The sequence below is a fragment of the Aquarana catesbeiana genome, linkage group LG05 (assembly GCF_042186555.1).
Source record: "Aquarana catesbeiana isolate 2022-GZ linkage group LG05, ASM4218655v1, whole genome shotgun sequence".
NCBI classification, from domain to species: Eukaryota; Metazoa; Chordata; class Amphibia; order Anura; family Ranidae; genus Aquarana; species Aquarana catesbeiana.
The window spans coordinates 551,953,872-552,068,053 of record NC_133328.1 but is presented as its reverse complement, the minus strand read 5'-3'; the positions used below and the strand labels follow the sequence as shown (position 1 = coordinate 552,068,053).

Sequence of the window (114,182 nt, the reverse complement as noted above, 5' to 3'; positions counted from 1 at the left end):
AGAGCAGCCTGGATCCTCCTCTTTTCGGGTTCTTCACCGGCGCTCCTGGCCCTCCCTCCCTCCCTCCCCCCCCCCCCCCCCCCTGCCAATTGCCCCTAAAGCAAGCAACTTGCTCCTGAGCTGCTGCTCTGTGTGTCCATTGGCCCTGCCCCCTCTCTCCCCTCATTGGCTCACTGCTACCAATAGCTCCCGCCTCAGCTAATGAGGAGTGAGTCCCCGGAAAGCCAAGTCTTCCGTGCACATTGCTGCATCGCGATAGGGCTCAGGTAAGTTATGCTGCACAGAAAATGTGTAAAAAAAAAAAAACAAAACAAAAAAAACAACAAAAAAAAAAAACCTTGAGACTGTAGAACCACTTTAAAGGCCCATATTGCACAGAATGGCCAGAAGACATTACCAGACATTTAGCAAATCCATTCTGGATACGCCATATAATGCTATGTGGATACTGGAATCCAGATTGAGATTTTTACTCCAGAATAAAGATGAGCTCAGCTGTCCTCTGAACTCATCTTTAACCTGAACCTCAACTTCCCACTTCCTGCCCCACAGCTCATGTGAACTGTGGGGTGGGAAAGGACCGAGGCCACAGGCTACTGGAATACAAAAAAAGTGGACGTTTGGGTTAGAGATGAGTTTAGAGGAAGCCTGAGCTTATCTCTACTCTGGAATCCCACCCATCTCATATACACTTTCTGCCAGCTATAGACGAGGCCAGCTATAGACCTTCTTTATGCCAGGAAGAGCTGAGCAGAGTCTTACACGAAGTAATGTGATGATTCAGGAATACTAGACTATTAGCGGTCCACCTAGGTGAAATATGTCTTATTCAGAGTCATTTATGTCCACAAATCTTTATAAATAAAAAAAAAAAAAAATCACAAATTTCTCAGTTCAGTTTCTGCTATATAACATTTATTTTACATTATTTGATATGAACAAGACATTTACAATGTACATTACAAGTGGTAGTTAAAGTTTTCCTCTTGTCTACTTGAAGTGAATACATACATGAACATTGTGTTTTATATATTAAGGTATTCATACATATAAATAATAAAAGAGGAAAGCAAGTGTTTAAATATAGCATTGGTTTTTGGGCTCAGTCCTTCTCATCTCTACATCTTGCTTTACAATACAGTAAGATTTTCATAGCATGCTCTCCCCACATGAATAGGGTGGTGAAGAATATTTCTGTCCAGATGACCACACAGGAAGTGAGATAAATCTGCCAAATGGGTACGGAGGCAGCAGCAACATTGACACAGGTTCTACTAAATAAATAGTGATTTTTTTTTTTTTTTTTATCTCAGTGAGATTTCCCTCATTTCCTGTCCCAGTGACCTCACAGCAACTAGGAAAACTCTCTCCAATGGGGTGAGTTGTCCCATCTTGCTGATATTACATCTAAAACAGAGTTCCGTTTCTACTACTGTAGCTCAACTGGCTGTTCACATAGATATGCACAGGAAGACTACATTTTCAAAATGTGTTTGTTAATAAAATTGGAAAAACAAACCAATTAGTAGTTGTGCTGCTGTTATTCATAACATATACCATAAACATATTAACATATAAGCTGCTGCTATAACATAAAAAAATCAATATCTCTTATGTTCTAAAACGATCACAAATTATAATCAATAAAGCAAAAACAGCGCTCTTTGGTGTATTGAACACCTTGCTTCCAAACCGTTCAAGATGATTACACCCTGTGACAGGTGAGTCCAAGAAAAACTTTCTCCATTCCGTGTTCTTTTTGGATTTATCAGGTGGCTAGATGGGCAAAACCTTCACCACACCTTTTGATACTGCTCCCCTCAGAATTTGCGATCACCAGATAAACAAGATATATACGACTTTGTATCATATCTTTCACATTAATGAGTCACTTAAGATCAGGATCTTCTGCCGGTCTCAGTATCTCATGACATGTCCTTTTGCTGCCTCAGCAGCCAGTGCTATTCTCTCTGAAGTCCCAGGATGTGGACAGGCCTTTAGGCAATTTTCCAATTCTAAAATTGCTGGAGATTGAGTTCCAAATCCATTGACAGTCCCTGGAAATCCAGGCTGTGTAGGCTTCCTTCGACCAGTACCCTGAAGCCACTTTTCAATATCATCTTGCACAATCTATGGCCACCAGTGAAAATCCCAAGGGCCTGTCCACATCCTGGGACCTCAGAGAGAAGAGAATAGCACTGGCTGCTGAGGCAGCAAAGGACATGAGATACTGAGACCTGTGGAAGATCCTGATCTTGAGTGACTTGTTAATGTGAAAGATATGATAAAAAGTCGTATATATCTTGTTTATCTGGTGATCGCAAATTCTGAGGGGAGCGGTATCAAAAAGTGTGGTGAAGGTTTTGTCCATTTAGACACCTGATAAATCCAAAAAGAACACGGAATGGAGAAAGTTTTTCTTGGACTCACCTGTCACAGGGTGTAATCATCTTTAATGGTTTGGAAGCAAGGTGTTCAATACACCGAAGAGCGCTGCTTTTGCTTCATTGATTATAATAATTGTATGATCATTTTAAAGCATTATGCCCTGTACACACGGGTGGTCTTTTCGGCAACAAAGGTCTGACAGTTTTTCCGACGGACTTTCGAACGAACGGACTTGCCTACACACGATCACACCAAAGTCCGACGGATTCGTACGCGATGACGTACAACCGGACTAAAATATGGAAGTTCATAGCCAGTAGCCAATAGTTGCCCTAGCGTCGGTTTTCATCCGTCAGACTAGCATACAGACAAGCGGATTTTTCGATAGGAACCGGGTTCGGCGGAGTTCCAAAGAATAGATTTTCGACAGAAACAGTCCGCTGAAGGTCCGATGAAGCCCACACACGGTCGGATTGTCCGCCTGATTCGGTCCGTCGGACCAGTCCGGTCAAAAAGTCTGTTCGTGTGTACAGGGCATTAGAGATATTCATAACATATACAGAGATGTAGTTACCCGAATAGTACATTTTAAGGGTAGTTGCAGGCTGTGTAACAACTCCATCCAAATCTGCTGACTTACATTCTTCCAGATCAAGGACACTGGCATCTAGCTTTAGGCAAAATTACCCTTTTTTTCTGTTTGTTAATATGATGCATTCAGATTCTTCTTCTCCAAAACAGTCTTGTTGATCATGGTGCCTGTGCTTCTCAACTGAGTTCTTAGGCTTGTGCTGCTCTGTAAATACTTTAGTCAGATCACACAAAGTTATGCCTCATTTTGATCTGGGTACACAAATAATGGTATGTCTTGCTGTATTTTCTGAAAGACAAATTAAAGATCTTGTTAAAGAAAAAAAAAAGGAGAGACAAATACATTGCTGTTTATTCATTAACACTAAAGAATGAAATTTTGGGGCTTAAAATGAAAAAGATGTTATACTTATCTGCTCTTTACCACAGTATTACACAGAGCAGTCTCTTACCTCCTCTTTGGCAGTCCCCAGCCGGTACTGCCCACTCCTTCCTCCTCTGGATGCCTCCTTAGAAACCCAGGTTCTATGGAGACACCCATGTCCACGAGCTCTTGAGCTGGGCTGTGTGCATCCATAGACACAAAGCACCGTTAAGCCATGCCCCTGCTCACTCCACACAGGAGTTTGACTGACAGCAGCAGGAGCCTGTGGCTCCCAGTGCCCACTGTATTTTGTGAAACAAGAAGTGAGGGGAGCAGTGGTGAAGCCAGGACAAGAGCCAGACAGGAGTTTAACCACTTCAATACAGGGCACGTATACACCTTCCTGCCCAGACCAATTTTCAGCTTTCAGCGCTGTCGCAGTTTGAATGACAATTGCGCAGGTATGCTATACTGTACCCAAACTAAATTTTTATCATTTTGTTCCCACAAATAGAGCTTTCTTTTGGTGGTATTTTTTGCGGTTTTTATTTTTTGCTAAACCAATAAAAAAAGTCCGAAAATTTTGAAGAAAATAAAAGTTTTGCTTTTGTTTCTGTTAAAAAAAAATTGTAAATAAGTAACTTTTCTCTTTCACTGATGGGCACTGATAAGGCGGCACCGATGAGGTGGCACCAATGAGTGGGCACTGACGGGCACTGACGATGGGCACTGGTAGGCGGCACTGGTAGGAGGCACTGAAGGGTGGCACTGATATGCAGCACTGATGGGCATTGATAGGTGGCACTGGTGGGCACTCATGGGTGGCACTGGTTGGCACTGATAGGCGACACTGGGCACTGAAAGGTGGCACTGATGGGCACTGATACGTGGCACTGATATGCGACACTGATATGAGGCTCTGATAGGCATCCCTGGCAGTGGTAGGCATTGGAGTGGGCACTGATTAGCAGCTGCCTGGGCACAGATTGGTATTTCCCTGGGGGTCTAGGGTCATACCTGGTGGTCCAGTGTGGTGGCCATCCTGGTGGTCCTGGGCGGCTTCCCTGGTGGTCCTGGGCGGGATACGAGGGGGGGGCTGTGCTGATAAACAATCAGCACAGACCCCCCCCCTGTTAGGAGAGCAGTCGATCGGCTCTCCTCTACTCGTGTCTGTCAGACGCGAGTGAGGAAAAGCCGATCACCGGCTCTTCCCATTTACATCGTGATCAGCCGTGATTGGACACACTGACACACCGCAACAACGATCACCGCGATGCGCGCCCCCACTCAATATCCTGATCACGTCATATGAGGTCCAGTCAGGATATTGAAACCACTTTGCCGCCGTCATTTTGCTATATGTCGGGCGGCAAGTGGTTAGGAATGGAGGTGTGTAGAACAGGTACTGGGGCTTTTTTCTTTTTACCTTAATGCAGAGAATGCATTAAGGTAAAAAACATTTTGACTTTAAAACCATTTTAAGATAAAGAATTAGTGATGCACCAATACTATTTTTTTTTTCCGAGTATGAGTACCCATACTTTTTTTTAGTACTCGCTGATACCAATGACCGATACCTACCGCAACTATTTTGTTTATACTTCAGCTGTCAGCAATGGTACAAAGCATTGAAAAGTTATTTGCAAATTAAATACTTTTTTTTTTTTTTTTAATGTAAAACGTGTGAATGTACATTGGGGACGGAAAGTATTCAGACCCCCTTAAATTTTTCACTCTTTGTTATATTGCAGCCATTAGCTAAAATGTTCATTTTTTTACCTCATTAATGTATGCACAGCACCCCATATTGACAGAATAACACAGAATTGTTGACATTTTTGCAGATTTATTAAAAAAAGAAAAATTGAAATATCACATGGTCCTAAGTATTCAGACCCTTTGCTGTGACACTCATATATTTAACTCCGGTGCTGTCCATTTCTTCTGATCATCCTTGAGATGGTTCTTCACCTTCACTTGAGTCCAGCTGTGTTTGATTATACTGATTGGACTTGATTAGGAAAGCCACACACCTGTCTATATAAGACCTTACAGCTCACAGTGCATGGCAGAGCAAATGAGAATCATGAGGTCAAAGGAACTGCCTGAAGAGCTCAGAGACAGAATTGTGGCAAGGCACAGATCTGGCCAAGGTTACAAAAAATCTCTGCTGCACTTAAGGTTCCTAAGAGCACAGTGGCCTCCATAGTCCTTAAATGGAAGACGTTTGGGACGACCAGAACCCTTCCTAGAGCTGGCCGTCCGGCCAAACTGAGTTATCGGAGGAGAAGAGCCTTGGTGAGAGAGGTAAAGAAGAACCCAAAAGATCACTGTGGCTGAACTCCAGAGATGCAGTCGGGAGATGTGAGAAAGTTGTAGAAAGTCAACCATCATTGCAGCCCTCCACCGGTAGGGGCTTTATGGCAGAGTGGCCCGACGGAAGCCTTTCCTCAGTGCAAGACACATGAAAGCCCACATGGAGTTTGCTAAAAAAACACCTGAAAGACTCCAAGATGGTGAGAAATAAGATTCTCTGTTCTGACGAGACCAAGATAGAACTTAATTCTAAGCTATGTATGTGGTATGTGTGGAGAAAACCAGGCACTGCTCATCACCTGTCCAATACAGTCCCAACTGTATTTTTGGCCTTAATTCTAAGCGGTATGTGTGGAGAAAACCAGGCACTGCTCATCACCTGTCCAATACAGACCCAACAGTGAAGCATGGTGGTGGCAGCATCATGCTGTGGGGGTGTTTTTCAGCTGCAGGGACAGGACAACTGGTTGCAATCGAGGGAAAGATGAATGCGGCCAAGTACAGGGATATCCTGTGCGAAAACCTTCTCCAGAGTGCTCAGGACCTCAGCCTGGGCCGAAGGTTTACCTTCCAACAAGACAATGACCCTAAGCACACAGCTAAAATAATGAAGGAGTGGCTTTACAACAACTCCGTGACTGTTCTTGAATGGCCCAGCCAGAGCCCTGACTTAAACCCAATTGGGCATCTCTGGAGAGACCTAAAAATGGCTGTCCACCAACGTTTACCATCCAACCTGACAGAACTGGAGAGGATCTGCAAGGAGGAATGGCAGAGGATCCCCAAATCCAGGCGTGAAAAACTTGTTGCATCTTTCCCAAAAAGACTCATGGCTGTATTAGATCAAAAGGGTGCTTCTACTAAATACTGAGCAAAGGGTCTGAATACTTAGGACCATGTGATATTTCAGTTTTTCTTTTTTAACCACTTCCCGCCCTGCCTATAGCAGATTGACGGCCAGTGGTGGTTCAGTTATCCTGACTGGGCGTCATATGACGTCCAACAGGATAACAGCTGCCGCACGCCTGGGGGGGGGAGCACATTGCGGCGATTGGTGGAGCGGTGTGTCAGTCTGACACACCGCTCCACCGATCTTGGTAAAGAGTCTCCGGCGGAGGCTCTATACCACGTGATCAGCCGTGTCCAATCACGGCTGATCACGATGTCAATAGGAAAAGCCGTTGATCGGCTTTTCCTCACTCGCGTCTGACAGTGACTCTCCTGACAGGGGGAAGGGGGCAACATGTGGATGGCCAGGTATGTACCCCATGGCCATCCACATGTGCAAATTATGCCCAATCTGTGCCAATCAGTGCCCAAAAAGGGGAAATGACTGGCACCATTATATATCAGTGATGCCCGGCAATGCCACCCATCAGTGACATCAGTGTCCATCAGTGCCTATCCGTGCCCACCTATCAGTGCCCATCTGTGCCACCTATCAGTGACACCCATAAGTACCCATCAGTGCCACCTACGAGTGTCCATCAGTGCCACCTATGAGTGCCCATCAGTGCCGCCTCATCAGTGCCCGTCAGTGAACAAGAAAATGTACTTATTTACAAAAATTTTTAACAGAAACAAAGAAAAAAATGTTTTTTTTCCAAAATTTTCGGTCTTTCTTTATTTGTTGCGCAACAAAAAAAACCACAGAGGTGATCAAATACCACCAAAAGAAAGCTCTATTTGTAGGAACAAAATGATAAAAAATTTTTATTGGGTACAGTGTTGCATGACTGCGCAATTGTCATTCAAATTGCGACAGCGCTGAAAGCTAAAAATTGGCCTGGGCAGGAAGGTGTCTAAGTGCCCTGTATTGAAGTGGTTAATAAATCTGCAAAAATGTCAACAATTCTGTGTTTTTCTGTCAATATGGGGTGCTGTGTGTACATTAATGAGGAAAAAAATGAACTTAAATGATTTTAGCAAATGGCTGCAATATAACAAAGAGTGAAAAAATTTAAGGGGGGTCTGAATACTTTCCGTCCCCACTGTATGTTAAAATATCAACAAACAAAGCAAACAAAAAAACAGGTTTTAATTATTAAAAGTTTAAAAGAAAGGAGTGAACAAAAAAAAACATCAGCAGAAAAATAATAACTAAATGGAGGAGAATAAGAAGTTACTTAAGGCTGATTAGAGTAAATTAAGGGTTAAAGGAGAAGTCCAGCCTGAGCTCATTTGGCTGGGCTTCTCCTATGGGTCACAGGAGTGCAATTCGTTTTGCACTCCTGTGACCCGTTTTCAGCACAGAGCGGACTGAAGTCCTCTCTGCTGACGTCACTGGAATCAGTCCAGGCACCGCATCATCAGGACAATAAAGTCTGGATCCACCAGGTGCCTGGACAGATGCCTGTCTCAGCCTCTCAGCGAGCCACTGAGAGACTGAGACGGCCGATCCTTGCCCCTCCACAGCTCACCGCTCCAGTGAGCATAGAGGAGCAGAGAGGAGAGCTGCTGATTGACAGCAGCTGTCCTCTTGTGGGATATGTGAGAACCGAGCCATCTGCGATGTTCGATGGCTCAGTTCTAAGTGTAGAGACACTGGGGAACAGATTCAGCATCGGTCCCATGTTGCATCCACCTAGGCAAGTATAAAAGGGGAGGAAAAAAAAAACATACTTCTCTTTTAATAAGGGGTTAAATAGATGAAAATTTAATAAAAAAACAAAAAAAAATTATTTTTTTTACTTGACAGGTTGCTTTAAACTGACTTCATCTGCAGATCGAAGTTCATCCCTTTGATCTGTAGTTGAAGAAAAACAGTAAGATACAAAAAGGAACAATGTTTCTTTTTATCTTTCGCCTGAGCAATGTTGTTTTTTTTTTTACATATCCAATTGCTTGGACATCAGTTTACACTTCAGCTGTCAACAGAGGAACCCCACTGACAGCTGAATGAGTCATTGGTTGTTAAGGATTCCGGCAGTCCCGCTCTTTAACAACCAATGATTGTCGGCATTTTTTTTTCTTACACAATTCGACTGTCAGTGGGGGAATCCCACTGTCAGTTGAAAGAACTGAGCCTGAAATTATTGGTTTCAGGTATCAGAGCATTTGCACGAGTACCAAATGCTTAGTATCGGCAGAACCCTATAAGGAATAATTAATATTGTAATAAACCAGTAATTGTTTTTTATGATACTTTCCCACCACCAGATGCTAAGGCCTGCTTTAAAGAGAAGATTCATATCTACTGCACTCTACAACTTTCTGTCATTTTCTTCATCTTAATGAGCTTCTCAAGCCCTGATGAGAGGATACCGTACAAACTCCCTAAGTGTGTTGGCTTGGATTTGTGTGAGATAACTTGTTCCCCAGACAGGCTGTGGTGCGAGGCAAACAAGGTGTTTGCCTTGGGCAGTATTTTACAGGGGACGGCACCGCCCCCCAGGCAGAAGGGACACTGTACCAGCAATTGTGTTGGTGCATGGGGTGCGGACAGCACTTCACACCGACCCTCTGATAGTCTCATATGCAAGCTCCTCTTCCGGTGACCAAGCTGCAGCCACCGATACTCCGGTGATGTCACCCGGCTGTTACCTCTTCTCCTGGACTCCGCGGCCACCCCTTCTAGGTGCCGCATGTGAGATCACCCCATCCAGCAGAGAGGAGAGCGGAGGGGATGTCACATTGCTCAGTCATTTCTATGCGACTGACAATAGGGAGGAAGAAGAGGGACTGCCTGGGAGCGGCTCTGCTCTGCCTCCTGCTGCCTCCTGCTGCAGGTAAGTGGGGACCTACAATGTCCCATTCCAGGCCAACCAGCTGGTGTCACCTAAGTCCTAGGGACACCTACCTATAGTACCTGGACAGCACACTAGAATCCTAGGGACACCTACCTGACCGTGTGTACACATACCTACGTTCCATGGACAGCTATATACTCTACTGCCCTATCAGCTCCGACCCTTCTCTATACTACCTACTGCACTATGGACACGTACCCTTTTCTACACTACTTACTGCACTATGGGTCGTATACCCTTCTCTATATCTACTACCTACTGCAATATGGACACCTACCCTTCTCTATACTACCTACTGTACCATGGACACCTACCCCTCTCTATACTATCTACTGCACTATGGACACCTACCCCTCTCTATACTACCTACTGCACTATGGACACCTACCCTTCTCTACACTACTTACTGCACTATGGACATATACCCTTCTCTATATCTATTACCTACTGCAATATGGACACCTACCCTTCTCTATACTACCTACTGCACTATGGACACCAACCCTTCTCTATGCTACCTGCTGCTCTATGGACACCAACCCTTCTCTATACTACCTGCTGCTCTATGGACACCTACCCTCTCTATACTACCTACTGCACTATGGACACCTACCCTTCTCTATACTACCTACTGCACTATGGACACCTACCGCTCTCTATACTACCTGCTGCTCTATGGACAACTACCCTTCTACAGTTTACCTCCTGCTTTTTTGGAATCTACCCTACCATTAGCTTCTCATCTTTTGGACACCTACTACCCATCTCTGTATTAGCTACTGCCTTTTAGATACCCTCCTTGCTAAATAGTATCTACTGTCCTATGGACACCTACCCAAATCTGTATCACCCCCACTCTTCCCCCTCTCTCTCTCCCCCACCTCTGAAGAGGTGGAGCTCTAATAGGAAGAGGTGGAGCCTAAAGAGGAATGGGTGGTGTCTAAAGATGGGTGTGGTTCTTAAACAGGAAAGGGTGGGGCAAATTTAAACATGGGGTGGCGCCCGATTTTAGTCTTGCCTAGGGCAGGGCAAAGCCAAAATACACCACTGGCTGCGGCACCGGACAGGGTTGTATAGTGAAGATCGCTGGAAAAGGAGCAACGTGAATACTGTATGTGACATTGCAGACAATACAGGCGGGGGTGGGGACAAGTACATACAGAACACATTAACTAAAGAGGAACTTGTACTGTAAACATCATGCTGCTAACGGAAGACCTGAATGATGAGTTTACGACAGCAAACTGTTATGCAACATTAGATATTATATGGGGTCATCCAAGATATGGTGAATACTGAATAATTCATATAACACAAATATGCAATAAAGAGACCAAAATAAACAGCATGTATAAAAAATGGAAACATTTATCTATATTACACCTATGAAAAAAGGATCAGGAGAAACGTAAGTAAGGGAAACAGCAGCACCATACTGAAAAATATTCTTATTATAGAAGGAAGGTCAGATGTGAGCAGTAATGGATTTGCATGCACACAAAATAAAAATATTTTATATAATATTATCTTTAGGGTGATTGACTGAAACTATCACAGATAATAACGACTGGGTCACACTGGTGGAAAACAGCATTGGTGACGTACCTCTTCCCAAATACCTATGGATCCCCCTCTTACACATCCCTAGCTTACTGAAAGCTCACCCAATAATTTGCCCCATTCTATTGAATTCCACAAAGTCATACAAAAACCTAGCAGCATCTCCACATGCTATGTAATGCTAACATCTTTGTCTGGTTATCCTAACCCCCCTCCCAGTCTACAACAATCCTTTCTTAAGGACTGGCAATTGTGTAAACAAGCTCTAGCCCTCTATTTCACCAGCAATGTAGGATGTCCTGGCATGCAAAAATAATGCCTATATTCCCCTATAGATTTATTTGCACATCTGACACTAACTCTAAAACCACAAAGACGAGACACATATTCCTACTACCCTTTTGAGTTCTTTTGAGCTATCACGCTAACTGTCTTATTCCGCACTAAATCTGATGAACTGCGAACAACCGCCAAAGTTCCAAATCAACTTCGAAGACTGCTTGCAGACTCAATTTTCAGAACAATGAGATAAAATTTCCTCGCTAACCAATAAATGTTCTGTTAGCCCTAGAATCCACATCTGCACATTGGTATGCTATACAAGCAAAGCTACAGAACTTTTTCTATGACAGATAAATGCTGACACTGCCTACGTGGCACCATCGTACAAATGAGACTGGAATGTCACTTGAGCAAACGCTTTTGAGCTGACATCCCTGATATCCTAAGCGGGGTTTCTGGAAGAAACATAAACAATTGCCACTGACACCCTCCCAAAACCTTCAGACAAACCTGGAAAAACTGGATTTAGGCCCCTTTCACACTGTCGGACCGTTCAGGTCTACCTGTCAGTTTTGTCAGCGGACCTGAAGGGATGCTCCATGCTAGTCCATGGGGCGACAGATGTCAGCAATGACATGTCCACTGACATCCGACCCGATCCGATTCGCTAAAATCAGACGGATGCCTCTACGTTCGCATCCGTCCCTGGTGAATCGGATCGGGGGAGATCTGACAAAAATGTTCATGCTGTCCGTTTTTGTCCGATCTCTCCATAGTAACCAGCGGCGCTTGACAAGCCCCTCCCCGCTCAGTGAGCAGAGAGGGACCTGTCATCCGCCGGCTCAGCGGAGATCAACGGAGAGATCTCCCGCTGAGCTGGCAGACAGAGGCTGACTCCGTGGCAGCGGATCCGCCTCGTAAGAATGAAGCCTAAAGTAAACATCCACCTATAAATTGCTAGCTTTGGCAATTCACAATCATCAATGACATTCTAAACTTTTCTTGGTGAGACATAACTTTAGATGGTATTGTCCATTCTTCTTTTTCCCCCTCTTAGTTCTCCCCCACCCTCCTTTTAGATGGTATTATCCATTCTTCTTTTTCCCTCTTTTAGTTCTCCCCCACCCTCCTTTTTTCCTTTCTCCTCTTTTCGCTATACCTTTCTCTGATGTTTCTGAAGTGTTTCCATTTTTATCTAGGAGATTTGAGAGTGAAGATAAACTTACCTAATCCTCCGATACTCCCAGCACAAGACCTTCCCTATGGCTCGTGTCCCCCCTCCCCATGCAGTCTAGCAGTCTTGTGCGGTGGACTGTTCCTGACGTCATCACACCTATGGACCTGCTCTGGAGGTAAAGACACCAGGAACAGTCCACTGCTGGAACGAGGGAGAGCGACGTTTGACGCTGGAATGGAGGATTGGAAAAATTATACAGCTTTCTGGGTGCCCCTTGACAAAAAAAGCAGTTGCCCATGCATAGAAAAAAAAAATTGCCCGGTATTAAAATGGTTGTAAAGGCAGAAGGTTTTTTTATCTTAATGCATTTTATGCATTAAGATAAAAAACCTTCTGTGTGCAGCAGCCCCCCTCAGCTCCCCTAATACTTACCTGAGCCCGTCTCAATCCAGCGATGTTGCATGAGAGACTCCACTGTCCGGGACTCTCCTTCCTTATTGGCTGAAACAGTAGCAAAGTACCATTGGCTCCCACTGCTGTCAATCAAATTCAGTGAGGAGAGAGAGAGAGGGAGCGGGGCAGGGGCAGGGGCAGGACCGTGGCTCCATGTCAGAAGGGACACGCGGAGCTGCGGCTCGGGTGCCCCCATAGCAAGCTGCTTGCTGTGGGGGCACTCAGCAGGAGGGAGGGGCCAGGAATGCCAGCGAGGGACCCAAGAATAGGAGCAAAACCACTGCACAGAGAAGGTAAGTATAACATGTTTGTTATTTTTAACAAAAAAAATTAGACTTTAATATCACTTTAAGCTTTAAGACCAAATCTCTTTTGGCATTCAGAGAGTGGGTCTTAAAGCTTAAGTGCTAGAGTACAAGAGCTAGACCAGTATATGAATTTGGCACATTCTTCACCACTTTTAGACTGCATGAGAAACACTTTCGCAAAATCTACCTGCACCAGTCTTTATGAATTCCAGGGTTTATTGCTTGTGTTTATTTAATGCCTGCCAGTGGTCTATAGTCCTATTATGTATATGCATAGCAACTTGTATTTCGATTTGGAAATGCCATTCCCATTCTTGAATTCCAATTCTAGAGAGAAGTTAATTTTATGTAACGTATTCCCCAGCATCTCTTTGGATGTCCATGCTGCCCATAGGTCTGCACAGCCTATTACAGTAGGGTGTGTACCCCAAAGCTCAAACACACATGCATGTGTTTGTATATACACTATATATTTATATATATATATATATATATATATATATATATATATATATATATATACATTGTATATAGGGCAGTAGAGCAGTGGACCATGTCAGTAGGGCAGAGATTGATGTCAGTCGTTTATTTTTATTATTTCTTTTATCATACATTTTTTACAAATTTATTATTTTTTATAATTTTTTTTTTATAATAATTTATTATTATTTATTTATTTTTTACATTTTTTTAGGAGCCTCATTGGGGGTCTTTGGTGAAATATCAGGGGTCTAAACAGACCCCTGATGCCTCACTTTTGATACAGAGAAAGGGACTGAGGACAGATATTCCCCAGTCCCTTTCTATACAGCCAAGCAGCAGGGGGAATCTGTGCAGCACAGCAGCACACCTGGCACACCCTGTGCGCAGGCCTGTGATGCTGCCCCACACATCCCTGCCATCCAATCATAACTTAGCCTAATGAGCATCTCCAGACATACTAGGGATACCATCCATGATTTAACTTTGTATCCACAATATCTAGCGTCTGCACGATACATTATTGGGTAAAGTAAGGACGTTTGTGCTGGCAAGAAAATTGATGATCTCAACCCTGAAAGGACAGCAAAAGAATTAAAAAGTAAAAGACTTTGTTTGCAGACTTGCTTGATTGACATTTATATATACCCTAAAAGCTGAATACATTTTAAATTAGTTAATAGCTCATTGTTGAAAGTACCCCATCTTTATCTGATGGAATTATTTGAATTGTTCGGGAATCCCCACCTGTGGCTAAATACTGCTTTGATACACTGGCCATTAACACCTCAGTTAGTATTTATCACACCCTCATTAGTTACCATTTTAAGTTTTTCCAGATAAGATTCTTTGCTGTCATTTCTACTGTGATCAGGAACTGATGACTTCCATCGCTGGAGCTCTTGTTTCATCTCCTGTTCTGTGTACAGATCCACTGGGTCCAGGAAGTTAGCATTGATTAATTGGACCAATATTTCTTTCGCTGCAATACTTTTAAAAAAGTAAAAAAAGGACAATTATCTATTGGATAATTAAAATACTTAAAGTGATTGCAAAGGATCGTTTTTAATTTTTTTTAAATAACAAACTTACCTCCACTGTGCAGCTCGTTTTGCACAGAGTGGCCCAGAACATCCTCTTCTGGGGTCCCCTGGCAGGTCTCTCGGGGCTCCTCCCCGCATCCGATAACTCCCTAGGAGAAGCACTCTCCCGGGGGGGTTACCTTGCGGGCGCGCTCCCGAGTCAAGCAATTGCGTCCACAGACATGAATGCCGGACTTGGCCCCACCCCCCGACGCCTGCAGCATTGGATTTGATTGACAGCAGTGGGAGCCAATGACTGCACTGCTATCAATCTTTCCAATCAAGAGCTGGGACCCCGTGGAGAGAGGGGCAGCGCGTCCCCGCTGAGGAGATGAAGGGGCTCAGGTAAGTAAAACGGGGGGGCTTGGGGGCCAGTGACTGCCAGGTGTTTTTTCACCTTAATGCATAGGATGCATTAAGGTGAAAAAACACGAGGGTTTACAACCCCTTTAAATAAAATAGCATTTCATGTCAAACAGAAAAACAGATACAGAGATTCTTTATTTTGCGGTACCTGCTCCCTTTTTGTGACAGTGGCAACGCTGTATCCTGGCCTAGGCCGACAAGGCCCAGGCCTAGGGCAGCACTTTGCAGGGAGGCAGGACGGAAAGAGTCCCCGCCGGCTTGCGCTATTAGTGTAGCACCAGTCTTATGGGGCGGACTGGGTTTAGAGGCAAATTAGTCTATCGCAGCTACACTATTTCCGGTATGCGGGCGGCCAGCAATCTGCAACTGTGGGGCGCCGCCGCTTCTAATTTTGACTGTCCTATCATCCTGAACCACAAACCTTCCTCACTGTGCTATATGTTTTCTGCTGCACCATTGGTATGGTTATATCTTCTTAGTCCTCTCCATAAAATTATCAGAAATTTGTGCTTAACCTCTCTGGCGGTATGATTATTTCATATTTTTAATGCTGAAAGCAGTACAATTATTTTGCATGGAAATTTGGCATTTTATATTGTAGGCCTGTAATTCTTAGGAATAACTCACTTAAATCTGTCCAAACAAGAGTCTAGTAGACATCCCGGGTATGATAAAGTTTGAAACACGAAATCATAAATTATAATATAATAACTAACTATAAATAATTATACCAAATAATAATATAATAATAATAAAAATTATTCAATAATGTAATCAAATCAAAAACACTGAAATTTGCTCAGGTGCAGAATTGTCGCTGTCATTACTTTTCAGTGTTTGATGACGGATCTCCCCATAAATCACTATTGCTCAATTCTGCGAGTGATTCTAATTTAATATCGCTGTTTTCTAGCTGGTCTAAAACCACTTTTGATGTAAAGGGACGGTTTTGGTTGCTATGGACAATCTCAAGTTTACAGGCAGAAAGAACAGTTTTTATAATGTAAAACTGCATGCAGGTCACTGGAGAAAACACTAGGGACAAAAGGAATGTGAAATAATTTCATACAGTAATGTAATCTGTAAGATTACAGTGTACTGTATGTATTGTGTGTGTTTCACTTTTTGAATTTGGTGCCGTTCTCCGTCCCCGTGCGTCGCAGCGCTCGCAGGGAACGGAGATCAGCTCTGTGATGAATCGAGCGGAGGACGAGCCGCTCACACTGCAGGGAGACATTGCAGGATCCAGGGGACAAGGTAAGTAAGCTCTTCCTGGATCCTGCGATGAGATCCGGAGTCTGGCTCGGGGTTACCACTTTTGGTTCTGAAATTCCACCCCGAGCCAGACTCGGGAATACTGCCAGGGAGGTTAAAGTAGAACTATGGGCAACACTTTTTTTTTCATTTTGGAAAGAGTAAGGGAGGTTTATAGCCCCTGACAGTTTATTTTTTTACCATCCCTGTCCCATTGCAGAGATTTCCCTTCACTTCCTGCCCCATAGCCAAACAGGAAGTGCGAGGAAATCTATGCAAATTGAGAGAATCCATTGCCCCCCCCAGGCCCTCAGACCTAGTGTCCCCACTCAAAAATTTCAGGGCGGGTCTTAAACAGCAAGGGGTGTGGCCTTGACAGGAAGGGGTGGGTCATATATAAATTAGTGGGTGCACGAGTTTAGTCAGGCCTAGGGCAGCACAAAACCTAAATACAGTACTGGACAGTGGGATATGCATCACTGCAGACCTAGAGCTGTCTTTATAGTCCTAAGAACAGGCAATAACTAGCAAGCTGGTGTTCATTCAATAGCTAAGGCTAAACCTACCCCCTTTCTAAGCCTATTCTATCTAACCCTGTAAAGAAAAGATCTGTATTCTTACCTATTCTGGAGCCGCTCCGGTCCAGTCATATGATCTTTCCATCAGTGGATTCTGTGTAGAGGAGAGATCGCTGACAACGGCTGCAAAGATGGCGAGAGGGCGTCACCTATAGGCTTACTATGGGGCATCCGTTTTGGCTGTCCCTCCTCTACATTGTAATCTTTCATGGTAGCGTGTTCTAATATCTCTCACTGCTACTTTTGCTGGACAGCTTAGTAAATGAGAGAAAAATTTAAAAAAGGCATGTGAAATAAAAAATGGGAAACCGTTATGGTTTAGGGTATTTTTCCCTTTTTTATGTAACTGTTTCCACGAAAAAAAAAGTAAAAAACAAATATGAATTTAAAATATCCATATGCAATACTGCACTACTCTCTAGGGCCTCTGCTAAAAAAAAAAATATGTAATGTTTGGGGGTTCTGAGTAATTTTCTAGCAAAAAAGTAGATATTTACATGTAAGCAAAAAGTGTCAGAAAAGGCCTGGTCTTCACACTTGTATTTCATTTTTTTAGACTAAAGTAAGCATCTTTTTTGTACTGCATATATTTTAGGCTGGGTTCACACTATGTGAAGAGCAGCTTGCAGCAGGGGTCCAGTGCGACCCTGTTCTCGGTTTCGGGGGCGAATCAGGGCTGAATTCAGTTTTTATTTTTTACATACTGTCACCAGTCAGTGTTCCTGGTCACCGCCACACCAGTTATATGATGACGCTGTACTGTACTGGTGACAGTATGGAAAAAAATAATGAAAATTGTGATAAAAATTTACAACTTAAAAAAATGCGCCATGCCTCCTACAAAATACCTTAGACTGTTTACTTTCCAAAAAGGTCATTTGGGGGGTATTTGTGCTGTCCTGACATTTTCGTCTCTCAAGAAATGAGATAGGCCGTCAGTACATCAGGACTGATCGATTTTCAGATACAGTGCCTTGAAAAAGTATTCACACCCCTTGAAATTTTCCACATTTTGTCATGTTACAACCAAAAACATGAATGTATTTTCTTGGGATTTTATGTGATAGACCAACACAAAATGGCCCATAATTGTGAAGTAGAAGGAAAATGATAAATGGTTTTCAAAATGTTTTACAAATAAATATGTGAAAAGTGTGGTGTGCATTTGTATTCAGCCCCCCCCCCCCCCCCCCCGAGTCAATATTTTGTAGAACCACCTTTCACTGCAATTACAGCTGCAAGTCTTTTTGGGGATGTCTCTACCAGCTTTGCATATCTAGAGAGTGACATTTTTGCCCATTCTTCTTTGCAAAATATTTCAAGCTCTGTCAGATTGGATGGAGAGCGTCTGTGAACAGAAATTTTTAAGTCTCGCCACAGATTCTCAATTGGATTTAGGTCTGGACTTTGACTGGGCCATTCTAACATATGAATATGCTTTGGTCTAAAACATTCCATTATAGTTCTGGCTGTATGTTTAGGGCCGTTGTCCTTCTGGAAGGTGAACCTCCGCCCCAGTCTCAAGTCTTTTACAGACTCTAACATGTTTTCTTCTAAGATTGCCCTGTATTTGGCTCCATCCATCTTCCCATCAACTCTGACCAGCTTCCCTGTCCCTGCTGAAGAAAAGCATTCCCACAATGTGATGCTGCCACCACCATGTTTCACAGTGGGGATGGTGTGTTCAGGGTGATGTGCAGTGTTAGTTTTCCACCACAGACAGCGTTTTGCTTTTAAAAGTTCAATTTTGGTCTCATTTGACTAGAGCACCTTCTTCCACATGTTTGCTGTGTCCCCCACATGACTTCTCGCAAACTGCAAATGGGACTTCTTATGGCTTTCTTTCAACAATGGCTTTCTTCTTGCCACTCTTCCATAAAGACCAGATTCGTGGAGTGTACGACTAATAGTTGTCCTGTGGACAGATTCTCCCACCTGAATTGTGGATCTCTGCAGCTCCTCAAGAGTTTCCATGGGCCTCTTGGCTGCTTCTCTGATTAATGCTCTCCTTGCCCGACTTGTCAGTTTAGGTGGACGGCCATGTCTTGGTAGGTTTGCAGTTTTGCCATACTCTTTCCATTTTCGGGTTAAGTGGATTGAACAGTGCTCCATGAAATGTTCAATGCTTGGGATATTTTTTTATAACCTAACCCTGCTTTGAACTTCTCCACAACTTTATCCCTGACCTGTCTGGTGTGTTCCTTGGCCTTCATGATGCTGCTTGTTCACTAAGGTTCTCTAACAAAACTCTGAGGGCTTCACAAAACAGCTGTATTTATACTGAAATTAAATTACACACAGGTGGACCCTATTTACTAATTAGGTGACTTATGAAGGCAATTGGTTCCACTAGATTTTAGTTGGGTGTATCAGAGTAAAGGGGGCTGAATACAAATGTATGCCACACTTTTCAGATATGTATTTGTAAAAAAAAGTTTGAAAACCATTAATTTTTTTCCTTCCATGTCACAATTTTGTGCCACTTTGTGTTGGTCTATCACATAAAATCCCATTAAAATACATTTACGTTCTTGGTTGTAACATGACAAAATGTGGACAATTTCAAGGGATTATTTTCACCAAAGAAATGTAGCAGAATACATTTTGGCCTAAATTTGTGAAGAAAGATTTATTTTTTATTTAAATGTTTTCAAAATTTTCAGTCTTTTTCCATTTATTTAGCAAACAATAAAAAAAACCCAGTAGTGATTAAATATCACCAAAAGAAAGCTCTATTTGTGTGAAAAAAATGATAAAAAATGTCATATGGGCACAGTGTTGCATGACCGCACAATTGTCATTCAAACAGTGCGACAGCGCTGAAAGCTGAAAATTGGTATGGGCAGGAAGGGGGTAAAAGTGCCCGGTATTGAAGTGATTAAGCACAAACAATTTTTACTGGTGTCTTAATAAACTGGTTTAAATGATTTCACATGATATGCAGTATCTGGTTTATGTGATTTCCACTTTACTAAGGAACTTTCACTGAGCATGGGACAGTCCAGTGAGTGAAGGGGAGGGGGGGGGGCAGAGCAGGCAGCGGTGACTGAAAGTCACCAGCTCTCTGCTTAGGGAGCTCTAAGAACCGGGCAGTCTTTGATCGCTCGGTTCTTAGTCTTAAGGCTGGCGTGGGACAGATGAAGCATCGGACCAATGTTGCATCCACCTAGGTAAATATGATTCTGAAATAAAAATAATCCCATACTCCTCTTTTAAGTTTGCATATCATTGGTTTGAGAGTTTGATGTATGGATCACATATGGGGTTGGAATGCACAAAGCGCTGCACTATTTATATGTTATTTATTAGCTCAGTAACATTGCCCTGTATAGGGCAGCATTAATAATCTGGCTGCTAGGAGACTAGCAGCTGAGCTGAAAAGCCTCATTGATTGTTATGGCGCAGCCATAACCAATAAGGCTGTATGGCCCAGCCACCTGCATCTAAGCAGCTGCCAGTGTCCTAGCAACCAGTGACACATGGCCACTGAGCATCTTTGGTTGTCAGGACACTGGCGGCCATGCCAAAAAGTCATTGGTTGATCCTAGCAATCAAAGAAGTGGATGACAAAAATGGTGGTTAATTAATAAAGGCTGATTCACGTTAACCTAGGCACGCTCCTCCATGCATTATTTTTATAGCGATGCAGCATACCACAATGCACACACAGTTTACATTTGTGCACGGTGGTGCACTGAAACACATGTGCATTGCCATGCACTGACATGGAGCAGACTAAATTACCAAAATAAAGCCTTTTAACAATGGCAAATCCAAAAGCTGTCATAACTTACTTGTTATCACTACTGTCTTCTCTGTTTGCTGCTTTGTCCTCATCCTTCCTTTTTTGTGTGTTTTCTTTTAGTATTCCTGAAAATGAATATGTACTGTATATTATTACTTACTAAGAGACCTTTGAATTGTAAAATGCTAAATTGTAATCTGAGCCCATGTCTGTATTCCAAATATTCTTACAATGTATATGTAATGTGATATATTCTATATGATTAGTATAGTTGTTACTATAGTTATAATTAGGGTTATCCCGATACCACTATTTTAAGACCGAGTACAAGTACCGATACTTTTTTTCAAGTACTCGCGGATACCGATTACCGATATTTTTTTTTAATGTCATGTGACAGTTTGACTGATGGGCACTGATAGGTGGCACTGATTGATGGCTGGCACTGATAGATGGCACTGATACGCGGCACTTATGGGCACTGATAGATGGCACTGATAGGCGGCACTTATGGGCACTGATAGGCAGCACTTATGGGCACTGTTAAGTGGCAATGACAGGCGGCACTTATGGCCACTGATAGATGGCACTGATAGGAGGCACTTATGGGCACTGACAGGTGGCTGGCACTGATGGGCGGCACTTATGGGCACTGATAGGTGGCACTGACAGGTGGCTGGCCTGATAGGCGGCACTTATGGGCACTGATAAATGGCACTGATAGGCAGGACTTATGGGCACTGATGGGTGGCACTGACAGGTGGCTGGCACTGATAGGTGGCACTTATGGGCACTGATAGGTGGCACTGACAGGTGGCTGGCACTGATAGGCGGCACTTATAGGTGACACTGACAGGCGGTTGGCACTGATAGGCGGCACTGATAGGCAGCACTTATGGGCACTGATAGGTGGCACTGACAGGTGGCTGGCAGTGATGGCTGGCAGTGATGGCTGGCACTGACAGGTGGCACCTATGGGCACTGATAGGCGGCACTTATGGGCACTGATAGATGCCACTGATAGGCGGCACTTATGGGCAGGCACTAAAATGCAGCACTGATTGGCAATTGCATAATAAATTACAGGAATGATGAGAAGAAAGGAAGGATTTTGCAATGCTATACGGCATATAGCATTGCAAAATCCTTCCTTGCCTCTCATCATTCATGACATTTAACATTTAACATCTAGTAACTATACTGCGACGCCCATCTTGGTACACCTTGCACTCGGCTGCAGTAAGCCAGCAGCGGACATCTTGTTACACCCAGCCCAAACTATATGGGCTAGGTGTAACAAGATATGCGCTGCTGGCTTACTGCAGCCGAGTGCAAGGTGTACCAAGATGGGTGTCATGATGTTTACCCTCTGATGGAGACACGGAGCATTACTTCTTGTACTGAATGTGACGAATGTGTCACCGTTTTGGACAGACTATGTGGCGGCGCCCTGCATCCCTGCCCCGGCCAGTTTACGCACAGTTCTACTGCTGCCAGACCGATCTCCGCTCCACCCTCTCTGCCTGCCAACCTCCGGTTGCAGGTATCAGATTAGGCATCGGAAGCATTTGTGCAAGTACAAGTACTCGCACAAATGCTCAGTATCGGTCCTGATACTGATACTAGTGTCGGTATCGGGACAACCCTAGTTATAATGATAGCAAACTGATATTACTGTCTTTATTTGCAGCAATGGGGATGGTCAGTGCACCTAACAGTATCATCGTTCAGGGCAATAGGAGCTCAGGAACAAATGCTGGGAATGCAGACTGCCTACATTCCATGTATAGAACCCTGGGCGCATACTGCCCTAAATGTAAGTACTACTAGGTGCACCATCCTGCCCCCTCCAGCCACAGCAGCTGTCAGCTTCTCATTGAGTTTGACAGGCTGCCAGCAGTAAGGTTGGATGGTGCACCTGCGCCCTCTGCTAGAGCTAAACGTCAGAGTCACATGCCTAAACCTAAACACTCAGTGTGAATGGGGCCTTAATAAAAAAAGAAAAACATCTGAGAGAGACAATACTGTTTAAATTTAGACTGAAACCAAACAGAGAAATAACGCGCTAATCTTACGTGTCTCTTTGGTGAAATTTTCTTATTCAAGACACGTAAATGAGATTCATGCTAGATTCATGCTAGATTCATGCTAGAACTTGTAGGTACTAAATAAAGTTTTTTTTAAAGGTATAGCCTAAAACATTTAGATTAATACAATGCAGGGAATTTATTGGGGGTCTTGCCAGCTCCACTTACCTTGCAAGGAATTTACAGAATGCCTACTGAAATCATTCTCATATTTTATTCCATTTTGCTGTAACAAATAACAATACTCATATTAACATGCAATGTATGCAAAACAAGCTGGAATAGACATCATACCAGTTGATTCAAATGTTTTCCTATATCATACAGACAACATTTCAGTCCAGACTTCATCCATTCCACTCTATTCCAGCCCTGATAAATGGGGTCCCCAAGAGCCCATAAAACCCATTGGCTCTTATTACTGAACATAAATAAAAATATTCTCTGGACACATATCAGTGGCGTGGCACATTCATTCCCCATCCTTGGCCTTCAGGCTGCCATTAGATCTCACATGTTGGTGATGTATTTTTAGACTAAGTTAATATGAAATGTACCCAAAAGTATGTCATGTTTCATGTTTAGATTTTAATATTCTTCCTCTAATAAATGTCAGAAAGGTATGCTTTAAAGGCCGCCATTTTCTATGTAATTTAATGAATGTTATTATCACACAAAAATAATGTGGTCATTTCTGTGCATTTTGTCTCTCCAAAAATAAAATAAAATGTATATATATATAGATATATATTAATATATATCTATATATATATGTATATGTATATATATATATATATATATATATATATATATATATATATATATATATAATATATATATATATACACACCTGTAGCACTGGTAGATTTTCATCTACCGCTTATAGGTACATTTAGTGGGTTATCTGTTTTATACATAGTCAGATTTAGCCTCTGTTCCAGTTTGGCTGTGTTGCATGTAGTTTCACACTGTGCCTGTGGGTGTCGTTGTCGCCATGGGTCGGTGTTGGAAAGGCAACGCTTTGAAGCGTATGGGTGCTCTTCTGTCCCGGAGATGACTCGGTGGAGGTGGTCCTCCGAGTTGCATTCTGGGAGAGGGTATTTATGGGACAGACGCCATGTTTTAGGGGTTTTTCGTTCCACCTGCTGGCCCTCCTGGCCGACAGGTATGTGTTAGGAGTACTACCGCGTGGTCCTCTGACCGGAAGGACCACGTTGCTGCAGTGTGTGGGCCCAGAAGTCTGTCTGGGGCCTACCACAGCGGCGAGGGAATGGTCCTGTGCTGTCTGTCCTATAGGAAGAAGCTGGACAACTGAGAAGATCCCAGGGGAGGACCGTCATGGAAGGATCATGCAGAGTGCTGGTCTGTAAAGGGGCCTGGTGACTTAGTTGGAGGACGCATCCTAAAGTAAACCTACCACATAGTACTGCCGGGTCGGCTTAAAGGTTCTAGTGCTGTGTTTCCTATCCATCGTAAACCATTACATCCTGTGGCAGAGGATCGTACGGGTTTCTATTCCATTCAAGTCTGTGGCAGAGACTTTTGTCCGTGCTGCGTGTCGGTTGCTAGGTTAGTGAGAGAAACCTATCCGGGCGGGCAAAGATTCAACTCTAAAAGGAGAGTACATTCATCTACAAGATTTCAATTCATAATACTACATCAAGAAAAGGTATTTGAACTTCCCTGCAACTCTTCTTCTACCTCTTTCCTGCTACTTCCTTCAGTTACTCTTTATTAAAGGATTGGAAAAGATACTCAAGTGTCTGGTGTCTACACTGCCTGGTATTAAACTCAACGGGACCCTAGACCCGGTTCTGGTGAAATTGAGGTAACAAAGGTGACGGTAACAGCCCGCTTTAAACCAGCAGCTCCACCGTGAGTTAGTGCTACACACCTGTATTGTGGCAGTGTAATGCTCTGACACAGTGTAAAAATTTTTTTTTACTACCCAGGGTTCTCATCCAGGTTGAGGGGCTCCGGGGTGGTTTTCTCATTCAAAGGAAACAGTTTTTCTAGGTTTTCTCACTGCTTGGTAAAACCTGGTTTGGGACCTGGAGTCCAGAGACTTCATAGAGGATTGGGAGGGATGAAGTTTGCAATCCTGGGTCCTGATTTTGCGGACAACCAGCGCACTAACTGACATTAGGAAGGCTCCCCTTAAGAGACCTGTGTGAGCCTATATTGCTTTGTGCTTTGGAGAGAAGATTGTCTAGAGGAGACAGACATGCACCTGAGAATTGAGGCCAGAGTAGCTGTGTGCACTGAGTAATGGCCAGTACATACGATCTGAAAATCGTCCATTTTTTTTTTTGCATGCTAGTCGCATATCAAAAAATGGAGAGTTTACTAAAGTTACGTAAATTCTCGTACGACAGAATAAAAAAAATCGGTGATGTAATGTGTTGTAGTGTATTTCTATTGTATACTCTGACAACAGCTGTACTGATTGAAAGAAAATTGTACGATCTGGTATCATAGGAGAAAAATTTTCGTGCTCGTCCAATCGGATAATATCGGATGAACTGTCGTGATCATCTCTTGTAAGCTCTGTACTAACGATCCGATTATCGTACGATCGTGTTGAAATCGGTATTTTTAGTCTGATTTTCAGATCGTGTGTATGGGCCATAAGCCAGGAGGCTAATGAACATTTGTTTTGTGTTACTGCAGGTGTACAGAGAAACAGATTAATAAAACATTATTACACATTGATTATTAAGATCCTTTACACTTATTCATTAACAGATACAGAAAATAAATTGTAAACAGTCTGTAGATTTACCATTTACCCATTTTTTCTTTTGGGAATTGTTAGAGAATAAAAATCTCTCTCACACACCGATTTATATTTGTATTGTTGTTTTGCGATTTTTATTTATTTATTGTCATTAGTATTATTGCTATTATATCTATATATATATTGGAGGTGATATGATTATGGGGATGGTTGCTTTGTTGTATGGTTCTCTTGTGTGACCACTGGGGGTCTTTTACAGAGTGTTTTTTTTTTAATATATCGTCTACTTAATCGAGTTCCGCCCACACTCTCATTAAAGGAGGAGTTACTGGTGACGTGCGGACATTTAAAGTGTGGGATTTCATCAGGTTGGTTTAGCTCTGAGGAAGGAGGTATGACCCCCCAAATGACGCCTTTTGACTTGCCCCATGAGCAGGGACTGATGTGATTGGTTACATAGTTACATAGTTAGTCTGTTTTAAAAAAGACACAGGTCCATCTAGTTCAACCAATAAAAAGGGGAAAAAAATCATGCAATCCCATATACAGAATTCTATACCCACAGCTGATCCAGAGGAAGGCAAAAAAAAACCCAGCAAAGCATGATCCAATTTGCTGCAGCAGGGGAAAAAATTCCTTTCTGATCCCCTGAGAGGCAATTGGATATTCCCTGGATCAACTTTACCTATACATGTTAGTATCCAGTTATATTATGTACATTTAATACTGGTTCAATGTTAACTGTAAAATTGAGCATATTTGTACTTTAATAATGTATAAATATGTATATATAAATTCTCATTGGTTGTATTTCTGGGTACACAGCCACCTGCAGAAGTTGCTGAAGTCTCTCAATGCTCCAGTCTCTCAGGTAATAGAAACAGTCACGGGTGTGATGGGCGTGTAATCCCTTCCCTTGGCATTCCTCAGAGAAACCACAATCCTGGCAAGAAATAGTGACAAGGAAAACCATTACAGTCCATTCACATTCAAACCTACACATTATAACACATAGTAATGCATGACATGCCAGAATCTTTTATTTTCAATGGTGCTTGTTCAGATCTGTGCACAGCAGTGGCGGTCTGTGCATTGTGGGCACATAGGCGCCAACACCCTGACACCTCCGCCTCCCTCCCTATTCATGTGCCCGGCCCCTTTCAGGACGCCGGACACATGAAATACTATGGTGGGGATAGGCAGGGGGTGTGTATTTTGAAGCACGTGATTAGAGCCAGAGTCTCTAATAGGCTTCAAATTATGGTGCGCTCGGGGCGCAGAGCACTGCGTTCCGATCCCACCCTGTTGTGTGACATAGCGAATGAATTTTTGCTATTTTCACATTAACGTTTCTCCCTGCCAATCAGGAGGCAGGTCAGTGAGACCTGTCTCCCGATTGGCCAAAGCATTAGGTGATCCTATTGGATGCCTAACGCTTTGGCAGAAGAGGAGACCTGAGGAGCCGAGCGGACACAGAAGTCGCCGCTTCCTGCCACTGCAGAAGAAGAGGAGGAGAGCCCCATCACTGCATCACTGCAGGAGAGGAGCAGAGCCCCGCCACACGAGCAGTAAGTGCAGCTGGACCGGCCGCGGGGGGGGGTTGGTTAAAGTGACAGCCGGGGGACACGCCTGGGTGCATATGATGGGCACAGTGGCTGTATTTGGTGGGCACAGTGGCTGCACATGATGAGCACAGTGGCTTTATTTGGTGGGCACAGTAGCTGCATATGATGGGCACAGTGGCTGTATTTGGTGGGCACAGTGGCTGCATATGATGGGTACAGTGGCTGTATTTGCTGGGCACAGTGGCTGCATATGATGGGCACAGTGGCTGCATTTGATGGCACAGTGGCTGTATTTGATGGGCACAGTGGCTGCATATGATGGGCACAGTGGCTGAAAATAATGGGCACAGTGGCTGCATTTGATGGGCACAGTGGCTGTATTTGATGGGCACAGTGGCAGTATTTGATGGCCACAGTGGCTGCATTTTATAGTCACAGTGGCTGCATATGATGGGCACAGTGGCTGCATTTGATGGGCACAGTGGTCGTATTTGATGGACACAGTGGCTGCATATGATGGGCACAGTGGCTGCATATGATGGGCACAGTGGCTGCATTTGCTGGGCACAGTGGCTGCAATTGATGGCACGGTGACTGCAATTGATGGCACAGTGGCTGCATTTGATGGGCACAATGGCTGCATTTGATGGGCACAGTGGCTGCAATTGATGGCACAGTGACTGCATTTGATGGGCAAAGAAGCTGAATTTGATAGGCACAGTGAGGCTGCAAATGATGGGCACAGTGGCTGGGTGCATATGATGGGCACAGTGGCTGTATTTGGTGGGCACAGTGGCTGCACATGATGGGCACAGTGGCTTTATTTGGTGGGCACAGTAGCTGCATATGATGGGCACAGTGGCTGTATTTGGTGGGCACAGCGGCTGCATATGATGGGTACAGTGGCTGTATTTTCTGGGCACAGTGGCTGCATATGATGGGCACAGTGGCTGCATTTGATGGCACAGTGGCTGTATTTGCTGGGCACAGTGGCTGCATATGATGGGCACAGTGGCTGAAAATGGTGGGCACAGTGGCTGCATTTGATGGGCACAGTGGCTGTATTTGATGGGCACAGTGGCAGTATTTGATGGCCACAGTGGCTGCATATGATGGGCACAGTGGCTGCATTTTATAGTCACAGTGGCTGCATATGATGGGCACAGTGGCTGCATTTGATGGCACGGTGACTGCAATTGATGGCACAGTGGCTGTATTTGCTGGGCACAGTGGCTGCATATGATGGGCACAGTGGCTGCATTTGATGGCACAGTGGCTGTATTTGATGGGCACAGTGGCTGCATATGATGGGCACAGTGGCTGAAAATGATGGGCACAGTGGCTGCATTTGATGGGCACAGTGGCTGTATTTGATGGGCACAGTGGCAGTATTTGATGGCCACAGTGGCTGCATATGGTGGCACAGTGGCTACATTTTATAGTCACAGTGGCTGCATATGATGGGCACAGTGGCTGCATTTGATGGGCACAGTGGCCGTATTTGATGGACACAGTGGCTGCATATGATGGGCACAGCGGCTGCATATGATGGGCACAGTGGCTGCATTTGCTGGGCACAGTGCCTGCAATTGATGGCACGGTGACTGCAATTGATGGCACAGTGGCTGCATTTGATGGGCACAATGGCTGCATTTGATGGGCACGGTGGCTGCAGTTAATGGCACAGTGACTGCATTTGATGGGCAAAGAAGCTGAATTTGATAGGCACAGTGGCCGTATTTGATGGACACAGTGGCTGCATATGATGGGCACAGAGGCTGCATATGATGGGCACAGTGGCTGCATTTGCTGGGCACAGTGGCTGCAATTGATGGCACGGTGACTGCAATTGATGGCACAGTGGCTGCATTTGATGGGCTCAATGGCTGCATTTGATGGGCACAGTGGCTGCAATTGATGGCACAGTGACTGCATTTGATGGGCAAAGAAGCTGAATTTGATAGGCACAGTGAGGCTGCAAATTATGTTTTTTTTTAAGTATTTTTCAGATTTTTTCAGTTTGTTTGCACCCCCCCAAAAATTTTGAGCACCAGCTGTCACTGGTGCACAGCAGATCTGATCCAACATCCTCTCTGCTTTAACCCCATTCTGGTTCAAACCGATCAAAATGGTTTGATCGTGTTATGGTTGTAAGGAATGTGATGACACTAATACACCACACTTTCTGCATTCCTGGGATACCTCTCCCATATTACAGTTAGGCCTCCTTCATACCGTTGGGAAGATCTACTAAAACTGGTGCACACAGAATCTGGTACAACGGTGCATAGTAACTATTTAGCTTCTAACTTCAGCTTGTTCAATTAAGCTGCATATGATGGGCACAGTGGCTGTATTTGGTGGGCACAGTGGCTGCATATGATGGGTACAGTGGCTGTATTTGCTGGGCACAGTGGCTGCATATGATGGGCACAGTGGCTGCATTTGATGGCAAAGTGGTTGTATTTGCTGGGTACAGTGGCTGCATATGATGGGCACAGTGGCTGCATTTGATGGCACAGTGGCTGTATTTGATGGGCACAGTGGCTGCATATGATGGGCACAGTGGCTGAAAATGATGGGCACAGTGGCTGCATTTGATGGGCACAGTGGCTGTATTTGATGGGCACAGTGGCAGTATTTGATGGCCACAGTGGCTGCATATGATGGGCACAGTGGCTGCATTTTATAGTCACAGTGGCTGCATATGATGGGCACAGTGGCTGCATTTGATGGGCACAGTGGTCGTATTTGATGGACACAGTGGCTGCATATGATGGGCACAGTGACTGCATATGATGGGCACAGTGGCTGCATTTGCTGGGCACAGTGGCTGCAATTGATGGCACAGTGACTGCAATTGATGGCACAGTGGCTGTATTTGATGGGCACAATGGCTGCATTAGATGGGCACAGTGGCTGCAATTGATGGCACAGTGACTGCATTTGATGGGCAAAGAAGCTGAATTTGATAGACACAGTGAGGCTGCAAATGATGGGCACAGTGGCTGGGTGCATATGATGGGCACAGTGGCTGTATTTGGTGGGCACAGTGGCTGCACATGATGGGCACAGTGGCTTTATTTGGTGGGCACAGTAGCTGCATATGATGGGCACAGTGGCTGTATTTGGTGGGCACAGTGCCTGCATATGATGGGTACAGTGGCTGTATTTGCTGGGCACAGTGGCTGCATATGATGGGCACAGAGGCTGCATTTGATGGCAAAGTGGCTGTATTTTCTGGGCACAGTGGCTGCATATGATGGGCACAGTGGCTGCATTTGATGGCACAGTGGCTGTATTTGATGGGCACAGTGGCTGCATATGATGGGCACAGTGGATGAAAATGATGGGCACAGTGGCTGCATTTGATGGGCACAGTGGCTGTATTTGATGGGCACAGTGGCAGTATTTGATGGCCACAGTGGCTGCATATGATGGGCACAGTGGCTGCATTTTATAGTCACAGTGGCTGCATATGATGGGCACAGTGGCTGCATTTGATGGCACGGTGACTGCAATTGATGGCACAGTGGCTGTATTTGCTGGGCACAGTGGCTGCATATGATGGGCACAGTGGCTGCATTTGATGGCACAGTGGCTGTATTTGATGGGCACAGTGGCTGCATATGATGGGCACAGTGGCTGAAAATGATGGGCACAGTGGCTGCATTTGATGGGCACAGTGGCTGTATTTGATGGGCACAGTGGCAGTATTTGATGGCCACAGTGGCTGCATATGATGGGCACAGTGGCTGCATTTTATAGTCACAGTGGCTGCATATGATGGGCACAGTGGCTACATTTGATCGGCACAGTGGCCGTATTTGATGGACACAGTGGCTGCATATGATGGGCACAGTGGCTGCATATGATGGGCACAGTGGCTACATTTGCTGGGCACAGTGGCTGAAATTGATGGCACGGTGACTGCAATTGATGGCACAGTGGCTCCATTTGATGGGCACAATGGCTGCATTTGATGGGCACAGTGGCTGCAATTGATGGCACAGTGATTGCATTTGATGGGCAAAGAAGCTGAATTTGATAGGCACAGTGAGGCTGCAAATGATGTTTTTTTTTAAGTATTTTTCAGATTTTTTCAGTTTGTTTGCACCCCCCCAAAAATTTTGAGCACCAGCTGTCACTGGTGCACAGCAGATCTGATCCAACATCCTCTCTGCTTTATCACCATTCTGGTTCAAACCGATCAAAATGGTTTGATCGTGTTATGGTTGTAAGGAATGTGATGACACTAATACACCAGACTTTCTGCATTCCTGGGATACCTCTCCCATATTACAGTTAGGCCTCCTTCATACAGTTGGGAAGATCTACTAAAACTGGTGCACACAGAATCTGGTACAACGGTGCATAGTAACTATTTAGCTTCTAACTTCAGCTTGTTCAATTAAGCTGCATATGAGGGGCACAGTGGCTGTATTTGGTGGGCACAGTGGCTGCATATGATGGGTACAGTGGCTGTATTTGCTGGGCACAGTGGCTGCATATGATGGGCACAGTGGCTGCATTTGATGGCAAAGTGGTTGTATTTGCTGGGTACAGTGGCTGCATATGATGGGCACAGTGGCTGCATTTGATGGCACAGTGGCTGTATTTGATGGGCACAGTGGCTGCATATGATGGGCACAGTGGCTGAAAATGATGGGCACAGTGGCTGCATTTGATGGGCACAGTGGCTGTATTTGATGGGCACAGTGGCAGTATTTGATGGCCACAGTGGCTGCATATGATGGGCACAGTGGCTGCATTTTATAGTCACAGTGGCTGCATATGATGGGCACAGTGGCTGCATTTGATGGGCACAGTGGTCGTATTTGATGGACACAGTGGCTGCATATGATGGGCACAGTGGCTGCATATGATGGGCACAGTGGCTGCATTTGCTGGGCACAGTGGCTGCATTTGCTGGGCACAGTGGCTGCAATTGATGGCACGGTGACTGCAATTGATGGCACAGTGGCTGCATTTGATGGGCACAATGGCTGCATTTGATGGGCACAGTGGCTGCAATTGATGGCACAGTGACTGCATTTGATGGGCAAAGAAGCTGAATTTGATAGGCACAGTGAGGCTGCAAATGATGGGCACAGTGGCTGGGTGCATATGATGGGCACAGTGGCTGTATTTGGTGGGCACAGTGGCTGCACATGATGGGCACAGTGGCTTTATTTGGTGGGCACAGTAGCTGCATATGATGGGCACAGTGGCTGTATTTGGTGGGCACAGCGGCTGCATATGATGGGTACAGTGGCTGTATTTGCTGGGCACAGTGGCTGCATATGATGGGCACAGAGGCTGCATTTGATGGCAAAGTGGCTGTATTTTCTGGGCACAGTGGCTGCATATGATGGGCACAGTGGCTGCATTTGATGGCACAGTGGCTGTATTTGATGGGCACAGTGGCTGCATATGATGGGCACAGTGGCTGAAAATGATGGGCACAGTGGCTGCATTTGATGGGCACAGTGGCTGTATTTGATGGGCACAGTGGCAGTATTTGATGGCCACAGTGGCTGCATATGATGGGCACAGTGGCTGCATTTTATAGTCACAGTGGCTGCATATGATGGGCACAGTGGCTGCATTTGATGGCACGGTGACTGCAATTGATGGCACAGTGGCTGTATTTGCTGGGCACAGTGGCTGCATATGATGGGCACAGTGGCTGCATTTGATGGCACAGTGGCTGTATTTGATGGGCACAGTGGCTGCATATGATGGGCACAGTGGCTAAAATGATGGGCACAGTGGCTGCATTTGATGGGCACAGTGGCTGTATTTGATGGGCACCGTGGCAGTATTTGATGGCCACAGTGGCTGCATATGATGGGCACAGTGGCTGCATTTTATAGTCACAGTGGCTGCATATGATGGGCACAGTGGCTGCATTTGATGGGCACAGTGGCCGTATTTGATGGACACAGTGGCTGCATATGATGGGCACAGAGGCTGCATATGATGGGCACAGTGGCTGCATTTGCTGGGCACAGTGGCTGCAATTGATGGCACAGTGACTGCAATTGATGGCACAGTGGCTGCATTTGATGGGCACAATGGCTGCATTTGATGGGCACAGTGGCTGCAATTGATGGCACAGTGACTGCATTTGATGGGCAAAGAAGCTGAATTTGATAGGCACAGTGAGGCTGCAAATGATGGGTTTTTTTAAGTATTTTTCAGATTTTTTCAGTTTGTTTGCACCCCCCCAAAAATTTTGAGCACCAGCTGTCACTGGTGCACAGCAGATCTGATCCAACATCCTCTCTGCTTTATCACCATTCTGGTTCAAACCGATCAAAATGGTTTGATCGTGTTATGGTTGTAAGGAATGTGATGACACTAATACACCAGACTTTCTTCATTCCTGGGATACCTCTCCCATATTACAGTTAGGCCTCCTTCATACCGTTGGGAAGATCTACTAAAACTGGTGCACACAGAATCTGGTACAACGGTGCATAGTAACTATTTAGCTTCTAACTTCAGCTTGTTCAATTAAGCTTTGACAATACGACCTAGAAGCTGATTGGTTACTATGCACAGCTACACCAGATTCTGTGTGCACCAGTTTTAGTAAATCTCCCCCAGTGCGTACTATATGTCTGTGCAGGGACATGTTTACCCGCAGTTGTAGGCAGAGCTTAATGCGCCCTAGTGGGGACACTGTGTCACAGCACTCGCTAATGCCTGAATCACAGGCAGAAGCCGCGGTCATGTAAATTCAACATTAAGGAGTTATTCCAGACTTAAAGAGGAGCAGGATAACTTGTATGGTTAACACTTTGTAGTCTGTGGCCATACGTATCATACTGTTAACACTAAGCACTTTGGACTTCTGTTAGAATTTACCTCCTCCCAGGTGTGCAGCATTTCTGAGCCAGGGTCACCTGTCACCTCCCTGCCAGTGATCAATTCGTATATTAAGAATGGATGCAGGAAATACACTTCTCCATAACTCCATGCTTGGTTTTCTACTGGGGCCCCACTACTTCTTCCTCCATGACTCCAAGCTAGGTCCCTGGGTACTCTGTGCCACAAGGTCAGTCCCGGTATGTGGGTCGCTAGTGAAGGGGCAAAGCATAACACTACCAGAGTATCCGTTACCCCTGCCATGTTTGTTTGGAGCTTTCATTTTGTGTCCAATTTCACATCCCTCAGTAGCGCTACACTGTCACTTTACTATCTATTTGGAACTTTGTATGTTTGAGTGTTGGCAGCTTTCTTTCACTTATTTTACTCATTTATTATTTTAGCGCAGTCTTTTCCCACATAGTCACAAATACCATAACCACAGCAATAACAGCAATGTATCCTCCTTAGAACAGCTCCTCTGCTCGTTAGACCTCTGTGCTGTATCTTCTCTGAACTTCTTCAGACCCCTGTTGTAAGCCCTGTTCTTTTGATACGCCTTACATGCACCCTTTTAGAGACTTCAGACCAGGCAGATTAGATGAACCATAAAGATCTTTTACCAAAGTAGTTAATGGTAACAAATGAACAGTTCTCAAAGACATCTTCCACACAGTTTCCTGTACAAAGTTCTCTAATGCCCCTATGAATTAGGCAGTAGTGTCCATCAAAGTCCTTTTCAAGGCAACGGTCCATAATTGGCAGCAAACCCACAAGAGGTAACAATAATCCATAAGCAGGGCCCAGCATAAGGTAGCATAAGGTAGCACAAGTCCATAAAAATCAACAGGCTCCAGACCCCACTGGGAACCCCGACTGGACTTTGCCCAAGGGGAAGTTCAGACCGACAGCATGATGGCTACATTTTTGTCAGCCTTTCCCCTAACTGACCCTACCCGATTCCCTCATGGCAATAATGAGTCCTTTTTATATGGTATGACCTGTAGGGGGCGGTAAAACTTCTTGAAAATAGCGTGAAAACCTGGCCAGAAACATTAACTCTACCTTCTCAGGAACCTCTAGCTTAACCAAGGACACCTACAGTACATTCTAGCAAAGGGCTTTTACACATAAACACAGTTAAAATGACCAAACCCAGAGTATATAACATAGCAGGAGAAAACCTTTTACCACAGAGAACCTTTTGGAAGTACCTGCTTACACGTGAATGCACAGGTTTCCTTGCATTCCTATGCAGGCAGACAGTGTGAGTTCGGAGACACACGGATATCATATTGGGAGCTGTGGCTGTGCCTTTGAAGCCGCTGTGTCCCGAATGACATCAATGGGACTGCCTGCATAGGGATGCATGGAACACCTGTGCATTCCTGTGTTGGTAAACAAGGCCCCGCACAGGCGTTTGGTTGAGTGCGCCCTGTGTTGACAAAGCCCTAAACAAAGAGGTTCTCAGATCATCACTGACAGAAGGGATTATGTGTATTGATCATTTACAGCAATGACAGGATGAAAAACAGCAATCCCAAGCAGATTTCCTGTGTCTCTTCTTCATTTCACGGATTAAAGTATATCAATATCAAGCCACAAACCATGGATTGATCTTCAGATGGCATTTGACAGAGAGTGAGGAGGCATTATGTCTCCTGCTTATCACTTTTTTTAAACATAAATACCCTCATCACTGCCCCGCAACTACATGCATTGCGGCTGAATGGGTCGGGTTTAGCCAAGCACGACAGTGGGGATACATTTTGCTGCACCTCAATGCTAAGCATCGCAGCTGCAGTATATTTACACCCCTGTCCGCTGCTTATGAGGGAGCAAAAATGCCCCTCAACCACGTATTTACTGTCCCCAACTGCAAGTGTAAATGAAGCCTTTATGCCCCGTACACATGGTCGGACTTTGTTCCGACATTCTGACAACAAAATCCTAGGATTTTTTCCGACGGATGTTGGCTCAAACTTGTCTTGCATAGACACGGTCACACAAAGTTGTCGGAAAATCCAATCGTTCTAAACGCGGTGACGTAAAACACGTACGTCGGGACTATAAACGGGGCAGTGGCCAATAGCTTTCGTCTCTTAATTTATTCTGAGCATGCGTGGCACTTTGTCCGTCGGATTTGTGTACACACGATCGGAATTTCCGACAACGGATTTTGTTGTCGGAAAATTTTATAGCCTGCTCTCAAACTTTGTGTGTCGGAAAATCCTATGGAAAATGTGTGATGGAGTCTACACACGGTCGGAATTTCCGACAACAAGGTCCTATCACACATTTTCCGTCGGAAAATCTGACCGTGTGTACGGGGCATTACTGTGCCAGCAGAGAAAGAATGATTATTCTTACCTGTCCCTGATGAAATAGTTGTTTGCACGCACCACAGAATTCACACTGACACTGCGTGCATTTGAAGTGTAGACATCCTCCTTTCCATAATTCAAACTGGGACTTACAGGAAGGACATTCTGTACAGCATTAAAGGAAAAAAAAACAAAAAACTGAGATATCTTGTGATCACACGATACAGTATGCTTTTTACATGCATATGTATTTTTTCTGCAGTGCAAAGCAATAAATAATTTTGAAGAAACACACAGGTTGTTTATTAAAACATTCACTTCTTCTCATGCTAGATATATGTGTGGTGTGAATACATTGTATAACTTTCAGTAAATCTTTAGTATTCTATAAATGAGTATCCTTTTTTGGAGTGACGTCATACATGAAGTTACACAGAGACTCCCATAATTCTCATGCTGCATCATATATGGAAGAACCTTATAGTTTTCTCCCATATCAAGCTATTTATGATGTACAGTAATAAACTGATGAAGGCGGCCTGTATTTTAAGAAATTATGTAGGATACCATTACCCTTCCTGGCTATCATGCTCATCCAATGGCTTTAGTACTGGTCACTGTATATGCAGATCAAGAACTGTGCATATGTATATAGCATGAAGGTTGTATAGTGACAGACTCCATAAAGTTGGAGTTGGAGTCTCTACATTAAAGTGGTACTAAATGATAGACATTCTCTCTCCATTGGTGAATAATGCCCCAGTACCCTTCTATGACTCCCAATACCCAAACACTTACCTATCCCCAAGACAGTCTGCACCACTTCTCCCATCTTTGGAGTACCAAGCTGGGACGTGCGGTGAGGTCAGTGGCTGGTGAGGCACTGGCTAGTATCAGAGCCAGATACACAAGTTACATACGCCGCAAACATCCATTTTAACAAGGGGACCCCAGATCCCAGCCCCCCACTCTATGTGAATGGGTATCGGGTACATCGTACCCCTACCCATTCACCAAAAATACAGTGAAAAGTAAAAAAAAACAAGAGCCAGTTTTTGACAATTTCTTTATTAGTAAAATAGCTCTGAGCCGCCGTCTCTCCTGGTGTCGTCGCTCCCGGTGCCCTCGTCTTCTTCCGCCACCGTTTTCACCCCGAGCTGTCATCTCCCGGTGTCGTCTTCTTCCTTGCCACCTTCTTCTTCTTCCTCCTTGCGTCGCTGTCTTCTTCTTCCTTGCGTTGCCATCTTCTTTTTCTTCCTCCTCGCTGCTGCCAGTTACCCGATAAGAAACAAACAAAAAAAAAAGCTGGTGTTGTTGCAAAGCTGTCTTCCTCCGTTGTTATGTTCCCCGCTGTCCAGCACCTTATATTTAGGCATGGGGCATGGCCATCCAATGACGTCACCTGGAGAGCCAGCCTTTTGTGACATGTGACATGTGACGTCACAAGAGAACATAACGGAGGAAGACAGCTTTGCGACAACACCAGCTTTTTTTTCCGTTTGTTTCTTAGCGGGTAACCAGCAGCCGCGAGGAGGAAGAAGATGAAGAAGACGGCGACGCAAGGAAGAAGAAGAAGGCGACAAGAGGCGGAAGAAGAAGAAGGCTGTAAGGAAGAAGATGACACTGGGAGATGACAAGTTGGGGAGAAAATGGTGGCGGAAGAAGACGAGAGCACCGGGAGTGACGACACCGGGGGGAGATGGTGGCTCAGAGCTATTTTACTAATAAAGGAATTGTCAAAAACTGGCTCTTTTTTTTTTTTTTTTACTTTTCACTGCTTTTTCAGTGAATGGGTAGGGGTATGATGTACCCAATACCCATTCACATAGGGTGGGGGGGCCGGGATCTGGGGGTTCCCTTGTTAAAGGGGGATTTCAGATTCTGATAAGCCTCCCGCCCACAGACCCCGACAACCACCGGGCAAGTGTTGTCGGGAAGAGGCCCTTGTCCTCATCAACATGGGGGCGGGGTGCTTTGGCCCCAAAGCACCCACCTCCCCCCGTGTTGAGGGCATGCGGCCTGGTATGGTTCAGGAGGGGGGGCTGCTCGCTTGTCCCCTCCCTTTTCCCATGCTCAGATAAGGGCCTGGTATGGACCCTGGGGGGGAACCCTGCAACGTTTTTTTTTTTTTTGGGTGTGGGGGTTCCCTCTGAATCCATACTAGACCCCAAGGGCCTGGTATGTACCTGGGGGGGAAACCCACAGCGTTTTTTTTTTCGTGAATTTTTTTGCCGGCAAATTTTTTTTTTTAAATTCAGCTTTCAGCGGGAAACCCCGCTGACAGCTGATGACTCATCGGTTGCTAAGGACACGACGGCCGGCTATCTGGCCCCCTGCTTAGCAACCAGCTATATACAGTAGTAAAATAAGAAATGCAAAACACATAATAAATGCACTACTTGCGTTTCTCCTGCAGCTCCATTGAAGTCTATTAGCCGCAAATCGCAGTGAAAAAAGTCCCCGACCTTTTCCAAAAACGCACCAATCGCAAAACGCATAGATGTGAACTAGTACCATAGGAAACCATGTTAAATGGACTGTAGTGCTTTCTGCAAACTGCAAAACTCACTAAAAACGCATAGGTGTGAACATAGGGTCACAGACAAATTACTGAAGTTTGAAGTCATAACCTCAAACCAGTAATTTCATAGTAAATAGATAAATAATAAATTATTATGTTATAACACATAGCATAATAATATATTATTTAGTTTGATTAAAACAGTACCTTTTCAGCAGGAGCAGATCCTTATTCTCCCTCTTAACTGTGTGAGAAAAATATGGGTTAATGGGTAAACCTTATACCTGTAAACACATGTTTTTTTCTTGTAGTTAAGAGGGCTGGGCTGGAAAGGAGCATTTGTCTTTTAGACACATTCCCCCTTCTATGAAACTGCAGTGTGAGGAGAGCCTCCACTGCAGCATTTCTATTGGACAGCTTGGATCAATCGTACTTTACCATTGGTCCAAGGCTCCAAGCCATCTATTGAGCTCAGTGCCTCTGACAAGAAGTGAGAAGAGGCACTGTGAGCTCATCCTCTCAGTCTGCTGCAAACAGTGTGCCAGCTTGTATTTAAACTGGCTGCTCTGTATGTAGCTTCTGACAGACTGTGCAAGGGGCCCTGTATGTCCGGAACCATAGGTGGCAAGAGCCCCTGCACGTCCCTGATACCAAGTAAAGCAGAGTGATAGACTCCTGCCACCATCAATCAAACTGTTGAAAGGAGGAAAGAGGAAAAAGAGGTGTGGCTTGCTGGGCACTGTGTGTGTCTATGGACACACAGAGCAATGGCTGAAACCACGCACGCACGAATATCTCCTTAGTCAGGGGGGTACCCGCAAATAGGCCAGGGGGCCAGTGGTTTGGGGACTGGCTGGAGGAGACCAAACAAGGCAATTTAAAAAATAAGAAACATCATATAGTGTAAGTGTTGATCTCCTTTTAATTTTTTTTTTTACCACTTTTTGCCACGATATATGGTAATGCACTTTGCATTTTCTAAATGAATGCAAAGCATTCTCTGGATGAGGTGGAAAGTGAGATGTCACTGCCCTCCCACTCCACCTTGTCCAATGCAAAGCATTCTCTTAATGGGGCCTTTGAATGGCTGACCTCCTGTGTTCAGAATGCATCAGGCTGGCTGTTCAGAATGGGACCTGGAAGCAAGTGGAGATTACTAGAGAAGTGGTATCTACTTCAGTGATTTCCAGCTTCCAGGGCCAATCACCAGTGCTGCTACATGGATAAAGCCTATAGCTCTGTGTAAGCTACATCTTGACTCATAGCTAACACAAAGTGACTTCTCCTGCTCTTGGTAGCCAATGAGAGCACCAAGGGAGCAAAGAAAAGGTGAATATGTGCTGCTGGGGAAGGGGGGTTAAAGTGAACCCGTTGCTTTGCCCTACATCACACATCCTTTGGTAAACCATTACACTGATGTCTGGACAATACACCTCCAGCCTCTTTGTAAGCAGGTGACCTCACTGCACAGGTGGCCATCCTGCCGAGAGAGGGGAGGAAGAAGAAAGAAAGGAGGAATACGCTGCCACCTGGGTGACCCCTGCAACCATCTTTAGTGAGGGCAGTGATTATATAAAGCACTGTCTCACTGCTGTTGGCGCAGATTTTTTCATGTGGCTAGGTTAGGGAGGAGTTCCAGAGGAAGAGGGACAGCATAGGGTCTGTCATCAGAGCTCTGCTGCATCTGCCTTCCAGCTGCCCACTGTGCCAGGTGCTGCAGGTCTCTGTTCATCGCTCCCTGCAAGTACTGCATAACCTCTGTGAGTGCCGCTGACAGTTCTAAGTCGCTGCATAAATTCTGTTATTGTATGTTGGAAAATTTTGACAATACAACCCCTGCAATTTCAACCACTGTATGCACGCTGTGCCTTCCCTTTGGGGTGTCTGCCGCCTGCGCCACCTCCCTCTACAGCCTACATGTTTTTTCTATTACAGGGTTGATCATTTTAGCTGGCATGCAAAGTACAACAGGAATGTTTACACTGAATTAGAAAATGCAGGCAAAATTCCGTATGAAATGTGTGCAAATAAGCACAGTAATCATAAAAAAACAGGGCAAAGGGCTTCATTTAAAAGCCTTTTACATTTCCTTTTACTTATCTGCACACATTTTCCAGTATTTCCATGAAGATTTCCTACATGTACTTTGTACTACATGGCAATTCACCTACTAAAAATGCAAATGCTGATTGCTATACTTATAATACCTATCCCATTTTTGGAAAGAAATTCATCCAGTTCCTGGTTTTGTTGCTTCCACAATTTAAATTTCTCGCAGCTCATTGTCTCATGTATGTCTTCCCACTGTGTGATACAAATCAAGAGATAATCACTATTCTGCACAGAAAAAATGCTGCACTTGTAATGTTTGTAGTGTATCTTATAGAATCTGGATATCAAACTAGAATAATGCACTTGATCTTTCTTGTTCATTAGGATCAAAAGCCAGGAAGGTCCCCGAAGCTCAACTGGTTACGATGCTTTTATGGTTAACTAAGTAATACAGGCAGCCCCCGGGTTACGAACAAGATGGGGTCTGTAGGTTTGTTCTCAAGTTGAATTTGTTTGTAAGTCGGAAAAGGGACATTTTTTAAGTTTAACTCCAGCCAAAAAAATAATATTTAAGTTTTTTGGATAGCATGGGGACGGGTTAACACCCCTGTAACATTTATTTTGTTGTCTGTACCCCTTCAAAAGATTCAAAAGATTTCACCTCACTTTCTGTCCCCATAACAGTTGCATTTTGAACATTTTGGGTTGCTGTGGAAACAAGGGTGATAGTTCCAGTGGAGACACCTTTTTCCCATGATAACTCTTACATGAGTGAATTTCCCTTCCTAAAAGGAGATTTCCTCTCACTTCCTGTTGGCTCCCTCCGTTTGTAAGTAGGAGGCGTTTGTAAGTCGGATGTTTGTTACCTGGGGACCGCCTGTACTTGGTATTACATATTTATTGCCAGCTAATATTTTCATTATACTTGTCAAAGACCTTGGAGGCTGGCAGTTTGAAAGCCAAGAACTAATGTTTTACAAGCAGTAGCCCCCAAGGTTGGCTTATTACTTTTGCATGCACCAGAGATTAATGCAAACAGATCTTTACATACACCAAGGGCCAGCACAAAATAGACTAGAGGTATTTACTTATGTAGTAGCCCAAGGATAACCTCATGTGTGCAGCCACCTCTTCTACCATGCTTTGATTTGTTTGTTTGATTGAAGTTAGATATTTGCTAAGAAAGAAATGTCCATCCAGTCCTGAGATTTAAAGATCCCAGACAGACAACCCTGCCAGCCTGGAGGCCTGATCTTTCCTTCCTGCAGTTAAATAACATAGCGAGGTCACCTTTGTGCCTCCAACCTGTGACTGCACAATTAAGGAACAGCAGCAGACTGATGAGCTCCCCCTCTTCTCTTTCCTCCTATTAGGGTGTTCCTAAGGAATATATTTACATGCAGTACCTCTGCCTGATTTCTAGTGCTTTCCCACTCCCTGACAGACTTAATTCTACTGTTCGGGGGTATACATGAACTTAATATCAAGACATGTATTTAAAATACCTGTAATGGTTATACTGAATTCTCTGCTTTAATTGGGATGTTTTCTGCTTTAATTGGGATGTTTTTATATATGTGGCTGCAGTTCAACTTTAAAGTAACTCTGTTGCTAAAATTACAAGTATACAATTATGTAGGGCTCCCTACAATGAAGAGCATGATACTCATATCTGCTGATGCCTACGCCTCTGAACTATGTAGTAGAGAAGGGAAACCACACCTGAAAATCCTTCAGAATCCAGTGTTAATTTTTTGGTCACCTGCTGTGCACTGTGGTTCCTCAAGGCCGGCAGATCAAATCACTGAGTGCACTACTGGACCAAAAAATTGACACCCCCCAAAAGTGTCAAGTTCTGCAGGATCTTTAGACAGCGGCTTCTCTTTATTATTGCAAAGACTGGCGGTCCCAGCAGCAAGGGACTTAAGTATTCTGTGTCTTCCTTGCGGGAGCCTGTTTATTGTACAGTTTTATTTTAGCAAGTCTTTCAAATGTTGCATAAATCACTTTAAATGTTGCATAGTTCAGTGCAGAGGAACTGTAATATCTAGGGGACACTTATCCTTACCTTTTTGTGTTAAAATTATAATACTTGCTGCATAATTATTTATTAAATGCTTAGGCTTACTTGCTGTTTGCAGCTGAAACAAGTGCTTTTATTGCAACTTGGACATTCCATTTTTAATGTGTCTCCCTCGTGTAGAACTCCAAAAGGACACTAAAAAAAGGTAAACACATTAAGAAATATTAACAACGTTTTTATTGTGACTTCCTTTTATCTGCAATAAAACATATATCAAAATCTGTACATACTTCACCAGTGCCATGTTGTAGAACAATGTCACCACACTTATGCCCTGTACACACGATAGAATTTTCCAATGGAAAATGTGTGATAGGACCTTGTTGTCGGAAATTCCGACCGTGTGTGGGCTCCATCACACATTTTCTATAGGAATTTCCGACACACAAAGTTTGAGAGCTTGCTATAAAATTTTCCGACAACAAAATCCGTCGGAAATTCCGATCGTGTGTACACAAATCCGACGCACAAAGTGCCACGCATGCTCAGAATAAATTAAGAGATGAAAGCTATTGGCTATTTCACTGTTTATAGTCCCGATGTACGTGTTTTACGTCACCGCGTTCAGAACGATTGGATTTTCCGACAACTTTGTGCGACCGTGTGTATGCAAGACAAGTTTGAGCCAACATCCGTCGGAAAAAATCCATGGATTTTGTTGTCGGAATGTCTGATCAATGTCCGATCATGTGTACGGGGCATTGGGTATTTGGAAGTACCAAAACAGTTTGTACACATTTTATAATAGAGGAGGTTGGTGTAGGTAGGTAGCTCAGAGGGGGCAATAGTCACTGGACATACCTTTCTCACCTGTCTAGTTGATTTTCCCCTCTTTGGGCCCTTTCACACTGGGGTGGGGGCGGCGTCGGCGGTAAAGCTCCGCTATTGTTAGCGGCGCTTTACCGTCGGTATTCGGCCGCTAGCGGGGCACTTTTACCCCCCGCTAGCAGCCGAGAAAGGGTTAAAAACCACCGCATAGCGCCTCTGCAGAGGCGCTTTGCCGGCGGTATAGCCGGCTCCTGATTTCAATGGGCAAGAGCGGTGAAGGAGCGGTATATACTCCGCTCCTTCAGCGCTCCGAAGATGCTGCTAGCAGGACTTTTTTTACCGTCCTGCTAGCGCACCGCTCCAGTGTGAAAGCCCTCGGGGCTTTCACACTGGAAACAAAGCAGCGGCACTTTCGGGTCGGTTTGCAGGCACTATTATTAGCGCAATAGCGCCTGTAAACCGCCCCAGTGTGAAAGGGCCCTTAGAGAGAGCTAGTCTTTGGCTATCATATCATCATATATATGTGATGATTTTCTAGTCTACACTGGCTGACACAGGAGATGCTCGTCTTGCCTATGAACAGCTTTTAGATGGCATAGACAGTAGAGGTTGGTTGGATCACGCCTCTACATCTACATTTTCGACAGGTTCCTAAACAAGATATTTGCCTTGGATGCCTTTTCATGTTTAGGCCTATGAAGCGGGAAGGGGTAAGCAGACTACAGACACCTCACATGCCTGTTCATTAGGGAAAACAATAGTGATAACACAAGTTTTTTAAACTTGTTAAAATCACTGTTTCCTCCCAGATGCTTTAAAAACAGTATCTGTCAGTAACTCATATACATGTGACTGTCACTAAATCAGGCTAGACCATGCAATGGTCCATCTTGAGTCCTGGAGGGAGTGTCCTAAATTAGTGTAGTAATTTATTTTATGCACTGTCTCTTCATATAATAAATGGATTGTAAACTTATAAACTATTTTAATGGTAGAAGATTCATTGTTATGTCTTGAGGGGAATAAAAGTTTATACAATGTCCAGAATCATTAAGGTTCACTTATTTTAAGAGGTTATATGGAGACCTCAAATTTGACATGGGAAATTACTATACAATATCTTATTTTTTATCCATTTGCTAATGCCAATTCTAGCAAACTCACAAATACAGTTTCTGAAGCTTACATGACTGCACCAGCTGAATTCAGGCATCTCCATCAGTGCTCTGTCTCTCAGCTTTCTTTGAAATAAATCATGGGTTGCTTGATCAAGATAGTGATGGATCTGTAAAACAATATAAAAAGTAATGTGCATAGTGTACATTTCCAATATTCTGGATAACGAGTTACAGATAGACAAGTACTCTTATTGCCACCAGAGATGCCTTATTGCTATGTATGTCTTCTTAAAGTGGACCTACCAGTAACTTTACAAGTCTGCGTAAATATACGTATACCTAACGTGACACAATATACAGCAATAGTACAGTTTAAAAAAGATCCACTCTCTATCGTTGTAAAGCAGTCCATGAGCTTCAGTCAAGTGATGATTTTGCCTAGCCACTTCCGGACCGCCGCACGCCGATGTACGTCCCTACTTTGAGGACGGATATCGTTGTTATGGCAGTAGCGACCTGCCATAACCCCGGTATCCCCGTGCTTGGCCGGCGGTCCAGTACAAGATAAAAGTGGTCTCTGTGGTGGAATCGCAGCGAGATCACTCATATCGGCGGCAGGATGGGAGACCCCCCCTTCTGCCACAATCCGGTGCCCACCGCCGCTTACCGGAGCCATCGGCAGCAGCGGAGGCGATTGGGTCTGTTCCCTGGGCTGACATGGAGACGAGTGAGGGGAAGATGGCCCACACCCGTCTCCATGACACTGCAGGGCAGAAGCGATGTCAAAACGTCACTTCCGCCCATAGCTCTTAAAGGGCCACATTATTTTTTTAAATGACAATTTTTTTTTTTTTTATTGCATTTTAGTGTAAATATGAGATCTGAAGTCTTTTTGACCCCAGATCTTATATTTAGGAGGTCCTGTCATACTTTTTTTCTACCACAAGGGATATTTACATTCCTTGTAATAGGAATAAAAGTGACACATTTTCTTTTTTTAAACAGTGTAAAAATAAAAAATAAATAAATAAATAAAAAAATTTTAAACGCGCCCCGTCCCTCCTAGCTCGCGTGCAGAAGTGAACGCATACGTGAATAACGCCCGCATATGAAAACGGTGTTCAAACCACACATGTGAGGCATCGTCGCGATCGGTAGAGCGAGAGCAATAATTCTAGCCCTAGACCTCCTCTGTAACACAAAACATGCAGCCGGTAGAATTTTTAAAATGTCACCTATGGAGATTTTTAAGGGTAAATGTTTGTCGCCGTTCCACGAACGGGTGCAATTTTGAAGCTTGACATGTTGGGTATCAATTTACTTGGCGTAACACTATCTTTCACAGTATATAAAAAAATTGGGCTAACTTTACTGTTGTTTTATTTTTTAATTCAAAAAAGTGTATTTTTTCAAAAAAAAGTGCGCTTGTAAGACCGCTGCGCAAATATGGTGTGACAGAAAGTATTGCAACAACCGCCATTTTATTCTCTAGGATGTTAGAAAAAAATGTATAATGTTTGGGGGTTCTGAGTCATTTTCTAGCAAAAAAACAGTTTTTAACTTGTAAATACCACATCTAAAAAAGAGGCCCGGTCTTAAAGTGGTTAGGCTAAGATGTTATGGTGCTGCTGTAGCCAGGAGAAATGAGGTCAGCTAAGAGGTCGGCAGGAGGCACCACTGAGAGGAGCTGCCCATGGACACAGAGCCCTTCAACATAGACAACTTAAATGTCCCTAACGTTAACCTCCAGAAAATGCAGCACATTGGGGCTGCTGCCTCTCCCCCTCCAGCCTTAGACCCTATCTCATGGGTACCTTATAATAAATGTACAGTATGTTAACCTGGGTATCCAGCAAGTTGAAGAACTCCATAGATTCCTCAGAGTTCACGTTTTTCTCCAGTTCTGGTTTCTTGCAAATCGGGCACACCACATATATAATACTTTTCTCTTTGATGACAGAGGAAAAATGACGAATGAAACACTGCTCACATAAAGAACAATTGCAATGCGTCATCTTCACAAACTGGAAGAAAATAAATGTGATAAATGAACCATATGAATGGAAGTTTAGTACATTTGCCACATCTCTATGTTTATTGTGTAGCTTTCCTGCCACTGTATCCTCACTGGTATAGACAGCACTACCACTGCATATCTACTATATGTATGTGATATGTATGTATATACCGTACCGTTGATAAAAATAAACATTTTTATTTCTGAAAACATTCCTAATATACAGCATTTTTTCACACCTGCCTAAAACTTTTGGACAGTACTGTGTGTGTGTATACAGTCAGGTCCATAAATATTGGGACAGCGACACAATTATAATCTTTTTGGCTCTATACACCACCACAATGAATTTGATATGAAACAAACAAGATGTGCTTTAACTGCAGACTTTCAGCTTTAATTTGAGGGTATTTACATCCAAATCAGGTGAACGGTGTAGGAATTACAACAGTTTGTATATGTGTCTCCCACTTTTTAAGGTACCAAAAGTAATGGGAAAGTAATTGGCTGCTCAGCTGTTCCATGGCCAGGTGTGTGTTATTGCCTCATTATCCCATTTACAAGGAGCAGATGAAATGGTCCAGAGTTCATTTCAAGTGTGCTATTTGCATTTGGAATCTGTTGCTTTCAACTCTCAATATGAGATCCAAACAGCTGTCACTATCAGTGAAGCAAGCCATCATTAGGCTGAAAAAACAAAACAAACCCATCAGAGAGATAGCAAAAACATTAGGTGTGGCCAAATCAACTGTTTGGAACATCCTTAAAAAGAAAGAATGCACCAGTGAGCTCAGCAACACCAAAAGACCCAGAAGACCATGGAAAACAACTGAGGTGGATGACCGAAGAATTCTTTCCCTGGTGAAGAAAACACCCTTCACAACAGTTGGCAAGATCAAGAACACTCTCCAGGAGGTAGGTGTATGTGTGTCAAAGTCAACAATCAAGAGAAGACTTCACCAGAGTGAATACAGAGGGTTCACCACTAGATGTAAACCATTGGTGAGCCTCAAAAACTGGAAGGCCAGTTTAGAGTTTGCCAAACAACAACTAATTAAGCCTTCACAATTCTGGAACAACATCCTATTGACAGATGAGACCAAGCTCAACTTGTACCAGAGTGATGGGAAGAGAAGAGTATGGAGAAGAAAAGGAACTGCTCATGATCCAAAGCATACCACCTCATCAGTAAAGCATGGTGGTGGTAGTGCCATGGCGTGGGCATGTATGGCTGCCAATGGAACTGGTTCTCTTGTATTTATTGATGATGTGACTGCTGACAAAATCAGCAGGATGAATTCTGAAGTGTTTCGGGCAATATTATCTGCTCATATTCAGCAAAATGCTTCAGAACTCATTGGATGGCGCTTCACAGTGCAGATGGACAATGACCCGAAGCATACTGCAAAAGCATCCAAAGAGTTTTTTTAAGGGAAAGAAGTGGAATGTTATGCAATGGCCAAGTCAATCACCTGACCTGAATCCGATTGAGCATACATTTCACTTGCTGAAGACAAAACTGAAGGGAAATTGCCCCAAGAACAAGTAAGAACTGAAGACAGTTGCAGTAGAGGCCCGGCAGAGCATCACCAGGGATGAAACCCAGCGTCTGGTGATGTCTATGCGTTCCAGACTTCAGGCTGTAATTGACTGCAAAAGATTTGCGACCAAGTATTAAAAAGTGAAAGTTTGATGGATGATTGTTAATCTGTCCCATTACTTTTGGTCCCTTAAAAAGTGGGAGGCACATATACAAACGGTTGTAATTCCTAAACCGTTCACCTGATTTGGATGTAAATACCCTCAAATTAAAGCTGATAGTCTGCAGTTAAAGCACATCTTGTTCATTTCATTTCAAATCCATTGTGGTGGTGTATAGAGCCAAAAAGATTAGAATTGTGTTGATGTCCCAATATTTATGGACCTGAGTGTATATGTATATATATATATATATATATATATATATATATATATATATATATACACACACAGTACTGTCCAAAAGTTTTAGGCAGGTGTCAAAAAATGCTGTATATTAGGAATGTTTTCAGAAATAAAAATGTTTATTTTTATCAATTAACAAAATGGAAAGTAAATGAACATTAGAGAAATCCAAATCAAATCAATATTTGGTGTGACCACCCTTTGCCTTCAAAACAGCATAAAGTGGGGAGTGGGGAGGGGGTACCCCCTGTTTTTTCCCCTTTTTTTTTTTTTTTTGCATTAGAGGGTGGGGGCTGGTACAAGGGTTATGATAAGAGAAAAGGGAAATTATATATGTTTATCGGGTAGATGAGATTCAGTTCCACTTAAAAGAAAATGTATCATGTTGTTATATTACCGTAAAATGGAAATGTAAGAGAGGATATGAAGACTAAGTGAAGTGCTCTATGTGGAATGTATTATATGTTATTCAAAAATAAAGAATTTAAATAAAAAAAAAAACAGCATAAATTCTTCTAGGTACACTTGCACACAGTTTTAGAAGGAACTGGGCAGGTAGGTTGTTCCAAACATCTTGAAGAACTAACCACAGATCTTCTGTGAATGTAAGGCTGCCTAAAATCTTTCTGTCTCTTCATGCAATCCTAGAGAGAGTTGATCATGTTGAGGGCTCTGGGGGCCACACCATCACTTCCAGGACTCCTTGTTCTTCTTTACACTGAAGATAAATCTTAATGACATTGGCTGTATATTTGGGGTCGTTGTCCTGCTGCAGAATACATTTGGGGACAATTGCATGCCTTCCTGATGGTATGGCATGATGGATAAGTTTCCGCCTGTATTTGTCAGCATTGAGGACACCATTGATCCTGACCAAATCTCCAAATCCATTTGCAGAAATGCAGCCCCAAACTTGCAAGGAACCTCCACCGTGCTTCACTGTTGCCTGCGGACACTCATTATTGTACTGCTCTCCAGCCCTTTGGTGAACAAACTGCCTCCTGCTACAGTCAAAAAATTTAATTTTTGACTCATCAGTCCAGAGCACCTGTCACCATTTTTCTGCACCCCATTTCCTATGTTTTCGTGCATAATTGAGTCGCTTAGCCTAGTTTCCACATCAAATGAATAGCTTTTTGGCTGCAATTCTCCATGAAAACCACTTCTGGCCAGACTTCTCCTGACAGTAGATGGGTGTACCTGGTTCCCACTGGTTTCTGCCAGTTCTGTGCTGATGAGACTGCTGGACATCTTCTGATGTCGAAAGGAAGTAAGCATGATGTGTCTTTTATCTGCTTCATTAAGTTTTCTTGGCTGACCACTGCGTTTAGGGTCCTCAACATTGCTACGTTTCTTTGTGCTTCTTCAAAAGTGCTTGAACAGTACATCTTGAAATCTCAGTCTGCTTTGAAATCTTTGCCTGGGAGAGATATTGCTGATGCAATACAACTACCTTGTGTCTTGTTACTGTGCTCAGTCCTGGCACATGAAACTTTCTTCTACAACCTCACCTTAGTTGCAGAGTTTGGCTGTTCCTCACCCAGTTTTAAGCCTCCTACACAGCTGTTTCTGTTTCAGTTAATGACTGTATTTCAACTTACATATAAAGTTGACGATCATTAGCACCTTGGCATAATTAGTGAAGCATATGCTGACTCTAATCCTACAAAATCCCTGACTGTGCAAGTGTACAAAGCTTGCAAGTGGAATCATTTATGCTGGTTTAAAGCCAAGGGTAGTCACACCAAATATTGATATGATTTAGATTTTTCTTCTGTTCATTCACTTTGCATTTTGTAAATTGATAGAAAATAAATAAATAAAATATAAACTTTTTTGAAAGCATTCTTACTTTACAGCATTTTTTTCACAGCTGCCCAAAGGTCTTAGGCAGGTGTGAAAAAATGCTGTAAATTAGGAATGCTTTTAGAAATAGAAGTGTCAATAGTTTATTTTTATCAATGAACAAAATAGAAAGTAAATGAACAGAAGACACCAAATCAAATCAATATTTGCTGTGACCACCCTTTGCCTTTAAAACCTTACATTTTTCGAATCATCTAGGTACACAGTTTTTGAAGGAACTCAGCAGGTAGGTTGTTCTAAACATTTATAATAAGATATGTAGCGCTACCTCAATCTCGGTGTGACAAAAGATAAAAAAGGAAAATAAAAGGCTGGTCTAAAACCTAAATAAATGCCAAAATATTCAATGAAAATATGTTCAAAAATGATGTGTAGGTGTACCAACAAAGTGCAGTGTGCACACAATGAAGAAAATATACACAATGTTATGCAGCAAATAAATGGAAACAATCAATGTGAACAATGTCACATGATATAATAGGTGTCCAATCAAACGTGAATATCAAGCATACACTGACATCTAATAAAATAATAATAAATGTGGAGGTAATAAAGTGCAATTCAAAAACATGCAATGCAATTTCCAATGCGACTCCCAAAGAAGAAATTCTTACAAAGTGCAATGTGCATATAATAAACGGATATTATGCAGGCAAGTATATAGAAAACAAATAAAAAACAAATAATGTCAGTATTGGCATGTAGTATACTTTGTGTCCAATCAACTGTGAATTGGTGACATAAAATAGCATCAAACAAAGTAAAGGTGAAAATATAAAGTGCAGTCCAAAACCATGCAATGCGACTTCCAATGCAACTGACTCCCAATGTCAGCAGGAGGAAATCTTCTAAAAGTGAAAAAGGTGCAAGTGCAGTGGCAGCAAATGTCTATAGACAGTTCATCCAATCTTGCTCCGATGTGCGGTGACATTGGGAGTCAGTCGCATTGGAAGTAGCATTGCATGGTTTTGGACTGCACTTTATATTTTCACCTTTACTTTGTTTGATGCTATTTTATGTCACCAATTCACAGTTGATTGGACACAAAGTATACTACATGGCAATACTGACATTAATTTTTTTTTATTTGTTTTCTATATACTTGCCTGCATAATATCCGTTTATTATATGCACATTGCACTTTGTAAGAATTTCTTCTTTGGGAGTCGCATTGGAAATCGCATTGCATGTTTTTGAATTGCGCTTTATTACCTCCACATTTATTATTATTTTATTAGATGTCAGTGTACGCTTGATGTTCACGTTTGATTGGACACCTATTATATCATGTGACATTGTTCACATTGATTGTTTTCATTTATTTGCTGCATAACATTGTGTATATTTTCTTCATTGTGCGCACACTGCACTTTATTGGTACACCTACACATCATTTTTGAACATATTTTCATTGAATATTTTGGCATTTATTTAGGTTTTAGACCATCCTTTTATTTTCCTTTTTTATCTTTTGTCACACCGAGACTGAGGTAGCGCTACATATCTTATTATACTTCTTTATTGGGGTTTATTGGGGTTATTGGGGTTATGTACACTATCTTATGTTGGCGGCTCCTTGTCTGTTTTACCTTTAGTGTGGTTTTTGCAGATTAGTTATTACTTTTTACTTGTTCTAAACATTGTCACATTTCCATGTCCTATGCACAAGGATTCTTGGAAGTGACGGTTTGGCTCCCACGGAGCCCTGATCTCAACATCATTGAGTCTGTTTGGGGTTACATGAAGAGGCAGAAGGATTTAAGGCAGCCTACATCCTCAGAAGATATGTGGTTAGTCCTCCAAGATGTTCGAAACAACCTACCTGCTGAGTTCCTTCAAAAGCTGTGTGCAAGTGTACCTAGAAGTGCACGTGTACCAACTTAAAGGTGGTGATGGGCTCGGGCATGTTAGAGTCGAGCTGGCCAGGAAGCCGGAACTGCACACCGCCAATCATAGGCAGCATGTGTATTTGCAGCTGCCAGTCGAGGAATGCCTCACTACCTATGATTGGCAGTGTGCAGTGACGGCTTCCTGGAGGGTTCAATCCGAACATGCCTGGATTTAAGAATTGATGCTGTTTTGAAGACAAAGGGTGGTCACACCAAACAATTGTTCTGATCTCTTGTCACAATACATAACCTTTATCTTTATTGGGCTCTGATCCAACTTATGGACCAAAATGATATTCAGCAATAGATACTGCCTTCTCTAAACTGCTAGCAGACCCCCTTCTAGCCCCATTATAATGAGTTCCCCCTTTTCTTGTGTTGCAAATGCTGCACAGGTAGTATGCCTACCCCTGAACAAATCTAATGGTAGAAACCGTGTAAGAGGACAATATTCAAACCCAGATGGGTCTTTGTTTTGCTGGGTTATAGTTAGAAAATACAAACCTAGCTTCTTGTCTCATCATTAATAAATTACCATATATGAAACTGATTGATAGAAAGCTAGATACCTTGGAATATGGGTATTGGTCACAGCACAGAGGGCATTCATGTGTGAGATACTGGAGAGCAGAGTTGTAATCTGCACATGATGAAACAGCCTCTTCTATATCTTCCTGGCTCCAGGATCCCTTGTTCATTTTACATAATTGCTCATAGATTTCTCGTTTTATTTCCTGTGACTGAAATAAAATCTCCAGTTGAATCAAAGAAAACAAAATAAAGCATGTGATAAGGTATACTTGATCAAATACTAGCAATGATTAGATTTTCCACTGCATATTTTGTTCTCTTCCCTGCCATAACCCATGGCAACTTCCATGGACAATGTGATGTTACTAATACTGTGATAATGCTCACTGGGTCTAGGTCTCTCTACAATGACTTTCAGATGGATCACAATACAAAGAATGTTATGCTGGTCCCTTTTTAGTTCTACTTTGTATTTTTCTCAAAGGTCCCCTCTCTTGACTTTTGTCTCCTGTGCTGCATCACCGCTGCAGAGGCAGTGGGGCTGAACTACTAAAGAGAGGTGGTTCGTTTATCAAAGTAAATGTTCACTTTGTTAAGTTAAAATTCTATAAACTCTATACTTATTCTTCAAAAATAATCCATATATATCCAAATAAATGCCTTGCATACCACATAGGATATACAGCTTGAATGGGCACCATGATTTAGAAGCCCTTAGAATAATTAACATATCCACCCTCCATTTTGAGGAGGCCATCCAATCAGGATAATTCTTTCATTATAAAACTCCACAGGAAATGGCGGCTCTTCACTACCTGAAGATGCCACCCTTGGTGAAATGTATGTCAAAGCATGGGTCTGTCACTTCCTAGACACATGTGACATCACATCTGGGCTGAGAGCGAGGCTTGGAACGCTTATGGCAGGCTCATCTAAACGACATCTTCTCATACAGACTATATATACTGGTGCCGGTCACAGGCACCCTTACATGTGAGTGAAGTCATTACTTTTTTACATTTCCAACTATTTTTAATAAATACTACACAAATAAATGTTATATCATGTCTCCCATTTGGTCATCTTATGAGTGATTATCACTAAAATCGAGAGACACTGGAGCCCAATCACACGGGGATTTCAGCCTCTGCAGGCAAAAGCACTTTTTGACCTACCCGTAAAAAGGGATCAAACATTTCTTGTGAGTGTGCATTCACACTTTTGAGCACAAGTGGTGAAGAATAGAGGTTTGTATGTAAGCACCACACCTTTATTACCTTTTAATCCATATACAGTGGGGACGGAAAGTATTCAGACCCCCTTACATTTTTCACTCTTTGTTATATTGCAGCCATTTGCTAAAATCATTTAAGTTCATTTTTTTTCCTCATTAATGTACACACAGCACCCCATATTGACAGAAAAACACAGAATTGTTGACATTTTTGCAGATTTATTAAAAGATCTCTGGAGAGACCTAAAAATGGCTGTCCACCAACGTTTACCATCCAACCTGACAGAACTGGAGAGGATCTGCAATGAGGAATGGCAGAGGATCCCCAACTCCAGGTGTGAAAAACTTGTTGCATCTTTCCCAAAAAGATTCATGGCTGTATTAGATCAAAAGGGTGCTTCTACTAAATACTGAGCAAAGGGTCTGAATACTTAGGACCATGTGATATTTCAGTTTTTCTTTTTTAATAAATCTGCAAAAATGTCAACAATTCTGTGTTTTTCTGTCAATATGGGGTGCTGTGTGTACATTAATGAGGGAAAAAAATGAACTTAAATGATTTTAGCAAATGGCTGCAATTTAACAAAGAGTGAAAAATTTAAGGGGGTCTGAATACTTTCCGTCCCCACTGTATATCCAATACCTTACATAGTTACATAGTAGGTGAGGTTGAAAAAAGACACAGGTCCACAAAGGTCCATCAAGTCCAACCTATGTGTGTGATTACATGTCAGTATTACATTGTATATCCCTGTATGTTGCGGTCGTTCAGGTGCTTATCTAATAGTTTTTTTGAAACTATCGATGCCCCCCCGCTGAAACCACCGCCTGTGGAAGGGCATTCCACATCCTTGCTGCTCTTACAGTAAAGAACCCTCTACGCAGTTTAAGGTTTAACCTCTTTTCTTCTAGTTTTCGTGAGTGGCCACATATCTTATTAAACTCCCTTCCGCAAAAAAGTGTTATCCCTATTGTGGGGTCACCAGCATGGTATTTGTAAATTGAAATCAAATCCCCTCTCAAGTGTCTCTTCTCCAGACAGAATAAGTTCAGTGCTCACAACCTTTCTTCATAACTAATATCCTCCAGACCCTTTATTAGCTTTGTTGCCCTCTTTGTACTCGCTCCATTTCCAGTACATCCTTCCTGAGGACTAGTGCCCAGAACTGGACAGCATACTCCAGGTAAGGCCAGACCAAAGTCTTGTAGCGTGGGAGAATTATCACTTTATCCCTGGAGTTAATCCCCCTTTTAATGCATGCCAATATTCTGTTTGCTTTGTTAGCAGCAGCTTGGCATTGCATGCCATTGCTGAGCCTATCATCTACTAGGACCCCAGAGGTTCACCCCCTAGTGAGTAGATTGCATTCATATTTTTGCCGCTCAAATGCATTATTTTACATTTTTCTACATGAAATCTCATTTGCCATGTAGTTGCCCACCCCATTAAATTGTTCAGATCTTCTTGCAAGGTTTCCACATCCTGCTGAGAAGTTATTCCCCTGCTTAGCTTAGTGTCATCCACAAATACAGAGATTGAACTGTTTACCCCATCCTCCAGGTCGTTTATGAACAAATTAAACAGGATTGGTCCCAGCACAGAACCCTGGGGGACCCCACTTCCCACCCCTCTCCATTCCGAGTAGTCCCCATTTATCACCACCCTTTGAAATCGCCCTTCTAGCCAGTTTTCAAACCATGTACCCTATGGTCCATGCCAACGGACCTTACTTTGTACAGTAAACGTGGATGGGGAACTGTGTCAAATGCTTTTGCAAAATCCAGATACACCACGTCTACAGGCCTTCCTTTATCTAGATGGCAGCTCACCTCATCATAGAAGGTTAATAGATTGGTTTGGCAGGAACGATTCTTCATGAATCCATGCTGATTAATGCTAATGATACAGTTTTCATTACTAAAATCTTGTATATAGTCCCTTATCATCCCCTCCAAAAGTTTGCATACTATTGATGTTAGGCACATCACGGATCTGGTGGACGGATTACTGGGAGGGGCTAGGGAAGACCCGGCTGTCATGGTGCATGTTGGCACCAATGACAAAGTCAGAGGCAGATGGAGTGTCCTAAAGAACGATTTTAGGGACTTAGGAGCTAAATTGAGGAAAAGGACCTCCAAGGTAGTATTCTCAGGAATGCTACCGGTACCTTGAGCCACACCAGAAAGGCAGAGGGAGATTAGAGAAGGAAACAATTGCCCGAGGAGCTAGTGTAGTAAGGAGGGGTTTGGGTTCCTGGAGAACTGGGCCGACTTCTCAGTCGGTCACCAGTTCTATAGAAGGGACGGACTGCACCTAAATGAGGAGGGTGCAGATCTGCTGGAAGTGAAGATGGGCGAAAAGTTAGAGGGGTTTTTAAACTAGGCGATGGGGGGGGGGGGAGGGTCCAGAGGTAGTATTGGGGGCATGAGTGGTAGGTTGACCAAAGCACATAAACCCGAGGTAAGTATAGTAAAAAGTCCTATTTGCAATCTCGGAACACCCAATAAGAGGACAGTATGCGACCAGTCTAAACTACGTGGCATGTTCACCAATGCCAGGAGCCTGGCGGACAAGATGGGTGAACTAGAGATACTGTTGAACGAGGAGGATTTCAATTTTGTGGGAATTTCAGAGACCTGGTTCAACAGCTCTCATGATTGACTGGCAACCATTTAAGGGTATTCCCTTTATCGCAGGGATAGAGAGGGTAAAAAAGGGTGAGGGGTATGGCTATATATCAAGAATAATGTACAAGTGAATCTGAGAGATGACATCAATAAGGGAGCTAGGGAGGAGGTGGAATCCTTATGGGTAGAGCTCCAAAGGGATGAAGCTAAGGGGAAAATAATACTGGGAGTATGTTATAGACCCCCTAACCTGAGGAAGGAGGGGGAGACAGACCTCCTATAACAATCTGGATTAGCAGCAAAGATGGGAAGTATTATCATAATGAGGGATTTTAATTATCCAGACATAGATTGGGCTGAGGGAACCACGCATTCGTCTAAGGCTCGTCAGTTCCTAGATGTCTTGCAGGACAATTTCATGGGTCAGATGGTAGACACACCAAATAGAAACAAGGCGTTACTAGATCTACTAATTACCAACAATACAGACCTGGTCACGGATGTGGAAATACGGGGCAATTTAGGAAACAGCGGTCAAAGGTCAATTGGCTTCAGTATAAATCACACAAATGGCAAACGCAAGGGGAACACAAAGACACTGAATTTCAAAAGAGCCAACTTCCCTAAACTACAAACCTTAAAAAAGGTTAAAGGTTAAAAAAGACCTAATGGTCTTGTAATCAATTTTTCATTAAATAATTTCTTTTTCTGCCTCTCTAAAAATTCTTCCTCTATCTTTGGTCTCAAAAACTATATGTCATTTTCTGTAATTAACATGTGTGCATTTCCTGCCTTGATTATATGTCTTGGCTCAGCTACAGCAGAAGGCTGTCAGACTTTTTACAGTGCTGAAGTTCATAGCCTGCTGCTGCTGGTGCAGAGAGAGAAAGGGGGGATATCAGGGAGAAAAGACACTATCCTTGTAGGTTTAACTCTTTTGTGCTTTTCTCTCTCCCTAATCTGTGTTACCTCAGCACAGTATGTATCATCCCTCTTCCCCTTCAGCAGTAAATCTTGAGGTTGTCAGCTGATCAGCCTCTAGTGACTCACTGATTTTAAACACGGGGCTGAGAACACAGGACAACAGAGGCTGTACAGAGCAGAGTGAGACAGTGCATTACTGTATTTTAAACAGTATAGGCATTTGTTTTTGTTTTGTTTTATTTTAATCATTATTTTAAATGTTTTACATTTTCAGAACTAAAGCTCCACTTTATGTTAAGAATTCCTAATTTGAACTGATATAGACATATTTCTGTATAACCACTGGATGTTTGGCATTACTGAAAGATCAGCAGATAAAAAAAGGGTACTGATCGTACTAGAGGATATTGACTGGGAGGGACAGCTGTCTGTCCCTAGGGTCATATTTAGCAGATTATATCTAAAATGATTTGATCTGTAAGACAGTCACCTCACGTATAGGCAGCCTTAAGCAGGGACTGGCCAAATGTTGATCCATTTGCTGCTGTTCCTGCTTAATGGAAATCAATCTAATGATTAACTTCTGTCAAATTGGACTGTTGGAAAATGTTTCTTGATCAGCATGCTGCAGCCAATTGGCTGCAGTGCTGATTACTATATTCTGATAGCGAAGAAGTCCCTGCTGTCAGAATACAATAGAACAGTGGGGAGGATTCCTCCTTCCACATAGCTTGTGTGGAAGGGGGAATATGGTAGTTTTTTTATTTTTTGGTCAGCCCGATGGCTGAAAGAAAAAGAAAGTATATGGCCAACCTTTGTATGAGATCAGGACATTCCTTTCCCTAATCACCATATATTATAGAGATTCACAGAAAGCTACAGCACATGGGTTTGTTCACACTGGACCATTACATGTATCGATCCCAAAATGGTTTTCCATTACTGGGCCCCTGTGATCAATACCAGGTCCATGGTTTGATGAGTTTGGTATACACCAATTCAAGAGGTCTGCACAGAACCCTGATTTCAAGTCCAGTGAAAAGTTTTGGGATGAATTGGGACACTGATTGTGAGCCAGGTGTTCCCATCCAACATTAGTATTTAACCTCACAAATTTTGTGGAAATTTGTGGATATCATTCTTAGAAGAGTGGAAGTGCTAAAGCAACAGTTAGCGTGCTGACTCTTTATTAATGGCTATGGCTTGGAAGGGGATGTCTAAAAAACTCATATAGGTGTGATGGTCAGGTGTCTACAAACCTTTGGCCATATGATGTAGTTACCTGTGAGGATTGAGTTTGATCATTGCACACAGGGCGTTCTTGTGAAAGGTAATGAAAAGCAGATGATGTGTAATCTGAACAGGAGGAAACAGCCTCTTGTATGTCTTCATGGCTTCAGCTGCCATCGTTCACCTCACAGAGTTGCTCATAGATGTTTTTTATATTTTTTTACAATTGTTTTAGGAGCCCCACTTGGGGCTTTGGTGAAATATCAGGGGTCTAAACAAACCTCTGATTTTTCACCTTTGAGGTGGAGAAAGGAGATTGAGGACACAGCCCTTAATCTCCATTTCTGCAGCCTCAGCTACACACAATGAATGGGAAGGAATAGCTCTGTAAAGAGCTTTCCGTAAACACAGTTCAGTTATGAATGGACAAAGTCAGTGATCAGTACTGGTTCCATTCAGAAGAGTAAGAGGCCGGTAAATGACATATTTACTGGCCCCTTCACAGCTCTCCATCCTCACACATTCCCCTCGCAGTTGGCTGGAGAGGAGAGGGGGAAAGCTTCCAGAGATGCGTGGGACAAGGGGGGGCCAGGAGAGCCCACAGGGGCCTGGGGACAGCAGAAAGAAGAGGAGGCTGAATAGGAGGGATGGCGGGGGGTGGCATATAGAGGAAGCGATCCCCTTCATTTTCCTCCTGTAGCCACTGTGGGAGGGAGAGGAGGGCAACTAGGCTTTCAGCAGTAGCAGCAGGAAAACGGAGAGGAGTGGCTCATCTTTATGCCTCTGCCCCTCCTATCCAAGTGTACAGGGGAGCTGCATAGGCCCCCTGGAGCTGCACAAGACCCCTGTAGCTTCCATGAAACACTGGAAATTCTGCACCCTTTTATAAATTTTTTAGAAGCAATGCAGGCAATATAAGCAGTTACAATGAGATTTTTGAACTTTTATAGGGTCAGTCCACCTAAGGGTTATATTGTATGTAGCACCCTCCTAGATTGGTGCTAGAGAGTTTATCTAGTTTTTGGCTTTTCTGCTTAACAGAGAGCAGTAATTGATTAGTGAGGTCTGCTCAGTGTGCTCTGGTGCTGCTCATGCTGTCTTGATGTGTCACGCTGATCCAATAGCAAGAAGGCATATTGGACAGTAAGAGGAAACTTAGCAGGTGAGAGCATAATTGTAGATACAGCCCTGGCTAATTAGAAGGGGATGTGCCCCAAGGAATGCTGGGTGTCTGTATCTAAGTCTGGGGAGCACATCATGGGCTCAGGGTTCCAGACCAGCCCACCTCTGAGGAGTGAGGTTCAGGTGGGGAAGAGGCCGCTGCCTCTTCCCAGCATACGCTGCCATACGGCCTCAGGTGACTGACCTGAGGCCCTGAAGCCTTGAAGCTACAACCCAGGGTTCCTGTGCAAGCTGACTGAGGGAGGATGTCTATGGATCTGGTCTGATGCCACTGGTATAGAGTGTTGGAAGGAGGCTACCAGCTGTCCCTGGACATTTTGTGAGTACAGACCCCTGAACTTCTGAAGGGAAGCTGTGTGTGGGTTGCTGAAATCTCCCTCTTGGTCCTAGAAGTCAGCATACTGGGTGTGTGAGCTAAAGGGGACACTGGCTAGTGTCTTGAACAAACAGAGTCCACTGAGTCCCTTCTACAACAAAGGGACTTGTTCTTCCATACAAATGCTGTATGGTTCAGCAGATAATCTGCTTCACAGTTCTACAGAGAGAGTTGTCCTCACTTGTGCATAGTTAATTTGGAGTATCCTACTAATTCCCTGCTCCTATCCAAGTTCTGATCATCGGAGGCAATGAGCGGAAGAGTGTGCGCACCTGGCTGTGTAGAAATATGGTGTAACTGGCTGTGGATTAATCAGTGGGAGATCTGGGATCCAAGCAGCTCCTACGGGAGAAGGGCTATATGTAGGTATGCATTAGATCTGGTGGGCTGACTCTGCATTGGCTTTTTATACCTCAAGAGTAAAATTTCCCCCCTCCCTGCATAATTCCCAACAAAGGAGATTAGGATGTTCCTGCACATCTTTGTGTTTTTTAGGTCCTCCTGTTGCATTCTCCATTCTAAAAAATACCAAACACAAAAGGTATAGTGGAAACCCATCCTAATGGCCACAGAATCAAATGTGCAAACCCATCAACTCAAGCAAAGGGGTCTGGTCAATAGAACTGTCAAAAGCTATAAAACATTGTCAGGTGGATTAACTCTCAGGCATCTACTAAAAACTGAAAATATTTTTGAGTGGACAGAACAATTAACAGAGCCACACAATAAGGTGGAAAAATACAATAATACAATCTAAATCTATTCTAAATCTCTATTTAAAAGACATCATGTATTGGTTACTCTATTAGAGTCAAAACCAGCAATCCTTACTTGAATGAAGCTTTTTCCTCTGGGGCTGGCTATTTTGACATCTCTGTTGCTTGTGGCTGTATTGTAAGAATCTGTTAAAAACAAACTTGGATTAATTCACTGATGTGCCTGTTGTTAATATAACATTAAAGTGAAATATTTAAAAATTCACACATTTTCTGTTACAGTGCCTATGAAAAGTATTCATCCCCTTAGAATATTAAATCAAAGTTCGTTTGGCTGTACTTCTCCTGTGGATCACAGGAGTGCAGTTTGTTTGGCACTCCTGTAACCCGTTTTTAGCGGAGAGTGGGCTGAATTCTGCTCTCTGCTGACGTCACAGAGTCGGTCCAGGCTCGGGCGTCATCACGACCATAAAGTTAGCATGGACCGGCACCTGGCTCAGCCTCTCAGCAAGCTGTTGAGAGCCTGAGCCGGTCGCTTCTGCATCCTCCACAGCCCAGCGCTCCAGTGAGTGTGGAGGTCAGAGCAGAGAGCCGCTGACTGACAGTCACCAGCTCTCTGCTCACAGAGCTGTCAGAACTGAGCGATCGGCGGTGTTCGATCGCTTAGTTCTTAGTGCAGAGGTGCCGGGGGAACAGATGCAGCATCGGACTGATGCTGCATCTGTCCACCGGCATCTCTTAACACTGAGAACCATGGATGCAGCATCGGACTGATGCTGCATCCACCTAGGTAAGTATGATACAAAAAGAAAACATATTTCTCTTTAATTTAGTTGTTTTCACACTGCTTGAGAACAATAAACTGTTTCATGTCAAAGGGAAAACAGATCTCTGCAAAGTTATTTTAACTAAATATTTTAATTAAAGATGATTAAAGCTGTATTGCATAATTACATTGGTCCAGCATGTCGTACCCGACAGGCCATTGGAGAAGTTGAATAATTATAGCCGAGATCTTCCGGTGTCTGCACAGTTTCTTTTTAAGTGACTTCCTCTCTGCACACTGACTATAGGTTCAATGCTGCCATCAGTCATATAACACCTTGTATTTTTACAGTTAGTATGAGGTGTTCTCTGATTGGACTAGGTGGAGAGGTGGAGAAGTGACATCACTGCACATCCTTTCCACCTTATCAAATCAGAGAATGCCTTGTATTCACTGAAAAAATTGAGGGGTGTTCTTTGATTGGTGACAGTATCTAGTGAGAGACCCTTTGTGGTCAGTGTGCAGAGGGGAAGCCGTTGATAGCACCAACTCTTATGTTGATTTTTAGCTTCTGCAGCAGCCAAACAGGTATAAGACATGCATACTTAAATTGTGCTGAGCTGGACCAAGGTAAGTATGTTGGCAGGTGTAGTTAGCTTGTGTGCCACTAGATGGCTCTGTTCCCAGTATAGTATAGTAATGGGAAAGTTTTAATTGGGTGTTAGGTCCCCTTTTAGAAAAATTCTTCTTTGGTGATGCCATGGGTGTAGTTCGTGCCCACCATGGGCGTGTGCACAGGGTGTGCCAGGTGTGCCTGAGCACACCCTAATCACCCCGTGTGGCACATATTCCCCCTGTTTAGAACCATGATATTTCACCAAATGAAAAAATGTTTCTCCTTTTTTCTTTTTTCTCCTAAAAAAAATAATTAAAAAATAAATTTGTAAAAAATAATACAAAATAAAATAATAAAAATTAAAACTACTGACAACGTCCATTGCCCTACTGACACTAATCTCTCCCCTTTTGACACCGTCTACTGCTCTACTGACACATTCAGTATATATAGACATGCATACCTATCGTGCCCATATAAAGGCCAGCTGTGGTAGGGGCCCAGTAGTAGAGGGCATGGGAGCAATATACCCCAGAGCTACTAAGATGTAGTCTCCTGTAGAGCTAAACTAAAGGGCCATTTGCAGGGCTGCAGTCCCAGGTAAGATGGTAAAGAATATGGGAGGAATAGCTGTAGTTGTCTTCCTGTCTTCTCTAACCTTCTCCAGCGGGGCGCTTAAGGCCTGGGAGACATGGGCAGAGTCCTCTTATGTGGGTAGCGTTGGAAGCCTGGGAATTAGTGTGCCATCTGGCAGTGTTTTGGGCTAGGCAGAGCTATGGAAGAGACATTGGGGGAGACTGGTATAATAATGAGGGCACCTTGATTTTACTTGGTGAAGGAAGCTAAATGCTTTGGACTTAGTATACATGGTGGAAGAGATCCCAACTCTGTGGTACTCCCAAGGAGAGAAGGTGCTTAAAGAAGATGGCTTACAAGTTATCTGCTGGATTTCCGGACAAAAATGACAACTACAGAATATCTACTCCTGTGGGTGGCATTTCACACTGAAGAATCCTGATAGTATGTCAAATGTGATGTCTAATGTCACGGAAATCTTTGTGAAGTTACAGTAAGGGGTGAGAAATGCATTTTATGTGTGGACATTCCTTTATTCACAATTATTAAGGCCTCAGGGTGGGAGTGTTGAGAGTGGGCCTATGGCCAGGAGTATGACACAATATGGCGGGGGAGGGGTTCCATCAACAACAGGTGGGTAGCCTGTTCAGTTTGACACCAACTGCTCAATAGCAGTCCTCCTTACAAGCATTCATTACAGATAATTCTAGGAGTTCTTTTTATACAAGTAGAAGCTTACATAATTATACATCAACTTTACTATGACACATTTAAATCATCACAGGTGCAGCTAATTCTTCTCCAAAGTCACATAACAGGAGATTACTTGTGTGTAGTTAAGGGGTTTCATAAAGGTTTAATTGCTGGTGAGTCTGTACTGTGGCATAACCTACACCATGAAAACAAAAGACCACTCCAAGCAACCCCATGACAAGAACATTTCCAAGTTACTAAATATCCCTTGGACTACAGTTAAAGCAATCATCAAGAAATAAAAAATTATGCAAAAGTATGGCATGCCTGTAAATCTGCAAAGAACACGCTGTCAAATGTAAGTGAGCATGTATGGAAGATGTTTCTTTGCAGCAGGCTTTGGAAGGTTTGTGAGGGTAGAGGGTAGAATTAATACAGTAAATTACAGGGAAATCCTCAAGGAAAACCTAATGGTGTCTGTAAAAAAACAAGACTTATGATATATATATATATATATATATATATATATACACACATTGCGATTCAATTTCTATGACATGCTAGCCCTGCTTCTGTGGACTGGTAGTAAACCTTTGCTTTGGATGAAAGCCTGGGCTGTATCTTTCTGTTTCTGTCCACTTTTGCATTATCATACATGCATGTCTGGTGTATATGTGGACCTGCTAGTTGTAAAGAGTAATATGCATTCCTTTGGTGCAGGGGGGGGGAATCACTCAGTAGCTGGCTTGTCTCTGGATAAAAAAAATCAGCTAGCCAAGAACATTAATTGCACCCAATGACTTCCTTCCACTTTCTCCCTATTTTTGTGGGCAACTTTAGTTTTGGTGTGGTATATTATCAAAAACAAGCAGGCCACAACTAAATTATTGATGTTAGGAGTCATCTTTTGGCTCTATTCATATGGATATCACAAAGGGTTCTCAGCATGCTTACATAATATCCACTGAGCACTTCCTGGACAATAGATTCTAAAGCAGGGGCATCCATACCTCTCTGAGTTATGTGAACCACATGATAGGGGTACTGTATGGGACTGAATCTCTCAATAATATAACAAATTGGCACAGGAATCTCTGCATTATTGAATCTGTAATCAAAGCTAAATAAATTGACGTGATGTGTGTGAGATGGCATGCATATAACAAGGTCAGTAACTGTGACTTACAGTGAGGCAAAAAAGTTTTTAGTCAGCCACCAATTGTGCAAATTCTCCCACTTAAAAAGGTGAGAGAGGCCTGTAATTGTCATAGGTATACCTCAACTATGAGAGACAAAATGTGGAAACAAATCTAGACAATCACATTGTCTGATTTTTGAAAGAATTTATTTGCAAATTATGGTGGAAAATAAGTATTTGGTCATCTACAAACAAGCAAGATTTCTGGCTCTCACAGACCTGTATCTTCTTCTTTAAGAGGCTCCTCTGTCCTCCACTCATTACCTGTATTAATGGCACCTGTTTGAACTTGTTATCAGTATAAAAGACACCTGTCCACAACCTAAAACAGTCACACTCCAAACTCCACTATGGTGAAGACCAAAGAGCTGTCGAAGGACACCAGAAACAAAATTGTAGACCTGCACCAGGCTGGGAAGACTGAATCTGCAATAGGCAAGCAGCTTGGTGTGAAGAAATCAACTGTTGGAGCAATAATTAGAAAATGGAAGACATACAAGACCACTGATAATCTCCCTCGATATGGGGCTCCACGCAAGATCTCACTCCGTGGGTTCAAAATGATCACAAGAACGGTGAGCAAAAATCCCAGAACCACACAGGGGGACCTAGTGAATGACCCGCAGAGAGCTGGGACCAATGTAACAAAGGCTACCATCAGTAACACACTACGCCGCCAGGGACTCAGATCCTGCAGTCCCGATGTCTCCCCCTGCTTAAGCCAGTACATGTCCGGGCCCGTCTTAGGTTTGCTAGAGAGCATTTGGATGATCCAGAAGAGGATTGGGAGAATGTCATATGGTCAGATAAAACCAAAGTAGAACTGTTTGGTAGAAACACAACTCGTTGTGTTTGGAGGAGAGAGAATGTTGAGTTGCAACCAAAGAACATCATACCCACTGTGAAGCATGGGGGTGGCAACATCATGCTTTGGGGCTGTTTCTCTGCAAAGGGAACAGGACAACTGATCCATGTACATGAAAGAATGAATGGGGCCATGTATTGTGAGATTTTGAATACAAACCTCCTCCCATCAGCAAGGGCATTGAAGATGAAACGTGCCTGGGTCTTTCAGCATAAAAATGATCCCAAACACACCGCCCGGGCAATGAAGGAGTGGCTTTGTAAGAAGCATTTCAAGGTCCTGGAGTGGCCTAGCCAGTCTCCAGATCTCAACCCCATAGAAAACCTTTGGAGGGAGTAGAAAGTCCATGTTGCCCAGCGACAGCCCCAAAACATCATTGCTCTAGAGGAGATCTGCATGGAGGAATGGGCCAACATACCAGAAACAGTGTGTGACAACCTTGTGAAGACTTACAGAAAACGTTTGACCTCTGTCATTGCCAACAAAGGATATATAACAAAGTATTGAGATGAACTTTTGATATTGACAGAATACTTATTTTCCACCATAATTTGCAAACAAATTCTTTCAAAAATCAGACAATGTGATTGTCTGGATTTGTTTCCACATTTTTTCTCTCATAGTTGAGATATACCTATGATGACAATTACAGGCCTCTCTCATCTTTTTATGTGGGAGAACTTGCACAATTGGTGGCTGACTAAATACTTTTTTGCCCCACTGTATGTGACTCTGGAGCCGACAGTGCTGATCATTTCATTCACCTAAAAGTGGACGGTTTAGAATGTGTGTGCTGGCTTCATCATTTGATACCCCAAGTGGGAAGGCGCATGTGACCCTCTATAATCAAAAGGTCCATACAGTGAGGTGAGCAGCCATCTTTTGCCCCACTGTAATTCTGTGTAGCGACTGTACAAAAACAACAGTTTCAATAGTACTAGATGTAGTTAGCGTGTGTGTCTAAGATTTTTATATAAGTAAATATAATAAAACCCTTATCTCTATAAACTTTGCTCCTTCCTACCCATACAAAAAGTAAAACCATGCTATTGACATCTATTGAACTAATGCTGGTACCTTTTAGGACTGGTGATGAAGATGGTTTCTGGAGCCTGAGGAAAGGGGTATGGGGACATATTCGGCAATCTGCTGGGGGCGTGTAATAAAAAAAAGTCAAGAGTGCTTAGTGAGAGGGGTACTACAATTTACTTTTAGTGGTATCTTCTTCTGCTTGCTTGGGAAAGCAATAAAGTCACGGGCAGTGCAAGAAACATGTCCACTGGGTGTTAATAATATTTGAAGGTGTTTTATTTAGGCCCAGTATCTATGAACCCAGGGTAATGTACACATTACATATTTAGAGCTATGTGTTATACTACAAGCTTCAAAACATACTGATTGTACATGATAAACATATATGAGGTTTACCTCTTTTTGTACAGCAAAGCCAACTTAAACATCGACGAATGAAATTCTAAAGTCAAAGAAAGAAGTAATTTTTACAAGATGCAAACTGAAATGTTTTCTTGAAACATGCAGAGTCTGATTAACTAAAGTGTGATAGAAGGTGAAGAAAAATAATTAGACGCACAATTTAAAAAAATAGAAATAAATTAAGGAACAATTCCTTTGCGCATGACTGATTTGAAGAGAACAAAAATTCATACATTGATAAATCACCTAACAAATGTCAACATTATCAAAGTATCTTTTTAGTAGTACATGTTTTACAGTGACAACACTTTTTTTTTGCACATTTCATTGTCATTTCCATCTTATTTAATAATTTGCCAAGTTAGCAGTCTCTAGACCAGTGTTTCTCAAACTTTTTTCAGTCAAGGCACTCTTTAATAATTATGGACAATCTTGAGGCACCCTTTAAAAATTATAGACAGTCTCGAGGCACCCAATTCTAAAATGTAAAACTATTCTATCAGTTTTACATAATGCATCAACAGCCACACATGTAGGACACCCAACCTTAGAGTTAATATATTCCTCCAAAGCAAATGCACTTTTACAAACTGGCACTGACTAGCATTCCAATTTTTCTCTTCTCTCTCAGTTTGTCTCCATCACTCAGCTAATGTGACCCCCAATGCTGATGGAGAGGAGCAGGGGAGGGTCAAACAAGGATGCTATGCAGGGGACTGACATCCTCCTTATCAAGTGATTATGCTAATGGTTGATAGGACGCCAGTAGCTAGAATGTTGTAATGGTGCACAATGAAAACCTGTGGCTTTGTGTACAATACCTCACAAAAGTGAGTACACCCCTCACATTTTTGTAAATATTTTATTATATCTTTTCATGTGACAACACTGAAGAAATGACACTTTGCTACAATGTAAAGTAGTGAGTGTACAGCTTGTATAACAGTGTAAATTTGCTGTGCCCTCAAAATAACTCAACACATAGCCATTAATGTCTAAACCGCTGGCAACAAAAGTGAGTACACCCCTAAGTGAAAATGTCCAAATTGGGCCCAAAGTGTCAATATTTTGTGTGGCCACTATTATTTTCCAGCACTGCCTTAACCCTCTTGGGCATGGAAATCACCAGAGCTTCACAGGCTACCACTGGAGTCCTTTTCCACTCCTTCATGATGACATTACCTTGTGCTCCTCCAACTTCCATTTGAGGATGCTCCACAGATGCTCAATAGGGTTTAGGTCTGGAGACATGCTTGCCCAGTCCATCATCTTTACCCTCAGCTTCTTTAGCAAAGCAGTGGTCATCTTGGAGGTGTGTTTGGGGTCTTTATCATGTTGGAATACTACCCTGCGGCCCAGTCTCCGAAGGGAGGGGATCGTGCTCTGCTTCAGTATCTCACAGTACATGTTGGCATTCATGGTTCCCTCAATGAACTGTAGCTCCCCAGTACCGGAAGCACTCATGCAGCCCCAGACCATGACACTCCCACCACCATGCTTGACTGTAGACACGCCACAGTTGTCTTTCTACTCCTGACCTGTTACCCGCGACACACGCTTGACACTATCTGAACCAAATAAGTTTATCTTGGTCTCATCAGACCACAGGACATGGTTCCAGTAATCCATGCCCTTAGTGTGCTTGGCTTCAGCAAACTGCTGGCTTTCTTGTGCATCATCTTTAGAAGAGGCTTCCTTCTGGGATGACAGCCATGCAGATCAATTTGATGCAGTGTGTGGCGTATGGTCTGAGCACTGACAGGCTGACCCCCCACCCCTTCAACCTCTGCAGCAATGCTGGCAGCACTCATATGTCTATTTCCCAAAGACATCCTCTGGATATGACGCTGAGCACGTGCACTCAACTTCTTTGGTCAACCATGGCAAGGCCTGTTCTGAATGGAACCTGCCCTGTTAAATCGCTGTATGGCCACCATGCTGCAGCTCAGTTTCAGGGTCTTGGCAGTCTTCTTATAGCCTACTCCATCTTTATGTAGAGCAACCATTCCTTTTTTCAGATCCTCAGAGAGTTCTTTGCCATGAGGTGCCATGTTGAACTTCCAGTGACCAACATGAGAGCGATAACACCAAATTTAACACACCTGCTCCTCATTCACACCTGAGATCTTGTAACACTAACAAGTCACATGACACCTGGGAGGGAAAATGGCTAATTGAGCCCAATTTGGACATTTTCACTTAGGGGTGTACTCACTTTTGTTGCCAGTGGTTTAGACATTAATGGCTGCGTGTTGAGGTATTTTGAGGGGACAGCAAATTTACACTGTTATACAAGCTGTACACTCACTACTTTCCATTGTAGCAAAGTGTCATTTCTTCAGTGTTGTCACATGAAAAGATATAATAAAATATTTACAAAAATTACTAAAACTAAAAGGCAGGCTTCATCTACATGCTGGTTTGTATACAGTGTTTGGGCAATCTTTAGGTATTTTGCCAAAGTACCCCTGAAGAAATCTCAAGGTACCCCTGGGTGCCTAGGCACTAGGCACCCTGGTTAAAAAAGATTGCTTTAGACCATGGTTTCTCAACCAGGGTTCCATGGAGCCCTAGGGTTCCTCCAGGGGTTGACAATTTTTGCCTCTCAGATAAGTTCCCACTGATAACAATGATCTTTTTAGCTATCTGTAAAAAGGGGATATTTCCCAATGATCACAAGTGTAATGAGCATTCTTCTCACCATCACCCAGTCCCATGAAGCATTGCAAGACTGACAGTTACAAGCATGGCTGCCACAGGCAGAGGCATATTGGGACTTGTAGTTCTTCAGTTTGACACTCCTGCTCTAATGTATCATGAGCTGTAGATATAGTAACGTTTAGCAGGGGTTCACTGAGACAGGGAAAGTCATTTCAAGGGTTCCTCTGTGCTGAAAAGTTTGGGAAAGTCTGCAGGGAATGAATATCATGTTTCCCCGAAAATAAGACCTACCCCGAAAATAAGACTAACTGTGATTTTCGGGAAGGGCTACAATATAAGCCCTACCCCGAAAATAAGCCCTAGTTTAAAGTGCTGGTAGAGTGCTGGAATCCACTCTGTTGCAGTAGTGCATAGTGTAGACTGTGTCTGTTTGCGTAATTGTGGCAAGTACCTGAGGAATAGCGCTGATCTCCTGCTGCTCTCCTCCTCTCTCCCAACTGTCAGCAGGGGATTTCGCCCCCCCTGCAGTGCTCAGTCAGAGCGGGAAGGAGAGGTCCAGCGGGCTAAGGAAGCCGCAAACGGCGCTCAGATGATCTCCCCGATCTCCCCCTCTCCAAGCTGTCAGCGGGGAATCTCAGGCCCCCCTCCCCCTGCAGAGCTCTGGCAGGCCATGGAAGCAGCGAGCGGCGCTCAGCTGATCTCCCCTTTCTCCAAGCTGTCAGCGGGGGGATCTTGGGCCCCCCTCCCTCTGCAGAGCTCCCTCGGGTCACAGAAGCACCCAGCGGCACTATAAGAAGGTATGCGGCATGGTTGGATTGCAGAAACATGTACAGTTTGCATTGTGTGATACTGTAATGGAGTGGATTCTAGTATAGTACAAGCACTTTTACACAGAGGATTCCTGACAGGCAGGGAGGGAGAGGGGGAGAGAAGATAGCACATGGCAAGATAAGACCTACCCTGAAAATAAGCCCTACTGTGTCTTTTGTTGTCAAAATTAATATAAGATCCGGGCTTATTTTCAGGGAAACACGGTAGTCTGCTGTGCCCGCGAAAAACGCGGCTCGCATAGCTGCACAAGTGTGAATCTAGCTTGGTGGGTGGATTCCACTTGCTATGTAGAGATTGGCACTCTGTTGCTTCTCTGGAATAGGATACGAAGAGAACTCTACTAACAGGACACAGACATCAAAAAATAAACTGAAGGGAGTTTTTACCCTTCCCTACTTGATCCAAAACTAAAAAAAAAATGTGGTACTTTTTTTTACCCAATATTTTCTTTAAGTAATTTTTATTGTGACTTTCACACTTTTACAAGCTTCCTCTTCCTTTTTTAGTTCAGAGCTGTTCATAAATTGCCTTGTTTATCAATGTAAATATGTGATCACTAAAACTGTAGCTGCCCGGTTTGGATAGGCCAAAAGTGGTTTAAAAGAATAGAATCCTTTTTAGGGAATTAATTAGAAAGAAGGGCCAGCCTAGGATTAGTCTGCAAACGATGCAATTACCGATTAAAGAAGGGGGTATGGCAGTACCGCACCCAAGATCATATTTCTTAGCATCTCAGCTGCAACATCTAGCAGGCTGTGGAGGTGCAGGAGGTAGAAACTCTAGTGGTAGAATGATGCTAATGGGGACCACACATAATATACTAGTGGAGGCATTGGAGGCAGACTCATTCATCCATAGATGCCCGACTATAAACTATAAAACTAGTTAGCAAAGTATGGCAGGTAACAAAGGCACTAATGGGGTATAATGGGATGACAGAATATACTCCCCTATGGAATAATAAAAACCATGGCGGACGTAAGGAGAATAGCGAAGCCCAGGGAGTGGGAGAGGCAGGGTATCAATCAGCTAATAGGGCAATATAATGAAAACATTTTCAGATTTAAGGCGGGAATTTAATATACCAAATAACTCCCTCTATAAATATCTCCAGATAAGACATGCTATTCAAACACAGTTTAGGTCACAAAGAATCGAATGGACCCAAACCCCCACCCTCCTAAAAATAATCAAGTCAGATACAGCTAAAGGACTAATCTCTGACTTATGTACCAGATTGGGAGCTAGAATACTGAGTGGAATAGGACCCTCTAGGAGTAAAATGGGATGGGAGAAAGACGTGAGGGTGATGACCACGGAAGAGTGGGACAAGATTTTAGAACGAGGGGCATTGGTTTTGATCTCCCCTTGACGGAAAGTGTCCCACTTGTTCCTAATACATAGAGTCTACTATACCCCTAAAAAATGTTCAAAATTGGGTGGAGACAGGATGATAAGTGTCCTAGGTGCAAGGCAACAGGTGACTTCATTCACATGGTGTGGAAGTGCCCGAAGCTATTTAGATATTGGGTGGAGATAATAGATAGGATAAATAAAATCTTTGGAAACACATTAGAACCGGTAGCCAAGACATGCCTGCTAGGGAGTATGGAGGAATGTAAAGTCCTGACCGGCACCATTGAAGTGGTATTGAGGTGCCTATTCCAAGCGAGGCAATTAATCGCACAGGAATGGCAGGCACAGACCCCCCCAACAATGAGAAATTGGGTTGAGACAATCAACTCAATAGTTTGGAGTGAAAAAGTGTCATTCGTCAGGTGTGGTAATTATGGGAAGTTTGTGAGGATGTGGAAGCCTTGGTTGGATGAGATAGGGTGTCCTCTATGAGGGGGCGATGGAGAGTTTCTCCTTCGTTCCCCGCCATCCTTCTGCTCATACCCTTCTTTTGCATAGGACCTAGGTCGTTCCCCCCCTTTTCCCTGTTGCTATTGTTTTGCTTTTTTTCGCCATGAAACGGCCCTTCGTCCCTAAGGAAGCTTGTCTTTCTTTTTACCTCTGAGGCTCTATAATAAATAGAAGTAAATATATATTCAATAACTCTGTAGTATATGGGAGGGGAGGTAGGGAATGGGATGATAAAGTAATATAAATGTTTTAAGTATTGTAAAATATTACATAATGTATCATGATGTTGTAAAGTTTCTTTGCTATTTGAGAAACAATAAAAAAGTATTTAAGTTAAAAAAAAAAACGTAGCTGCAGTGGTATAGAGTTAAAGCAGAACAATCATCCTGTAAATCATTTTTTACAATTCTTCTGTCTCTTATAGCAAACTGTCCCTTCAGGCACAATGCCCTGTGCTGACCTGGAGGCAGTTATTTTCTACATGTTCTATCTTCATGGTCTGGAACATAAGGCAAAATGACAATGTTAGATTATACCGCATAGATGAATTGTAGCATATACTGTAATATAAAACATTACATTTAACTTTCAACATTTACCATTATCGTAGGTCATTGCCGAAAATGTATATTTTGGGCAATGAATGTATATTTGAATTAAAAAGAAACACCACTAAAGTGATGGCCAGGATCAAATAAAAAAATACTTTCAAACTCCTAATTTCAGTGAAATGTCCCCTCCATTAAGGATAAAGCTCCATTTAAAACATTTTATCTTCCTTACTGCAGGAACATAGTTTACAAATAGGGATGAGGTTCAGGTTCGCCTTACCGTTTTCCCAGGAATCACTCATTTTTTTAACTAAAACTCTGTAGGCTTACCACCAGAAAATAGGAACAGCCTATAATGCAGTACACAGCATTTCCCCCTGATCAGTGACATCAATATTTAGATGGAATCGATAACATAATTCCCTTTCTATAAAACGGGTGGGCTCACAGCAACTATAATGTCAATGTGTGTTGGAGAGAGTGGGTACAACTGACAATTCTGTGTAAGGAGACATACAGTTTTTTTTTTATTATTATTTATTATTTTTATTTATTTAATTTGTTTAGCTTTAGCATTGATACTGTATGTTTCCCTTTTGGCAGTGTCCAGATTACTATGGCTTTTGTTTGATTTACCCTCTCTAGACTAGAAAATAGTGCAAGATTTGTGAATGAAACCCTGGCAGATTTTCTCCTCTTTATTTTCAAGCATATTCAACATGGCCCTATGAAAGGAAACAATAATATGAAACTTTAAAGTGATTGTAAAGTATATACAGTATAAGGGTGTTATTCTGCTACCTAAATATTTTTTTACCTTAAAACAAGGAATGCTTTAAGGTAAAAATGTTTAGGCTTTAGAATCACTTTAAGTACCCAAATCAGGTTAAAATTTACTGTAGTCATGTTGTAATTGAAATAAAAATTTTGATTTGTACATGTGGGTTACTGGACCCTTTTCATGATCATTCCTTTTTTGCTCTGTGTAAAGAGTGATGAAGATTTTAAATGAAACACAAAATATAACATAAACAGATTATTATTCTTCTGATTACTTCAATTGAATTCCACATGTATGTGGTGATTTTGCTGAGCAGGTTATAATATGGTTGCTTTGGTAGATAGTTCTTGCATACACTTTCCTAAATGAGACTCATTCGTAGGTAGGTGCCAATTGTAGTTGTAGCACCCCCTAGTGTGGCTAGGGTGCTAATGTTAGGGTTTTTGTTAGTGTAGGTAAATTGAGGCTTGGCTAGCAGCCAAGCCTGTGTGTGTTTTGCTGGGTTAGAGTTTGAGTGACTTAGGTAGGCTGGATGACTCAGCAGTAGCTTCTCTGGTGAACTCCTCCCTGCTTGCTGAAAATCTGGAGAAGATTCCAGAAGCATTTGGGAGGGGTCTAGGAGGAGCTGGCTGGAGTATTCTAAGGGGCCCTGACCAATCCCCAACAGATGGGTTGGCAGGGGGTAGGCCCCCCTCAAATACTCAGGGTCAGCCCAGCTGGGGCAGTGTGACTTTGGGGGCAAGATGGAGATGAAGTGTTATGCTGTCGGAGGCCTTTGAGAGTAGTCCCCTAGTTTGGGGGGGGGGGGTGAACCCAGGACTGGGCTGTGGTGTGAAAGGGACCCCTTCTCATGACACATGGAGGGATCCTGACCAGGAGGCATGGGAGCAAGGAGAAGACAGCAGGAGGACAATGCTGGGCAAGTCTCCAGGGAGAAAAACAGCCAAGAGAGCTGGTGAGTGTTGCAGTCAGAAGACTGAGAGGCATGCCTGAAGGGACTGGGTGCAAGCAGTCTGGGGTGATGCAGAGTTAGTCTAGGAGGACTGTGGAGAAGTAACCAGGAGGGCTATTGAAAGGGGCAGCTGCAGCCAGGTGGACTGATAGTGTCTGAAGAGGTGGTATTGGGAGCAGTAGCCACAGGAATAGGACAGCTAGCACCAAAGACCTCTCTTTTGCTACACTACCAAAGGGGCCCGCAGTCCCTGCCTGCAAGGGCATTTGCTTTGGATCTGACTGAGATTGTGTTGGATTAAACTGTTAGTGCTAGCTGGTCCTGGGCATTGTAGTTCTACAAGCAAGTTTGTGCTGGAGGTAAAAGAGAAGAAGTGTATATACTGGATGTATATAGTTTGTGTCCCTGAAGATTTCTCTACTAATCAAGGACCCTTGAACTCTTACCCCATCCAAGTTTAATCCCCCTAAATAAAAAAACAAAACAAAGCTGATTGATTCTTGTCTCAATAGTGAGTGGAAAATTCATGTGCCTGGCTGTGCAGGGTGGGAGATACCCATCTTCACCAGCGGCTCCTACGGGGGTATCGCTACATTTGGACGCGTCATCCGGGATATCTGCCCACGGTCAACCAGCCAGCCATTGCTCCTAGCAACCAGAGTTTTTCATTGAGCCAGGAAACTGTGCCTTGTTCCAAAAGACGACCAGAGGGGTTGAACCAGGGAAGGACTTATGTGCTCTGCTTGTTTGTGACTGTAACTTCAAAAATGAAGTGCCATTGTCCATAGCAATCAGCGGGAGCTGCCTGTCAAATTATTGCTGCCCTGCTTACCCAGTTGCCCCAACCACGGTTGGGGTGGACACTTGCATTGTTATCCTGCTACTCAGTGACTTTACCATGTGCTGTTACCCTTGGCAACCACGACGGGCGATCTCACCCATGAAAAAACTTCTGACACTGACCGGCACCCCAGCCCCCCATATTTATTCACCTGAGCCCGTTCGTCCCCTCGGCGGAGACACGCTCTTCCTTTCTGCCCGTTGTCTCGGCTCTTGATTGGATAGATTGATAGCAGCACAGCCATTGGCTCCCCCTTGCAGTTGCCACATCATCCCTTTAAAACCGAAAACACATTAATTACACAGGTTCTGTGGCTGATTAAGGTGGTAATTAAACTCACTTGGTGCCTTATCTTCATTAAATTAGCAACAGAACCTGTGTAATTCATATGTGTTTGGGTTTAAAGGAATGAGGTGGCAAACCTACTCCCGCTGCTGTCAATCAAATCCAATGACGCAGCGCCGGGGACTGAGTCCTGCATTCTGTGTGAATGAACACAGATGCAGGACTTGGCCACACGAGTGTCCACCTTAGGAGGGCCTTCCCCAATGTGGACACTCGATGTGGGGAGGAGCCACTAGCGCCGCTGAGGGAACCCCAGAAGGGACTCCACTCTGTGCAAAATGAACTACACAGTGGAGGTAAGTATGACATGTTTGTTATTTTAAAAAAACAAAACAAACAAACGAGGGTTTACAACCCCTTTAAAGTGCTTGTAAACCTTTACAATCCACTTTTTGCTACATGTAAGCCTATAATAAGGCTTACCTGTAGCTACCCCGGATATCTCCTGAACCTGCACGGTTTAGGAGATATCCCCTGTATCTGCATGTGCCGACGTCATCGGCACATGCGCACTGAAGCAATGGTACATACGTGCTGTTTGCTACAGTGAGTGTGCCATTACTGGCGGCTCCCGCACAGTGATGTCATTGCGGCTCTGGCCAAGCACATCGCCGGAGCCGTGATACCCGGAAGTAACGGGGAGAAGTAACACCGGCTGGCGCTGCTGTGTACAGGCAGCGCAGCGAGGGCTTTGATCTCAGGTGAGTATTACATAATGAGCTAGTATGCTATGCACACTAGCTCATTATGCCTTTGTCTTGCCGGTGTTAGTTTTTTTTTTTCAAAGTTTACAACCACTTTAAGTAATGACAAAGTTGGTGCCAAATAAGCAGGCTTATAGTGGAAATGTAAAAAATTGCTCTGGTCCATAGGGCATGTACAGGTACACGTATGAGAGCTGAAGCATTTTAAATCTTCCTGTTGTGTAAGTATCTCTGAGAAATCAGCTGCCATTTATTATTTGCACTGTGTTTCCTTGATCCTCTGCGGGTAGGGTGCACTGACAGGTGAGCCACATTAACAAATTTCCCTTATTTTTCCCTTTTCAACAACGGTGCTGGGATTTCCCTGTTCTGCTTGTGGTTATTTGAGGTATATGAGAATGGGACCCCTGTCTCGTTATTTGATATTTCCCTCTTGCCATTCCCTCAGTAATTAAACAGTGGCAGGGTATTAAATTCTCTTGTGAAAAAAAAAAAAAAACAACATAATGATTAAAGCACTATATATCTAAACCCTGTAACAAAAAATAATATACTGCCCTTACACGTGGTGGAGGCATTATTCTTTTTAAAGTGATATTAACCCCTTAAGGGTAAAAGAAAGCACAATGGGTAAAACAAGCACAACTTTCACATGTGTTAGTAAAACTGTGCATATCATCACAACTACTTTGTGCATTCAGGTGGATTATATTGCATTCAGGACATTGGGCTTTCATTTGGTGGTAAATGGTAATGGATATCTCCTGATTATTATTTTTTTTAATATCAAAGGAAAACTGGCCCAAAATAGTAAAAAAAAAAACAAAACATTTTTTTTTTTTTAAATGTAGCTGTATATTTCTTTCTACTACCATAGCCTTCCACCAAAGAACAACCCAATAAATTAAAAATTCTCCTGCTCCTTACGATTGCAGCGATACCATATATGTGTAAGTTAGTTGTTGTTTGTACTCGTAGTGCAGCCCAGAAACAATTTTGCTTTTTTAAAACACACTGACACTAAAGCCTGCAACGCACTAATAGCTTTTTTTCGTTCAACCCAGCAGGTTGAACGAAAAAACCTGACAGTTCTGGTCAGAGCCGATGTACTAATGATCCGGTGTTAGTACAGCAATCTCCCCTGCTGAGCTGTTGTGTTCTGACAGGGGGGTGGCCCCCTCGCCAGAACATTCCGGTCAGCGATCTCAGCCATTGGCTGAGAGTGCTAATCAGGAGCTGGTCAGCTGCTGGTTTTCCAGCATGCTCATCCAACAGAAGCCAAATAGCTGGCTTCTGTCGGACCGGCTGATATACACACAGGTTGAATGTCAGCTGGTTTTTATTGAACTGGACAATGTCTCCCATCATTTGGCCTGTGTGTACTAGGCATAACTGACACTGATACTAATTTTTTAAAAATCCTGTAAAAAAAAAAAAATACTGACCCCGACTTTTGACCCTGACCTTGACCCAAACACTAACCCTAGCACTTAACTAGATTAAACCTTGATCCAGATTTTTTTTTTTGCATTTTTTAATTTGATTTGTTTTATTATTTATTTATTTTTTTTTACGTTTTTTTTTTTTTTCCTCTGAAAGGAGGATACTAAGTATCTCTCTCCTCCATTCACAGAGAAAACAAAACACAGGAATGGGCTTTACAGTGACTGATCATTGTGATAGCCAATCAGATGTTATCACAGTGATCATTTGACCAAGAATCGCAGGTTCTGGGTCCCAATCGTTATATGGGGCCCGGGGTTCTTGGTGAGACCACAGTGTCTGTGCTGGGAGCGCGCAGTACAAAGGGAGGCAAATATGCAGCCCCACGGAAAAAAGCACAGTCCAGTGGGGCTGCATATTTGCGTACAGTCGGCTTGAAGGGCTTAAAGGCAAAAATTTTTTTTAAATAACAAACATGTCATACTTACCTGCTCTGTGCAGTCGTTTTGCACAGAGCAGCCTCGATCTTCTTCTCGGATCCCCCCACCAGCGCTCCTGGCCCCTCCCTCCTGTCACTTACCCTCATAGCAAGCAGGCGCACTCCCAAGCCCCTGCTCTGCGTGTCCATTTAGACACGGAGTCCCCTCTCTCTCCTCAATGGCTCTTGCTGCTGTCTCAGCCAATGAGGAGTGAGAGTCCCCGGAGAGATGATGCTCTTCTGCACATCGCTGGATTGTGATGGGGCTCAGGTAAGTATTAGGGGGGCTGGGGGGGTTGCTACACACAGAAGGTTTTTTACCTTTATGCATGAAGGTAAAAAACCTGCAGCCTTTAGATCCAGGTTTACAGGTGGTTGTCGCTGCGGGACCACAACTGTTCCCACAGCTGCAACCACCCACAAAAAAAAAATGCCCTGCCACTGCAGCTGCAACCACTGCCACTTAATTCTAATGGCACCCCAATGCACTTGAACCACAGAGACCGTGTTTTCTGAAAAGGTGCAGAGACCTTTTTCCTGCGTTTTCAGTGGATACAGCAGCCCATTCAAATGAAATGGTGCACGAGCAACACAGCCGTAGGTGCATTTTCTGAAAGTACAAAAAAATACCCGTTGTTCCTGTCAAAAATCCAAAGTCCTTGTAACTTCCTGTGTACTGAACTGAAATCTCAAACAATTTTATCAGATTTCTCAGCTATCTTCTGTCAACAGCAAAGCAACAGCCCTCTATGTAATGAAGGTGATGGGGGTGGAGGAGGGGGGTTGTAGTCAAAATATGGAAAGCAGGCTAAGTAAGGTTTCTCTACCGATACAGTACAGTGAGCACTATCATCTTAGAACACCCCAGGACAGTATGTTATTGGCAAAATCACAGGTGAGAATGAAGCAAAATAATGCAGGCATTGGCAAGCTGCAATATACACTCGCCGGCCACTTTATTAGGCACACCTGGGTCCATAGTGACATGATGGCATCACACAGTTGCTGCAGATTAGTCAGCTGCACATCCATGATGTGAATTTCCCATTCCACCACATCCCAATTTTGGTCTCATCTGACCAGAGTACCTTCTTCCACATGTTTGCTGTGTTCCCCACATGACTTCTCATAAACTGCAAACAGGGCTTCTTATGGTTTTCTTTCAACAATGGCTTTCTTCTTGCCACTTTTCCATAAAGGCCATATTTGTGGAGTACATGACTAATAGTTGTCCTGTGGACAGATTCTCCCACCTGAGCTGTGGATCTCTGCAGCTCTTCGTGAGTTACCATGGGCCTTTTGGCTCTGATTAATGCTCTCCTTGCCTGGTCAGTCGGTTTAGGTGGATGGCCATGTTTTGGTAGGTTTGCAGTTGTGCTACTCCTTCCATTTTCGGATGATGGATTGAACAGTGCTCCATGAGATGTTCAAAGCTTGGGGTATTTTTTTATAACCTAACCTTGCTTTAAACTTCTCCACAACTTTATCTCTGACCTGTCTGGTGTGTTCTTTGGCCTTCATGATACTGTTTGTTCACTAATGTTCTAACAAACCTCTGAGGGCTTCAGAGAACAGCTGTATTTATACTGAGATTAAATTACACACAGGTGTACTCTATTTACTAATTAAGTGACTTCTGAAGGCAATTGGTTCCACTAGATTTTAGTTAGGGGTAAAGAGAGCTGAATACAAATGCACGGCACACTTTTCAGATATTTATTTGTAAATAAAAAATTGAAAACCATTTATCATTTTCTTTCCACTTCACAATTATGCGCCACTTTGTGTTGGTCTAACACATAAAATCCCAATAAAATACATTTACGTTTTTGGTAGTAACATGACAAAATGTGGAAAATTTCAAACGGTATGAATACTTTTTCAAGGCACTGTACATATATATATATATATATATATATATATATATATATATATATATATATATATATATATATATATATATATATATATATATATATATACCCCCGGTTTCCCCGAAAATAGGACCTAGCGTGATTGTCGGTGATGGCTACAATATAAGCCCTACCCCCCAAATAAGCCCTAGTTAAAGTCCTTGTAGGTCTTATTTTCAGGGTAGGGCTTATTTTCAGGGAAACAGGGTAGGGGTTATTTGGGGAGTAGGGCTTATATTGCAGCCATTACCGACAATCATGCTAGGTCTTATTTTCGGGGAAACAGTGTATATATTTATATATATATATATATATATATATATATATATATATATATAGTAAATATTTGTTTTTGGGTTTAGGTAGGCTTAAAGTAATATCAAATAAAAAAATGTTAATATTACAATAACAATCCTTAAATGTGGTGGCTGCATTCATTTTTTTGTCTATTTATTTATCTGGCCTTTAGCACACTTCCTGTCTTAAGCCTATACAGACTATAGATTTTTCAACCGCCGGATTGAGCGAAAAAAAACTGACAGCTCCGGTCGGAGATCGCTGTTCTAACTATGCGAAGTTAGTGCAGCGATCTCCCCCGCTGAGCTGTTGTGTTCTGACAGGGGGACGACCCCCCACCAGAACTCTCCGATCAGCACTCTCTGCCATTTGCTGGTCGGCAGTTAGTCAGCTGCTGGTATTCCAGCATGCACGACTGATAGAAGCCAGCCAAACGACTGGCTTCTGTCGGACCGGCTGACATACACACTGGCCTGATGTCAGCTGGTTTTTATTGAACCGGCTGATGTCTCCCGACATTTGACCAGTGTGTATTAGGCATAAATGACACTGATACTAGTTAAGGAAAAAAATCCTGTAAAAAATAAAATAGTGACCTTGACCCAAACACTAACCCTGGCACCGACCTAAATCAAACCTTGATCAAGTTATTTTTTTGTATTTTATTATTTTATTTTTTCTCCCGACATTCGGCCCGTGTGCAGGGGGCTTTGCGATGTCTCCAGTCTAGATGGAGGAGCAACGGAGACAACTTTTGACATCAGCATTGTCAATCTGGTGAGAGGGTAGTGTTAATACACTAGCAAATTTAGACGGACTTGACTAACTAGCTAAACTCCAGCTAACTCATTTTAAGCAGTTACAGCAACATTTTTTTCCTTTTGGGATAAATGTTTTACATAATTGAATAAAAGCTGATCATTGTACGCACACTGTCAGTAGTAAATGGTTTGTCTCAACCTTCCCACTGCCACTTTGTTTGGACAGTTTGGTCTATTAAAGGAAGTTTTAATGGAGCAAGGTACATATGAATGCAGCAGGAGAGGCTACATATAATTAAGGAAAGTAAAATATAATTACCGGCCTGTTTGTCCTTTGTCTTGCCTTGGGAGATGGAGCAGTCAGGCAGATCAGCAGAAACAATGAAGATTTCATAGAGGACCGATCCTCCTAGCACCACCAGTTCCCTCCTCCCCTCCTTTGCATGTATTCCCATATATCTGTAGACAGATCACAGTCTGTATTTAACTTCCTGCTATGTCTACATTAGTTCAGCGAGAAATATGCTTACATTCTTAATTGGATATAGCTAAGGGACAATTTATGGAATGTAGGCTGACAACATGACGTCACTAAGCCATTCTCCACTGACGATCTGCCTTTAGCATTTATATAGGTGGACAAAGTCTACCTGTTCTATTGTTTGTACTCTCCCATCATGTTACTTGTGATTCATAATAAAGATGGTTTGCTGTGGTTACAAAAATTCTATTTCTACAGCAGCAAGGGGCATAATGTATCTTTTCTTCATAGCAAACTCCCATTGTGTGCATTTGGGACATTACAACCTCATCCAGCCAAACCTCAATACAGTACCATTTCTATTGTGCTACTCCACCCATTTAGGGTGTATAAATAAGAAATATCCTGCTAAAACTCAAACATTTGGAAAGTGGGGTCCCCCAGGGTTCTGTGCTGGGACCAATCCTATTTAATCTATTCATAAACAACCTGGAGGATGGGATAACCAGCTCAATCCCTGTGTTTGCGGACGATACTAATCTGAGCAGGGCAATAATTTCTCCACAGGATGTGGAAATCTTGCAAGTAGAACAAATTAATGGGGTGGGAAACTACATGGCAAATGAGGTTTAATGTGTAAACATTTAAAATAATACATTTGGGTGGCAAAAATATGAATGCAAACAATACACTGGGGGGAGAACCTCTGGGGAAATCTAGGATGGAAAAGGACCTGGGGATCCTAGTAGATGATGGGCTCAGCAATGGCATGCAATGCCAAGCTGCTGCATGCAAAGCAAACAGAATATTGGCATGCATTAAAAAGGGGATCAACTCCAGAGATAAAACGATAATTCTTCCACTCTACAAGACTCTGGTCCGGCCGCACCTGGAGTACGCTGTCCAGTTCTGGGCACCAGTCCTCAGGAAGGATGTACTGGAAATGGATCGAGTACAAAGAAGGGCAACAAAGCTAATAAAGGGTCTGGAGGATATTAGTGATGAAGAAAGTTTGTGAGCACTGAACGTATTCTCTCTGGAGAAGAGACGCTTGAGAGGGAATGTGATTTCAATTTACAAATACCATAATGGTGACCTCACAATAGGGATAAAACTTTTCTGCGAAAGCGAGTTTAATAAGACACGTGGCCACTCATTAAAATTAGAAGAAAAGAGGTTTAACCTTAAATTGCGTAGAGGGTTCTTTACTATAAGAGTGGCAAGGATGTGGAATTCCCTGCCACAGGCGGTGGTCTCAGCGGGGGGGGGGGCATTGATAGTTTCAAGAAACTGTTAGATAAGCACCTGAACGACCACAACATACAGGAATATACAATGTAATACTGACATATAATCACACACATAGGTTGGACTTGATGGACTTGTGTCTTTTTTCAACCTCACCTACTATGTAACTGTAGCGGTGTGTTGCCACTAGTTACCAACGCAAATTCACCCTGCTGCCAGACATCCATACGTCACACTTGTAGACAATGAAAAGTCTTTTGCTTTGTTTTGTTTTTTTTATTTATTGGTGGATATAACTTGGTTGGGTGAAAGGATATATATGGGATGCCTATAGATCAAATTATTTTGCCATCATATTTATAAATTAGAACTTCGTTTGAGCCTTGAAGAAATGATGCACATGTATAACATCTACAGTCCCTTCCCTGCATCACCATGCAGATTATTGCTCCTCCTCTGCGTAACTCCTGCAGACTATTGCTCCCAGGAATCCTTCTCTCCTGCACATTCTTATTCTGTAGCACATTATATTTCTTGTCACATCCTCTTCTATATGCAAAAGAATCCACTCTGAATAGTCTCTAATGCTGACTCTAACTGGTTGCTGCTACTATTATTATTATTATTATACAGGATTTATATAGCGCCGACAGTTTATGCAGCGTTTTACAACATTAGGGCAGACAGTACAATTACAATACAATTCAATACAAGGGGGAATCAGAAGGCCTTGCTCGTTAGAGCTTACAATCTAGGCCAGAGGTCTGCAGTACCTCTCCCCGGAGGCCTAGTAGTTTAGTAGCATGTTCTGGACAGTGGACTACTGTTCCCACATAGTCCAGCTTGCAAATCCTGCGCCCTCGGGCCGCATCAATTTGACACTATTCCCCACAGTCTCTCCTCTGCTCCAGGACTCCTCATCAATGACCGTGTAAAGATGAGGACTTCATCAATGACTATGTAAGGATGAAGTTCCCTCCCAGACTTCCTGGCATGTCTCCATATCCAGCTCTCCACTGTGGTACACTCACCGACCTTTCTCTGCCCCGAGTCCATGATGGAGAACTTAACCAGACCGTACGTTCCGACACCTTCTCCTGTTCCTCTGCTCCAGGAATTCCTCATCAATGACCGTGTAAAGATAAGGACTTCACCCATGACCGTGTAAGGGTGAAGTTCCCTCCCAGTTCTCCCGGGCCTCCTCCTGCGATTGGCGCCCCCCCGCCCCCCCAAGATGGGGGTGTCCTTCTGCTGCTGTCTAGTACTCCATTCTCCACTTCTCCCGGCCGACAACTCCACCCAGATGCCTGTTACCTCAGCTTATATGGGAGGCCTGCCCCTTGCCAATTCCAGTTGGGGATTGGTCAGGGCTCCTTACATGAGCTGCCTGCCACTCCAGTTCTAGGCCCTGCCCCTCTTCCAGAACATTCTCCCTGGAAGCAGGGGAGGCGCCTCGGAGCTAAAGTACAGGTGGTCACACCCACTGCTACACTGATCACTCTGTGCCCCCAGATCAAAAACACACAGGCCTAGCTTGCAGCATAGGCCTGCTTAAATTTACCTGTACTGACAGAACCTACGACACTATACTTTTAGCACCTACCTATGGTAGAGGGTGCTACATAACTATGTAACTATATTTGGAACATAGAATATTGCATTTCCCCCTACTATACTAGATGCCATGGGACTGTCTAGGGATTTTAACACAATTGCAGCATCCCACGGATTCAGTGCTGGAGCCAGGGCTGCTGTTAGAAATCACGGGGCCCCATACAGCCTACCTGACAGCCCCCCCAACCAAAAGTGACTAAGGATATAGATTTAACAGCCCCTTTCTATACAGCCTTAGCTGCACAGATGAATGAACAGGAAGCACTCTGAGGCTTCATTCACAAATTGAAGCATAGTAAACACAGTTTACTATGCTTCACTGGTGAATGGACACAGGAGTGATTGGTACCGATTGCTCACTGTGGTCATTCAAGAAGGGAAGGGGTCAGTACATTACATATTTACCAGCTCCTTCCCCCACTCTCTGCCCTGAAACATTCCCCAGCTGCCAGCGGGAGAGGAGGGAAACCAGCAGCCCGGACAGTAGATGGGAGGAGCGCATGTGCTAGAACCAATCCCCCTGCAGTGAAGCGGAAGGGAGGGTATGGCAGCTGGCGGCGTTGCGGGGGGAAAGGGGCACACCAGGGGACCCAGACAGCAAGGAAGGGGAGCATCTGCTAGAAACAATCCCCCTGCAGTGCAGCTGGTGGGAGGGAGAGGAGGGAATCCTGCAACACTGCGGGGGAAAGGGGCGCACTGTGGGGCCCGGACAGCAGATGGAAGGGGCGCACATGCTAGAACCAATCCCCCTGCAGTCCAACTGGAGGAAGGGAGAGGAGGAGAAGCTGGCATTGCTGCAGGGGGAGGCAGAAGAGGGTCAGTGTCTGCAATAAGGCAGTACAGCCCTCATTTTTGAACTGATGGGGCCCATGGCCAATAAAGGAGGACTGGCGGTACTGCCTTATCAGCAGCCCTGGCTGGAGGCTTGTTAGAGCACCCAGTGCCAGTTCTACTCAAAAGAGTCTATATAGTCCCGGGAGCAGGAGGAAGGAAAGAACAGTAGCATGGGACATAGACTGCAGGGCAAGGTAAGTGTTTTTCATTTTCACCAGTGTTTACCCTCCGACCCCCAATAGTGCCATTGGTCACTATTGTTCCTCTATACCCCACACTTGACACAATTGTTCCTCCCCACTCTCCATTAGGCACTATTGCTCCCACCCACTGCTGGGCACTTTTGTTCCTCCTCTTTCCTTATCAGGTACCATTATTCCCCCAGCCCTCTTGGGACACTTTTTCTCCCTCCACCCCCTGGTGAGCACTATTGTGTTCTTCCCTTCCTTTCCTATTCCCCTTCCTTTCCTATTGTACCGACCCCCCCCCACCCCTTCCTAAAGCTGGCAATAGTACTGTGAATAGTTTACAGAATACAAGGCATTCTGTGAATGGGCAAGGAGAGAGGAGGAGTGCATCTTGTTTTTTTGTACAATTCTCCTTTAAGGGGGTGTGGCAAGGGGTGTGTCCCATGCCTGCATACTTTTGCTGATAGGTGTCCCTCATTCTCATCTCAAAAAGTTGGGAGGTATGCAGTAAACAGGACCAATCTGAACATTAAGCACACATGACAAGAGGTAACTTTTTTCCCTGAGAAATTTAAATAGATGTCTATTTCTGGACTTTTGCTTTAGATGATTACTAAGAACTACTATTAGGTATACAGTACATATGACACAGATATACATTTATATAAACAATATACAGTAAATCAGGAAACTGCAACATAATAACTAAGTTTGCGTTTTATTTTACTGAATAGTGTGATCAGGGCCAGATTAAGAGCATCATGGGCCTGGGGCTGAGGATTTCGATGGGCCTCAGATCTACAGCGACTGCACTTCCAAGTGCAACTTCAAGTGCACTTTGCACTAGTAGTTTGCACTTGTAGTGCAAAGTATATTTGCCTTTAGTAAATAACCCCCTATGTATTTTTTTAAATAGTGACAGCGAGGTCAGGGAGAAGATTCTCCTCTTGCTGTCACTAGATCCAGTGGATAGGGGAGATGCTGCAGTGGGAAGTGGGAATATATTACATGTTCCCAAAGGTGAACTTATCCTTTAACCACTTTCCTATGGGCACTTTCACCCCCTTCCTGCCCAGGCCAATTTTCAGCTTTCAGCGCTGTCACACTTTGAATGACAATTGCGCGGTCATGCAACACTGTACCCATATGACATTTTTATCTTATTTTTTTACACAAATAGAGCTTTCTTTTGGTGGTATTTAAACACCACTGGGGTTTAATATTTAAAAGGTCAGTCCATATAATAATCATATTTTAGTTGAGTAAGGCCCCTTTCACACTGGAGCGGTTTTCAGGCGGTATTGCGCTAAAAATACCGCCTGAAAACCGCCCCTAAACAGCCTCCGCTGTTTGTTCAGTGTGAAAGCCCGAGGGCTTTCACACTGAAGCGGTGCGCTCGCAGGACGGTAAAAAAAGTCCTGCGAGCCGCTTCTTTGGAGCGGGGAAGGAGCGGTGTATTCACCGCTCCTAAACCGCTCCTGCCCATTAAAATCAATGGGACAGCGCGGCTATACCGCAGGAATACCGCGGCTATAGCCGCGCTCTACGAGCGGATTTAACCCTTTTTCGGCCGCCAGTGGGGGTTAAAACCGAACCGCTAGGGGCCGAATACCGCTGCAAGAACGACGGTTCCAGGTCTGCACACTGCAAGAACGACGGTTCCAGGTCTGCACACTTGCTGCATCTTGTTGGATCTCTATAGAGGTTGCAAAAGAACAAGTAGAAACATTTAGTATACTGAAATGAGCAGAAACAGACCAGGGTTCTAGAGGGAAGTCCTAACCATTGTAAAATGTAGGCTACAGAGGTGTATTTAACCTTTTCCTGCCAGTGTGGCACATATATACAGCCTCTCAGTGGGTTTAGACGCTGAGCGGCTGCATATGCGTCTATTTGTAAACAATTTAATGTGCTGAGAGCGCGCTCACTGCTCGCTCCCAGCACAGCAACTAACTGAAAGCTCCCAATCTATTCTTGCAATCAGGAGCTTTCCGAACATGTGACCTCTGTGACAGCCAATCACAATGGTCACATGATCAAAATGCCTGCCTTCGCCTCCTGGCATTTCAGCCAGTTTTAGGGCTGGGAGCTGGCCGCAGGATGGGGTTAAAACTAAATTGACAAAGTTGTAGATACAAAGGTGCATTAGTGTAATGGGGCCTAAAGCAGTGGTACCCAATCTGAGAGAGATCACACATACAGTCCGGGCTGTTGTATAATAACTTGTACAGTAAAACCTTGGATTGCGAGCATAATTCGTTCCGGAAACATGCTTGTAATCCAAAGCACTTGTATATCAAAGCAAATTTCCTCATAAGAAATAATGGAAACTCAGATGATTTGTTCCACAACCATTTATATATAAGTCCTTCAGTTTATAGTCCACATAAAAAGATTATAGCAATGTGACCAGGTTGTGTAACCATAAAATGTCCATCCACAAATGGCAGCCTCCACAAGGGGATGTCTCTAACAGCTTTGCTGGTAGAGATCCACCTGAGCTGTGGATCTCTGCAGCTCCTCCAGAGTTACCTTTTGCCTCTTGACTGCTTCTCTGATTCTCTGGCCTGTTAGTTTAGGTGGACGGCCATGTCTTGGTTGGTTTGCATTTGTGCCATACTCTTCGATGGATGGATTGATGAATTGAACAGTGCTCCATGAGATGTTCAAAGCTTGGGACATTTTTTATAACCTAATCCTGCTTTAAACTTTTTCACAACTTTTTCCCTGACCTGTCTGGTGTGTTCCTTGGGCTTCATGATGCTGTTTGTTCACTAAGGTTCTCTAACAAACCTCCGAGGGCTTCACTGAACAATTGTATTTATACTGGGATTAAATTGTACACAGGTGGACTCTATTTACTAATTAGGTGACTTCTGAAGGCAATTGGTTCTACTAGATTGTGGTTAGGGGTATCAGAGTAAAGGGGGCTGAATACAAATGCACACCACACTTTTCACATATTTATTTGTAAAAAATTTTGAAAACCATTTTATCATTTTCCTTCCACTTTACAATTATGTGCCACTTTGTGCTGGTCTATCACATCAAATCCCAATAAAATACATTTATGTTTTTGGTTCTAACATGAAAAAATTTGGAAAATGTCAAGGGGTATGAATACTTTTTCAAGGCACTGTATAGTACAGGGAGTACTGTGCGATGTGAGTGCTGTGTGACACAGTACAGTATACAGATGAAAATACAGTATCACGCAGCACAGTGTACAGATGTAAATACAGTATGGCGCAGCACAGTGTACAGATGTAAATACGGTATTGTAGTGGAATGTTCTAAACTACTCTTATAAGCCAATAATTCCATTGCAATGAAAAGCACAATTATAGCTCTCTTGTATAATGCCGGGAAAGCGTGCTTTTATATCTCCAAGTAACACAGACACATGCTGGTATCACATTAGAGGGGTTGTAAAGGTAAATTTATTTTTTTTTAAAAATAACAAACATGTTATACTTACCTTCACTGTGCAGCTCGTTCTGCACAGAGTGGCCCCGAACCTGCTCTTCTGGGGTCCCTCGGCGGCTGTCTCAGCTCCTCCCCGCAATAACTAACCACCTTAATGCGAGCTCTCTCGCATGGTGGTTAGTTATTGCGGGCGCGCTCCCGTGATACAGCCGGCAGCTATAGCCGCTCGCTGCATCACTCGGCCCCGTCCCCGGCGCGCCGCGTCATTGGCTGTGATTGACAGCAGCGCGAGCCAATGGCTGCGCTGCTTTCAATCCATCCACTATAGCCAATCAGCGACCAGGCTGATCGGCTGAATGGAGGTCGGGAGCGAGCGGCCGAGTTTCGAGGTGTCAGGTAAGTAAAACGGTGGGGCTGGGGGCGGCGGTATTTTCAAAAGTTTTTTCACCTTAATGCATAGAAACATGAATAACAGAGGGAGGTGGTGGCTTCACAATCAGCCAATCAGACACTTGTATTACTTCAAAAGAACCAATCAGACACATGTATATATTCAAATAGAATATCAGTAGTGACGTGTGCAAACGGTCGTGTGCAGGGCCATGTGGGCAGTTTCTTGTTGAGACACAATGTGCCTCACATTGTGGACACTACAAACATGGTTCTGATCACAACTGTGTGCACATTCCCACTACTACCATTGATGTGAGCCATACTCTACAATGGCTCAGTGAACCATAATTTTGCATGGTTATGCTATTGTTCCCATGTAGGCAGATCTGTTTGCTAGGAGCAAGATGCAGTTGCCATGAGGTGTCTCTTGGTGAGGCATAAACGAACGTCCCTTAAAAGGCGAACAGATCTGCCGTGTCCAACGGTCTTCCACCGATGTCTGTATGTGCGACTACGCTCACATGAGCGTATTGCAGCAAAACTGACACTGGGCGACATCTGACAACATACATTAATAAAAATTTCCACAACAGTCCCTCCTCTTTGTCATGCTCCCATGTGTCCCTCGATGAATCTTGATCTTCTTCTTACACCTGGAAATGAATCACTTTACAGTAGGGTGACCACATTTCCAAACTGCCATTCAGGGACAATTTTGCTAAGGACCGGGGGGGGGGCGTTTTCGTTGAATGTAGTCTCGGGGTTGACGGGGATTTCAGGAGCGAGTAATTTGTCAGGTGAATGGCTGGTTTTAGCCCTTATATCATCCCAACACCGTGCTTGATATGGTGCCAGGAGGATAAAATCATATTATTTCTATTACTACATTGTAATATATAATGAAATAGTTCAACTCACCATAATGCCGAATCATTGGGAACCCTGAGCTTGTCACTTGCCACAAGATGCAGTGTGTCACTTGCCACGTCTCCTGCCACCAGATGCAGGGTGTCACTTGCCACCATATCCTGCCACCAGATGCAGGGTGTCACTTGCCACGTCTCCTGCCACCAGATGCAGGGTGTCACTTGCCACCATATCCTGCCACCAGATGCAGGGTGTCACTTGCCCCCGTAGCCTGCCACCAGATGCAGCGTCACTTGCCACCGTCTCCTGCCACCAGATGCAGGGTGTCACTTACCCTGCATCTGGTGGCAGGAGACGGTGGCAAGTGACGCTGCATCTGGTGGCAGGATATGGTGGCAAGTGACACCCTGCATCTGGTGGCAGGAGACGGTGGCAAGTGACACCCTGCATCTGGTGGCAGGAGACGGTGGCAAGTGACGCTGCATCTGGTGGGAGGCTACGGGGGCAAGTGACACCCTGCATCTGGTGGCAGGATATGGTGGCAAGTGACACCCTGCATCTGGTGGCAGGAGATGGTGGCAAGTGACGCTGCATCTGGTGGCAGGCTATGGGGGCAAGTGACACCCTGCATCTGGTGGCAGGAGATGGTGGCAAGTGACGCTGCATCTGGTGGGAGGCTACGGGGGCAAGTGACACCCTGCATCTGGTGGCAGGAGATGGTGGCAAGTGACGCTGAATCTGGTGGCAGGAGACGGTGGCAAGTGACACCCTGCATCTGATGGCAGGCTACGGGGGCAAGTGACACCCTGCATCTGGTGGCAGGCTACGGGGGCAAGTGACACCCTGCATCTGGTGGCAGGCTACGGGGGCAAGTGACACCCTGCATCTGGTGGCAGGAGATGGTGGCAAGTGACACCCTGCATCTGGTGGCAGGCTACGGGGGCAAGTGACACCCTGCATCTGGTGGCAGGAGATGGTGGCAAGTGACACCCTGCATCTGGTGGCAGGCTACGGGGGCAAGTGACACCCTGCATCTGGTGGCAGGAGATGGTGGCAAGTGACACCCTGCACCTGCCACCAGATGCAGTGGCACTTGCCACCCTGTGCTCTTGCTGGGTAAGTCCCTTGATCCAATTGCCTACCTGATTCCTACACTGACCTACCTGACCCCTTAAATGACCTACCTGACCACTATAACCTACCTGACCTCTACCATGACCCACCTGCCCACTACACTGACTTCCCTGTCCCCTGCACTGACCTACCTGACCCCCCTGACCACTACACTCCTTCCTGCACTACTCACACTACTGACTACTTCCCCACACAAACATAAGGTAGATCGGTGGATTTCACTTACCACTCCAGGCCTCCATGAAGATCATCCATAGATGTATATCCCCTAGTCGCTCCTCAGACCTCAGTATCCCCCGCAGGCCAGGAACTCCTCCAGCAGCCGCCATACGCTCGTCTGCATCGAGCACCGCCCCTCCCCCTCACACACACGGGCTGCCTGTGAGCGACACGCACCTGAGGAATCATGGGGGACAGAGCAGGCTGGACCACTTGAGTCCCTGGGCGGGGGGGAGACCTGGGTGCTGAGATTGAGAAGTGTCTGCCTCGTTGGAGGTGTATGCTGGAGCCTGGAAGAAGTCACTTGGGCTGCCCACCCCCACGCTACACCACTGGGCTGGCCCGGCCGGATGACATCATTGACATTCGGCAGTCAATGGAAAATGCGAACGGCTGCATCATATTCATTCCGGGACACTGTATTGTCCCGGAATGGAGGTGCCCGGGACCCGGGACAGACCTGCTGATTGCGGGAATGTCCCGGGCAATCCGGGACACGTGGGCACCCTACTTTACAGTCCATATGAGTCCATAAAAAGGAAAACACGGCTTGCCTTGTAGACTCTATTCTTCAGGAGGGATGACTTAAAGGAAGACATGAAGGCCGGTCGGTCTGGGATTCTCTGTGTCTTGTACATGGGCTGGGCTTCGGGGCTCAGCGAGGAAGATGTGGTCATCTGCTTGGGCTCTGTTCACTCGTCCAATCAGGCAACAGTAGCACCTCATCACGGCATATAGAGGGAATAGAAACAAAAACATGAGTATATATACCCCTACTTCCTTCAACCATGATCCAATGAAGAATAAAAAAATCCCCAAAGATTCCCAGACCCTTAAAAGGATTCCAACCTTCACTAGCTATAGCTCTGGCTTTGGTGTAACGGAATATATCTAAATATATATAACTTGCGCTAGAAGTATATATAAAAAAATATGGGAAAAATATGCATAAGTGACTGTGAAGTTGCAGCTGCTATACACAAAGTGCTAGCACTTGACAAATGGATAAATTAAAAGAATTACAGCGCTTGCAAATATACAAATAATATAACAATAAATGCAGTGAAAACAATTCATAAAAAAGTGAAAGTCCATATATTGGTGAATGATATGCTCCAATATTAAAAGTGCAGTTGTGCTCCAAATCCCCTCCCTCCTGTGTCCCCGCTCACCGGATGGAATGGACCCCTAGCTTTTCAGTCTAGGGGTCGTTCAGGCTTAGAGTGTTGGCCAGTAGGGATGACCTGAACACCCCCCAGTTCGGTTCGCGGCAGAACATACGAACATACCAAAAATTCACGCGAACCCCGTTAAAATCTATGGGACTCGAACGTGAAAAATCAAAAGTGCTAATTTTAAAGGCTAATATGCAAGTTTTTGTCATAAAAATTGTTTGGGGACCCGGGTCCTGCCCCAGTGGACATCTATCAATGCAAAAAAAAGTTTTAAAAACGGCCGTTTTATCGGGAGCAGTGATTTTAATAATGCTTAAAGTGAAACAATAAAAGTGTAATATTCCTTTAAATATCGTGTCTGGGGGGTGTCTATAGTATGCCTGTAAAGTGGCGCATTTTTCCCGTGTTTAGAACAGTCCCTGCACAAAATGACATTCCTAAAGGAAAAAAGTCATTTAAAACTGATTGCGGCTGTAATGTAATGTTGCCCCCCCCTCTCTCTCTATTCTCTATCTCTCTCCTCTTTGAGCCTGGTATGGATATTAAGGTGAACCCCGCACCCAAATTTAAAAAAAAAGGCGTGGGGCCCCCAGGCCCTATATACTCTGAACAGCAGCATACAGGCGGTCCCCGGGTTACAAACAAGATAGGGACTGTAGGTTTGTTCCTAAATTGAATCTGTTTGTAATTTGGAACGGGTACATTTTGTAAGTGTAGCTCCAGCCCAAAAATTTATTTTTAAGCTTTTTGGATAACATGGGGAAGGGTTATCATCACCCCTGTAACATTTGTTTTGCTGTCTGTGCCCCTGTTCAGAAGATTTCACCTCACTTTCTGTCCCAATGACAATTGGATTTTGAAAATTTTGAGTTATTAGGGAAACAAGTTTGTAAGTTGGATGTTTGAAAATTGGGGACCGCCTGTATATACTATAAGGCCTGCCCTATACACTCTGCGGAAAATTGGGCCTTAGGTGTTGGTGGTACCAGAACACTGTAAGCCCTCACAGTTACTCTTGGTGGGCGCTGGAACGGGCCCTGCTGTGAAATATTATCTCAAGAATTGTAATTACATGCTCCTGTTAAACAGGGGCAGAAAAATTGAGCCTTAGGCTGTGGTGGTGGTGGCACAACACTGTAAAGCCTCACAGATACTTTTGTTGAGCACAAGAACAGCCCCTGCTGTGAAATATTAGATCAAAAATTGTAATTACGCACCCCTTTTAAACAGGGGTAGAAAAATTGGGCCTTAGGCGGTGGTGGTGGTGGTGGCACAACACTGTAAAGCCTCACAAATGCTTTTGTTGAGCACAGGAACGAGCCCTGCTGTTAAATATTTGATCAAAAATTGTAATTACGCGCCCCTGTTAAACAGGGGCAGAAAAATTGGGCCTTGGGTAGTCGTGGTGGTGCCCTGAACTGAAAATATTCTTAGAAGCTATCATCATGAAAATTGAGGAGGAATAGGATAGTCACTCAGCATAATAGGATAGTCACTCAGCATATGCAGTCTTCAAGGGATCCCACATCCATAGAAAAATCATTTGGTTACATCAGCATCAGGTGCTTGGCAGCTTGTGATCCAAGTCACTCAGCATCAGCATAGGCAGTCTTTGAAGGGATCTGACATTTCAAAAAAATGTATTCGGTTACATCAGCATCAGGTGCTTGGTAGCTGGTGGTGATCCAAGACTAATTAATTTTTATGAAGGTCAGTCGATCGACCGAGTCTTTGGACAAGCGCACTCTGTGAATGGTTACAAAGCCTCCAGCAGCGCTGAATGTGCGTTCAGAAAGAACGCTGGATGCAGGACAGGCCAGTAGCTCAATTGCATATTGGGCAAGCTCTGGCAAGTGGTCCATCCTCAAAACCCAGTAACCCAGTGGATGTTCTGGTGGAAAGGTCTCCAAGTCTGATCTTGCCCCTAGATATTCCTGCACCATGTAATTCAGACGCTGGCGAAGGTTGCTGGAACCGATCAGACCTGGGCGCTAAGGACTGAAGAATTGCCTGAAGGCATTGGTCAGCCGGCCACCTTCTCCAACGCTCTTTCTCTGACTGAACGAAGCCTCAGCAACATGTTGTCCAGCACCAGGAAATTGTAACCTCCCAGACTCTGGAAACACATTGCACAAACCTTTCTGCAAGGCCTCCCGAAGATGTTTCATCCTCTGCTCCCTCTGTGAAGGCTGTATAAGTTCTGCAACCTTACCCTTGTAACGTGGATCAAGAAGGGTTGCCAGCCATTAATGATCCCTCTCCTTGATACCATGAATCCTAGTGTCCTTTCGCAGGCTTTGCAGGATCAGGGAGGCCATGCAGCATAAGTTTGCAGAGGCATTCGATCCTGAGTCTTCTGGGTCACTAAGGATCACATGATCCTCAACCACCTCCTCCCAGCCACGTACAACTCCATGGGTTTCTGGGGACTGAAAACGATCTCTTGAAGACTGCTGCTGATGCTGAGTGTTATCCTCCACCTCCATGCTGACACAATCCTCCTCCTCTTCTTCCTGTGTGATCAGGGAGCCTGCAGGAATACTAGTATCTGGATAAAGGGGGCCTTGAGAGGTAAGGAAGTCCTCCTCTTCCTCCCGCTGTTCTGCCTCAAGTGCCCTGTCCATTATTCCATGAAGCGTGTGCTCCAACAGGAAGACAAGAGGGACAGTATCACTGATGCATGCACTGTCACTGCTCGCCATCCTCGTGACCTCCTCAAATGGTGACAGGACTGTGCATGCATCCTTGATCAGTAGCCACTGGCATGGCGAAAAAAAGCCAAGTTCCTCTGACCCAGTCCTGGTGCCATACTCACACAGGTACTCATTGATGGCCCTCTGCTGCATGTGCAGCTGCTGCAGCATTGCCAACGTTGAGTTCCACCTGGTGGGCATGTCACAAATGAGGCAGTTCTTGGGCAGGTTGCATTCTCTTTGAATGTCAGCCAGCCGAGCACTGGCATTATATGAGGGGTGGAAAGGACCACAGACTTTCCTGGCCTGCCTCAGGAGATCCTGTAAGCTTGGGTACCTGCTCAAGAACTGCTGCACCACCAAATTCAGGCTGGGAGCCAAACAGGGAACATGGGTCAAGTGTCTCTGTCGGAGGGCAGAGAGGAGGTTGGTGCCATTGTCGCATAGAACCATTCCTGGCTGAAGCTGGTGTGGCATCAACCACCTCTGAGTCTGCCCCTGCAGAGCTGACAGAATCTCTGCCCCCGTGTGGCTCTTGTCCCCTAAGCAGACCAACTCAAGCACCGCATGGCATCTTTTTGCCTGAGTGCTTGCGTAGCCCCTTGAACGCCTACGGAGCACCGCTGGTTCAGAGGAGAAATCTGCAAAGGAAGAGGCCATAGAAGAAGAAGAAGAGGAGGGGGTGGAGGAGAGAGCTGTGGCAGAATCACCACTTGCATTTTGGAGGCATGGTGGCGGAACAAGCTCCAACAATACTGAACCCTGTCCTGCATCCTTCCCACCTGCCAGCAGAGTTACCCAGTGCGCCGTGAAAGAAATGTAATGTCCCTGTCCATGCCTGCTGGACCCTGAGTCAGCAGTAATATGCACCTTACTGCTGACCGCCCTGTCCAACGAGGCCAAGAAATGGTGTTTGGGAACCTGCCACTGAGGTACCACATATTCCACAAATTCACGAAAGGGGGCAGAGTCTACCAGCTGAAAAGGCAGCAGTTGCAATGCTAGCAATTTGGCCAAGCTAGCATTCAGATGCTGAGCATGTGGATGGCTGGGACTGAATTTCTTTTGACGGTTTAGCAACTGGGGTAGGGATATTTGCCTGCTAAAATCGGATGTTGGTGTACCGCTGGCAGATTGGCAGCAAGTACTTTAGTACAAGTACTAAACACCTATTTCTATACCTTCATTCCTATCAGTGCAGGTTTCTGAGAGGACTGAGTACTCTGGGGTTGGAGATCCCAGCTGATGAGGAGCAAGGAGAGGTCCACCTTGTTTGATGTGGGTCTTTTAAGTGCTGTTGCCAATGGACTGCATAGGAGGTCATCATATGTCTGGTCAAGAATGTGGTGCCCAAGCGGCTGCTGTTTTTGCCACGCTTGATACGCTTCAGACATATGTTGAAAATAGCAACGGTGCGATCTGCTGCACACGTGTCAAAAAAGGCCCATATCAAAGAACTTTTCAAAATATGCGGGGAGTCAGCAGCGCTCTGCACCTGCTTAGCTCTGCGGTGTGATGCAATAGGGTGGCTGCCCTTAAGCTGCCCCCTGGAGGGCATCCGACCTCGTTGGAGATGTGCCTCCTCCTCCTCTCTTCGATCAGGCACCCAAGTTGAGTCAGTGACCTCATCATCCCCTCCCTCCTCGTCACTGGAGCAAACTTGGCAGTATGCTGCAGCTAGGGGAACATGACTGCCAGTTTCTTGACCTTCTTGGGCATGTACCCGACACTGTGGTTGAAAAGTTTGGGGGGACTTCTCTGTACATGATGGTGGGGCTAGGAAAGGAGTGACTGTTGACATGAAGCTGATGGAATAGGTCTCTTTGTCAGCTGCATTGGTAGGCAAACTACTCTGAGCCTGGGTGACAGAGGATGAGGAGGATGAGGACGGCTTTGTTATCCATTCCACCAACTCTTCTGCATGTTGTGGCTCAATAACACGGCCAGCTGCAGGAAAAAAGGACAAACGTGCCCCACGGCCACGTGCTGAGGATGCACCGTGTCCATGACCAGCACTGTCGACTGTAGACACAGAGCCTACTTGCCCTCTTTTAGTGGTCTGTGAGCGTCTGCCTCTCCTTGGTGGCCTTCCAGACATGCTGTAAATTTTGTTTAGCAAAAAAACACCACACTGTATTGTGTACTGTGTACACTGCCAGGAAACTAATAGCAACTGCACTAGGGGTGCACGGTACTGTGTACACCAACAGAAGTGTAATAACTATGGGTGCACTGTATGTATTGTGTACACCACCAGGAAAGTAGTAGCAACTGCACTAGGGGTGCACGGTACTGTGTACACCAACAGAAGTGTAATAACAACTATGGGTGCACTGTATGTATTGTGTACACCGCCAGGAAAGTAGTAGCAACTGCACTAGGGGTGCACGGGACTGTATACACCAACAGAAGTTTAATAACAACTATGGGTGCACTGTATGTATTGTGTACACCACCAGGAAAGTAGTAGCAACTGGACTAGGGGTGCACAGTACTGTTAATAAACTTCTGTTGGTGTACACAACTATGGGTGTACTGTATTGACCACCCGAAATGTATGAGCAACTGCACTATAGGTGCACAGCACTGTATACTGTGTACACCTCCTGAAGTATATTAGAAACAGTACACCAGGAACGGCCTGCAGTCAGATATAGCTAAACTGGATACAGTGGATATATATATATATATATATATATATATATATATATACAGAATCTCACAAAAGTGAGTACACCCCTCACATTTTTGTAAATATTTTATTAGATCTTTTAATGTGACAACACTGAAGAAATGACACTTTTCTACAATGTAAAGTAGTGAGTGTACAGCTTGTATAACAGTGTAAATTTGCTGTCCCCTCAAAATAACTCAACACACAGCCATTAATGTCTAAACTGCTGGCAACAAAAGTGAGTACACCCCTAAATGAAAATGTCCAAATTGGGCCCAATTAGCCATTTTCCCTCCTCGGTGTCATGTGAATTATTATTGTTACAAGGTCTCAGGTGTGAATGGGGAGAAGGTGTTTTAAATTTGGTGTTATCGCTCTCACTCTCCCATACTGGTCACTGGAAGTTCAACATGGCACCTCATGGCAAAGAACTCTCTGAGAATCTGAAAAAAAGAATTGTTGCTCTACATAAAGATGGCCTAGGTTATAAGAACATTGCAAAGACCCTGAAACTGAGCTGCAGCATGATGGCCAAGACCATACAGTGGTTTAACAGGACAGGTTCCACTCAGAACAGGCCTCGCCATGGTCGACCAAAGAAGTTGAGTGCACGTGCTCAGCATCATATCCAGAGGTTGTCTTTGGGAAATAGACGTATGAGTGCTTCCAGCGTTGCTGCAGAGGTTGAAGAGTGGGGGGTCAGCCTGTCAGTGCTCAGACCATACACCGCACACTGCATCAAATTGGTCTGCATGGCTGTCGTCCCAGAAGGAAACCTCTTCTAAAGATGATGCACAAGAAAGCCCGCAAACAGTTTGCTGAAGACAAGCAGACTAAGGACATGGATTACTTGAACCATGTCATGTGGTCTGATGAGACCAAGATAAACGTATTTGGTTCAGATGGTGTCAAGCGTGTGTGGCGGCAACCAGGTGAGGAGTACAAAGACAAGTGTGTCTTGCCTACAGTCAAGCATGGTGATGGGAGTGTCGTGGTCTGGGGCTGCATGAGTGCTGCCGGAACTGGGGAGCTACAGTTCATTAAGGGAACCATGAATGCCAACATGTACTGTGACATACTGAAGCAGAGCATGATCCCCTCTGGACTGGGCTGCAGGGTAGTATTCCAACATGATAACGACCCTAAACACAGCTAAAGAAGCTGAGGGTAAAGGTGATGGACTGGCCCAGCATGTCTCCAGACCTAAACCCTATTGAACATGTGTGGGACATCCTCAAATGGAAGGTGAAGGAGCGCAAGGTCTCTAACATCCACCAGCTCCGTGATGTCGTCATGGAGGAGTGCAGCTAAATACACTGCAGCTAACTGATTAATCTGCCTTCCTGCCTGCTCAGTCTAAATGACACTCTCTCTCCGTCCACGCCAACGACACACTACACAAGGCCGACGTGCAGGCGGCCTTATGTATTGTGGGGCATAGACTTAGTCCCCCTGAGCCATGATTGGCAAAAGGGACCCTGCCTTTGGCCAATTATGGCTCTCTTAGCTGAGGGCACTGTGATTGGCCAAAGCATGCAGGTCATGGTGCATGCTCTGGCCAATCATCATACAGCAATGCACTGTGCTCCCGCAGTGCATTATGGGTTGTTACGTGCCACTTGAATTTGGCACGAACAGCCCATAATGTTCCGTTTTTGACGAACGGGTGAACAGCCAATGTTCGAGTCGAACAGAAAGCTCATCCCTATTGGCCAGGGATGGCTGAGTCACATCAATATACCAGGAAGATCTCCAATGTTCATGACCATCAGGCATGGATCATATTGCCCAAAAACAACATAAAGAAAGGGGATTATAGTGAAGTACTGCTTAATAAAGGAATTTATTGCGCAAATAGACAGGTACTTACATAATGTAGGTTAAAAATAGGCAGGAATTTAGCAAAGCTTTAAAATAGGAAGCATCGCCGCCAGCGTGCATTCCACCAAAGAACCGGAAGTGACGTTGTGTGGATTAGAAACGAGAAATTCCGTCAATGCATTTCGCCCTCCCACAAAGCGTCTTCAAGGACCTCATTTCCGGTTAGAAAATCCGGCCTTATATACACATAAATGGTCATTTCCCACATAGTTGGCCAATCAGAAGCCGCAAAGCGGATAAACATGTCTCCTCGACCATAATGTGTCTCCCACAAGGGAAACTTGTGGCCATTATGTTGGTTTGACATCCATTCCTCACCTCAGAGAAGTTTATATGTAGAAGAAAGGAATGGGATTTTTAAGCTGCAAATTAATTTGAAGAATAGTAACAACTATAATATATAAGAGAAAGTTTTTTTATTTTAGAAAAAAAAAAAAAAATTAAAAACACAACAATTGGCAAGTACAAATCAACAAGATTTTGTGGATACAGCATAAAAGAATAGTATTCCCAACATGTTTCACCCATATATCGGGCTTCTTCAGGGATGCTGTCCAGCTAGAGGTACAAGCCTTTTATTGAAAGAACATATACATACAATGATTACATCAACATTTGCTATGCTAATATAATACCAAACTGCATTTACTTCTATTTATACTGCAAGTGCTTTGTCTGCTTTCTGAATAGTCTTCATTTTTTTTTTTCTCCTTTCGTTTGTTTTTTTTGGATAGTTCTATCTAAAAGCACTGGCGGTTTTAGACAGCATTTGTCCCTTGGCTTTGAGTCCACTGCAGAACTTTGTTTTTGTAAGTTGACTCTTTTTTTATTCGGTTTTTATATTCTATTATGGAGATTTATCTCTATGTTTTTTATATTTAAACTAAATCTGATCTACTTTATTATTTGTTTAGTCGGTCCTTGAATGCCCCCTATGGTCACCTTTAGCACATGGTTCTCTGGACGTATTTAGACACCTGTGACCCTTTAGTGATTTGATCAATTTTTCAAGAGACCAAGGTAAGGAGTGTTGCCCTGATAATAGACATGCACATGTATAGATTGAAGCTGTTTTGCAATTAAAATTGAAGTATTATGTATGTTATATTATGGTTATAAATTAACTGTTAGAAACAAACAGGTGATAAAAGGAACTAATACACTCTGCAGTCAAATATAATTGAAACAGACTGGAGGCAAGAATAGCCCCGTCTTTGTAGATCTAAAGACAATTGCTAACACCAACAATGATGAGTGTGTTCCTCTGAATTCATATAACATATGGCAAAAAAACAGGAGAAAAAGTGAATTCATCAATGAGGGACATGCAATGGTCAGATCATGTAAATACTATTTATTGAAAAAAACTCACTTTAAACACCAATCCAAAAAGGATATACTGTAAAGACAGGTACCATCACCAATTTAAAAATGACAACTTGGTCATACACAGACGCAGATGGCCACCTATCACAGCCAACCACTCACACCACGCAAGTAGACTCATGCATAATGATTAGATAAGGATAGTTACAGAATAAATTGAATGTACTGATTTGCTGGTGTCCTTAAATTTCACGGAAAGGCAGCAGCTAGTAGCATTGAGTGTTCCTTGGATGATAGGTGTTGTGGTGACAGACGTAGTAGGCCCAATCAGGATCTTTAGGGAACGGGAAACCCAGAGCAAACCACTGAGGAGGAAGAGGGGGGGGGAGGCCAATGGGGTGGGAGCCGGGGACAGAGGGACCAGGGGCTGACTCAGCAGCAACTTAGAAGCATTTCAAGAATACACAGCTGTGTAATGAAAGTCTCTCTGAATCAGTGGTGGCTCACAGCACTAGAGGCCGAGATGTGGAGGAGCGGAAGGTGAGGATGCAGGGTGCAGGGGAGTACTACTGGTGAGTCCTGGACTGAGCTAAATAGCCCGCTGGGTGGACCGGATACCGTGTGGGGGATACCAGGTGGTCATAAGAAATAACTGTCCCAGACTTGGGATAAAGACAGGTAAGATCTCACCCGGTGTTGGCTGCAGTCCACGTCAGGAGCAGGGAATGAAGATCTCACCATCTCCCACTTGTCAGGTGCTTGGTTGCATGGTGTTCCATCCTCCGGGGGGTCATCCACAGTGCACATCCATTGGCGGTGTGGTAAGGATAAGAGTAAGAGAGGGTAGTCCCAGGAGAATGCAGCGGGCAAAGCCGAATCTCCTCACACCGTCAGTTCCCCTCGTTCCGTTTCCACGAGCTGAGTCAAGCAGCCACAATGATCCTGGGCCAATGGTGTCAGGGCTGGTAGGCGGGTCTGCTAGTCTGCAGGAGCGCTATGGGCAGCGTGATGGCGTCATGCTGACGCGTTTCATCCGTGACTCGGATTTCATCAGAGCATGCGCAGTAGCAGAATTTGTCGTCTTATAAAGCATACAGACGGAACCACGTAAGGGCTTCAGTGTCTTGTTGTCAAGGCTACGGCGTTAATCACTGACAGCCACACTCATAAACAGGAAATTAAAAACACACAAGTAGTAGGGCGGATCCGTGAGTACGTACATCCAAGGGAGGAAATTAAATAAGACAGTAGCACCAGATATAGAAACCCAAATGGGAGCAAAAGTGAAGGGGGAGAAAGAGGAATTAGGGCAAGAACGAAGCAAAAGAAAAAGGAAAGAAATGGGGAAGAAAATGATAAAAAATTATTAAAAAATTATAAATAGGGCAAAGATGATGCCGAAAGAGCAAAGGGGTGAAGAGGAAAGGAAAAAAGGGGGGGAAGAGAAAGTAGAGAATGGATATACCATCAGTGAGACACTCGGGTAAGGAAAGAAAGGGAAGCAGAAATAAGGTTATTAATATTTTGAACCAGGAGAGAATGAAAGACTGGGTGAACTTCAACAGAACGTTCCAACCATAAGAAGGAGAAAACAGGAAATGTGTCAGAGGAATTACGGTGTAAGGAATATAGCAAGATTGCACTCATTATTCAACCCCCGTGGGTACATACTGTTAATATTGTATATCCACATTTTCTCCTTCTGGTACAATATCCTGTCAAAGTCACCCCTTCTTTGTGGAAGATTAAGCCTGTAAATGCCTTTAAAAGAGAGCCCATCGGGCTTTCCTCCATGGCATTGAAGAAAGTGTAGTGGGATGGGTCGTTCATCATCCTTACCAAGGATGCTCTGAACATGTTCACCCATTCTGACCTTCAACTGTCTCTTGGTCTTGCCGACGTAATGTTTCCCGCATGGGCAGGTGAGCATATAGATCACCCTGGTAGTATTACAGTTGATAAAGTTATCTATTGTAAAGCGCTTTTTGCCCTCAGAGTCGGTAAACGTGTCTGTGCGTTCAACATACTTACAGACCGAACAGCGACCACACCTAATCATGCCTTTCAAAGGTGGTAATTGAGTAAGCCAGTTAGGGGTGGGTGACCTTTTATACTCAGAATGTATAAGGCTGTCTTTTAAATCCCCCCCCCTCTTCCTCCTTAGTGGTCTGCTCTGGGTTTCCCGTTCCCTAAAGATCCTCATTGGGCCTACTACGTCTGTCACCACAACACCTATCATCCAAGGAACACTCAATGCTACTAGCTGCTGCCTTTCCGTGAAATTTAAGGACACCAGCAAATCAGTACATTCAATTTATTCTGTAACTATCCTTATCTAATCATTATGCATGAGTCTACTTGCATGGTGTGAGTGTTTAGCTGTGATAGGTGGCCATCTGCGTCTGTGTATGACTAAGTTGTCATTTTTAAATTGGTGATGGTACCTGTCTTTACAGTATATCCTTTTTGGATTGGTGTTTAAAGTGAGTTTTTTTCAATAAATAGTATTTACATGATCTGACCATTGCATGTCCCTCATTGATGAATTCACTTTTTCTCCTGTTTTTTTGCTATAAATTAACTGTTGATGTAATCATTGTATGTATATGTTCTTTCAATAGAAGGCTTGTACCTCTAGCTGGACAGCTGTCAGAAACCATGAATCAGACCGAGACAGAAGTACAGTTAATCACACTAGTTTAATAATAATAAAAAGGTAAACAGAGTAAGCGTAGTCAATACTTAGCCAGAGTTCAGTAACCAGATCGAGTAGTCAGCCAATGCCAATGTCAGAGAGCCAGAGATCAAGGCAGTAGTACAGCAAGCAGGATCAGGAGCCAGAAGGGACGTCAGCCGAGCAGGTCTTCAACAGGAACGCAGGAGAAAGTCTCTGAGATGTGACCAAAGGCGAAGGCAGAGATGAAGTGAGCTGGATGGCTTTAAGTAGGCAGGACTGACGAGCAGATCATCAACAGCTGAGTCACTGTGGAGAGAAAGGTGCTGGCAATTAGCCGACAGCTAATCGGCCAGCTCAGAGAAGGAAGGGCTGAGCCCAGCCCTGACAGTACCTCCTCCTCAACAACCCTTCCCCCTCGGAGGACCACCGGGCTTGAGGGGTAAACATCTATGGAAGGAGGACAGGGGCATGTACATCCGAGGATGAGACCCAAGAGCGTTCCTCCAGACCGTACCCCTTCCAATGCACCAGGTACTGTATGCGCCCACGGAACCTACGGGAGTCAACAATGGATTGTACTTCATATTCCTCATGATTCTCAACCTGTATAGGGTGAGGACATGGCATTGAGGTGGTAAAGCGGTTGCAGACCAAAGGTTTCAATAAGGAGACATGAAACACATTAGAGATACGCATACTAGGAGGATGGTCCAACGCGTAAGCCACTGGGTTAATCCTGCGAAGAATACGGAAAGGCCCAATAAACAGAGGTGCGAACTTCAAAGAAGGAACACGAAGTCGGAGGTTGCGAGATGACAGCCAGACTCTGTCCCCAACCTGGTAGGAAGGTGCAGGCAGGCGTCTGCGGTCAGCATGGAGTCTGTACCTATCGTTAGCATGTCGCAAAGCCTCCTGGACTTGTGCCCAAGTGGAACGAAGACCATGGAGATGCTCCTCTAATGCAGGAATACTCTGCGGAACAAACGAGGCAGGCAACACGGAAGGTTGGAAACCATAGTTCTCCATAAACGGGGACAAACGGGAAGCTGAATTCAAGGCAATACTGTGAGCAAACTCCGCCCACGGTAAGAGGTCTGACCAGTTGTTATGATGGTCAGAAATATAGCAACGTAGGAATTGCTCAAAGGACTGATTGGCTCGTTCTGCAGCCCCATTAGACTGCGGGTGATACGCAGAGGAGAAAGCAAGCTGAATACCCAACTGTGCACAAAAGGCTCGCCAGAACCGGGACACAAACTGACTACCCCTGTCTGAGACAATCACCTTGGGTATACACAAATAATATATGACTGCGCTTAGGATGCCTAATAGGTCTGCAGCCTCCTGTAATAGAGCTCCCCTAGGGGGTCTCCAGGTAAAAAGAAGTATAGTGAGTTGGGGTGATGGGCGATACCTATAAATGATTTATATTACGACGTGAACAAAGACCAGAGAGGGCGGGAAAGGATGCTACACCACTAATAGATGTGCCACACCTGTACCTACTGTATATGATCCCACCTCAATAAATCCAATAGTGGTGTGTCTGTAATCTGTCACTAGGTGTTAGTGAAAACTCAGTTAAGCTACCATTACTACAGAGTTACATATAATAAATTCCAATTAATTATGTGATGTATGTTAGCATTCCATGCCCTACAGGGGTATGTGTATATGTGGCCTTGCAGTGATGTTCAAACTCTAAGGGTCCTTTCACACTGGGGCGATTTGCAGGCGCTATTGCGCTAATAATAGCGCCTGCAAACCGACCCAAAAGTGCCGCTGCTTTAATTCCAGTGTGAAAGCCCAGAGGGCTTTCACACTGGAGCGGTGCGCTAGCAGGACGGGAAAATATCGGCGATTTACCGCCGACAACGCCCCCGCCCCAGTGTGAAAGGGGCCTTAGTGCACAAAATAGAGAAAAAAATAATAAATAAAAAATAATAACTAAAAGTGAAAATAAACTGTACGTGATCCGTGACTTATAATTGTGATTGGCTGCCCCTTGATTGGGGGAAGGGACAGGCATGGGGACTGTTTCATTTAATGACGTGGTGCGTGGCGTGCTGGTACCGTCGCTGAGGACGTCTATGACGAAACGCGTACGACGGCGCCACGCACGCTACGTCATTTCCTGGTTTACGACCAGGTGGAGCGCAGATGGAACGCAGTGCGGCGCTGCTGTCTCCACTGTGTGTCTAGCGCTTGTTTTGAATTCAGAGGCTTGACTGCCATTAGGAGCCTGCCACATTACGCACACAGCATAGTGGACGGCCTTTTGGATAGATTTATACAAGCCTTGTCCGGGATTTTTTCTTAAATTTTATTTTTATTTTTATTTGGCTTCAAGTGTTTTTATTTGGCTGATGTTTTTTTAATAAATTTACACTAATTTACTACACCATGGGAGTCCACATCTCTTTCCTTTTATTAGGAAATAACTACAGATCATACTACAATCTATCTGAAGACAGAAGTCTATCCTTGGTATTGCAATAACTATGGTGGAGTGACTGCAGTGGTTGCACCTATATGCGTATTGCCCCTTTGGGGGTGAGTGGATTCGGTGAGTGGGGACCCTTGAGGGGGGGCACAAAGTCACCAGAGGATACTGCGAGCACTCAAGTCACCATCTGTGTTTTGTGTCACATTGTTTGAAGAAAATTATATGCACAGTACATGGGCTGTTTTTTGCACATTTATATATGAACTTTTCTTATACCCGTCACGGAAGTATAGTGTGTCCGCTTAATGCGGTCTTACCCTTCTTGTTATTTATATTTGGATACACAAATGGTGTTATTTATATGAATGTGGTTCATAACTTGAATGTTTTTTTCTTTTTTACATTTGTATCAAGTTTCAGATCCTGGTTACCAGTACCAGGAAATCACCAGGGAACCTGTAGCACGCTACTGCATAGTGGGTTCTATATGTTCCCTTAATACTATCTTTGAGATAGATGTGTCACGGATCACGTACAGTTTATTTTCACTTTTATTTATTTTTTTCTCTATTTTATGCACTAAGAGGTTGAACACCACTGCAAGGCCACATATACACATACTCCTGTGGGGCATGGAATGCTAACATACATCACATAATTAATTGGAATTTATTATATGTAACTCTGTAGTAATGGTAGCTTAAATGAGTTTGCACTAACACCTAGTGACAGATTACAGACACACCACTATTGGATTTATTGAGGTGGGATCATATACAGTAGGTACGGGTGTGGCACATCTATTAGTGGTATAGCATCCTTTCCCGCTCTCTCTGGTCTTTGTTCACGTCGTAATATAAATCATTTATAGGTAGTGCCAATCACCCTAACTCACTATACTTCTAATCACCTTCGGTAGCCCTTGTATGCGGAAAATCTCCCAAGCAAAAATAGAAGCCACTTCCTTAGAAGTAGCAAACTTCTTGGGAGGAATACAATGCAACATTTTTGAGAACCGGTCAACCACCGTAAGGATAACTGTGTTGCCCTTGGAGTTGGGTAACTCCAGAATGAAATCCATAGACAGGTGGGTACAGAGCCTCTCTCCATTGGGTATGGGTTGTAGGAGGCCCACTGGAAGGTGTGGAGTCTTACTCTGAGCACACACGGAACAGGCAGCTACGAAGGCTCAAAAGAGTTGATTCCTCCCAGGGTGGCCAGCAGCCTTGGGAGAATGGTAGGTCTGGAGCACGGCAGTACAGAGCCTCTCGGGAACAAAACAGCAGTCACAAGGTTTCTTATGAGGAGCATCGACCTGAGCAGCAAGAATTTTGTCACTCAAAGGAGAAGTAAGACTGGTGCGAACTGTAGCCAGAATACGATCAGGAGGAATCACAGGAACCGGAACTGACTCCATCTTGGAAGTGGAGGAAAATTCGTGACAAGGTGTCAGCCCTTACATTCTTAGTACCAGGTAAGAATGAGACAATGTAATTAAAACTCGACAAGAAAAGAGCCCATCGCGCCCTTCTGGGAGAGAGGCGCTTAGCCTCAGAAAAGAATGTGAGATTCTTATGGTCAGTAAGAATGAGAACTGGCACAGTGGTACCTTCAAGGAGATGTCTTCATTCTTTCAGGGCTAAAATGATCGCCAACAGCTCTCTGTCACCAATCTCGTAGTTGCTCTCTGCCAGTGACAATTTCTTGGAAAAGTAGCCACACGGATGCATAGCACACTCAGAGTTAGGACGTTGAGAAAGAAGGGCGCCAACTCCAGTCTCAGAAGCATCAACTTCTAGGATAAAAGGCAACGTAGGATCAGGGTGTGCCAACACATGAGCAGAAACAAAGGCAACCTTGAGACTCTCAAAGGTCTTAATGGACTCCGGAGACCAACTCTGTGGATTGCCGTCTTTCCTGGTCATATCAGTCAGGGGCTTGACCAGAGACGAGAAGTTACGAATAAACTTCCAATAATAGTTGGCAAAGCCAAGAAAACGCTGCAGAGGATGTAAACCCATGGGTCGAGGCCACTGTAGGACCGCTGAAAGTTTCTCTGGGTCCATCGAAAAACCAGCAGTGGAAATGACACAATGGAATTCGCACTTTTCTCTCTCTGTCTCTGAAGCACATAACAGACATCTGTGTGGTGGCTCTCCAGGGACTCAAGCAGGATCAGGAGCCAGAATGGACATCAGCCGAGCAGGTCTTCAACAGGAACGCAGGAGAAAGTCTCTGAGATGTGACCAAAGGCAAGGGCAGAGATGAAGTGAGCAGGACGGCTTTAAGTAGGCAGGACTGATGAGCAGATCATCAACAGCTGAGTCACTGTGGAGAGAAGGGAGCTGGCAATTAGCCGACAGCTGAGCGGCCAGCTCAGAGAAGGAAGGGCTGAGCCCAGCCCTGACAACAGCATCCCCTGAAGAAGCCCGATATATGGGTGAAACATGTTGGGAATTCTATTCTTTTATGCTGTATCCACAAAATCTTGTTGATTTGTACTTGCCAATTGCTGTGTTTTTAACAAATGTTTATTTTTTCTAAAATAAAAAAACGTTCTCTTATATAATATAGTTGTTACTATTCTTCAAATTAATTTGCACCTTAACCACTTGACGACCGCCGCACAGTTTAGGGTTCCCAAAAAAACAGTGTTAGCGGGATCAGCCCAGATACCTGCTAGCTCCTGCGTTTTGCCCCTCCGCCCGGCCCAGCCCAGCCCACCAAAGTGCAGTATCGATCGATCACTGACACTTACAAAATACTAAACACATAACTGCAACGTTCGCAGAGTCAGGCCTGATCCCTGCGATCGCTAACAGTTTTTTTGGTAGCGTTTTGGTGAACTGGCAAGCACCAGCCCCAGGCAGCATCAGGTTAGCGCCAGTACCACTAACACCCACGCACACAGCATACGCCTCCCTTAGTAGTATAGTATCTGAACGGATCAATATCTGATCTGATCAGATCTATACTAGCGTCCCCAGCAGTTTAGGGTTCCCAAAAACGCAGTGTTAGCGGGATCAGCCCAGATACCTGATAGCACCTGCGTTTTGCCCCTCCGTCCGGCCCTGCCCAGCCCACCCAAGTGCAGTATCGATCGATCACTGTCACTTACAAAACACTAAACGCATAACTGCAGCATTCGCAGGGTCAGGCCTGATCCCTGCGATCGCTAACAGTTTTTTGGGTAGCGTTTTGGTGAACTGGCAAGCACCAGCGGCCTAGTACACCCCGGTCGTAGTCAAACCAGCACTGCAGTAACACTTGGTGACGTGGTGAGTCCCATAAGTGGAGTTCAAGCTGGTGAGGTGGCAAGCACAAGTAGTGTCCCGCTGCCACCAAGAAGAAGACAAACAGGCCTGTCGTACCCATAGTGCCCTTCCTGCTGCATTCGCCAATCCTAATTGGGAACCCACCACTTCTGCAGCGCCCGTAATTCCCCCATTCACATCCCCAACCAAATGCAGTCGGCTGCATGAGAGGCATTTTCTTTATGTCCTCCCGAGTACCCCTACCCAATGAACCCCCCCAAAAAAGATGTTGTGTCTGCAGCAAGCGCGGATATAGGCGTGACACCCGCTATTATTGTCCATCCTGTCCTGACAATCCTGGTCTTTGCATTGGTGAATGTTTTGAACACTACCATTCACTAGTTGAGTATTAGCGTAGGGTACAGCATTGCACAGACTAGGACACACTTTCACAGGGTCTCCCAAGACGCCATCACATTTTGAGAGACCCGAACCTGGAACCGGTTACAGTTATAAAAGTTAGTTACAAAAAAAGTGTTAAAAAAAATAAATATATAAAATAAAAAAAAATAGTTGTCGTTTTATTGTTCTCTCTCTCTCTCTATTCTCTCTCTATTGTTCTGCTCTTTTTTACTGTATTCTATTCTGCAATGTTTTATTGTTATTATGTTTTATCATGTTTGCTTTTCAGGTATGCAATTTTTTATACTTTACCGTTTACTGTGTTTTATTGTTAACCATTTTTTTGTCTTCAGGTACGCCATTCACGACTTTGAGTGGTTATACCAGAATGATGCCTGCAGGTTTAGGTATCATCTTGGTATCATTCTTTTCAGCCAGCGGTCGGCTTTCATGTAAAAGCAATCCTAGTGGCTAATTAGCCTCTAGACTGCTTTTACAAGCAGTGGGAGGGAATGCCCCCCCCCCACCTTCTTCCGTGTTTTTCTCTGGCTCTCCTGTCTCAACAGGGAACCTGAGAATGCAGCCGGTGATTCAGCCAGCTGACCATAGAGCTGATCAGAGACCAGAGTGGCTCCAAACATCTCTATGGCCTAAGAAACCGGAAGCTACGAGCATTTCATGACTTAGATTTCGCCGGATGTAAACAGCGCCATTGGGAAATTGGGAAAGCATTTTATCACACCGATCTTGGTGTGGTCAGATGCTTTGAGGGCAGAGGAGAGATCTAGGGTCTAATAGACCCCAATTTTTTCAAAAAAAGAGTACCTGTCACTACCTTTTGCTATCATAGGGGATATTTACATTCCCTGAGATAACAATAAAAATGATAAAAAAAAAAAAAATGAAAGGAACAGTTTAAAAATAAGATAAAAAAGCAAAAAAATAATAAAGAAAAAAAAAAAAAAAAAAAGGACTCCTGTCCCCCCCTGCTCTCGCGCAAAGGCGAACGCAAGCGTCGGTCTGGCGTCAAATGTAGACAGCAATTGCACCATGCATGTGAGGTGTCAGCGCGAACGTCAGATCGAGGGCAGTAATTTTAGCAGTAGACCTCCTCTGTAAATCTAAAGTGGTAACCTGTAAAGGCTTTTAAAGGCTTTTAAAAATGTATTTAGTTTGTCGCCACTGCACGTTTGTGCGCAATTTTAAAGCATGTCATGTTTGGTATCCATGTACTCGGCCTAAGATCATCTTTTTTATTTCATAAAACATTTGGGCAATATAGTGTGTTTTAGTGCATTAAAATTTAAAAAAGTGTGTTTTTTCCCCAAAAAATGCATTTGAAAAATCGCTGCGCAAATAATGTGTGAAAAAAAAAATGAAACACCCACCATTTTAATCTGTAGGGCATTTGCTTTAAAAAAATATAGAATGTTTGGGGGTTCAAAGTAATTTTCTTGAAAAAAAAAAAATTTTTTCATGTAAACAAAAAGTTTCAGAAAGGGCTTTGTCTTCAAGTGGTTAGAAGAGTGGGTGATGTGTGACATAAGCTTCTAAATGTTGTGCATAAAATGCCAGGACAGTTCAAAACCCCCCCAAATGACCCCATTTTGGAAAGTAGATACCCCAAGCTATTTGCTGAGAGTCATGTCGAGTCCATGGAATATTTTATATTGTGACACAAGTTGCGGGAAAGAGACAAATTTATTTATTTATTTATTTTTGCACAAAGTTGTCACTAAATGATATATTGCTCAAACATGCCATGGGAATATGTGAAATTACACCCCAAAATACATTCTGTTGCTTCTCCTGAGTACGGGGATACCACATGTGTGACACTTTTTGGATGCCTAGCCACGTACGGGATCCCGAAAACCAAGCACTGCCTTCAGGCTTTCTAAGGGCGTAAATTTTTTATTTCACTCTTCACTGCCTGTCACAGTTTCGGAGGCCATGGAATGCCCAGGTGGCACAAAACCCCACCAAATGACCCCATTTTGGAAAGTAGACACCCCACGCTATTTGCTGAGAGGTATAGTGAGTATTTAGCAGACCTCACTTTTTGTCACAAAGTTTTGAAAATTGAAAAAAGAAAAAAAAAAAAGTTTTTTCTTGTCTTTCTTCATTTTCAAAAACAAATGAGAGCTGCAAAATACTCACCATGCCTCTCAGCAAATAGCTTGGGGTGTCTACTTTCCAAAATGGGGTCATTTGGGGGGGGGGTTTTGTGCCACCTGGGCATTCCATGGCCTTCGAAACTGTGATAGGCAGTGAAGAGTGAAATAAAAAATTTACACCCTTAGAAATCCTGAAGGCGGTGATTGGTTTTTGGGGCCCCGTACGCAGCTAGGCTCCCAAAAAGTCCCACACATGTGGTATCCCCATACTCAGGAGAAGCAGCTAAATGTATTTTGGGGTGCAATTCCACATATGCCCATGGCCTGTGTGAGCAATATATCATTTAGTGACAACTTTGTGCAAAAAAAAAAAAAAAAAATTGTCACTTTCCCGCAACTTGTTTTAAAATATAAAATATTCCATGGACTCAACATGCCTCTCAGCAAATAGCTTGGGGTGTCTAATTTCCAAAATTGGGTCATTTAGGGGGGTTTTGTGCCATCTGGGCATTTTATGGCCTTCAAAACTGTGATAGGTAGTGAGGAGTGAAATCAAAAATTTACGCCCTAAGAAATCCTGAAGGCAGTGATTGGTTTTCGGGGGCCCCGTACGCCGCTAGGCTCCCAAAAAGTCCCACACATGTGGTATCCCCGTACTCAGGAGAAGCAGCTGAAAGTATTTTGGGGTGCAATTCCACATATGGCCCGTGTGAGCAATATATCATTTAGTGACAACTTTTTGTAAATTTTTTTTTTTTTTTTTGTCGTTATTCAATCACTTGGGACAAAAAATATAAATATTCAATGGGCTCAGCATGCCTCTCAGCAATTTCCTTGGGGTGTCTACTTTCCAAAATTGGGTCATTTGGGGGTGGGGGGGGGTTGTACTGCCCTGCCATTTTAGCACCTCAAGAAATGACGTAGGCAGTCATAAACTAAAAGCTGTGTAAATTCCAGAAAATGTACCCTAGTTTGTAGAAGCTATAACTTTTGCGCAAACCAATAAATATATGCTTATTGACATTTTTTTTACCAAAGACATGTGGCCGAATACATTTTGGCCTAAATGTATGACTAAAATTGAGTTTATTGGATTTTTTTATAACAAAAAGTAGAAAATATATATTTTTTTCAAAATTTTCGGTCTTTTTCTATTTATAGAGCAAAAAATAAAAACGGCAGAGGTGATCAAATACCATCAAA

The 114,182-nt window shown here is 43.9% G+C and overlaps 1 protein-coding gene across 1 annotated transcript; it reads right to left on the bottom strand.

The window, feature by feature from the left end:
- Positions 1-2,471: 2,471 nt before the first annotated feature.
- Positions 2,472-82,366, bottom strand: LOC141145299 (E3 ubiquitin-protein ligase RNF31-like). Its single transcript, XM_073631871.1, has 15 exons — positions 82,250-82,366; positions 73,325-73,363; positions 67,501-67,546; positions 61,474-61,544; positions 53,107-53,277; positions 46,663-46,845; positions 44,890-44,988; positions 42,981-43,070; positions 41,008-41,104; positions 36,326-36,444; positions 26,347-26,460; positions 22,949-23,006; positions 20,743-20,818; positions 14,490-14,658; positions 2,472-3,268 (listed from the first exon to the last, which is right to left on the bottom strand). The coding sequence occupies exons 1-15, from the start codon at positions 82,322-82,324 to the stop codon at positions 3,215-3,217; spliced, it is 1,461 nt and encodes a 486-aa protein (XP_073487972.1). The 5' UTR covers positions 82,325-82,366; the 3' UTR covers positions 2,472-3,214.
- Positions 82,367-114,182: the final 31,816 nt, after the last annotated feature.

Coding starts and splice junctions, on each gene's coding strand:
- LOC141145299 (XM_073631871.1), bottom strand. CDS start 82,324: ATGAAATCTTCATTGTTTCTGCTGATCTGCCTGACTGCTCCATCTCCC. Junction 46,846..53,106: donor ACCAATACCCATATTCCAAG/GTATCTAGCTTT, acceptor ATTTTCTTCCAG/TTTGTGAAGATGACGCATTG. Junction 3,269..14,489: donor ATCTGGAAAAACTTAAAATG/GTAACTAATGAG, acceptor TTTGTCTTTCAG/AAAATACAGCAAGACATACC.